Below are 120,410 nucleotides of genomic sequence, written 5' to 3' on the forward strand. Positions count from 1 at the left end.
ATCCAAAGGCTGCAGTGCTGCGGGGGTCACCATTTGCCGAGTGCCGAATTAATGAATTGAAACTTTGACTTATGGCCTCCGCGGCTCTGATGGGCAACTCCCAACTGGCTTTTGGGGTCATAAGTTCTGGGACCTGAGGCCGTGCAAGTACATTCTCAAATTGTATTTTCCTCCCATTATGGCCCCTATGTACTTATTTGCTGGTAACATCCATTAGATTGGTTTCCAATCCTACTGTCCCTATCTACTTTCAACCATGCACACATCAGTTGGTGTGTTTAACGAATCAAATGATTGTTTTTAATTACTACTGTCCCCATCTAATTATTATTATGTATGTAAATTTTACGAATCAAATGATTTTGTTGACATTAAATCATAATTTAATTAATGGGTCGCCCTGATTTAGAAAAGCCCTCAAGAACGGATACTCTTTCTAAGTTAATGTTAGCTTCTGACCACTGAATCATCCCAGTCAAATTCATACTTGTTTGGGGTAATTTAATTTGTCACAAAACAGAAAATGAACTAAAATGGAAAAAGGGTAGAAGGGAATAGTCAGAGTTTACACAAGGTTCCAGTTCAAATGGCGTTCGACCTCTAAAAAGCAGCGAATGAAAACAAAGGGCTCCGAGCTCCGAAACCAAAGTGTTTGCTCAGCGCGGTTCGTTTGACAACTCACACATCCATTGTGGTTCACAGGGGATGGGAATCGAAGGGGTCAAGGGTTATGGAGCAGGAGGAGGAGCTGGAAATGAAGCTGAACCTGGATGCTTTGCCCGACAGTTGGGTGTCACTTACTTACGCTAATTAAAACGACTATCCCACTGATGGGAGTCCGTTTACCACCTAGCTTTTCCTATACTTTCGACTTTTCCCCGCTGTTTCTGTTCAGTTTTCCACTTGTCAGTTTGACAACTGCAACGCGAACATATCCGCGATGCTGCTGCAGGTGCTTCCGATGCATCTTGGCCTAACGCGGCATTTAATTTTCGCTTTGTTCTTCTGGCCAAGTTGAATGTCTCTTTGCCGGCTGCACTGGAAAAAAACTAAGTTAATAGTCTAAGGATTGATTGTATTAAGTTGGAAAATAGAAAAGGTCACAGTTCAACTTAGACTTTTAAAGATTCTGGCAATGCAAACTAAAATAAAGAGATCCTTTTTGTAATACCAAGAAATTAATTAATTCATCCTGAACTTTTTGGAAAAGTTTAGTCTGTGTTGTTAACTAGAAGTGTTTGAATATGTACAAAAAATAATGTTTAAGCCAAAACTTGTAGGCCTTATTAATAAACGAAAATATAAGTAAACTTACCAATTCCTTGAATAAAAACATTGTTTTCTTGACGCTTTTTTGCGATGTCACATGAAGGCAGCTCACATCCCGTCTCATGATTTTTATTTATTATCCCAGTGTAGTGTCAGCTGCATCCTTGAGGGTATCATCGCCAGTGAAGAGTCATTCCATCGCTGGGGGCATTCCCCACTGGCAGCACTCTTGAATTGCATTCGCCGGGCTGCGAGACGGGAATTGGGAGTTTGGAGTTTGGAGTAGTGCTTGCACAGCATCCACAGTTGACAGTTGGCCAGGATCCCGACTCCCAGTTGCTCCCAGCTGAGCTGTCGTCAGTTCAGTCCGGTTGAGTGGCAGGTCCTGCCCCCTGATCCCCGTGGAGGATACGTTTCTTTTTTTTTTCTTTTTTTTCTCTTTTTTTTCTCTTTTTTTTTTTGTTAAACGTCCACCTGGGAGCGTTAACTCTTCTTTTTCATGGGGCAGAAGCTTTACTTGACTTGGCTGGTGTGGTGTAGTCAACTGCCCTGTTTTCCACCCAATCCTTTTGCCTTATCCTACCTCTTAAACCACCTCTTATCGCACCCCTATCCTCGGTTTTTCCCTTTCCACTTTCCCCCTTCCACTTTCCCCCTTCCCCCTTCCACTTTCCCCCTTCCATTTTCCACTTTCCAACAACGGTAAAGCGACAATGAATCCCCGGACTTGGTCCGGTTCCTCCTGATTTTTATAGAATCACACGCTTCGCTGCTCTGCCGGCGACAGCAGGTACCCACAGGTACAGATGGGCGAACGAGGGTTAAGGATGGGGGTGGGGGGGAGGTTGGTCCCCACCGGATATGTGCGGTTGCCGGAAAATGAACTTATAACTTGACTTGTTTAACTAACGCATTTAAACGATTTTCCCTCTCCCTCCTTCTTATTTTCCACGATTCTTTTGCATTTTCATTTCGCCCTCACCCGTCGCTTCTTTTTCCGCTTCTTTTACGCTTGCCCCAACTCTGGCTTGTGATTTAATTTGCAATTTGATTGTAATAGATATCAAAGTGCGAGTGGTAAAAGGTTTTCCCGGAGTCCAATTCCACGTTCTCCCTTCTATACCGCATTTTTCTCTTCCATTTCAACCTGGTTATCGTGGGGTTCATTGGCCCCGTTGGCGTGTCTTGACCATCCGAGCGTTGCTAACCCAATGCGACTGTCAATTAGACGGAAGCTGTTTCTGGTTTTCGGGCTTTATAATTGGATCAGACTCGATTGAGTCGGTTGGCCATTTAATGTGATGAAGAGTGGCGCAAGTAAGGGCTAAGATGCAGCGGATAAAGATTGAGTTGAAGAAGCCAACTAATTGAAACTTTTTCAGGACGATAAGGATATTTTTTTTGCTGTTTAATAGTATTTTAAGAATTAAAAATTAAAAAAAGCCTATTCATTTTTCATATTACGAAAAAAGCCAATTAAAAACTAAACCAAAATAAAACTTTGAAGAATTAGTTATCTATAGATGTTTTTCGAAGCCTTCAATTAAAATTCGCTTAAGGTCATCAGTAGATATTTTCAATAAAGACTTTAGGTATTGTATATTTTCAACCTTTTTCAGTAGATATTTTCAATAAAGACTTTGGGTATTGTATATTTTAAACCTTCATCAGTAGATATTTTCAATAAAGACTTTGGGTATTGTATATTTTCAACGTTATTGCTTAAATTTCCCCCAATCGACTTAAAGAAAGCACAGCTGGTTAGTGCTACCAAAATCAATTACCATTTGATCATGTCAAGAGCAAGCAATATTCAAGAGGGAAATTTAATTTACAAAAAAAGGGCGCACCAAAAAAATGGCCCATTGCTAACAGAAAAAAAAAATGTATGGTGCAAACTTATAAAAGGCTGGCAGCTATAAATCATGTGCCGGGGAGACACTCGCAAACACTGAGAGAAATGGGGAGAAATGGGGATGGGGACAAGTGTAATAAATTGTTTGACAAGTTGGCAAGCAACATGTTTATTATAACAAATTGCGCATACGCCATGTGATGCCATAAACAATTTGAATTGATGCGCGCCAACGAAGACAGACCGTGGGGGCAATATAAATCTTTAAAGTGACCATTAAGCCGGTTCCTAATGGGCTTTTCCGCTTTTCCGGTTTTCCGGGCGAGTCTTCTTCTGACCAATCTGTAGCAAAAGCCGGGAAAAACTTGCGGTAAACAAGTCATCCGACTGACATGGCCAACTAAGCCACTCCAAGTCCTCCACGTGGCTTAAAGGCTTTTTGCGGCGTGGCCACGACTTGTCAGCTTGAATTAGTTGCCCATTTTCCTCACAATTCTTTTTTGGTTTGGGTTTGGGTTTCGGTTTCGGTTTGCGTTTCTGTTTCTGTTTCGGTTTCAGTTTCAGTTTCGTTTTGGCAGCCGTAAATTTCCACGTGCCCAGGAAATTTGCGTCTGTCTCTGGGCCTGAAATGTGCAAAAGACGAATGCCTCAGCCGTTTACAAGTTCCTCCGTAGCTGCACTTAGAAAAAAAATAAGTCACTTAAGTGGGTTTCTAAATTAATTATATTTTATAGCTGCTACAACAATTGTAGCTTATTAAAATTAATTAGGCTTATTGGATTTATTCTTAACAATTGATGTCAATTAACATTTATCATATCAACTTCATCAACTACATCAACTACATCAACTACACGACTACACAGAGAGAATAAGTTAAAGTTTCTCGTGATAAGCTTAGCTTACTGCATTTTCTTTGATATGATTTTTTCATACATACAAAAAGTTTTATTTGCATTATTTGACTCTGTAAATTTGTTTGAATTCAGTTCTTTGCTTCTATGAATGACAACTTATATTGCGAGGTTTATTTTTCTTTGTGTAAAAAAAATAAAGTGGATGGTTAGAAGTCCTTTGGAAACCAAGGCCACTGGGATCTGTCGAAATTCCTAGGCAAAGTCCAGAATCGACAGCCGGTTAGCCAATCAATATATTTGATTAGCTCGAGCAAATAAAACATATGTAAAACATTTTATATTTGAACTAGCAAGGTAGCCCGCAGCTTCGCCTGCGGAAATTAAGATTAGCAATTTCCTAACTATATCGCTTAAAACTATACTTTTGATTAACTTTTTTATTTGCTACTTTATTTAAACTAAAACCATTCCACATTTCCACACCACCATAGAGGTAGAGGTTTTGGCGCGTTTTTTTTTTTTGTGGTTTCCTCATGAGGCCTATTCCACAGTGCATTTTAATTAGAAATGTTTAACATTTTTGCAAGACTTCTCTATAAACGATATTTTTTGATTTTCCTTCTGGCGCTAAAATAATTAAAGACTCAGAGGAGCTAACTCTTGAACAGGCCACATAAAACTGACCATGAGAGAAGCAATCGTCCCTTAAATCTAGTCCAGCTAGTTTTAAGGTCTGACCTTGCGATTTATTTATCGTTATTGCAAAGCAAACTTTTACATGGAACTGAAGTCTTTTAAACTGAAACGGTAGATTTGATGGTATTAGGGGTATTCGTGGTATAAAAACAATTTCTCCTTTGGCACAGCCAGTAAAAACCACAGCTTCGATTAAATTGTTATGAAGAGCTTTTACTTGCAATCTTGTACCGTTACATAGTTTTGGAGGTCTTAAATTTCTCAACAGCATAATTGGTGCACCAATCTTAAGCTTTAGAATGTGTAAGGGAAGTCCAGGTGGATTTTGTTGGTTGAGAAATTCAACCGGAAAATGAACTGCTTCATCAACTTCAGTGACTGAATCAATAGACTTATACGTAACTTCAATACCATCAAATGATTTTAACAGTATGTTATTTATTACCACAGCTCTATCATTTCTAGCAGTTAATATTGCTCTCTCCGAAAACCAATCTAATGATTTGGTTGAGATTTTTGAAATTTCCGGAAATATATTTGATGTGAGCTCCTCAAGGGAAGTTACAACAGTTCCTAAACCTGAAGGAATAATTATTTTTCCTTCGACAGTTGGAAAAAGACCGTCTCCAATTCTCAATAATGTATGTGCAAAAATTCCAGCAGTTGTATCGCCTTTTAAATGCACACGCATGTTTTTTGTTAGGCACAATTTTTGAGTAGTAGGCCAAAGAAATGATGATTTTAAGCAGGCTTGTATTTCATCTGCCCTTGTTCCTCGAGGAACTACAGGAAGCGTTTGACGAAAATCTCCAGATAATAAAACCGTCATACCTCCCATTAGAAAATCATTACCACGAATATCTTTCAACATTCTATCCAACGCTTCAAAAGCACTCTTATGAGCCATTGTGCATTCATCCCAAACAGTAAGTCTACATTCTTGAAAAACCAATGCCATATTACACCGTTTAGATATTGAGAAACATGGTGTTTCTACATTTATTAAATCCAATGGGAGTTTAAACACAGAGTGGGCTGTGCGTCCCCCATTTAACAGCGTAGCAGCTATACCTGAAGAAGCAACAGCCAATGCTACATTATTATTATGTCGTAATTTTGCTAACAACAAATTCAATAAAAATGTCTTGCCTGTGCCACCGGGGCATCCAAAAAAAATATTTCACCGTTTTCATTTTGAACACTTTGTAATATTTTTTGATATGCCATTCTTTGCTCATCGTTAAGGGAATTTTCGTCTTTACTTAATTCGAATTCATTAATATTGTAATTTATTTCGTTTAAATATTCCCTATTTTGAAGTGGTCTACTAACTCTAATCGGTTCGGGCAAACCATAGTCTAATAGACACGTACCTCCAATGGACAGTGTTATATCTTCGATTAAAATAAGACATTTATTAAACACTCTATCCAGTAGATCTTGATTGACTTCTGCCACTATTAGAGAAAACTCGTACAAAATGTCTTCTGAAAAGCTTTCTTTATACATTTCCCAAAGATGTGCGGCATCAGCCATTTGACAATTTACTAACATCACCGCAAATAAATCACGTAATTGAATTGGCGATTTACATAAAGCTGCTTCCTTTAGGGTATATTCCCAGTGTGTGTCATCTTCTAGTAAGCCCAAAGCCTTACATGCCAATTGAAATGTAGCATACGTAATGTTATTAACTGTTTTAAGAAATAAGAATGAGGTTGGTCCCCGCACTTCATGAAGAAGTAGTCTTAGGTAATAGCATTCACTATTTTTAGGGTGTATGGTATACACTCGACCTAAAACATCATCCATTCTAATTCCAGGAAAACCAGGTACAATATTACCTCTCTTTCTCCTTTGGAACTTTTTATTGTTCCACGTGAAATAGGAAGGTACTTCAACATAAAGAAGGGTCCTTGCAAATGAATCCGTTTTACAAAGTTCGAAAAACCCAGTCAGTGTCGTTATTGAAGCGTTGGTTAACTGGTTAACTAATTGATTTTGATTATTAGGATCAAAATATATCCGTTGACCATTTTCCAAATGCACGGCCAAATGTACAATTGCCGGATACCTTTCATGTATGGGGAATGCAAGAATTCTCCACACTGCTTCAGAACTACTGATATATCGACCGCTTTGATATAGTTGAACCTCATTAGTAGGGCTTTCCACAGTAAATGTAGCTTGATCACTGCCCTTATTGATGTATTTGCAAACGAATTTAATGGATTTAATTGAACTACAGAGCTCTACATTAATATGAGCCTCAAAGGTCCGCAGGAGAACACAATTATAGGGCACTACCCACCTATTGTCAATTATGTTTCCATTAATTTCCATGGTGAAGCCACCATCTTCAGGTGCTCTTCGCCTATATTTAGGGTAACCATCTTTTCCAGTAACAGTTTCATTAAGGAACGATCGCGGAAACTTTTTGGAACAATTACCCTCGTTCATACAGGGCGATTTTAGGTTTAAGCGGCCACATGGTCCATGAATCATATTAGCCTTAACAATCTCATATAGGAGAGGATCCTTTTCAGAATCTGGAATTTCTGCACATATAATTGAATCAATTTGTTGAGGCGTGATCTTAGACTTTAACCAAATCAGTATATGTGCATGTGGGAGACCACGTTTCTGCCACTCTATCGTATACATAAAGCATTGCACTTCCCCAAACAAACTATGACTATTAATTAAAGACATTATAGCTTTGACCTTTAAATGAAAGACTCGAGCAATGATATCATGCCGATCGTGAGGCTTCTGCCCTAAAAATAGTGCACTTTTAATTTCTTTCCATTTAGGATTACAGGTAAATGTAATAAAAAGATCAGGACGACCATAATAACGAACATATGTCATGGCATCTTGAGTTTTTTCGTGCATGTACCGTGGCGAGCCAGTAAAGGATGAAGGTAAAATTACCATCTGTCCAAACTGTGCTAAATCTACATCATTCCTACCTATAGCATCTTGAAGATGTATGTAGCTTTCTGCTCTCAGCTTTTTTTGATTTAGCCGAATAAAATTAAGCCTTTCTGTTTCTATTTTAGCATACATATCAACCAAAAATTGACTAAAGAGAGCTCTAAAATAGTGCAGGTGATTCCATACATTTTCTCTAAGCATTATTCGGAAACTGTAAAAATCTAACGCTGAGACTGTTTTCTTAACGTTTTTTTTTGAAACGGGGTCAATTTTGGGTATATCTATAATGTAACCATCGTCTCCATGACAAAACATTAATGGATATTGTAGGGCGTCATAAGATCGGTGAAGTTCACTGATTCTTTTTAACTGATTATTATAACCCTCAATAATAATGTCCCTTTTTTCAAATTGTTGGTCAACTAATACCAAAGCGACCTCATTTGCTTGGGGTGCGTTATAACGACCTCTATGAGCCCTAACAGGCTTTTTATTGGCGTGAATAACCATTTTAAATTGGCTACAATTCTTCGGAACTCTTTTAAGAGCAGTTTTAAAATCCTTAACATATGGATTACTTTCATGCAGCATCAACTGTAGTGATTTAACTAACGCATTTTTAACTCCAGGACTGTTTTTACACCTGAAATCGGCTTATACATTGTCCTCACCAATAAAATAAATTTGGAGAAACTGAGCTTCTTCTTTAGAAGCTGGCAAAACGCTACCAACTAAGTGGTAAACTTGCCCCTGTACTTTAAATGTGGGCATATAACCTTCATTAATAACTTTTGTCGCACCAAATGAAGTCATTTGAAAACAATTATTATATTTTCTGGTAAGCCCCATAAAATGTGTATGGTCTGGGTGATCACCATTTAAAAGACTTAAAAGAGGATCTGGTAATGTTTTAAGAGATGGAAGCTGGACTTTTCCCTCTTTGCAACACATACCTTTTGACTCTTCCTTCCATTTTAAGGCGCCACAAAATGAGCATCTCTTATTCATTATTCCAATATCAACTGATTTATCAGAATTGTATGCCAGATTTAAATCGTATAAAAAAGCGGAATTATGTTTTACTTTCCACGAATGTGCACTCTTTGTATTCTTTTGTTGTGTTTTTTTTGCAGTTTGAATTTCCTTACGATGCCTAACATGATAGTTCTTATTTTCAATCTTTTTCTGTTTCACTTGAATTAATTACAGCAAACGGTCATTTAATGGGACGTAAAGAAGTATGCAAAAGAAAAAGATTATATTAATAATAAAGACAGGTGGGGGACGCCGTGAATCAAATTGTTTAAACATTTGCATTTGTTTAAACAATATGAGGCACGTGTAATAAAGAGCGTGAGAATCAATTGGTTTGAATATTTAATGTTCTTTTAATATTATCAATGCGATTTGAATTTTAAATGACAAAAATCGGTTACAAAATGTCTTAAATCTGTTGTGGAAATGTAAATTAAATATTCTTTTAGCAAAAGGATATCAGTATTATCTTGATTTTTTGGATATACATATTTCGTGCGTGTGTGTGTACATAGCAGAGCGAATCATTGTTTATTTTTGTTTTTTACAAATCCAAAGTTTGTAGATAACTCAACATTTGAAAACAAATGAAAAGATTTGCGATATAATCGATTTTTTAACCGCGCATTTTAAATTTTTTGTGACTGGTATTTTCATTTTTTCCCCTGCGCGGTCACACTTAAAATGCTACATACACTCATTTACGACTTAATGCAAAGTGCGCCAGCAGAACATACATACAAACATATGTGGAGGCCGTGACGTCACGCATAAGAGAATTGGAAAATATTGGGGACTTGGTTAAGGAGGCTGAATTTCCAAAAAATTTAAATGCAGTTAGTTGCGGCTATGCCATAAGATTATGATCATAATTTTTTTAAACCATTTTAACAACATTTATAACAGAAAAATGGCAAAAGAAAGAATTTAAAAAAAAACGAATCGAATTTTGGGGCACTTTGGGGTCGTTTATTGTTTTAATTTGTACCTCACACACGTCTCCTAATTATTTCAGAATTATGCGGATTTTTCTAGATTTTTATGTCAATCCGCTCTGGTAGGAATTTACCACTGACCCATTTTTTATTCGAAGACTTTTTATATAGTAGTTTAGATAAAGACAGGTGGGGGACGCCGTGAATCAAATTGTTTAAACATTTGCATTTGTTTAAACAATATGAGGCACGTGTAATAAAGAGCGTGAGAATCAATTGGTTTGAATATTTAATGTTCTTTTAATATTATCAATGCGATTTGAATTTTAAATGACAAAAATCGGTTACAAAATGTCTTAAATCTGTTGTGGAAATGTAAATTAAATATTCTTTTAGCAAAAGGATATCAGTATTATCTTGATTTTTTGGATATACATATTTCGTGCGTGTGTGTGTACATAGCAGAGCGAATCATTGTTTATTTTTGTTTTTTACAAATCCAAAGTTTGTAGATAACTCAACATTTGAAAACAAATGAAAAGATTTGCGATATAATCGATTTTTTAACCGCGCATTTTAAATTTTTTGTGACTGGTATTTTCATTTTTTCCCCTGCGCGGTCACACTTAAAATGCTACATACACTCATTTACGACTTAATGCAAAGTGCGCCAGCAGAACATACATACAAACATATGTGGAGGCCGTGACGTCACGCATAAGAGAATTGGAAAATATTGGGGACTTGGTTAAGGAGGCTGAATTTCCAAAAAATTTAAATGCAGTTAGTTGCGGCTATGCCATAAGATTATGATCATAATTTTTTTAAACCATTTTAACAACATTTATAACAGAAAAATGGCAAAAGAAAGAATTTAAAAAAAAACGAATCGAATTTTGGGGCACTTTGGGGTCGTTTATTGTTTTAATTTGTACCTCACACACGTCTCCTAATTATTTCAGAATTATGCGGATTTTTCTAGATTTTTATGTCAATCCGCTCTGGTAGGAATTTACCACTGACCCATTTTTTATTCGAAGACTTTTATATAGTAGTTTAGATAAAGACAGGTGGGGGACGCCGTGAATCAAATTGTTTAAACATTTGCATTTGTTTAAACAATATGAGGCACGTGTAATAAAGAGCGTGAGAATCAATTGGTTTGAATATTTAATGTTCTTTTAATATTATCAATGCGATTTGAATTTTAAATGACAAAAATCGGTTACAAAATGTCTTAAATCTGTTGTGGAAATGTAAATTAAATATTCTTTTAGCAAAAGGATATCAGTATTATCTTGATTTTTTGGATATACATATTTCGTGCGTGTGTGTGTACATAGCAGAGCGAATCATTGTTTATTTTTGTTTTTTACAAATCCAAAGTTTGTAGATAACTCAACATTTGAAAACAAATGAAAAGATTTGCGATATAATCGATTTTTTAACCGCGCATTTTAAATTTTTTGTGACTGGTATTTTCATTTTTTCCCCTGCGCGGTCACACTTAAAATGCTACATACACTCATTTACGACTTAATGCAAAGTGCGCCAGCAGAACATACATACAAACATATGTGGAGGCCGTGACGTCACGCATAAGAGAATTGGAAAATATTGGGGACTTGGTTAAGGAGGCTGAATTTCCAAAAAATTTAAATGCAGTTAGTTGCGGCTATGCCATAAGATTATGATCATAATTTTTTTAAACCATTTTAACAACATTTATAACAGAAAAATGGCAAAAGAAAGAATTTAAAAAAAAACGAATCGAATTTTGGGGCACTTTGGGGTCGTTTATTGTTTTAATTTGTACCTCACACACGTCTCCTAATTATTTCAGAATTATGCGGATTTTTCTAGATTTTTATGTCAATCCGCTCTGGTAGGAATTTACCACTGACCCATTTTTTATTCGAAGACTTTTATATAGTAGTTTAGATAAAGACAGGTGGGGGACGCCGTGAATCAAATTGTTTAAACATTTGCATTTGTTTAAACAATATGAGGCACGTGTAATAAAGAGCGTGAGAATCAATTGGTTTGAATATTTAATGTTCTTTTAATATTATCAATGCGATTTGAATTTTAAATGACAAAAATCGGTTACAAAATGTCTTAAATCTGTTGTGGAAATGTAAATTAAATATTCTTTTAGCAAAAGGATATCAGTATTATCTTGATTTTTTGGATATACATATTTCGTGCGTGTGTGTGTACATAGCAGAGCGAATCATTGTTTATTTTTGTTTTTTACAAATCCAAAGTTTGTAGATAACTCAACATTTGAAAACAAATGAAAAGATTTGCGATATAATCGATTTTTTAACCGCGCATTTTAAATTTTTTGTGACTGGTATTTTCATTTTTTCCCCTGCGCGGTCACACTTAAAATGCTACATACACTCATTTACGACTTAATGCAAAGTGCGCCAGCAGAACATACATACAAACATATGTGGAGGCCGTGACGTCACGCATAAGAGAATTGGAAAATATTGGGGACTTGGTTAAGGAGGCTGAATTTCCAAAAAATTTAAATGCAGTTAGTTGCGGCTATGCCATAAGATTATGATCATAATTTTTTTAAACCATTTTAACAACATTTATAACAGAAAAATGGCAAAAGAAAGAATTTAAAAAAAACGAATCGAATTTTGGGGCACTTTGGGGTCGTTTATTGTTTTAATTTGTACCTCACACACGTCTCCTAATTATTTCAGAATTATGCGGATTTTTCTAGATTTTTATGTCAATCCGCTCTGGTAGGAATTTACCACTGACCCATTTTTTATTCGAAGACTTTTATATAGTAGTTTAGATAAAGACAGGTGGGGGACGCCGTGAATCAAATTGTTTAAACATTTGCATTTGTTTAAACAATATGAGGCACGTGTAATAAAGAGCGTGAGAATCAATTGGTTTGAATATTTAATGTTCTTTTAATATTATCAATGCGATTTGAATTTTAAATGACAAAAATCGGTTACAAAATGTCTTAAATCTGTTGTGGAAATGTAAATTAAATATTCTTTTAGCAAAAGGATATCAGTATTATCTTGATTTTTTGGATATACATATTTCGTGCGTGTGTGTGTGTACATAGCAGAGCGAATCATTGTTTATTTTTGTTTTTTACAAATCCAAAGTTTGTAGATAACTCAACATTTGAAAACAAATGAAAAGATTTGCGATATAATCGATTTTTTAACCGCGCATTTTAAATTTTTTGTGACTGGTATTTTCATTTTTTCCCCTGCGCGGTCACACTTAAAATGCTACATACACTCATTTACGACTTAATGCAAAGTGCGCCAGCAGAACATACATACAAACATATGTGGAGGCCGTGACGTCACGCATAAGAGAATTGGAAAATATTGGGGACTTGGTTAAGGAGGCTGAATTTCCAAAAAATTTAAATGCAGTTAGTTGCGGCTATGCCATAAGATTATGATCATAATTTTTTTAAACCATTTTAACAACATTTATAACAGAAAAATGGCAAAAGAAAGAATTTAAACAAAAACGAATCGAATTTTGGGGCACTTTGGGGTCGTTTATTGTTTTAATTTGTACCTCACACACGTCTCCTAATTATTTCAGAATTATGCGGATTTTTCTAGATTTTTATGTCAATCCGCTCTGGTAGGAATTTACCACTGACCCATTTTTTATTCGAAGACTTTTATATAGTAGTTTAGATTAGAATTGCTCGCCGGTGGGTGATTTATTGCGATGACGATTTGATAGTTGATGTTGATAGTTAAATTAAATAATATCTATAACTATTGAATGCCAAATTAAATAACTTGGAGATTGTAATTAAATGGTGTAAGAATTATGTAAATTTTAAAATGTGTTTGCATGAAAAGTACCTGATGGAAGTATATCCCCAGCGTAATCAAAATAATATAGGATAGCTTGTCATTGCCCGTCTTATGACTAAAATAATTCATACTTTTTGATTGACATATGTAGCACTGCTGGCAAGAACTCGGAAAAGTTGGTTGATCATATATAGTATATGCATATAAATATACATATATATATATATACATTTGGCTTGGCAATTTACTTGTGGCTTTAATTGCAGCACAAAATATTGACTTTACACTCGATGGCAATCCGAAGTCCGGAATCTGAAGTCCGGACACGGCTTCGCACGGATGCACGCCCAGGTGCAAGAACACCGCCGGAATCTGGAGGATGCGATGTCCTTTGGTGCAAAGTACAGGATTTTACACACGGAGAAAAAAATATTTAAAATATATGTACATCTTCAATTAAAAACTGTTTGTGAAGAACATATAAAAAGATTATTGTTCCGATTCCTGCAAATATTAAAATTATTAATTTAGATAGTTAATAGTTATTATATATGTTAAAATTATTTATTTTTAACTTTTGGTCTTCGATAATATTTAAAAAATTGTTTACTTTAAATTCCCTTAGTTGGCAAACGGTTTTACAAAAAGATTAAAACAGTTTTTTGTTTAATTGCCTTAATCCTTTTTATTTTACAGTTTGCATTTAATGTAAAATCTACTCTTGTAGTGAAACTTAAATTGTAAATATTCATCATTTTATATTTGTATGGAGAGTCTCTAAGATATATCATTATATTTTGAATACAATTTTCTGCCAGTGTACATTGGACTTGTTCAAGGATGTGTGAGTATGTGTGTCGACATTAAATAACTGTAACTACGCCTCTGCCAAATGCAAATCCTGCCGGCACTCGAGGACCAAAATGAGGATATTCTGGGGGACACCATTCACACCTCCGTGTGCCGTGGCCCCAAAACTCCGGTTTCCGTGCTCAACTGTCCGGCTAAACGATAAATTGTTGATATCGATTCGACATGTTTACCACCCAGGATGAGTGTCCTGTGTGTTTTCACCAGATAAATGCAGCCCTGGTAAGCCGATACCCAGAGCCACAAATTAACCAACCAGGACTCGATTGCCAGTGCCCCTGAAGAGTTACTTAGTTCCACTTGAATTATGAGTGATTCTGTCTTTGCTTAACCTAATCGAGTATTGAACATGCATATACAGTGAATGCGACTAATTTATGTTCGAGAATATTAAAAAATAAAATACAAAAGTGTTGAACATATATCGTTATTAAAACCATTGTTACCTTGGATATTAAATTTCTATTAGCTTTGTAGGATAGACAATATAATATAAGTTTTATAACATAAGTTTTTCATGTGCTCTTCTTGGTCCTTCATCCTTCGTCCTTCATCCTTCGTCTTTCTTCCTTCGTCATCTGGATATCAGCAGATGCCATTTAAGTTGCGAAACTATTTCCATTCTGCCGGCATGGGAAAAACAAAATTGTTGGTCGACATTTGTGCTATAAATATTTGACACTTTTCTCAGTTATTTGTTGTCACTTTATTTAGTGCATAGCTAAGTGGGCAATAGCTTTCTGGGGTTTTTGAGTGCAAAAATGGGCTGTAGAATGCATTTTGCACTTTCACTTGACGATGCCGAAAAGTTGACACACGAATAACTAAAAGAAGACTGGTTTGGTCGAGAGTCTCCACTCGAGTTTTAACTGGGACAATGCTTATGCTAAAATAGTTTTGTCAATTGGATCTCTGATAAACATCCAAAAATCTATTTATTTTTTATCAAATTCTTGGCTCCAGTAAATTTGGAAGGCCAATTTTATTTAATTTCTACATTTGTTTTTAAAAGGGTTCTCTTTTTGAGTTGTTTCCCCGCATTTTCGGTTTCTAGGGAAATATATTTTCGTATTTAAATGGAACCTGTAACTCTCTTCGAATAGTAAATAATGTTTAAAGTGATAGTTATGAAATCCCGTGGAAGATATAGCTATTTTACGGAGTAGACCTAATAAAAAAATTTAATAAATATAGAGCAGCTAATGATATTTTCTTTCTCTAACCCCTAACAATAAACCTTTGAACCCCCCTCCCTTCTTATTTATGTCTGGGCTATTTTTATGTGGTCAGTCTGTTTGTTTATTTGTCCGTTGGCATGCATAAAATTCCAGCTGCTAATGTACATGTCTATCACTAGCTTACCCCGCCATATAACCCTTTATAACCCTGTATAACCCTTTAATTCCACCCATTTCCCATACCCATTGTCCAGTGTATGTGTGTGATGTCAAATATGCACACAGCATGTATTTGTAATTTATAGGTTTCCAGGAACATTTCAATTAAATAAACTGACAGTCGACTCTGGCTCCCTGACACAGATTTGCCTACTCATACATACATATATCCTTAGGATTGTGTGTGTGTGTGTGAGTGTGTGTGTCACCCATAATGCGCAAACAAAATGGATTCTATTTGGCCACTCTTGGCCATAACATTGCAACTAAAAACTGGCCAAATCTGTCACAGTGCCAAATCAAGAGATAAACTCTAGCCCAAAACAGGGGAAGCCGAGTGATTTACAGGGTATCATCTGTGTCAGCCTGTCATTTCATTCATTACAATTTTTCCGGCCGTTGCATAATTCCCCACAGATTATACTATTGCGGTGGAGATAATAAATCCTTGCAAATATAACAAAAACATATTGAACAGAAAATAAAAAAATTAAATAGAAAAATCAGAATATAACACTTTTTCATATGTAATCTAATAAAATACAAAAATTTAAATAATTTCAGATGACATAGTGGTTTTCAACAAAGTAAGTTTTAAACTTTCCTATCTATATTTATGCAATTTATGTATATATATTTTAAAAACTCAAACTAAAAATTGGAACTGGAAAATAGAAGGATGTACATACATTAATAGATATTACAAATTTTAAACTTTTTAATTAAATTTTGTAAAAACGTATCACTTTTGTTTTAGAAAATTTTAAAATATTTATATATTCCACAATTTATTCCTTAGACCTAAAAAGTTTTTAAATAAAATAATCTTTATCTTTATTTTTGCCTCCCTCACTACTATTATTTCGACCAGTGCTGTGCGAGGACAGGCATAATCTGGTGTCTGTGGGTCTGCTGAAAAATGTGCAGTTTTTTCGGTGTGCTGGAAAATTTTGTTTTTCCTGTTGGCCATTTGTTTATTTGAATTTGGGTTTTCCCATTTTTTTTATTTGAATTTGAGTTTTTTCAGCAATACATTTTTTTTCACCACCCCCTCGTCAATTTCTCTTATTGCTTTTTTTTTGGCTGCACATTCAATTGCCGGTCCGCAGACGCGTTAATAAAAGCAAATTCAAATTGCAGGCTGACCGATTTTGGCATTTGACTGGCAGCCAATTAGGAGCTGAGAAAAAAAAAACGAAATAAAATAGAGAAAAAGGCAAAGTTCAAATGATGTTCAATATTTAATTGAATTATGTCGGGTTCCGTGAAAAGAGCGGAAAAAAAACTGGGGCTCACTCAACTGAAGTGGATGGAATTTGCAGACAGATAAAGTGGGCATGTTGATGGCCAGAATTTTTACACAGTACTGGAAAATAGTATGGCTAAAATCGGCGAATCAGCGAACAGCGAAAATCGCCATTATAATTGCTTGTTATTTTCATAGTTAGAGCATGAAAAAGCTTAAAAACCATTGAATTGGCTATGGACTGAAGTTCGGACAGGCTGGCAGCAATATTAAATTACAAAACATAAATTGGACACTGAATGGACAGGTTCTAAATGGAAATATAAACAAACACAAAGGGCATGGACATATAGACCAGAATCGTTACTAGCCAATCAATTTAATTAAAATTACTTAATAATGTAATCACTAAATTATTATGAATTATGAATACCTTATAATATTTTTGTAATTTAACGGATCAAAGAATAAACCAATAATTTTGTTTAGCTATTCAACATTTTTCGATTGCTTTATTCAAGTACATTTCGTTAGAGCTTAATTTGGCAAAGATGAAGTGCCATAAAACGTTGTTAAGCTGTGCCACATCCCAGCTTTCGATCCTTACCAATAGTCTGGGTGCTTAAGCCTTTTACGTTTTAGTTTTTCAAACTGGTCGACCAAAGACAAACACAGTGCCACTTCGACTTCAAGTTTGGATCGCCAATACTTTTAGCCAACTGGAGGAGCACTTTGCATGCCGTAGTTAAGGAAGGAAGCGAAGGGTCAAAAGGACTTGGAGCACCACGTCGAGTGGCTGTCCATGCCATTAATTTCCTATTAAATTCAATTCACTTCAGCATTTTGAAGTTTCGCCCATGGAAAAAAAAAAACAACCTTATCGCATTTACCACAGCCAGATGGAGATGGGGCCAAGGAATGGATTGGGTGGCCAAAAAGGAGGAAGCCCAATAAGTGTCTTATCGCCATCTACACACGCCAGGTGGCGCCACCGCCCGGTGAACAAAAAGGAGTGACCCACGCTCATGACTTGCTTCCTCTCATAAATCAAATCAGAAGTAAGGAAAAAGTACAACTGAAAATAAAGCAGGCCACAGGAAGTCAAAACTTAGGAAAGGTACTCTGAAAAGTGTACAATTTAGATAAAATGAATAATAATTTTAAATTATATTATATATATTTACAAACCTTAAAAATTTCAAAACTCCTTACAAAATAATGATATTAAGCTAAATGATACTAAATCTGTATAAGTATAAATAAATTATATTATAAATATAAATAGTTAAGTTGACTTAATTAAAGTCGGTAAAACTTATATTGAATACGGTTTATTAAAAGTTATTTTACTATGTTTTAATACAAATACATAATAATAAAAAATATATTTATGGGCAATCTCGTTGATAGAGTAAAATAACAGATGTAGAAAATGGGAATGGAAAATGGAAAAAAACAAGCAACTGTCAGCTTTTCGTTTTATTTTCATTTCGTCTTCTCCCGTTTCCTTTTCCCCTTTTTTGTCTGCCCAACTCTGTGTTTTAATATCCGTTTTCCAGACACATTGTCAGGCACTTTTCACATATTATCTCAACCATTATTAGTTTTTCTATTTGAACACTTTGCAAGGCTTTTCAGCACTCAAAAAGTTTTAACCAGAATACAGGAGATTTCCGTAGAAGGAAAAATTAACTGAATTCCGGAACACTCCGTACCTTGTCCTTTCGGCCTAAAGGTCCACTTTGATTGAAAATGTATGCGCAATTTAATCTAATTGCATCCAACATGTGCGCAACGAGTGATAATAATTGATATGAAATTGATCCGAAAAATCGAGCTGGCAGCTTACATTTTATTTAATTCAATTAACCATAATTTAATTTGCCACGGAAATTGCAACACAGAAAGTAGCTTGTGTACGACGGTCCACAGACATGTAAAAAGTATTTCTGGCCACATGAAGACGAAACTGCCATGGCATTCGGACACCATTTTCCAGTTTTCCGCTTTTAGTATTTTCCTTTTTCCCCCATTTTCCCCCATTCTTACAGTTGCGGAGGCAAATGATAAATGTCTGGACCCGTCAGCTGAGCATTTTTCTTCATAATCGAAAAACCTTTATACCCGTCAAGCAGCGGGGAGTTGGAAAGGTATAAATACATATACCATGTAGTAACATGGTGGGCGGAAACCCATGAATGATTTAGATACTCTAGCTTATCTTTTCTTAAAAAAAAAATACACAGCTTTGTCAAGTTAACAGCACATAAAAATTCCTTACAAAAATAATAATGGTTTAACTAGGCTTTCCCAACAGTTTTCCTTTATACTTACATTTTTGTAATGCAATAATTTAAGACACCTATGCCAAAGATTTATATTCTATATTATATTATATATTTTGTGTGATCTCTTGTAATCTTTTTTATTATTTGCATAGGTTTTCAGATTATAAATATTTAAATATACTACTATAAATAAAAAAAACAATTATGTGTTCTTAAATTCTATTACATATTTACATTTAGTATTTCTAAGCCTGTTGTTTTTTCATATTTGTAATAAATCCACAAATTGATAGATATATTTATTTTCTTTTCTTTGTTATTTGTTGATTTTTTTTTGGCAACTTTTGTTGCATTTGCTGTACAGCTTGGAAATCGATTTCATTGTCGTCTGGTGTCGCCCGATCAGATGTTGTTATTTATGACCGAGCGTATTGTGAGTCCTTCGACATTACTTTTTTGGGAGGTCCTTGGGGTATTTTCTTTTCTTCGCCGGATGCCACTTCCTGCTGCCCGTGGCTCAATTAAAATTTCGTTGTTGTTTATGACGCCAGACTATGCAAAAGGGGGGAGATCTGCACCACCCCATCGTTATTGCCCCATGCTTCCTTTTTTAGCACGCGCCGGCGCCAAAAAGTGTGCAACGATTTTTCGTGGATGCCTTATTTATTGCCTGCAATTTGCGTTCGCCGCTTTTATGTGCAACTTCTGCCTCCTTCTTAGTTTACCCCCCCCCCAGCATTTTCACTTAAATTCCGTCCAAGATGAAGGCAAAACCCACAGGCCCCTTTGGCCCGGCCGCAAATGTTGATGAGGCTTTTTTCTAAAATTACCGAGCATAAAATTTAATTAGCCAAAACCGAAAAGGCAAAAAGAAATTTCCCCCGCACTCTCACACAGAAGTAAATTGCATTTGCTTGAGTTCAGGATGCGGGGGGGAGGGTGCAACATAAGTGGGGGCACTGAGAAAAAAATATGTTCCATCTTGTCTTGAAATATATATTATATAACAATTCAGCGGGTAAATTGGAAAGTTAATTCAATTATTCTTTTAGTTTAAATATTGATTACTAATGTTAATTTGTTAAATAAAATCATATTAGTTGGGATAGTTATTTAAAACGGAAAGAGAGGCCTTTTTACCAAAAAAAAAGGGCTTAACTTTTGAACTTGGTAATAGTTTTTCTCAGTGGTAGGGCAACTGCAAGGCGCAGCGTGTGAATTTTAAAAGCTTCCCAAAGAGTGGCGAAGAAAGGGCGCCTTGGAGCATAACATTGTGGACCCTTTGGGGCAGCGCATCGCTGCGTTGGATTCGCTGCGCTTTTATTTTTTTTTCGTTCTACACCACGTTTTTTCTTCCCTTCCACCGAAGCAAATTGTGTGCATTTGGCATTCAATGGGGAGTCGGGAGTACCCCTGGAAATCCCTTAGCGAAAATCGCAAGCGTTAAATTGCCAGAGGCCATAGCTCCTGGCCGTAACCGTAATCGCAGCCCGTAAGCCCAATCCCCTCGCCTTTGGGCTATATTAACCTTGGTCACATTTCAAGCGTCACTTGCCGAAAGGCCGCGGCCCATAAACATTTCTCTTTTTCTGGCTTTACCCAAAAGACAGCCAGTGCACAGAAAAAAAATGTATTAACCAAATTCGGCAATGAATTTGGTAGTTTTTTGCCGTAAAAACTGATTACAAACAAATTCCTATTTGTTTCTTAATAATATATTTTTAAAAAGTAAATGATTTAATTGAAACTTGTTGAAGCAAAAGCAAAGCAAATTATTTGGAAATCGTAATTTAAAATATACGAAAGTTTTACAAAGTTTTTAATCATTTCTTAGAAAGGTATGCTTAGAACCTAAATTAAAAATGTCAAAAAAACATGTTTATTATTCATATTCAGTAGAGAAACCTGTTTCCACCACAGCCACTTCAAAATATTTGTGATGTCGTTAAAAGTGAATATGGAGCAATCAATACCATAGTTTAATATCTCTCACAATTGAATAAAAATTTCGTATAATTTCTTTTATTGCTTTGCATTTCTGACTATCCTGAAAAATCAACAAAGCGAAATGTAGCATAAACCATTTTCTACCAGAAATGGCAATAAAAGCAATGGAATATTCTCAGCAGATTGAAGGAAACAAATTTTTATTGCATACTACGAGGCAGTGAAACTATTGTTGTAAAACCTCGAGAGATTTAAAGAGCAACCCGAATTGTTGTGCTTTATTTTCTTTTGTTTCCGTGTGGTTTTTTGTTTGCACAAAACAAATTTCGAAGATTAATGTCGGCCGCTTGCAGTTTTCTTGCCATTCTTTTTATATATTTTTTTTTTTTTTTGGTTTAGGGGCTTGTTTGCTTGTGTTGTGGCATTTTTTATGCTTTTTTCATTCACTTGACACAGTTTTGAGGCTCGATTTCAGAGACCCCACCACGTTCCATCACACCTCCATTTTCCGCGTCCATTTTCCGGTCAATGGCTGACCATTTCCACACTTGACATTGGCCAGAGAAACAAGGAGCGAACAAACTCGATTTCGGTTATTTTATTTGACTTTCTATCTGTCGTCGCGTTTTTTTTTTTCTCCACCACCCCTTGTGGCCTTTGCCTTTTCTGCGACCCAGCGTTTAAATAAAGCTTCAGCCAGCTTATTTGCTCTTGTCAGATTTGGCCAAAAAGTCGAAAAGTTCTCCTTGAGTTGGGTGAAAAAAAAAAAAAAAACAGTGAGATGGTGAAAATGAAAATGCTCCTTAAAATGGAAAAAAAAAATATTCAAGGATTTAAGCCATGCAAATTTCGATAGGTTTTGTTTTCCCTTTGAATTCCTGTTTTTTTTTTATTTTTGTTATTTTTACCTCATTCCTAAACTTCCAACTGACTGGTGCCAACTTTATTTTTAATTGAAATATACGCGTACAAAGTTGTTCAACTGCCCATAATTCACTTGCGTCCAAGTGTAACAAGAACCTGAAAATTTTGTATTTAAAAGTCCATACACATTCGGACAGTGCGTTTCGGAGATGTAAGGCTTATAATGCATACGCTAATGACAGATATAAACTTTATCACAAATGGAATTTGGAATTTGATAGCTGCAAACGAGTAATGGAACTTAAAGATAAAGAATAATATCAAAGAAAGAATACAAAAAAAATGTAATAAGTTTTATGTCTGAAAAATGTCTAGTAATTAACTTTTAGTAAATTTATCAATTAAGACCTAAAGCAGCTTCATTACATTAACATTAATCAACTGAATTGTTTTTTAACAAATACCAAAAGAAAAACCTAGAAAAAGAAAACATTAGGAGATTCAAATTACTAGCATAAATTATTGTTCAATTTGGAAGTGTTTAGCATTTGCTGTTCATAGTAAATACATTAAAACCGAAAATAACATCTAAAGCATTTAAAAAGGGATAAATATTTAAATAAATATGTAAACCAGCTGAATTATCACATTGCAGTTCGTTTATAATTACGAAACGCATCGTACTTTTTCATGCTGGTATATGTGATTATATCCCTGTTCGCAATTTGTGGCCCACATATGAAATGGTCACGTGGAGCATCGTCATCATTGCTATTGATATGCTTTTGCAGTTGTTTGTACTTTTTTTTGGGGGCCCCAATACCCCCATTTCAATTCGTCCAAAAAAAAAAAGAGGCAAATTTCCAGCCCTTGTATTTTTGCAAGCAATTTTTGTTTGATTTTATTTTGCCACGCCTACACATTTCATGAGGGCGCTGCTCGCCTTAATGTTGTTGTTGCACGAGTTGGTTTTTTTTTTCCATGAATTTATTGCTTGCATATTTTTGGGCTCCTACAACCTGGGCCCCGCCCCCTTTCTCCCAGCGCCCCCTTTTTTTCGTGCCTGCACGTGTGTGTGTGTGTGTGTGTGTGTGTGTGATCTCGTTCCCATTTTGTTTGGACACGGAAATGGTTAACAGCAACAGCGGATGTTGTGTAAATTTAATAAATATACCTTTCGCTACTTTTGTTTATTTAACCAATTGAATTTATTTGTATTTTTAACCCGTAACTCTGCAAGCCGGCCATTGTACTCGTTTATACACTGAGGAAATATATGAAAACCAACCTAAAATATTTATAAAATGTTTATTTCAAATGTTTTACCAAATCTAGAAGTAAAGGTCTTTATAACTAAATATTTAAGTACTAACATAATGCCTATATTTTCAGTGATCTTAATGATTGGTGATTATAAGTGTTAACATTATGTTTATAATTTTAATTACAATACTTCAAACTACCAATGGAAATTGAAGCTAGAATAAATGATAAATAAAATTCAAAAATAAAACATTCCGAAAAAAACTTCTAGATTTTATATAAATCACTTACGTTTGTTCAATATTTTTCTCCAAGTGTAAATATGGATATGTGTGCTGGCATCTAATTAGCAGTTTGGTCTGCATTATTACACATTTTTTGGGAGGATGGGTTGGATGCTGGAAGTCATTCGTAATATTGACTGCGCTTAAATCGCTCGGTTTATGATTGTTAAACCTTTACCCAAATAAGGGGCGGCTCAGAAGGGCTTAAAAAATATTATGGACACACAAAGGACATACCTAATCCTGTCGAATGTTAACGGTAATTGCTTGTTAACAGTAAAGCAGTTTAATTGAATATACGGAAATAATTATTTTCAAATTGTGACATTTTGCCACGAGATTAAAATATAGGTGAACTTACTGATAAAGCGGGTTATGGTTTTAAAAATTAATATAAGCTCTGTATTAATAAGAGAATTAAAAACTATTTAAAAACTTAGATTTACTGTGATTAAACATATCTTAAAAGGTGTTTGGATCTTGAAAGATTATTTTAAAATTAAAATTCAACTCTCCAAAACAATCGATACAACTATTTGAAAACCCGTTGACACTATACAATCTTTCACTTCGACTTCCTTGCAACTAAATGATCTCCCAAGACTTTCACTGCCTTGGATTTCATAACTCCAATCAGTGGCAACATAAAATGCTGACTTGTGTGGTTTAAATATTCGAAATGAACTGGCATGCAGTAAAAGTAAAAAAAAAAGAGAGAAAACCCGAAACTGACGTCTCAATTGAATTCTGCGGCAATAAGTCAATTGGAAATCATTGAACAACAATTTGACGTGCCATTTATAAAAGCATCAAAATCTGTTCGACCACTTTGCTTTGGTTGGCCGGCGGGGAAATGCTGGGAAAACTGGGAAAAGTGGAGGAGTGGGGGGGTGGGGGGGTGGTGAGTGGGAGTCGGATGAGGAGCTTCGTAGTGTGCCAATTAATGTTGGCAATTAAATGGCGTCCACAGCATTTGAACGGCACATTTGTCAAGGCTCCTCGGTTTTCCGAAAAACCCCCAACTGAAACCCCCTCCCCCTTTCCCTCCCTCCCCCCATCCCCGTACAACTACAATGGCCATCTGATTGCTTGGCCATTTCCAGCATTTTCCTCAAGTTGCTCACAATTTCTGGCCTTTTCTCCGGCTCTCGTCTTGACTGCAATTCAATTTCGCTTTGATTCCATTCGATTCGATTCGATCCGCTTCGAATGGGGTTTTTTATTTTGCTATTTGGTTTTTGTGCATTGTCTGTTTGCAATGATATACATTTATTTTGAGCAACAATTGTTTTGGCATTAAAAACCCGGCGGAATGTGCAATTGATGGTCCGACTTTGGGCCACGTTCGTTTGCTGTCGCCGGTGCCATCCATCACACTCAAAGCGAAATAAATTGAAACTAATGCCAAAATGGCAATCAATGAATGTTGCTGCTGCAGCAGCAACACCAGCAACACCAGCAACACCAGCAACATGAGCAACATGAGCAACTTGCACTTGCAACAGCTGTTTTCGTTTACTTTCCCAGCGGGCAACTCGAAAATCCTGTTCGTGGAAAGTCAAGTTTTTCAGGTGAAAATGGTTAGTAGATCATCGAGGTGAAGGCTCACTTTCTAGTAGAAATCATGTTCAATTGAAACTCGCTCGATATTGACAACCATGTCGAAAATCAATCATATTCGCAAATGGATGTTAATTGCATTCAAATCAGAAGCAAACAATTATTGTTCGAGTTTGTTGAGTCTATCTTACAAGTATCTACATCAGATTTAATATTGAGTATACACTTTAGCTTTAATTCAGTTTCAATTACATTTTATGTATTTGTATGAAATATTTGAGGAGATATATTAATTTCATTTGAATGATGATCAGATTTAAATTATATATTTTTTGATACCTATATATCTACATTGATTTATCTTCGAATAATTTTATTTTCACGCTCTCAAAGTTCAATCAACCCTATAAAATAAATAAAAAATAAATTTTTATTTGAAAATATCCAATAAACTGAGACTTTTTGTGACCCCTGATTAAAAACTTATACTGGCGGAAGTTCTGAAAATTCCTGATGTCCTGCAATTTGCAGATGAGTGTGGGTAAAAATCATAATTAACACCACCTGCCAGTTGACCCACCCAGGTGAAATCCTTTGACGAACGAAAACCCAGCACCTAATAGTCAAAGTGACACGCTAAGCTGATTAACTCTAATCTAAAGTTGCAACCGGGGGAAAATAAAACAGCAAGTGAACACAATCAAGGAAAAGGGAGTGTGAGTCAAAGGGAATACAGCAGAGAAAAGCACAACCCGCATTCCCTGTGACAGTTACACTGAGAGAAAATCTTTATGATGGGCTTATAAATTCCTATGTTTCTTTCTCAAAAACATTCTTAATAAATTGGCAACCTGTATATATATAAAGTTTAAAAATTTAATATTATGTTATTTATTTATAGGTTCTGTAAAATGAGCAACTACTATATATTCAGTTCTGAATCCTTGTTCTCGGTTGCCCTAAAATCAGGTTTTCTTTAAGATCTGTTATATTCATAGAAAACCTATTATTTTATTATAAATCCTTTTTTTATATTTCAAAAATCAAGCCTAATATTCGGAAAGGGATATTATTATCTTATACACAAATTGGGAACTCTAGACTGTTTTATGCTCAGTGTATTGACTGAAGCAGTGGCAACACAACGACGACTGTTTACATTTGTCAAAGATTTGGGAAAAAAAGCGAAGAGGGTTTTCCGAGAGGGCGGACTGCAATGAAGACGGGGCACAAGTGCACGAAATTGAGAGCGACAAGGAAGCGGAGGAAAGTAAAGAGGATCTGGCGGCAGGATGGATAAAAGTGCACCTAACATGGGTCCAAAGTGACCCACGAAATCTGGCAACCGAATTCCATCCGAGACTCTTATCTGTCCCCGGATTTGTGACTCCTTTTCCCCAATCTGCGTCTTTTCCCTGTGTGTTTAGAGAGTGTCTGGCCTCATCTGGTTTGGCTGTTTGGCTTTTTGGTCGCGTGTCCTCTGTCCTCTGTCCGCGTGTCCTTGAATTGGCTTGAGGATTCCAGGGGGTGTCGGGATTTGTGGGCACCTCGGTCTCTTCACGACCCCAAAAAGCATCGAAAAAGGTGCCCAGCCTAAGCTGACCGTGAACGGATGAGGATCAAGTTGTCGAAGTTGCCAGCGGAACCCTGTTTGCCTCGCTGTTAATAACATGGCTTGTTGGCTAGCTGTCAGCACTTTGCGGCCAAGAGCAGGTTGGCAGCCCCTTTCGCCGATATTTTGGCATGTATCGGACAGGTTGGCAGCTCGGACCAATCTCAAAAAATTTACAATATTTCTATTGCAGAAGCTCAAAACTTTATTATAAGCTCAAACCTTTAATAAGGTAAACAATTAGTTTATTTTAAAGACGGTGACATGAATGTAGTTTTCCATTTTACAAAATTAAAAAAACAATTTTTTCCTTTTCTTAAATGTTAATAATCTTTAAAACATTTATTGTTTTTAAAGTGGAATATATTCTCTTAAACGTTTCTTTGGATGTGGTAACTTTGGCCAAGAAATTTCAGAAAAATTGTACTTTTTTATTTCCGTAATTTAATTGGTTTTTTGCAATTATAAAAAGTATATATTTTAGCTTTTAATATCCTTAAATCAGTCTTAAACCAGTCTTAAAACAGGTATTATAATGGTATTGATTTTTAGTGGGGATCTAACTATTCGTTCTTGCTTATAAAATGCTTAGGACAAGTACATCTATTTTAATGGGCAGATATCGTTTAATATTTATGTGAGTTTTAGCATACCACAGACAGATCCATTGATCATTTGTAACACCCAACTTTCTGTCCAAGAAGTTGCGGAACGGGATGAATTAGAGCTGGGCAATGCTGGCAATCATTTGAGCCGCTTTGAAAACATCAGTTCACTTCAAGGCTGTTTGAGGGGTGGGGCGATGGGTGGTGGGTGGTGTGTGAGGGGAAAGGGGAAGTGAAGGCGGTACCGGCTTGGTCATATTTTGACGCAAGTTTTCACCACACGCCCAAAAGTGGAAAATGCAGACGCTGCACTCGCCGTCGACGAAAAGTGGGGAAAAGTGGTAAGACGAGTGGGCTTCGTGGCGCTTTCGGTTCGGGCCAAGTGTTCGGCTGTTCGGGAAATGCGGCTCGGAAAATGCCAGCCGTTGCCGTTGCCGTCGGAAAATGAAAAACACAGGCGGCATTATCAGACGGCAACTTCAGTTGCAAGCGAGCGCTCAGCGTGTGTGTCTCGTGTTTCTCGTGCGGCAACAACAACTTGCAACTGGCAACTAGCAACGGCAAATTGCAACGGCAACGGCAACGACAACGGCAACAGCAACACCAGTAGCAACGTGCAACACCCAGCAGCAACTAGCAACATAAATTGCGTGCTTTTGACTTTGACTTTGGACCACAAACGTTTTCGAATTTTCAATTTTCCGCGCGCGTTTCTTAAATCTTTTGTTGTGCCGCGTTGAGTGTTTTGTTTTGGTTTTTGATTGTGTTGTGTTGTCACGTGCTCATTTGTTTATTTGTTTTTTGTTGCTGTGCTGTGTGGTGTCAAAGAATAAATCAAATTCGAAAGAACAAAGCAAAGGTGCAGCATTTGCTAGACATTTTTAAACAATAAAAATACTTCATGGACTCTTTTTGAGAACGACAATATCCGATGGACTTCAGGATGCAATATTTTTGGAAAAATTAATTTAGTCGAAGCAAACTGCAGTTCTATGGAAATCGTTTAACAATTAATTTGTTGGTAAGTTTCTTGAAATATAAAAAACAAATATTTGTTATATTTATTTTATAATAATAACTTTTCTGTGCAAGCAATGCAATATTTATACTATTTTTAAATATTTTTGTTAAATAGGTTAAATTTTTAGAATATTCAAAGTAATCATAAGCATTTGCTGGAGTTTTTTTTGTATTAGAATATACCTTTTCTTATCTTTTAAATATCCATACTTTTAAGCAACTTAGAACATAACTTTATGAATATTAAGTGGAAAAATTATAAGCATATTTTTATATTAACAAAGCAAGTCTTTCAAGAACAATTGCAGCAACATTTGCTGATCTTATAATATTAAAAGGAACCTGCAGTATTAACTCAACTGCAAATAGCCATCTACAATTAAACACCAATATGAATTGTATGAAAATACATAAGCCGCCAACAATATTGGCTGAACTTCTTGCAGCACAATGTAGCATGCCATATTGTTCTTTAGCCGCAATATTTGCCAGTCTTCCAATAACAAGCGATGCAAGTTGCGATATTTATTGCCACCGATGAAAACCTGCAACATTTGCCGGACTGAACGGTGTGTGACTGGTTCGTGTTTTGCTTTACTTTGTTTTTTTTTTTTTTTTTTTTTGGTTTTCGTATTTATTTTTTAGCGAAAGTTTTCTGGTGTGTTTTATGTGTGTTTTTTGTTTGATTTTCTTGTGCCGGCGTGACGAGTTTGCCAGTTTTGCTGTTATTGGTGGGGAAAATGCTGCGGGGGAAAATGAAAACAATTTGCAGTTGATGCTTGGCCTCCTCTTTTCTTCATCTCCAGTTTGGGCGCCCCTAATTAAACCGGTTAAGCGTTTCGTTTTTTTTTTTTTGTTTCTTCGTTTTTTTTTTGTTGGTTTGCTGCTAATTGCCAGTGAAATTTGTGACAGCAGCAGCAACACGACAACAATCAGCCATTGCCATTGTGTGTCCTTGTTAATGAAATCGTTAAGCTTTTCGAACGGGGCCCGTAGCCATGGCACACAGGACGATTACGTTGACGAAAAAAAGGAGAAGGTTGCTGATGATGCTGATGATGCTGCGATGGCAATGTGGCTGAGGATACTGCTGGCGGGGCCAATATCAAAAGGATTTCGTTTGAATGCGAAAATATGGGGGAAATATGCGAAAAATGTTTGCGTGAGGAATCTGGCAAACGGAGCGATATGCTGATGGCAAACAGCCGCCTTTGGGGACGATCTCGGCAAAGAGCTGTTGAATCGGGGCGAAATCTGGAAAAACCCCTTTCGAAAGTATAGCCCAATGGGGCTTATATTAAAAATGAAATAAACCCATCTTACAATGTACTTAGTTGAATAAAGGGAATGGTTTTTATAAGTATTAATAAATATATTAATTGGTTAAGAGCGAAAGAAACTTAGAATATTTTGATTTTAAATTAAAATCCATTAAATCTATCTTACAATTTATAACAAAATTGCGTTGAGAAGTTGAGTTAGTATGTAATAGTGATGTTTAATGATTTATTTTGATAACTTATGACTCAAAATATTTAAAATGAAATAAACCCATCTTAAAATGTACTTAGTTGAATAAAAGAAATGATTTTTTATAAGTATTAATTAATATATTAAATGGTTAAGAGCGAAACAAACTTAGAATATTTTGGTTTTAAATAAAAGTCCATTAAATCTATCTTACAATTTAAAAACAAAATGCCATTATAAAGTTAATACAGTATGTAAAAGTGATGTTTAATGATGTATTATTGTAATGACTTATGACTGAAAAACCAAGCCTTCTGATTCCGTTAATTAAATGGTTAAGAAAGAATAATTAAATCAGAAACCTGTCCTCAAAGGTTCTGACTGATTTTTGTCGTCCGACATATCAAATTAAAATTATAAATTCCATCTAAATGTGAACAAAACAAGAAAAAAGCATGCAAAAGTTGGGGGACAGGCGGAAAAGATAAACAAAAGGAATTGGGCAACTAAATGAATATGAAGCCATCAGCAGAGCTCCATGTGCAGCAACAACAAACTGCAGGGTTGGGTGGAAAAGCGGTGGAAAATGGAGGGGGCGGGCGAAAATGTGAAAACGCGCCAAAGAGACGGGCAACAGCGGAAAAATGCCGCCAAACGCAAATACTGCGGCACAATTTCATTTTTTTGTTATCTCACGTTTTTTCGGTTTATTTTTTATTAATTTTTCTTTATTTCTTTTTTTTGCCAGCTTTTCAAGAGGACCAAACACGCACACACACACATTGAAAGCTTTGCCGCCTGCGGGCCAGCAATTTTAGATTTTCACTTTTTTCCGACGCGGCTGCTATTTTTTTTTTTTCTGTTGACAAAACATCCCACAGCAGCAGCAGAAAAAAAAAGACAGGCCTACATTATGAAATTTTTAATCAAATGAAATGACAATCAAATTTTACTGTTGCCAAATTAAATAAAATGTCAATTTCAAGTGCCCCAAAACGGAAGAAAATTTGAGAATCATTAAAAAGTCTCAAACAAAAAATAATGAAGAAGCCAGAGAAACTGGTAAAAAAAAATTTTACACATAAAATCGCATCAATAAAATGTTTCAGTACAATTTGTTATTATTTAATTGATTTTTAAATATTTCAATAATTTCTTGCTTTAGTTTTATCTACTTTGTTTTATTATAGTAAACTTTTGTATCATCATTCTCATAAATTTACTTAATAATAAAGATCTTATGATCTTATAATATAAATTTGTAAGTACTTTTTTCGCTACTTTTTTACCAATATTGTCTTACTGCCTCAAACGTTTCATAATTCTATAAATACATTTATCTTGTTCGAAATTCAAAAGCTAAAGAAACTAGATTATGGTAATTACATTTGGTTTATTCAATTAATGATTTAATTCGATAGCAAACATTAAACAATTACTGAACCAAGAAATGGTATATTCAGCTGATTGAATAAATTTGGGCAAATTTGAGAACTCAACTGGTCGAGAGCTTCAGTTTTCCCACTCACAATGCACTACCCATTCGACTAGGAATTGGTCATCTGTGTGTGTGTCCATTTATGCAAAAGATATTTACAGATTTTCCGATTTGCATTAAGGCCAGGTGGCATAATTGATATTAATTTTGTAATTAAAACACACATTGATTGAAGGGAATGGGGGGCGGGCAAAAGGCACAAAATGTTATTCAATATTTCGTACCAAAAACATTTCAGTTGGACAATAATCAAATAACAAATCGCAGAGAGAACAAGGCAAATTGTCAAACATTTCGACATTTCTGACACTTGACATAAATTGGCAGCTACATCTGCATTTATGCCAATTCGAATGGCCTAATTTATGCATTTTTGATGGACCCGATTTTGTAATCAAAATTTCGATAATCGATCGCCAATATTAGGTTCAATTTAATTGAATTACCTTTTGTTGCAAAAGTCGAGGGCTGGGGTGGGCAAAACTGCAAATTGCTGGAAATTGCATTTCGAAAATCGAAAGTCTCAGTCTTTCTAGCCAGCCATCGGATGCAGTCGAGCATTAAAATTACCTTTTAATTATCACGAACGAGCAGTACACATGCAGAAAATACAAAACAAAAAAACCAACCAAAAAAAAAACCTCTGAATAAATCCATAAATTGCCTAAGCATGAACATAACTAAGAAATGGTATGGGCTTATACCCTCACATGCCCGTAAATATAATTAAAAAGCGGCTATTTAAATATTACCTGATGAGTGGGATTAAAATTTCGCTTGCGTTTTTCATGATTCATATGAGATTATTTCATCTGTTCGGTGAGGAAAATGTTTATGCCTGGGTAATGGAAGTCCACACAGTAGATAGAAACCGGAAAAATCCTAAAGAAAAACTAAAGGTTATTGTGTATACAACTTTGGACATTATCTGCGTTTTGCTTAAATCTTGTTTCGGCGACAAATTTATGGGTGCCATTGTCCAGTTTGATGTGGCTCTGCTCTTTAAGACGCCCAAATATGGTTTGGTTAGCTCATCTGACAGCTGTCAGCTTCAACTTTCGCCCCCCAGTTTACCTACCTGTCTCACCTGACTTTTTCCTTATTTTTGTATATTTTTTTTGTTTTTTGCACTTCATCAAGTTGCGTTGAGCAAGCGGAGAAGGAAACTAAATGCGCAAACACATGTTCCCCATTCACTTGCGACACAGCAACTCTTTGTGTGAGTTTGAGTGTGCAGAGAGAGAAAAAGGACATCAGTAAAAAATGGTTTATTAAGATTTCATCTGGCGCTTTTAAGTATTCAATATAAAGCTTTAATAGTAAATATTAGTGATAATTTAATAAATATTATCCCATTTATTGAAATTTAAGTATTAAGATACAGTTATAATTTTTCCCAGAGCTTATATTAATTTTTTCCAGTGCATTTGTGAGTTTGTCGATGTGCTAATGTATGTATTTGCATCTATTAGTGTGCGTGCCGGATAGCCAGGCGAATACAACAACAACAAATAGCCAACCAAAAAGTTTTGGCTTTAGTTTTTGCATTTGGCTTCGGATTTGGCCTATGGCCATAACGAGATGGTCGATGCAGGAGGGGGGCTTAAGGGGGTTTAAGGGGGTTCCCCGGGTGTGATATGGATGATATGAGGGTGGCGAGATAAAAGTTAAAGCCGGCAGAGAAGTGTGAACTAGAACTTGGGGCCATAAGAGGAAGCATTCATATAATTACCGTGGCAACAAAGTCAAATTGCACTTGAAATACTGTTCTTTAAAACCGATTTGTATATTATATATAATATTATACACTTAAAAATTGGCTTAAATTAATCAATCAATTTTTTATACTATAATATTTCGAAGTTTTCGCCATTTTTTTACCAGTCTGTTTTATGATCATATCATTTCTTTTATTATATTTTTGTAAATTGTACTTTTGGGAACTCTTTTTTTACATACATAAGATATTATTTTATTCGTATTGTTTTTTTTAAGCTAAGTATATATTCGCAATAATTTAATGTACTTTGTATTCTATTTTAATATTTATAAATGGTAAACATATGGAAAAAGCGATGGAATATTTTCTTCTTAAAAACTGAAAGTAAATATTTTCATAACAGAATTTGAATAAAGATCGATAAAAGCTATGTTCAATATTTTTTTTTTGGGAATGTTTTTTTTATTAGTTCACGCCCTTATAAAGATTGAAATTACATGAATGTTACAGTCAAATACTTGAACGTCCCCTACAATTCCTCTTCCGATTTTCCCAGTTTCCCCCTTTCCCGTTTTCCCTTTATCCCAATTTCCCCATCTCCTGCCACAGTTTCCCATAATTCTCTTCTCCCTCCCAGGAGGCTCAGGGTATCCAGTGCTTCGTCAGGAACTTTCCCTCGCTTGACAAACGTACAGACAAAATGGCTTAGTGTAACACTTCCGTTTCCTGCCTCACACACACACACACATGCACACACACACACGACGGAGGAGCTCATTTGATTAATGGTTTTTTGTGCAGTCCCCCACTCATTGAGCTCACCATGTTTATGGGACAAGTTTACAACACCAAGGATCCATGGAAGATGCGTGTTATTATTTGATGCTCCACAGCAGACGAGCCCAAGTGTGCCAGACTCTAACTATCTATGATTCGCATCCCGACGATTCTGACGGGGTGAAAAAAGTAACACCCCGTTTTTCCGAAAGAGAAAGCGTGTGAGCCACGTTTTTTTCGTGCTGATTAGTTTTGGGAATATCATCGCCTCGGCTGTCAAACATTTTGAATGGTTCTGGGCCAGCATTTTGGCCCCGTTTTAGCCAGAGCCAGTCAAAGCAACTCACAGCATCTGCCATAACTCACATATTTCCCAGGCCGTGCCGACTGCAGTCGCAGTCATGCATAAATTATGCTACGTTGCGTATACGCAATGTCTGACACCATAAAAATGGCACCCAGACAAAAGGCGAAGATGACACAATTCGGGCACTTGGCCAAAAGGTTAAATGCACGCTGATTGAGGTGAACTCCGCTTGCTGGCTCATCCGTATCCTGGCCAGCATTCAAATCCTTTAGATGCTGAACAGTAAGCATTCCACAGATTACACAGAGAAAAATCTCTAATTTTATTTGTACCAAATTAATAACGTTTTGAATCGGATAAGAAAATACCTCCCACCTTGAAAGAAAATGATTAGGCGGATAGAAAAAAATGTTTTCTTTCAAAGCATTAAAAAATTAAAAAAGGGGTTTTTTCGATATGGAAGAATATATTAATATTTTTACTGTGCAGGACATCATTTGAATGCTGGCCAAGAGTTCGGCTCGGCGCACTTTGTGCCAAATAGCCAATGGCCAGAAACGGTGTGAGATCGAAATTTGTTGGAATGCAAATCAAATTAGACACACACACATACAGCGGCAGCAGCAGCAGGATGGGAGTCCTTCGACTACACTTCTGTTGGCGGAGCTCAAAGGCCGGATGCTTTTAATCAAAACAGCAATGCAGCTGGCCCCAGGACATCGGCTTTTTGCACGCTGTGCACCTCGAATCGGGAGCGGAAAATATGCTGCAGTTGGCCTAAGGCCCATGGTATCGACACACGGTTGCAGCGGCAGCATTTCCCACCCCCCTTTTTGCCGCCCTTCCAGCCCCTTTCCCATCCCCCCTCCCCCCCTTCTGCGGCATTCTCTTTTGCTCTCGATGAGCCTGATTGCATTGACCGTAGGATAAGACCAATTGGCGCCACCTGACGCTCACAAGTCGCGACTTCCTTGGCTTGCCTTTATCCTTCGCCTTTGGTCCTTCATCTCCTTATTCTCACTTTACTCCTCTGAGGAGGATTAATTGCCCGGAAGAAGTGGATGCAGCTGCGATCCTCCAAAATATTTTAAAGCTGGTTAATAAATAGCTTAAATATTCTAGATCTTAAATAGAAAGACTTATGGATCAACAAAATAAGACTATGTCTTTCAATGGTCACACATGCGCAGTGAATTATAATAAATTTAAATATTATTCCAAGTCTGATAAAAAAAAATACAAAATTCTGTAAAAAGGATAAACTATTAAAATTAGAAAATATTCATGTTCGTTTCTTAAATTCCAAAAATATTAGGACTTTTGAATTGCTGAATTGTAAACCTTTGTTTTAGGCCTGTTTTTTAAACGCTTTTCTATGTCTTAGGCTTAAATCAAAGCGAAAAAAGTAGGAAAAACAGAAAAGCAGGGAGAGAAATGTGCAACTATTGCCCTAACGAGCAACAAGGTGCCACGCCCCGTTTGTCTGGTCTTGTGTTCCGTTCATTTGCCTAGCCTCCCTTCCCCTCCCCCGCACTTCACCCACTCCATCCACTCCACCCACTTCCGGTCCGCTCCTGCAGCTACTTCCGTTTGTCCAGGACATTCTTATCAGCGTCGCACGTTTTTATCATAAATTTTACACTTCGCTTGCAATTTTTCGCTCGATTTTTGTGGGCAAGAACGACGAAATCAGCGCTGGTTTTGGTAGGGGCATAAAATGTCAGACGACCCCATCGGATTTTGACTCTGGAGCGGTCCTTGTTGAGTTTTGTGTCCCATTAAAATACTTTATGCGAGGAAGGTTATGGGTACATTACGTAATTCTTGTTTGGGCAGTGGAGAACACAAGTGTTGGCCCCCATTTATTGTTTATCAATTTTACGAGTGCGGCAATAAACGCAACCGAGGGTGTACAGAGTTCAAGGAAGGGAAAACTTAAAGTGCGATTTTTGAAAAGAAAGAACAGAAACACTTTTTGTTTGTTACAGAATTAAATCTGTTTTTAATCACTAACTTTTATTTTTTTTCTTATATATTTTTATAGTTTCTTTTTTTTACAATACTTAACTTCCTTTTACTTTTACGCTTTAGTGACAAGAATGTTTTTAAGCAAATATATTAATTGTTAATATCTAAATATTTTTTTGATTAAGTTAGATAACTGCATAGGTAACATATAAAATCATAAATATTTATAGATTTCTCATTTATTCCATGTATTTTTTTTTATTTCTACGAGTTCGCCAATTTAAATTTTTATCCAATTATATAAATCCAGCTATTTCTCAGTTTTTATCTCTGTGAAAAGTTAATTTTTCATTTTAAAAGTTAGTAACTCTGACTGATTTATGGATAAAGTATTATAACACTCTATGTCCAAAAAAAAATGTTGGTTTCAGCACTTAAGGATTTTATAGAAAAGTAAAAAAAAACACTGATAGCACATAGCCATATCTTTAAAAATCGAATCTCTGGCAGTTTGCAAGGCTTACTGGCCTTACACTTTGCATTATTTTTATGAACGCTCTTCCTGGCTCAACTCACACGCTGATTGGTATAATGACGATGATTATTGGCCCACTTTACAAAAGGGCCAAACAGAACGTTGCGTATACGCCGCGTCTGCCATTCAACTCGAATGATCATTGCACTGCGGGCGATGGACACTTGTGCAAATGAAGTGTGTACACAAAGTATCATTCACGCTATCATTGACACCAAACAAGAGGGTGAAATACCGGGGAGCTTCACTGTGGCATCAGAAACAGCAATAAAAACCAGTTTGTTAACGCAGTCAAAAGTTGTTGGCAATCGAATGTTGAGATTCATTTTTTTGCGGCCTCGCCAGTAAAATAAAATATATTTTGCCAGTCGTTGTATGTAAGTAGTAAAACATGCATTTTGCATTCATTCATATCCAGCATTAAAATGCTCTTATTTTTTCAGCAGCGTTCTCGTTGTCCGTCTGTATTGTACCGATGCACAAATATCGTGGGTAAAAAGTCAATATAATAAAAACCCATGTATTGCATTCGATTATTAAATCGAAAAAAGCGTTAAAAAAGAATAATGGGGCAAATGGGAGCAGATATTTTTTATTTATTTGTAAAGTGTTGATTTTTGTATTTTTGAAAGATTTGTATAAGTAAGTTAGAGATTAAACGCATGCTTATTTCAAAAATATCATAATATTAGGAAGATATTACATATAATTTCGATATTTAATGAATACTTTTACATGTTTCGCCATCCCTTCTTGCAATTATTCATATCCAGAATTAAAATGTTTTTATTTTTTGAACAGAACTCTGTACATTCGCTTCTTTTTCTGTCTGCCGGTTGAAATTATCGCAAGTAAAATTTATGATTATGCAGCTCAAGAGGCGCCAGAGCGAGAAGGGGCGATGGGGAGCGAGTGGGAGGGAGAGGGAGAGGTAGCTGGCATGTAATTGCTGCCGGCTCTTTTGCAGCCATTATTGCCACGCCCCCTTCCCCTTCCCCGAGACCACACCGCCCCCGCCGTAAGCCACATCAAAGTGCAATTTTCGCAGCAACTTTTATTGCATAGATATTAAAAAATTCCCCCACCAACGAAACGGCTCATCCCCATCATTAACATCATCATCATCAGCTTTTCCCTGGCATTTAATTGAAAAGTGAAATTGATTTCTTCTCTCCGGCACTTCTTCGTCTTTCCATTTCTTCTACTCAAAAGAAAATTGTTTTGTTTCGTTTGGCTTGTGCATTAATTATGGAAAATCATATTTTTGATATTTGCACGCAGACATTTTGCCAATTGCACTCATTATTTGCCATTTTCTTTTGTTTTAATTGCTGCATTTTTCCTTATTATTTTTTTTGGTTGTGCGTTTGTGCAACGGCCACTTCCATTTGTGGCCACAATTATTTCCATGGAATATTAAAATGATACATACCACTATTCCTCGACATGCTCCTCTTTTCTCTTGTTTTTCACCATTTTTATTTTTCCTGCCCATTTTCGGTGCTTAAAAATTCCATTAACTTGCACAAGCAACAATTTTTGTATACTAAATTGAGGAAAAGTCTTAAATATTTGCGTTGAAAGGTATGTTTTAAATTTTTGTGAATTTTGTGTTTTCTTTAAGCCGTAAATTTCAAAAGTTAAAACCAACAGTGAATTCAAGAGTTTCTGATTGTTTAAAATAATAAATAAGAAGTTATTATTGAAATTGAATCAAAGTTTTAGTCAAAGAGATATTATTAAACAGTTATGTGAGACACACAAATGTTTAATTACTGGCAACACACATTTTGAACGCTTCATTTATATTTATATAACTTAAGTACTAGTTGAAATCACTTTGTGAAAGTTGGCCAAAATACGAGAAGTGTGGGTTGACAAGCAATAAACAAACTGTTTGTTGTGTTCCTTTATATTCCATCCAAACTATATATGTGTGACACTTGAGAACAAGTTGAATTTATTTGCGCTCTTCTTTCTCGCTTAAAAATGTTTTTCTTTCAGTGGGGAAGAACCAAAAAAAAACTTTCAACTGGCGGAGGAGAAGCACCGAAACCAGAAACCAGAGACAGGAAAACTCAGCAGCAAGCAAAGTGTTGCATACTTGGCAGTTGAATACTTGGCACAAATAGAAGAGTGTGAAGCGAGGATACGGATACGGATATATCTATTTATATATATATTTATATATATATATATACCCGCCACTATATAGACGGGGAGTAGCGACAACGACAGGCAACATGCCGTCGTCAGCAATAAATAAAACAGCACGCAGTGTTGCCAATACGATCCAATTGCTGGCAATCGTTCTCTATTGCTGTTGTCTGGTGCATGGACAACAGCAACAACAGCAGCAACAACAGCAGCAGCAACAGCAGCAGCAACAACAGCAGCAGCAACAGCAGCAACAACAGCAGCAACAGCAGCAGCAACAACAGCAGCAACAACAGCAGCAGCAGCAGCAACACCAACAACCACAGCAACACTTGAAGTACCAGCAACTGCAATATCAAATGCAGCAGCAATATGAATACCAGCAGCAGCAGCACTACCAGCAGCAGTTCCAGCAGCAACAGCAACAGCAGCAACATCTGACACCCACGGCAACACTTGGCCACCAGCAGCAGCAGCAGCAACACGATGAGCAAATCGACTTGCTGTCCACTCAGCCAACTCAGGTGAGTGATAATCACACCGACAGGCAATCATAATTTATAACAATTATTGTGGGGAAAAGTACAAGGGTAGGGGTTTTCGGTTGCGGAAAAATAAAGCCGGCTCATTGTGTAATTAATTGAACTTTGGGACCTGGCCAGAGCTGCCACAGCTGCCACAGTTGCCACACATCTGACTCTCTCTCTCTCTCTGCCGGCAAATTGAATTTGATTCCAGTTCGCTACCAGGAGCAGCTGCAACTGCTTAAAAACCAAATCCCCTATTGCCAACTTTTCGTTTTCCCGGCTTCGGCTTTTCCAGGAGATTGGCCCACAGCCAGCCAGTGAACCTCAAGTTCAATAAGCTGATTAACTGAATGAAATCAGCAATGAAAATGAAATAGAAAGTGCCTCCAGCTTTTTGGCTTGGCTTCTTTTGTTGCGTTGGACCACCAGGCCAACCAACCACCCACTTACTAAAGTTGCCACCAAAGTAACCACTTCTGGCAGCCGCACTTCTGGCAATTTGCGGCTGTTAAATGATTAATTTGTTTTTGATAGACTTTAAGTTATATTTAATTAGCAGAGCAAGAAAGAAAACGAAACGGAAAGGAACTTTTCTCCGAGGAAGCTTGCATTAAAAATGAGTTGGCAACCCAGTTGGATGAATGTGAAACAGTCTGGTAAGATTAAGTTTCAGCATCGGATAATGGATAATGGATAATGATAAGCAGGCGATGTAGAAAAGAAATAAACCAAAACCCTTTCTTGCCTTTAATTTTCTATCTAAGAAGGTTGGCAACTCTGTTAAGCAAACACAAACGCATCTGGCAACTTTATTTTTGGGTTGACTATTAAAAGAATTCGAGGAATTAGACAATATTGTCGGTAATTAGGCAAAGCAATGTTAAACAAAAAAGTTTATTTAATGAACACTTTAGATAATTGAGTTGACAATTCTGTCAATGTGTAAATAACTTATACTTAAACGATTAATCGAAAAGTTACAAAAGAATTTCTTCAACCAATTCAATTATTCTCAAATCTAGTTTTTCTAACCTCAATTGACAGCCTGGCAACCCTATAAGTTCACTTTTCAGATTCGAAGATTAAACAAATGTTTTGACACTGTAAGGCATTTCAATTGGTGTGCCTGTTTTTTTGTGTTTTTTTTTGGCAAGACAATTCTCCATTGGGGTGACAACTCTGGCTGCGGCAGGCCTGTTAATTTCACACACGATTTGCTGCTTAGTTTTTGCACTTTCCACACTCCTGTCAACTGACTTCTGACAGCCTTGACTGCCATTCGTGCCCCTCCTCGCCGCTTTTGGACAAAAGGGGCGCCGGGCTTTTGTCAGGGACACAACCACCGACTTGCAAACCCACCGCAACCCTGGCCCCTTTTGTCATCCCGCCGAATCTGAAACCCAGAGCTCTAAACCAACTTTGCAGGACAAAACGTGGCAGCGTTTTGTAGATTTTTAAGTCCCATAAATTTTAAGTGTCAATATATAAAACCGCATATGTGCGGGGCCAACAATGGATGCGCCACATGGCGGTGGGCGGTTCAAAGAGAGGAAGGGGCGTGGCATGGTGGGGCAAGGAATGGCAGCGAGTCGAAATTCATAAATTCAAGCGTGGACGAAACGAAATGGTAAAATAAAATGCAACCAGCAGAAGTAGAAGCATGAGCCGTTTTGGCTCGGACTGCGAATGTCCTAGGGGTGGAACCTTCAAGGGAAATATCAATGATACCTATTAAATTATCACAAAAATTTCGGATGAAATAAAGAAAGTTTTGCCATATAAAAGCCTTTTGGCTTAGGGATTAAAATATGTAGTAAAATTTACATTACATTATGATCTATCTAATTATCCCAAGAAATATATTGTATTTATTCCGAATAATCGCTAAGGCGAATAGCAGATCTTGATAACACTATGTTGTTGAGTGCTCTTTTCAAATCTTTTGCTTAAGAAACGTAAAATAATTTATAAAAATTGAATTGGTAAGGAAAAACTAAATGCTGCTAAAGTTAAAAGTTTGGTTGGTTTTCTTTTTTTTTCGAGGCTGAACCACAACCTATCGCATCGCTACATGTGTCACGCGACCATCCCTGGGGAGCCACACATAAATTATATGAATGAGGTTTTTTGCTTTATAGTTGCGCGTTCCGTGTCTGTGGCCGAGGGCCCTGGCCATTCGGGCCAAGCTCTCTGCTCCTGGCTCTGACCATGCCCCCTTTCACGCCCCACTAATCCCCCAGCTCCATGTGGCTTTTATTTTATTGCAAACTTCAAATAAAAACAGCAGCAAAAAGTTGTTAAAAGAAAACGCTCGAACCAAAAAAAGGCGAACAGCACGAGAGCGAAGTGGAAATATTGTATGAAATAAAAAACAACATCAACAATGCAATGCAAGTTCTTGGGAGGATGGGAAACTGATCCTGGTTGGGGGGTTTTTTCCGGAACTGTGTGACCAAATTTAAAACCAAGACGGGGGGCAATCAAATCAATTTCGACTAGCACTCCAGTCCATCGAGCCATGACCGCACCAAAATCGCCAGCGAGGAGTTCAAAGTGTTGGCATTTAATAATCGATGGGTTCATCAATCAAGCTCCCGCCTAGGCTTCATTTTTCAAACAGTTCGAATGAGTTGACTCAAATACCAACAGCTTAAAATTCAATAAAATTGCCACATTCCCAAGGGATTGATTTATTGAAAATGGCAGATGTAAGTGCTTGAGGTAATTTCTTGAAATTCAATACAATTTTCGCACTTTTTAACAATTGATTTATGAGGCGAGTATTAAATATTTCGAACAGGTGTGATTATAAGTTCTTTAGATTTTAATGTTGTGCTTTAACAAGGTAAGCAAACGAAAAGCACTTAAGGCAGCTCAGTTATTTAATTAAATGACTGTAAAATTAAATGATTCATGCGAACAGATTTGTACTATAAATTTGAATATGTCTTATGTAACATAACAAATTTAGCACAACTCAAAATATCATGAAATATGTTAAAGAAACCGAAGTAAATATTCACAACTGATTTTATATTTAATATTTTTTCAATTTACCTATTTAATATTAGTTCGAAGCTGACAAAAGCTTGACTTTTTCTTTCCCATTTGTTAAAATTTTAAGGAGAACGTCAAGTTTGCTATCAAATGAATTCTCCAAGTGGTTAATAAAACCTCTGATGATAGATTTATGAAGATTTTCGCAGCACTCACAGCAAATTATCTTGAAATTGTAATTACAAATTTTGTAGCATACTTATTAGGGGCAGCAGCTGAGACTTCCAGTGAAAAGGAGGTGGGTGGGTGGAAAATGGGCGTGAAAAATGGGGAAGTGCAGGGAAAACCCCGTTGAGACGGCGTGTCAGTCAGCGGCAAAGCTGAAAATCGCTAAAGATTAATGATGCAAAAAATTGAGCATCATTAAAGAAAGTGAAAATGGAATTAAGTGCAAGAGGGTGAAAGAGGAGTGATGATGGCAACGGGGGGAAGAGGGAAGTGCAGACATCAGGGAAGTGGCAAAAGCGGAATAAAAAACCACAGACACACACTCACACACACTCACACACACACACACACGGCGGGGGGGCAAAGTACGTGCAACACGCAAAGCGGAAGAAAATGGCGGCATAAAACTTAACAACAATAAGCGCCAGGCCAAAAACGAGCTGACAACAACAACAACGAAAACTACACCCATCTACAAGAACAACAAACAATGTTGCTGCACACATTTAGGTGGCTTTTTCCTATCCACAGAAAAAAAACATAAAAACAACAATTCTAATCTATCGCCAAAATTCGTTTAAATATAAATAAGAGCTGTATGGCATTTTAAAAAACGATTTTATTTGCAAAACGAGTCTTAAAAGCGTTCTTTATTAAGATTCTTAAAATTAATTATAATAAATAAGTATATTGATAAATATGTTATTAAATATATATTTTGTTGATTTTCCTTTTAATTTAAACTCTCTTAAATATTAACTGTAGACATATAAATGGTCTTTATTTTCTTTGTTTTTTTTTAAAAAGATTTCAGCCATATATCTGTTTAAAAGAAACTAATAGCTTATTGTATAACCAACATAATTCTTTTATTATAATAATAATATTTTTTAAGCTGTGTGTCTTTTCAATATTTATTCTAAATTTCTGTCACTTGTTCAGAACTTTATAGTTAAGACTTGACAATGTCTAAGGTAAAATCAAGTTTTATTTTCTGAGTCTGTGTGGGTGTGACCTCGAAGGTCTATCTGTGTAGCAAGTAGTTAGGCCAAGTGCCACGTACGTGCAGCGGAAGCGGAAATGGCAAATGCCGTCACAGAAACGCCCTCTGTTGGTGGGAAAGCATTAGAGGGGCATCACCAGGGGAATCCCCGCTAATGTCTTGAGCACGTTGTCTCCGTTGAACCCGTGGAACCGCTAACACCCCTAAAAACCCCTAAAACCCCAAAACCCCTGTCCCGATAAGCGGACTCAGACCAGCCAGCAAAACGATGCCAACAAGTTGGCCAGTTATGGCTCATGGCCCGAATAAGTCACTTGATAAACTATGGACAAGTTGCGAATTTTCGCACATCTTTGAGGGAATCTGCAAACGCGAAACTATATTGATTTGGCTTCAAAATATACCAGCCATCGAGTTGGGTGTTATGCAATGCAATATTTAAGCTTTACACTTCTGTTAGAAAAGTTTTAGGCCCAAAATTCAGTTAATGAACACTTTTCAGTAAAGGCATTTTTCGAAAAATTTAAAAAGGTTAAATCATAAAAATTAATGAAAAATCGAACCAATAATTCTTAAACAAACAGATTTTTAGAGAATTTAAGAAAAGTTATGGACTTAAAAGTGCAGGTTTTAGGTAACTTTACTGTAAAGACATTTTTCGAAAATTTCGACCAATTTTCAATCGTTTCTATCTTCCGATTTTTGTAAATGTAAAAATGTAGTTCTAGAATCGTTTAAAATTACTTTATCTGGGAGTATTTGGTGATGCTGATAAAGAACATATGTACATATATACTCTATAGGTTCGAAAATGTGCTCTTCACTGCGTTGCAATCTCTTCATTATTTTAATGAAGATACTAATAATATTACCTTCTGCAATTGTATAATTAAGATCATAAGATTATGGAGATCCCATTGTATGTTGAACTTTAGAGCATAATGTTATTGATTTTGGTCTGAAGGTTCTTTGCCTTCCTTTTCGATTGACGTCTAAGCAAACCATTATAATTAAAGCCCCCCTTAAATGTTAAATTATATACCGCTTTACCTGTCGAACTTACACAGCCCTGAATCTGATATTTTCCCCCAAACTGCGAGTAATGAGGAAATTCGAAATTTCTCGGGACGAAATGAAAATGTCTGTCTAGAGGCATTAGACTACAACTTAGTGGGATGCGGCGGAAGGATAAGTTTTTGCTATACAACCGCAACGCGAATATTTTGTTACGCAACCGAAGGAAAGGAATAGCATGAAGCCGCAGAAAGAGATAGAAGCATAAGAACAGGCATGCCGAAAAATAATTAGCGCGTTGTGTTTATAAGTTTCCGTTTAAAAGCGTTTTACGTGCTAACCGAGGGGGAAAAGCGATGGTAACGGGTGTGGGAATTGTGGGAAATGTGGAAATGGGAAATGGGGTTCACTGCTGACTGAGATTACAGCTTTGATATATTAATGAACTGCGGAAGAGGAGGAGCAAAAGGGCAGCATCCGGAACACGCTCACTTTTCCATTGATGTTTTCCCGCTTTGAAGAGGGTTACTCTATTTTCAGGCCCTTCAACTAAGCAATTCAATTATTTGTGGAAATTCGATGAAATCCGATTTGGAAATAATTCGCTGAAACCTCAGGCCTTAAGTTGTGGGTTTCTTTTAATCTAAGTCACAAAACCAAACTAATGTGCGGTTTTCACTTAAAACTTATAAAGGAAGCGGACGAAAAAGGCCACCATTTATTTAGTTTATGCTTACATAATTTTAATTTAGATATTTGTAATTGGTTTCCTATGCAGATGATTGCCTTAAATATTATTACGAATAAAAATCATATTAAAATAAAATAACGAACAACTTTTTAACCCTTTCAACCCAATAGTTTAAAAACCGAAATTGGAAAGTAATACCAATTTGCGGTTTTTCGCTGTAAACTTATCGCGGAATAGTTGCAAAAAATATGGAGGAAACAAAAAATAGCAGGCCAAACCAAACAAAAAACCTTTGACTTTGTTTGGCCAAAGTTGCCAGTTGAAAAGGAGGGGCGGCTGTGGGCAAACAGCGGCATCAAAAGCCAGCACGAATATGCAAAAATAAAAAGTTGATTTTGTTGTTTTATAGTTTCGCATATGAAAACATTGGGCCAAAAAGTAGCGGCTGCTGGTGGCATGTGATAAGCGCCACTAAAGCCCTATAAGCTCATGGCATTACAGCAACATCAGCAGCCGACGACCGGCAACATCAGCAACCGGCAACTTGCAACATCGGCAACCAGCAAGCAGCAACCAGCAACCAGCAACTTGCAACCAGCTGCTCAAAAACTATGCAACAAACAGAAGAAGCGGCAGCAGGATTAAGTGCAACTCCGAAAGGGGAGGAAAAGCCCCGATGAAATGCCGAAATATGTCAGCCCAAATACGCCGATAAGACAACAGCAACTTGGGCTGTCGGACAAGCATTATATAGTGCTGATTAAACAAATATCTTACTGCGAAGTTGTCTGTAAAAATGTAACACTTAGGGTTAAAAGGGGGGTCTTAAAAAATGTAATACTTAGTGATGCAAAAAAGGTACCAAGAAAATCAAAAGGCTCGTTTGATGCTATCATCTAAAATTCAAATAATTTTGTAATTTAGACCTATCGATTCTAAAATAGTACTTCTTAATTAAAATAATTATAGTTTAGCAACCAAATAATCCACGAAGGTACCAGGCTGCAAAAAATAGAGGGTTTTTTATAAAGAAACTTCTCTTCAAATTAATTCAAGTTTTTTCGCACATATTTTTTTATACCCTTGCATTATAAAAATATATATATTCTTGGCTTGCCGAAGTTTGCTTCCTTTCTTGATATGTATATACTTAAATGTTTTATTTTATACCTTTTATTATTACAAATAAATAAAAATAAAAATGTTTTTCCTAACAAATATTTTGTTTAAGAAAATAAAGACTTTATTATCATAACCACGAATGCCATCCAATCCGCACTCTTTTTTGCTGAACTTTTTATGGTGTGTTTGCTTTTCAATGCGATCCCCGCATAATTAGCTCATTTCCATTGCATTTGAATGAGTTCCCCTTCATTTGGTTACAAAACGATTGGGTGTGTGTGTGTGTGTGTGTGTGCAAGGGGGGTGGAGGGTTGGGGGTGGGTTGTCCTTGCCAGATGCATTGTTGTTTCTGACACAGTCACGTCCATGATTGTGTGGTGCATTCTTGGTCAAATGGGGCACAATTGAACGGTTTTCCGTAAGAGCTTTGTTTGTCCTCTCAACGTTTTCGACAAATTCATGGCCCTTTCTTATTCCGTTGCTATTATTTCCTATTCTTTTCAGTATTCATTGTAGTCTACTTTACGGAGCAAAGGACATAGTAAAGGAGATTTCAACAAGTGAAAAGCACTGGGAGCTAATTTTCCTTAAATGCTTTATACAATTATTTATGATTTTGTTAAACAATCAATTAAAATGCGTATGAAATTTCGTTTAAGAAAAATTCTTCAAAAAGCTTTTATTAGTGTGAAACTCAATGGTTTATACTTAGAATAGATCTGAAACAATTTCATTATACTCAGTATATTTTATATATTGTAAGTACTCAATTATCGTTCAAGTTTGGCTAAAGAAAAGGTAATGGATACCAATTTTGATTTTCATTTCTAATTATATGAAAAAAAAAACCTAAACGAATAAAATTACTTTTCAATAGACCATGAAATAGCTATAAAATAAAAGCACAATTCACAAAGTAATAACCAGTTTTGTGGAGTACCCATAAGCCATATCTCGGTCCACACTGAAAAAGTGCTTTATTAGCACAAAATTAGACAAACACACGCACACAGTCGCTGAATCCTTGTGAATTATTGTTATCCTGGCAGCCAGAATTGGTTTAAATATTTGCGTGTTGGCGGGCCGAACATTATTGCAACTAATTTAAGTGAAATGCAAATATTTAACGAAATGAAAACTCATTGCACCTAGCTCGACTAAAATTGATTAAATTTTCGCTTACCCAAAAAAAAAAAAAAGAAGTGGTCCCATTCAAATAAAATGAAATGAAATTACAAATTAATTGTTGTCGGAAAATGGCGAGCCAAAGAATTTGGTTAAATAAAATGCGGACATTATGGCGTTGCGGCGTTTGACGGGGAAAACTCCCTCTTGTTTATATTTTCAGTTAAAAAATTGGGCCACATCGAGTACCCAAATTGGCAGTGGTGATGACAAAAAATTTAGTTTTGTCAAGATTATAAAAATGTTATGTACAGAAAGCTATATATATTGTGGATATAACATAAAATATTTTCCTTATCGGCTGGCAGCCCCAAACAAATACAATCCCCAATGCAATTCAAACATTTTTTTTTAGCATGAATTTAATTTTAATTTCAACTTTTATGCAAAGCGATATTTGCGATATGACATCGAACGCTATATCACATTCTTTTCTAAGCGAATATAAATGGAACCTATACACCACCCCAAAATTGTTCCACTCGTAAGCCCCATTTCGTTGGCTCCAGAGTGAAGCGTTCATTTAAATGTTGGTCAAATCGTCGCTGCTTTTCTCCGGGAAAAGGGTGGAAAATGGGATGGAAAAGGGGGTGGAAAATGGGGTGGCAAAGCGGAAGGATATCTTGTTCGCACGCCATTACACACACAGACAAAGTCTGCCATGCATCTGTGTGTGCGAATGCAATTCGATTGCACACGCTCGAGTGGGCGACAAGCGTAAAAATGCAAATATTTACAAATATGAGAACGAGACCAGAAATTGCCATTGCAAAAAAAGGGGGCCAAAAGGGGCAAACGGAAAGGGCTTTTCAACAATTTTTCCCGCTCCACTTTTGTTATCATTGCGGCTGCCAGTTTGAATTTCGGTTTTGTCAACTGGTAACACCATTTTACCAATTTGCAATTTAAACACAATTTACTGAGAGAGGTTTTTGCACATATGAAACATTGAATATTCTGCCTGGCGAAAAGGAAGTGGATACAGAAACTGCAACTTAAGTCGAGTGTTTTGTGGGAAATTGTTTGCATGTTAATCGCGCAAAATTCGTTTACCAATATCGCAGAAGCCCATTGACAAAAGGCCAAAGCCCCTAGAGAATTGCAATTGCGGCAACAGAGGTTGTTTCGCCAACCAAACCGTCATACTAATGCACATATGTATATCACTTACCCATCAAATCGTGTCTTGTACACCAGGATTAAAAAGAGTATTTTATACATAAGCCGCTGTCAAATATTTAAATTACAATATTCTGGCATTTAATAGATTAGTTGATTTTTATGACTAATACTTTCACTTGTTTATGTATGATTAAAAATAGTCGACCTAACTTAAAATACATTTAATGCAACTTTTTTGTGTGATATATTTATAAATCAAATAAATATAAGCCCCACTCCTTATCAAAGTATTTTTAATTATTTATGTTCCATAACGCTAAACAATTTAGCTGCATTTCTCACTGTGCATCTCTTCAATTTGCTGTGCGTCTGTTTGCATTTCGTATTTATATCGTGATATCGTCGACATTTTGTCTTGCAATTAAATTTCATGTCGCTTCTCTCAAGGGAGAGTGATGGGGGCGTGTCACAGCTGCCGCCTCCTTTCGTCCTGGCACTCGACCTCTGCCACAGCGGGCGGAAAAGGGGGTGGTAAAGGTAAACAAGCTGCGCTGGGGGAAAATAAAGCCTCAGCAAATATCGCTCATACGCCCCGTAAACTGTTTAAAACTGCATGACACCTGATTTCACTTGACTTGAGGTGTTGAGGCAAAAAGTAAAGAGAAGAAGGAAAGAAAAAAAACCAAAAAAAAAAAAAAAAACGCAGTACTGAGGGAAGGTCAACAAGCTGCGGCCAAAGTTCAAACTTGTGGGTTAAGCCAAGATTTATAAAGCCACCGGAAACACGAGATGGCAACTATTTGAGTTAGGGCCACGCACTGAATTATTGAATGGATTGGCCAATTGACAAGGAAAATTACATTCGGGTTGGCTGTGTGTGTGTTTGTGTGCGATTTGAGGTGTAATGAAGCGATTGCCCGATGTAGTTACCGTCAGCATTTAGGGCCATCAATACGTAATTCCCCTTCCCGATTTCCGATTTCCGATTCCCGACTTCCCGACTTCCGATCCCCTTACTCCATCGCTCTTGTCTCCGCCTGCAATTTGTCAATAATTGCTCAAGTCATTGCTGTTGGTGGCATCGAATTGTATCCAATCGAATCGAATCGAATGATATTGAGCCCGAGTGAAAAGGAGGCGGGGTCGATGTGTCTGCATGATTCATGACTGCCACATAAACTATGATCGTCCTGACCCGAATCGCTTATTACTTAATAATCGTTCGCTTGTTTAGACTGCAGTTTAATTTATATTATTGCTCATGGGCATATTTGATGTGCCACGGAGTCAAAAGGGTTAAAACGGGCAGCTAACGTACACAGTGTAATTTCAGTTGGAATGTTGGCTTTAAAAGAGGTGAGATATCTTAAAATTGTCTATATAACTGGGCTGATCGAAAATCTTAGTTCGATGTGTTTTCAAATACCAATTTGTGGTCGATTGTTGGAATGATAAAAATTCCAATCAAGTGGCATTCGCAGATTAAATTTTTTATTTTTCGAAAAAAATTGCCAAAATCCGGGAAAAATCAGATCTATTTTTCTGTTTTTTAATCAAAGCCTTGGAAAATTGTGGTCCAATGCTGGAATGTCATACATCGTTAGATTCGTTGTAAAATTTGCAATAAAATTGCATTCACAGCTAAAAAAGGGTTCCCCTGATTAAAAATATTTTGGCCAAAATCCGAAAAAAATCACCTCTATTTTTCGGTTTTTTAATCAATGCCCTGGGAAATAGTAGTCCAATGCTATCAGCTGTAAGTTTTATTCACAGCTGAAAAAAATTAATGTTCTCCAAAAATCTAAAACCACTTTTAGGACCCCTTCTAAAATAAAACAGTATTCGACTGCCTACAGAAATTTCGGAAATCTGTAAGCCCGGTAACCAAAAATGGTTGTCTTTCCGCCTGTTTAAGTATTACATTGTTTGCGTTTCCAAAAACCAAATACAAATGCCAAAGTATCTCGTTTATTTTGGTGCATTCTTTAGTGGATCTATTGTCCTTTGTGGGCAAACGTTTCCAAACGTTTCTCAGGGCTCAGTCGATAGAGTAGAACAACATCGGCGGTTCCATCAATAAACGTGACAATTGCTCAGACAGACAGAATTTGATGCACTAGATAGAGGAAGGGAGACGGGTGGTTGTCGGATGAGGGAGACGGAGATAGTGGGGCATTGTTTATATCTCTGGCAAACGGGGGCAAACAGATGCAGGGAAAGAAAAAGAAAAAGCGCTTTAACCCAGAGCCAGAAACCAAACCACAGAAGCCCCAAAAACCACTCAAAAAGAGTAAGCGAGAGGGGGCGATAAATATAGGAGAAAGAGATGGGTGGATTGGGCGATTGGGCGGGGCGAACGAGATAGCAAACCGAGGCTATGCATAGTTCATAGCATAATTTCGAGCGCCGAACGGAAGTTGAAGCCAAGCAACAACACACACACACACACATACACATGCTCAAAGCACACACACTCACAAAAACCCACTGACTGATCGATTTTCGATTGAAATTCAGTGGTTTTTCTTTATACAGGGCACACGTTGTTGTATTCCTCGATGGCCGCACCGAAAAACCTTTAAACAGAACCAATTTCTAGAGTGGAGTGCCATTAATTAAAGCAATTAAATGGATTTTTCATTTAAATTCAATTGCAGCATCCGTGTTTTTCCTCTTTTTTTTTTGTACCTTGGCCTTATGGCCATCATCGGCTTGTGAACTCTTGCTGTTTTGGTCACCCACCTCCCCACTCCCCACTCTTGCCCAGTAAAACTTCCTCTTTCGGAGGACACGTGCCTTGAAAGGAAAACTTTTTTATTGCCTATGCAAACGATCTGTCCAAAAAGCACTAGCAAACCAAAGCCCAACAAACGGCAAGGACAGTAACGGAAGTAGTAAACAGTACTCGCATTGACATTAAAATGCCGCATTAAATTGCCATGGCCAAATGCTGGAAAGTTTTAAAAACCATCCTAACGAGCGGTAGGAAAATTCTCTTCCACTTCCAGTTCACTGTCCATTTTCCAACTATTTTTCAGAAGTTTTTCCAAAGGTCAAAAGATCATACTGAAAGTTGCAGGGGAATTAATAATTCCCAGATTTGTATTCATATGATATGTTCTAAAGCAACATAAAATAAGTATAATTTACCATCACTGAGTAAAATATATCTTAAATAGATTCTTCAAATATAAAGATTTGACAGTGACACACACATCATACTGCTTTTAATATTCCAAGCTCATATTGTGTTTAATTAAATATTTAACAAACATTAAGAAACTCAGTATAATGTCAGTATAAAGCAATCCAAAAGGATGTGCAAATGGCTTAAGCAGTTGAATAGGAAAACTTTTTTCCAGTCACGTTTAGATGTTTCCATTAAATATAGTTCAAATTGCTAGTGGTACTTCCTTAGTTTACCCCCTCAAAATATTCAGCCAGACATCCTTAAGTAAGGAAGCTGAACACCCGCACACGCACGCACACACACACTCACACACACGCACACTCAGTCACTTGCGGATATTATCCTGGCATTTCCTGGCCATTTGGTTGGCAATAAAATTGCGAATGCTTTAAATGCATTATGGCGAGTGTCATTAAGTACAGTTGTTCCCAAAAGTTGGCCGGTAAGAAATGGCGAGGCGTGTTCGATTGTAAAACATGCATTAATGTGGCCTACGTGTGCATTCATTCACTCACACAGACGACCGCGCACGCACACAGCTGCACGTAGGAAAATTTTCAATTAATTTGCAGACCAAGATGGAGGCGAATTGAAAAATGGGGAAAATGCGGAGTATCTTGCACTGACGCCAGCAGACAATGCCAAAGATACGTCCATGTCGGATGTTGTCCTCTCACCAACGCACACATGCATAAGGCAAATACACATATACACATATACACCCATACAGACATGCAGACACACTGACACAAACACACAAACACACAGGCACACATGCATAAGCTGTCAGAAATCTGCACTTCCGTCTTTTTGTCGATGGGCCGCCATTGCGGCGGAAGTTGTGCGGTAAATGCATTTGCATCGTTGCACCGCCCACTCTTAACCCCCTCCCCCCAGGCTATCCACTCCCCCCTCCCCTCCCTGTGTGTCCGCTTGGCCAGCTATAATGAATATTCATATGATTAAGGGATTTACCCCGCTCGTAATTAAATTACCCCGAAATAATATAAAAATAAAAACGCAATTTAAATTGATGTACAAAGTATTGGCCGCCACAATGGGTTAATGAGTAAATTGCCAGGCACATTCCCGATTCGGTATACAAAGAATAAGTAAAACAAAAACAAGGTGAGAATGGAATTATAAGGGCTACACTTCCGTTCGAAGTTTTCAATAAATAATTTAAAATGCGTTTGAAATGCCTTTGATTCAAAACAGTCAAAAAGAATCTACTTCCGTAAATTCTAGATTGCCTTTATTAATAACTTTGTATTAATTTATTTTTTATGTTCTCTTGAGTTTCAATAGTCAAACAAAATATCAAATAAAAAACTATATAAATAGGATTTGGAATGCAAACATTCTGAGATAAAAAGTTTATAGGCAATAATGCACATGAAGTACCTATAACAATTAAGTATGATTAATGAGTAAGGAAAAGCAAATATATTTAAGTACCCCCCACCCCCGAATTGAAATATCGCAAAGTTTCCAACTGTTTAGATATGTCCGAACAATTTCAAAATTTACGGCCCCTGCAATTGCATTCGGGGACTTACAATGTATTTTTCCTCGAAATTGGACAACGTTTGTTACCACACAAAAGTCCGATTGCGATGGCTGCCATCTGTGTGCAATCAGCATTAGGCACGCCCCCTCTTTTCTCTATCCCCTGGCAATAAATGGGGGGAGGGGGTGGTGGGTATAAAAGGATTCATAATTCGCACACAGACACAGAAACAAACGGGCAAGGACATTAGCCGATGACCTCCCCACAACAGCCTACGATTACTTAACGGCATGGCCCATATGGTGTGGCCCACATACATAGATGGTGACAAATGTAAATTTGGATTTTGGATTTCGGATTTGGCCAACTCTCCTCGGTGTCACCATCTCGCCATCTCGCTCTCGCACGCCACTTTCAGAGTTTTCGCCTCTGTTCGATTTGCGGCGCGGTAATTGAAAAGCGTCCGCTGCTAATTGACTGGTCGAGTGACTGGCTGACATGCACACACGGAAGCACTTTTCCACTTTCCCACGCCCGTCACTCCCGCCACGCCCCCTTTGGTGACCACCAGCTGAGCGGTGACCCCAAAAGAAATTGTCTTGCCATGACACATTTAAAATGCGCAAAAAATAAAATTAAAATAAAGTGCAGAGACATCTGGGAAGGGATTGAGGCGGATAATAAATAAAAACTTTGTATCAACTCGAAGATTTATCAGATCTTAAGATATGAGAAAAAGGTCGCTTTCTATGTTTCCGATGTGTTGTTAAAAGGTGGCCCATAACTGGACTTCCGAAGTCCATAACTTTGCCAAATTTAATCCGATTTCAAAGTGGCATACCTCTAAAGACTCGTAATTTGATTCTAAAAATATCTGCATAAAAAATTTTAAATTTTTCATTTTAGCGTTGATCCAATTTTTGATCCATTTTCATGTCATTTATTTCCAAGTTTCCGATGTGTTGTTAAAAGGTGGCCCATAACTGGACTTCCGAAGTCCATAATTGAAAATATTAAAAATGATACATATTATAAATAAATTAAATAGAATAAAACAAAAAATGTGTCATGATAAAGCCGATTAAAAAGAGTTAAGAGTCTGTTGTAAGACAATACCCTATAGCAAAAACAGTCCAACCCACTTCATCTTTTGCCGCAAGGCAAAACATTTGTTGAGCTTTTGCTCCCTTGGAGGGCATATATCCCTCGAGTCCTTCCAAAGCGATGAAAACTCTTAATATCCCGCCCACGAACATTTACGCACAGCAGCGGTGCTTAATATAGATCCGAAAATACCAATAACTCACAACTTATAATTTGAGTCAAATGAAAACAGAGGAACGAATTTGTCTGTTGTTTTCCTCTCTAATATTTAGAAAACTAAAATGAGGCACAGTTGTGTTAATTGCAAGCCAACATAGAGATAAAAAAACATAGAGATAAAAAAACATAGATTTAAAAAAAAGTTAGTCAAGATTTTTTTAAAAGACATTTAAAGCTGCAGCATAATTATTATTAAAATAATTAACAATGTTTTGGTTATTGTAATCGAAATAAAAGCAATTGTAGTGGTTGCAATGGATTTAAGAAAAGGAAAAATGTTAACTTGGATTTACTAAACCCAATAGGTTGCCATTACTTTGAGCATTAATGTGATGCTGGAACATGTTAACTTTCCGCGCTTGTTCTTGGCCTTCTCTGTTTTGGCTTTTGTCTGGACTGTTTTTCTGTTTTTTTTTTTTTTTTTGTTTTTTCTACTCTTGGGGCTTCAGCTGCGAGCAATATTGAGTAAATTTTTTTGCCCAATTGTTTTTTCTGTTCGCCATTTTTTCATTTCGTTCTTTTTTTCTGCGTCCAGTCTGTTTCGTTTTCAACGGAATGTCAGTAGTGGACGGATGATGGGTCAAGGGTCAAGGGGTATCTGCTGGCATCTGCCAGAAGGCGTTAAGTGTTTGAATTTAGTTAGTGCAAAAGGGATTCTGGCTTCTCTCTTTCTCGGCCCTTCGCCCTCTCCAGTTTGCCTTCAATTGAATTTACTGCGATTTATTGTTATGGCACTCGGCACTCATCCAGACAGTTATGCTGCTGTTTATCCCCTTTGCTGCTGGCTCCGACCTCGAACTATATTGCTATCCCCCTTCCGGTCAGACGTGGCGTATGCGCTATTTTTGAACTGGACTTGCAATGAATTGCAGCTGCTTGATGGCCAAAAATTCCTTGATGGGTGATCTTTCTTACACTCGCATTGAAAACAGCTTTTCAAGCAGAAAACAAGGCTTGTATATGTTACCAATTAATTACCTGTTATTCATTTTGTACTATTTTAATTTCATAGATCTATCATAGATTGTTGTCCCTTGGCAAAACGTAATAAATAAAGTATAGATAAAGAAATACTATGCTTAATGCAAAAATTACCAAATAAAATATATATTTGTTTCAGATTAAAAGAAGATTCACTTAATTTAAAGAATTTAACACTTATTATCAAACACTTTAAATATATAAAATTAGGTACAACAACTTTTCATAATTTTTTCCAAGACCGATGGTAAACATTTTCGGTGACATTTTCTCGCTGTGCATGTATTCTTTGGCTTTGTTTTGGCAAATCAACTCATGCCAAGTCAGTGGGAATCATTGCGCAATTTAGCAGCTCGATGCACTCGGTGGAGGCAAACGGGTGCATCCATCATAAATACAGGCTAGATGCGAGTTATGGCAAAACTTGGAATCACCGAGGCCGAGTGCCCAACGTGGATAAGCTAATGGCAGTCTAGAAAACTGGGTAAACTGGGGGGAACTGGGTAAGGTTATAGGGAAACTCTGGGGTCGAGGGCATAACGCACGCAAATGGAGACACAAACCGGGTCTAAAGGAAAAAGGCGGCTAGAGCGAATGCAAAAACTATGCCGGAAATACGTGCTTAGCATGCGAACGCACAGCAGCAACAACAACAACAACAACAGTAACAACAGGAGACGGATGAACAGACACGGACGGACACACAGACACAGATGCAGACACAGATACAGACGTAGACACAGACACAGACACAGACGGATGCTGGGCACCACTACCACACTACCTTGCATAGACACAGACACAGACACAGAAACACACACAGATACAGATACAGAAACAGACATAGACAGACGCACATGTGGCACATAAACCGCTTAACAATGCCAATTCCGCTTTTGGCATGCGGTTTACCCGTCCAACGCTTCACTGCACAGTGGGGCAAAACGAGTGCCAGGACTGGCAAATTCATCCAGGATGTGCATTTTAAATAATTGACTTACCCTAAAGTTTATCAGATAAGAAGGCTGAAAAGAAGAACACAAAAATATTCTATGATACACAAAGCTTTATGTTAAAAAATCGTTAAAAAAAAATTGTATATCTTGGATTCATTATAATTCCCAATTTTTTTTTTATTAAATACCACTATGTCCTCAGATTAATTTTTTTACAAATTAATTCTTAACATTAAAAAACGACATATTTTATTTTGTTACTAATGGTAATTTATCTTTTATATTTTCATACTGGTAAACTATTTAAACTAAGGATACAAAATAAAGCAAATATTATAAAAAAAGTTTAATAGATGTTAAATATATAAGGCACTATAACAATTAATTGATTTCTCTCCATAAATATAAAAAAAATGGGTTAAAATTAGGAACATAAATATGTTTGAACGCAATTAAAACTTGCCTCGGATCTCCTTAAAATGTAATGTAGATTTTGATTTTGAAAAATACAAAAATATACTGTGAGTTGATAAAATATCTTTTCCGAACACATTTTGTGGTCACTGTTCCGTGTTTTCTGTTCGGTTGGAGACGTCAGTTGTTTTTCCCGCTGCCTTTCTTGTTGCTGCTATTGTTGTTGTTTATGTTGCTCACGGTTTTTGTGCACACACAAAAACAGACACACACACAGAAGAAGAGGGGAACCCCCTGAAATGGAAGCGGGATTTTTGGGCCAAGCAAGAGCAGCATTTTCAACATTTTCACAAGTTGAGCCAGCCAGTTGAACCGCCTACAACGCAGTGGATGTCAGTGGAAAGTCGCCTCGGCTTATATGTACAATCGTTGCTGTCATTGTTTTCTGCAGCCTGAGTGTGGCTCATAAATAAGCATTTCTCGTTTTTCGGTCGTCTCGATGTCGGAATTATTTCCATTACATTAGTAACAGAAACGACAACATCTGGTCAAGATTTCCCCTTCCATATTTTCCCCTCCTGTTTCCCCAAAGGGAAACTCAAGTCAAACGAAAGGTAATTAAATACAGCTGAAAAAAAAATAAAGAAATAATTACAAACGTTACTAAAGATTTTATCGTAGGAAAATAAACCACTAAAAGGACCTTGGTTTACCAAATTTAATAGAATCGACCTTTACATTTCCTTGTATAAATTTGAATTTAGTAAACATCATTTCTTATGGCTCACTGTAAGCCAAAGCCTTGGCTTTACTGGGCTGTATCTTGAAAGCTTTATTTTCTGTTTAGAATAACAAATTCGATCTGAAATAGAAATAGTAAATATATACATTTTTAACAAAACAAATAACCACTGCCTGCCAAGTTAAGCAGCGCTAAGAAAGTTCAAAGAAAATCAATTCCCTTAAGAAATCCTTTTCAAATAAAAAGATTTTTAGCTAATTTGCAAAAATTGTTATAAAAAAAATAATTTTCAAAAAAAGTACAACAACCTTTAATAAGAAATAAAACCTTCATTCTTTCTGCTTAAAATAATAATTAGAGGGCAATTGGGAAAGAGTGCAAACAAAGTTTTGAAGAAAACCGCTGAGGAATCTGTGAGTGCAGCGAATTGCCTGTGGCATTAGTTTGCTGATTTTAAAGTTATAAATCTTGAATGCAATTTCCTTATTGTTAGGCCTCCCTATTTCGCCCCCCTGCCATGATTTTGCAGCAGTCAAGAGCAAAACTTTCGCCCGACAGGCCACTGAATGTTTAATGAGCAAATATTTGAGCCAAACATTGAACAAGAAGAAGTGTGGGCCCACCTCCGTCCCTCATTCCTGTAAACAATAAGCAGATTGAAGCATTTCTGGCATAACTTATTCATAAAACCGCCCACAAGCCCCCTTTCTTAACTTCCCAAACGCCACTTGAACTAATTCCCAAATATTAGCTAAACAAACTTATTTGCAAAGTTTCAAACGGTGTGTGTGTGTGTCTGTGTGTGTGTGTGTTTTTGGTATGGGTTTCGATGGGTTTTCCTGTGGTGGCCTCAAAGTGACCGTAAATATCAAAGTCAAGCGACTCCTGTTCGAAAGGGAAACCCCCCAATGCCACTGTCACCTCAACCGCAATGCCACTTATGTGATTTTTAGCAATTAAGAAAACTGCAAATGAGAACTTCAGGGGATACTAGATGGCCTACTAAATTATTAAACATTTTCCAGGTGGTTTTTTGGTGGGTGGAGTGTCGGTGGGTAGTAAAAGTTACCCGTCCTGTAAATATTTGCATGCAACACTTGCTTACATTAAACAAGCTTGGAAACAGGTTGCAGCCACGCCCCCATTTAACCCCCCCACCGGCACGCCCATTTTGCTGCGCCCCCTTCATGGTCATTGATATACATTGTGTGTGTGTGTGTGTGTGTGTGTGTGTGTGTGTGTGTGTGTGTGTGTGTGTGTGTGTGTGTGTGTGTGTGTGTGTGTGTGTGTGTGTGTGTGTGTGTGTGTGTGTGTGTGTGTGTGTGTGTGTTGGGTTGGGGGTAGTATATACATATATCTCTGCGATAATTAAGCACACATTATGAACGCTCATCTGGGCCCCTCATTCACATGTATTCCCCCGGTGCATGTGTGTATGTGAGTGTGTGTGTGTGTGTGTGTGGTGTCTGTTAGTGAGTGTGTGTGGTACATAGGGTTGCCCAGTTGTTGGTATTCTCGCACTGACCGTGACTGCTCATTCACTTTCCCCAATTTAAGTCAATGAAGAGAGTATGGCCCAAATGTCCATTTTGGAGTCTAAATACAGGGTTTTATGACCTAAAGATGTTTCGTGAGCAACAGGAATTCAATACCAAATTAAAATCATATACATCTTGATATCACAAATATTTATAGCTTTTCTAAAAATAGAACTTTCAATTCGTTCGTTTCGCCTAATCATATTATTATCATTGCTGAATTTGTGTTTTAATAAAGAAAATTGTAAAAATAAAAATTTGAATAACTAAAATATGTATATAAATACCATATTTTTTTTCCTAAAGCAAAATCCACAGGTATTTGTTTACGTTTTTATTTGTAGCTAAAACAAATTAGATAAGTTATAAGATTGCCATTCATTTACTTATGTCTTATAATCACATTTTTTAATCTATCTATTTTGTTTTGCTATCTGTGTGCCGTTCAAAAAAATCTATAAAAATAAATCTGTTTGGGTTAGTGTTAAAACGAAAAAGTCCTAAAAAGCTGGCAAATGAAATAGTGTAATGCAACTGGATTCTTGCTACTGTTTTTCGTCTCGTCTGCCAGCCAAGACGTCAATAAACTTTGGGGGTTTCCTCGAAACGTTTTGTTCTCCTTGTTTTTAGCTCTGATTTCACTGACACCAAAAGCAGTTGCGGGAAAACCCAGGGAAAAGGGGTCGGAAAAGCGGGGGGAGCTGCATGCACACATGCACTTAAAAGTGTATTCGTGTAACACGTAAAAGGACTTAAAATGAAGGTGTGCATAACTAAATAAATTCTATCAACAGCAGCAGTAGCAGCAGCAGCGACATCCTCGCGTCGCCTCCTTTTTCGTCCTTAGCCAACATGTGGAACAGGCCTCCCAAGTGGGACAAACACTATTTCTGGCGGTGACACCAAAAGGAAAAACAGAGAGAAAAGAAAATGGAAAAATAAAAAGCTGAGAAACTCAAAAAAAAAAAGGAAAGGAAAGAGAACGAAGGCACCGAAAAGCGAGGACGGGTTGGTTGAAAATTGTGTTAAGCGTTGATTCTTTTGTTCTTGATTCTGTGTCTTCGCCCCGAAACCCTTTCATTTGGCGCCTTTCTACTTTACTGCCTAGTGGCATGCATGTCTAAGATGCAGTTACCACCCACCACCCACCAACGCCCACCCCCAAAAAGACAACCCCCGGCACCACTAACCACCCAAATCCCTTGGCTGCAAATTTGTGCTACTTTGTCTTTTGCGTTAACAACAGCGAAAAAAATAACAAATAAAAAGGCGACACTCAGTCTGTCGATTTTAAAATACCCAATAACAAATTTTACTACTAAAAAAATAATTATAGCACAAAAAAATAGGCAATATAAAAATATTTAAAATTTAATTTTAATTTGACAAATATTTCGCATTTCAAATAAAAGCCTACAATTAATAGAAAAATGTTGATAAAGATTAAAACAAACAAAAAACATAAATATCCTAAAGCAGCGTTTTGAATACCTACACATTGCTATCTGAAAAAAACTTAAGTTAATATTTAGAAAATAATTTCAAGATCATAATGCAGCCCAGAATATCCACAATTGCTGGGTAATAAAAACGAGAGGAGTGCAAGAAATTGCTGCCGCCTAAAATATTTCAACAAAACACAAAGTTTGCTTCTTGGCAACGTTGTCGTTGTCGTTGTCTTTGTTGTTGTTGCTTTTGTGGAGCGGCAAAAAGGAAAAATAATAGCAGTACTTAATAAAACAAAGACACGACGTGGGCGGCGTCATCATCATCCTTGTAGTTGTAGTTGCAGTTGTTTCTTTGTTGCTTTAGCTGCACTTTTTGCATATGCATGACAACCGCCCCCCTTTCCCTGCCACGCCCCCCCATTTCTCTTCACCATTTTGTATTTCTTTTTTTTTTGCGACCAGTGTTGGCCAACGCGACAAAATTGTCGTGAGTTGCTTTGCTTTCGTTTCACTTTCCTCAGCCTCGATTTGCCCTCTTTTTTTGGTTGCAGTTTCAGTTTCTGGCTGCAAAAATATGCAAATTGCATGAAAATCTGGGGTTTTTTTTTGCTGTTTCATTTCTGCAATCTACCACCACCCCCTCCACTCTCTGTACTTTTTCGTACATTACGTTGGCCATGATCCCTTACGTGAGGTGGGCCGTTAACGAAATGGGTTCCGAAAATGAGCATGCGAAATTTTTAAGCTGTGTTTTTACGTAGCATTAAAATTGCAACACCTTTGGCTCTGTATGCATTCCATTTATATTTATTATTTAAGGGAAATGTCTTCATTTTTTGGGTCATTTTACGAAAGTTTTCATCTTACGAATTATAAGAATGCAAAATAATATTATACAAGGAAAAGAAATAACCTAATTATTATGAGAACTTTTTTATATATGTTATAACTCTTAAATTGTTTAGTTTTAGTTTTTAATTTTTTTATGTCAATGCAGAGGTAGTGCAAAGGTATTAAAGTCAAATTAAGGTTCGATTACATCCGCAATCAAAACCCAGTTAAAACAGTCTAACTCAAAGTACATAATTGCTTGAACTCCGTTTCCAACTTAGTGCCACGCACCCTACGCGCTCATCTTTCTGCCAGCAATCGCAGACTATGGTACTTCAGTTCTTTATTAACTCCCCAGGAACTTCAGTGGCACTACTCATAACTCGCAGTCCCATTAAAGGACGAAGGAGCAGGAGTATCGCCTTACGTGACGTTAGTCCGCCTTAAGTTGCGCCTCACGACGATGGCTGCAACTTCGTTTACACTTCCAGCCCCATGGCCCAATCCCACTTGACCTGCCATTACGGGGAGCCCTACACTCGGTGTCCCCGAGGAAGTTACAGAGAGAAAAATAAAGCCATAAAATTACTAACTTTTGTATCCAAGAAATAAAGAAATATAGTATCTTTGCCGGAGTAATTTAATTCTCCCAAAATTAAAATAGATATATACAGCTACTAAATGTCTGAATAAATCAGAGTAAATGTAATATGTTAATTAATAAAATTATGTTTAAATAAATCAGAAGTAAGATCTGAATTTAAAACAATATACCCTTTTTGATCACAACTATCTAGAGTGACTTAATGTATTTATTTCAATCCCATATTTTCAGGTGAGCTGTAGTTTTCTTTAGGCATTTCTAAAACTCAGAGCTAACTTATTTATAATTATAATAATTACTTGGTAATTGAGATGGTGTTTTTGATGGCTGTGCACACGGCTAACCTCAAGCCAAGTTAACTTCGCCCACAGATAAGACTAAAAAGAGGGCGAAAATGGAGGAGGAAGTGCTTCAGCCATTAGCACAGTACTTTTGCACTTTTTTCCACTTTTTTGCACTGTGTTGCTGTCGACAGTTGCCTCTTCTTCTGCTGCATCTGCGATACGGAGGAAGGGAGCTAAAAAAAAAGAGGAGCAAAAAAGGAGCAAACGGTAGGGAAAACCCACGGGGAATCCTTGGCTGGCTCCTGCTTCTTTGCCAAATTGTTATGCAAAATCTGCATAATACATTATGTAATTATGAACGTGACAAAAGTATATTTCCATTTTCATTCTCATACTCTGATTGCCGTTTGCCGTTTGTCTTCGGATTCGGATTCGTTTGTCCTCGTCGTCGTCCCACCGGGCGTATGCGCAATATTCGTTTTCGCATTTAATTTTGCATAAACAACATTTAATTAGTTTTTGCTTATCATCAACTGCCGGATATCCTGGCACCAGCTCCTTGGCATCGGGCTGCAGCAAATTATTTCGCACCATTTCACTTGTTTGACTTGGTTCAGCTCACTGAAATGTACTCAATTAATTATAATTTATATAAACACATATTTGTACTAGCATCTATGGATTCCCAACACACAGACATACGATGTTTACCGTAACCATTACACACACACACACACACACACACAGAAGAAAAAGGCCACACATGGACACAGTCATCAGCATATGTCAACAATTGTTTCGGCTTCATCCAGCCAACAAATTGTTTGGCAAACTGGGAAGTATACATTGAATTTGGCCCCAGCACACAGTGTATGCTCAAAGGTGTCGAATACAATATTACAGAGCTTAAAATATAGGCAGAAATTAATCTTATATTTATATATATAAATTGTAAGTTATGGTGGAAGAGTTGGCAATATATAAAATACTAACAAGCATGGAGTATTCATTTCCAAACTTTGCAACAAAATAACATTTCACAATTGGTTTGTTTTATAAACAAAAACTCTCTCAAAACTCTGGATTATTGGAAAATTAATATTTTTAAAAAAATACATTTGAAAGATGGGATTTTTTAAATATTTTAATATATTTGAAAAAGGGAATTAGATTTTAAGTTATTATATATAAATGTATCGAACTTTAGATAGTTCGATGAAAAAAACTATCATCAACTTTTTTAAAGGCATACGTTCAGAAATCAAACTGAAGTGAGAATTGAAAAACAACATTAATATTTAACAGCGCTACATTTTTAATTGATTTCATTAGTAATTTATGCATTTTAATTGCTAATTAATGCAAAATTTACACAAGATACGGATAAGCGCGAAAGAGACAGGGAGAGTGGGAGAGAGAGGGAGAGGGAGAGGGAGAGAGCAAGGCTGGATTTGTAATTAGCGGCTGAAAATTAGCCAGTTTTGTCCGGCTTGTGTTGTGTGTATAATGCACAACAATTTGCATAAGCAAATAGGCGATTGGCCAGTGGGCGTGGCCGAAAGTGGGCGAGGCCCCGAAAAAGTTCCGCCAGCGGAAGTTCATTTTATGGCCATCTCTCTGGCGCTGTCACTTCCGGTTTGTAATAGTGTGTGTGTGTGTGTGTGTGTGTGTGTGTGTGTGTGTGTGTGTGTGTGTGTGTGTGTGTGTGTGTGTGTGTGTGTGTGTGTGTGCGTGTGTATACATGGGGGCGTGTTTAATGAGCCTGAATTTATTACCTTGCCCTTTTAATTTATGTGCCCAACAAATTAGTGGGCCAAGAGCTCTGGCCTAATGCTATTTGACTGCCCTTTCAACTATTTGTTATTTACAATTGCACAGCTTTTGCAACAGCTCTGCAGAAACAGAGGTCGTAGAAATGGCAAAAAAGCAACAAATTTACAGAAAGATGGTGGAAAAGAAACCAGGACTTCTGTAATTGCAGTTTACTTAAACTCAAGGAAATAAATTGAACAACAAGAGCACATAGTAGTGAAATAGCTATATAGTAATGCTAGTAAAAGAATTGCTAATAATGCGAATATAAAGAAATTATCAATAAAGATTCAAAAACATGAAGCGTAAAAATCATTTAAAGCGTCCCAAATCAATATCAATAACTAGCCAAGAACCGTAGAAAAGTTATGAACATACCCGTGAACTTCGCTGACTTTCGGGCGAAGTGAACTTTTTCAATAAGTCACTCACTTATCAACTTTCCACTGCCAATGGCAACACAACAGGGCCAACAAATTCCTATTAGAGATGAGCGATTTGCGACCTCTTTCCCTCCCCATTCCACTGCCCGGAAAAGTAAACATGCATCTGACATTAATGTCATATGCGGGCCAAAGTTGTGAAAACTCCAAGAGCCCAAGAAAACTCATATCAAGTCGGAAACGATTTTGAACACTTGGCAATGCACTTGCAAAAATTATAAGGCACAAAAATTAAGAAGACTGGTTGATACTTTATTGATTGATTTTTTTTATTCCCTGACAATTATATACAACCTCGATATTTTATATATATATAATATTTATTTAATCAATAAAAATTTAACATGAATTATATTTCTTTCTGTGCAGAAAGAGCGCGGAAAAATGAGTATGAACAAAAATGGCAGCAAACTTCAACAAGCGGGAGCTTATATACTCTTGCAGACTTTACCAAAATTAAATAATCCATTAAAGGCCTTTGTTTTCATCCGTATAAGTTTAAAAAACAATAAAGCTATGTCGATTTTCTGATAAAATTTTCAATCGTTGCTATCTCAGCTATATGATATGATCGTCTGATTTTTATAAAAAAGTTTTAAAATAGTTAAAATTTATACACTACCTCCTCTTGGGAACATTTTATCCAGATAGTCATAAAACTGAGAAATCCTTTTCAAGGATATACACATATAAAAACAGAAATGGCAAAGGGAAATATAAGCCAGCAAAATGCCAAAGCTAAACTCGTGAAAATCCCGAAAAGAAAAGCAGACAATACAAGGAAATAAACACACATTCACGTTTAAGCGTATATGTTTCGCAAAGATGCATGTGTGTATGCTTATATGAATGCCGGCGTTTATCTTCGCGTAATGAACACATTCCCCAACTTTCTTCACAAAAACTAATTTCAAGAACTGAGCAGCAAGGCGGAGTCCGCCCCCCTCTGTGCGAATGGGGGCGTGGCAAGTAGAACATAAATTAAAATGTTAGCTAAAAGTTTTTGCCGCTAAAATGACGCTGCAAAGGAGGAAAAGTTCGGCGAAGAGGGGAGGGAAAAACGAGTGTAAATGACACTTAACACAATTAAATAAGCATTTAAAGTTGCATACCCTCTTCCACACACTCGCAATTACACACACACACACAAACACTTGTGCATATGAGAATGTGCATTACTGCGCTGCATATTAAATTAATGGTGTGCCGAAAAGTAAGCTGGAGCAAAAAGTATAAAAGATGTGGAGTAAGAGCAAGTAGTCGATGTCGGGAATACCATTAAAATGTTGAAAGAAAAATTAGTTAGTCAAACGCTTGATATATCTGGAAATCACTGAAATTAACTTTAGAAAAAAATGTGACATAAGTATCGAAATACATTATTGCCCTCTAGCACTTTAAAAAGTGCTCTAAACTTTATAATAATAAATAATTTATTTGAAATAAATATAAGACATGAATATATACGAATTTTGTATATTCAATTATCCTTCAAATTGATATTTCCATCTAATCTATTCAACTGGTACTCGAAACGATGTATTAAAATTATATTTATACCCTTGCAGAGGGTATTATAATTTTGGTCAAAAGTGTGCAACGCAGTGAAGGAGACATCTCCGACCCTATAAAGTATATATATTCTTGATCAGGATCACCTCCTGAGTTGATATAGCCATGTCCGTCTGTCCGTCTGTCCGTCTGTCCGTCTGTCTGTTTCTACGCAAACTAGTCTCTCAGTTTTAAAGCTATCGGATTGAAACTTTGCACACACCCTTCTTTCCTTTGCACGCAGTATATAAGTCGGAACGGCCGGGATCGGCCGACTATATCCTATAGCTGCCATATAACTGATTGATCGGAAATGCCATAACTTTCGTGTTTGTAAAGTTAGGAAGTTGGGATTTTCTATGGGTTTTGTATTTGGCTAATCAATCCGACATGCCGAATTTCATAAGGATCGGCCGACTATATCCTATAGCTGCCATATAACTGATTGATCGGAAATGCCATAACTTTGGTGTTTGTAAAGTTAGAAAGTTGGGATTTTCTATGGGTTTTATATTTGGCCAATCAATCCGACCTACCAAATTTCATAAGGATCGGCCGACTATATCCTATAGCTGCCATATAACTGATTGATCGGAAATGCCATAACTTTGGTGTTTGTAAAGTTAGAAAGTTGGGATTTTCTATGGGTTTTATATTTGGCCAATCAATCCGACCCACCAAATTTCATAAGGATCGGCCGACTATATCCTATAGCTGCCATATAACTGATTGATCGGAAATGCCATATCTTTGGTGTTTGTTAAGTTAGGAAGTTGGGATTTTCTATGGATTTTATTTTTGGCCAATCAATCCGACCTACCAAATTTCATAAGGATCGGCCGACTATATCCTATAGCTGCCATATAACTGATTGATCGGAAATGCCATAACTTTGGTGTTTGTAAAGTTAGGAAGTTGGGATGTTCTATGGATTTTATTTTTGGCCAATCAATCCGACCTATCAAATTTCATAAGGATCGGCCGACTATATCCTATAGCTGCCATATAACTGAACGATTGGAAATGCCATAACTTTGTTGTTGTTAAAGTTAGGAAGTTCGGATTTTTTATGAGTATTAAGAATACATCATATGAATAATTTTGGAGAATATAATTTACAGAGTATTCTGCAAGGGTATATCAACTTCGGCTCCGCCCGAAGTTAGCTTTCCTTTCTTGTTTATTTTATTTTTAAAAACTGAACTATTTTTAAAAAAGCACATCAGTTTGTTGTTTAAGATGTCAAATGAATCACTTGTGAGAAACGGAAATGGCCTGCAAGTCTTCTCTAAGATTTACCTTTTAGTTTCGCTGTCATTAAAATACAAATAAGGCAAAGTTTTTGCTGTGCTCGGAGGAGTAGAATTACAGGGGCACCACCCACCGAACTACCGAACTACCGCACCACTGAACCACTGAACCACCCAACCGCCCAACAACAATCTCCACAATACAAACAAACAGTGCACTCGTGTGTGCGAGTGGGTGGCATTTGTGGGTGGGCCAGTTAAAGATTTATGCGCTCGTTAAGGGCAACTCCATGCTGCTTTTTATGTGTCATGTGCGCTGACTGCCTTAACCCCCGAAACCCCCTTAACCCCCGAAACCCCCTTAACCCTCGTGTTGCTGCACATTTGCCGGTCTAATCATACAAGATCCAGTTTGTCCGGCACAAAATGCGTGGCAAGTGAAAGCTTCTGTTAGTGTCGCACTTGAAATTAAACAATAAACCGAACAAGCAGAGCAACAGTTTGGCCAAAGGAATTTCCCCCTTTTTCCCTCAGTTGAATTATCTCCGCTTCCAGTTTAGATTTCACTTAAAGCTTCGTCTCAGCGGAGAATTTGTCAGTTATTTTACATTAAATCAAGGCTAATGGGTTTGCGGACATTTGGTAAAATAAATGGACTTAAAACATGGAAAATGACCAAAGCAGAGTATTTAAAAGTATAATCGTTTTATTTAAGATTTTATTAAATCCCTACTCTGCTTTATTTGTAAGTAACACTCTTTTTACTCGTTTCAGCAAAGTGTATACAAAATTTATAAATTGTTAAAAAAAATAATATTCACACAAATTGTATACAAAATTGCATTTTTTTTTTTGATTATATAATATTTATTTATTTGAGCTCTTAAAGGTCCACTTAAAATAATTTTATGGCCCAGCTAAGTTAGTGATTATTATACCCTTGCAGAGGGTATTATAATTTTGGTCAAAAGTGTGCAACGCAGTGAAGGAGGCATCTCCGACCCTATAAAGTATATATATTCTTGATCAGGATCACCTCCTGAGTTGATATAGCCATGTCCGTCTGTCCGTCTGTCCGTCTGTCCGTCCGTCCGTCTGTCCGTCTGTCCGTCTGTCCGTCTGTCTGTCCGTCTGTCTGTTTCTACGCGAACTAGTCTCTCAGTTTTAAAGCTATCGAATTGAAACTTTGCACACACCCTTCTTTCCTTTGCACGCAGTATATAAGTCGGAACGGCCGGGATCGGACGACTATATCCTATAGCTGTCATATAACTGAACGATCGGAAATGCCATAACTTTGGTGTTTGTAAAGTTAGGAAGTTGAGATTTTCTATAGGTTTTATTTTTGGCCAATCAATCTGACCTACCGAACTTCATGAGAATCGGCCGACTATATCTTATAGCTGCCATATAACTGAACGATCGGAAATGCCATAACTTTGGTGTTTGTTAAGTTAGGAAGTTGGAATTTTCTATGGGTTTTATTTTTAGCCAATCAATCCGACCTATCAAATTTCATAAGGATCGGCCGACTATATCCTATAGCTGCCATATAACTGAACGATTGGAAATGCCATAACTTTGGTGTTTTTAAAGTTAGGAAGTTGGGATTTTTGATGAGTAGTAAGAATGCATCATATGAATAATTTTGGAGAATATAATTTACAGAGTATTCTGCAAGGGTATATGAACTTCGGCTCCGCCCGAAGTTAGCTTTCCTTTCTTGTTTTAAATTAAGTTAATTAGAGCTTCGTTATTAATATCATATGCAACATTATATAAAAATTTAATTTCAATTTTAATGGGATTTGTAATTATGACATAAATTCAATTTAAGTTGTTAACTTTTCCATTTTGTTCTGTCTTTTTATCTTATTCAGCAATTTGTGGTAAAATATATGTTTAAACATTCATTGTGTTTTTCTCATGTTCATTATAATATTGAAATTGTTATTCAAAGCTCAAATTTAAATTTGCGTTGAAAAGCAGTCGGTTTCGCTGACATTTTTTTTAGATCAACGCCAAAAATCTTGTCACTTTTATATGTTTATCCCGAACCCCATTGAGTTTTCTTTTTTCGGTTTTTTTCCCCAATATTTGTGGCACCCTTTAGACACTCGAATTGCATTCTCTTGGCAAGCAAAACAAAGTCAAGGAAAAGTCAACAGGACGACAAAAAGATGAAGAGAAATTACGGTTTAGTTCGGTTTTCGGACCCGCCAAGAACCAAATAAATGACGTATATAAAAACGGTAAGAACGTAAATAAGCAGGGCGAAAAAAGATCTGGGAAAAGCGTAGGAAACTGTGGGAAAACTGAGAAGGGGGGGAATAAGGCAAGAAAAACAAACTCCACTCCCGAAAACTCTGTGCAAACATTTTATGGCACTTTTGGCTTATTTTCTGCTGCACACACGAAGCCATTGTTGTGGGTATATCCCCCCCTATTTTGCCTTTCCCTATTTTGGCCCCCAACTAGCAATAACTGTTGACAATCTTTGGCAACTTTAGTTAGCCTCAGATTCTTCTCCTGCAAACTGAACCCCCATTTTCATCCCTATTCCGTGACTTTTCCTTCCCCATAGTCGTCTTCTGCTTCTTCTCCATCACGCACATCAACGGAAATCGATCTCATCACTTATGCAAAATGTGACGCAGTTAGTTGGGAAAATTTATACACAAACTCAGACGAACACACTGGGATTCTTAACCCCCAACAAACCCACCTCCTTGAAACCGAAAGCTTCCCCAAGAAAATAAGAGTTGTTTACCCATGGCGAAGGATTACCCAAAATATTCTTTATTTAAATTCCCCCCTCATTCCTTCCTTCCTTCCATCGTTCACGCGATTGAGATTTCAACCTTAAAAATTGCATAAAATTTCAAATATTTATGTTCGCGCTGATGAGTCCGAGCTTTTGTTGGACGGAGGGGAAAAGTCACGACTGAAAATACCCAAGATACATTTCAACATTTACGAGATGTTTCCAAGGTGAGCGATACGCAAACACACACGGCTAGGGTCGTATATGTATTTATACATGGGGAGAAAAAATGTATGCAGTTCAGGGTCTTAAATTGCTTATTATTATTATTATGGAGTATGGTCATTTTAGTTTGCCGATTTTTTAAATTAAATTGATATTAGTATTGGTTTTTTAAGGATTAAAGCCCATTTAGCTTATAAATTTGTTTCATTTATTTTTTAAAAAATGTATGCAGTATAGGGTTTTATTTGAATAGTTTATTATTATTATGGAATATGATCAGTTTAGTTTGCCGGTTTTTTTAATTACATTGATATTAGTATTGGTTTTTTAAGGATAAAGACCAATTTAGTTTATAAATTTGTTTCATTTATTTTTTAATTTATTAGTTTAACAGTTCTTACAAAAAGAGGTTTACAGTTTGTCAATTCAATTTTGGGCTTGGCTTTTCTACATTGTGAATTTTTTATAGGGTTTCCTGGGGCTTAAGTTATACTTCATGTTTTCTTATTCAATTTACCAACACTGGATTTAAGGAGCAGGACCCTCCTTGTTTTTCCGGTCAGTGTGCCCAAACAATCCGAATCCGAGCTGTGTGACAGAACAGGGAATGCAACCGCGATGTCTTTGACTTGCCTGCTATTTTTGGGGCAATGAGGAGCGGCGGATCCACTGCCTCACGGTGCCGTGTCAACTTCAGCTGCCATGACAGTTGCCAAAAAAGAATGTCCTCAAAGCGGAAACACACACACACACACACACACAAATACAGAGCACAGATACGGATATAAGGAGTCCCTCATGAAAAACTTCTACCTCGACTGTTGCTTTATTTCCTTTGGCTTTCGTTTTTATTTGGTGTTTTTTAAATTGTATGCAAGATTTATTAAGATTTAAAAGCTTTTATGTGTGTTGCTGTCAATTGTTGTTGCCCTCACTCGCTCACTCATTCGCACATGTCAGAGGAGTGAGGGAGATGGGCACAGAAACAGAAACAGAAACAGACACAGAATCAGAATCAGATTCAGAAACAGATTCAGAAACAGGGGATGTGACATGCACACGTGTTTGTCCTTTAATTTCCTTCGCCACAAAACTGTTGTTATTGCAACACTTTAATTGAAATTTGTCTCTGTCGTTTCTATTTTCCACCTGCTCTCTCCCCCTCCCCCCTTATCACCCCCTTTTCAAGCTCAACCATCGAATTGCTCATACGCACTGTGGCCAGGCCATGTGCACAGCCACGTTGCTCATACGCACTGTGGTGCCGTAGACCGTAGAATTAATATTATTATCATGGACCATAAGTGTCCATCCGTTGTGTTTGCCTTTATGTTCTTGTCCAGCTCCTTGTTTTTGTATTTGTTTACTTTGTCTATTGTCGTCTAATTGGATTTTGACTGCAAAGGCCTGGGACCAAAAATTGGGTGAAAACAAACTGATTTTTTTTTGTGGCTGTGAAAAATGCATCCCATCGTTATACATAGGTAAATCCGTTGACTTCAGATTGTTTGCCCATCAAAAGTGGTTCAAGCCCTTCAATTGGTTTTGTCCTGAGTGTGCCATACAAAACGAAATTAGTTTTTATTGTCCATTATGAATGTTTCAAATTGTAATCCCGTTAAATGGCAAATGGCTATCGATAAACGACAAACGATAATTGCCTGGGAGTTGTGGGAATTATAATAGTATACCATAAAAACGTGAAAGGGTTTGCCATTCTCGATGGCTTAGAATGACTGACAATTTCCTTGATTGCTTTGCCTTACTTGATGGCATTATGTTATGGACATAGTTAATTTCTTGTTTGAGTAACACGTTTAGGTTTACAATTTTTTAAAATTTACAATAATATTATAAGTATTAAGAACGATGAAAAGTTTTATTTCAAAAGAAAAAAACATTATTTCATTTAAGAAAACACCTTTAAGTAAACTTATCAAACATAAGTTTGATTACAATTTTGTCAAGCAGATTAAATAATGTTTTTTTATTGTCATTACAAAAACTGTTATAAAAATTATATTATATAAATCACTATTAAGATAATTTACAACTTTTTAAAAACGGAAACTTAGATTTTAATACATTTTACAAAATGGCTATGTTAAAGTATTTTAACGAATATATTTTTAATTCTTGCTGTTTATTCTGTAAGAAGCATTCTCTGGCACTTTTTTTACAACTCTATTAGGAAGTATTCAACAGAATCTCAATTGAAGAATGCGGTGTCAAGCCAACTACTTTTTATCACAGGAGTAACTGCTGTTAATACAACATTCCATTGGTTAAGTTGTGCCAATTCGCCTGGGTAAATATATATATATATAGTATACGTGTATCTTCAGCCAGCAGAAAGGAGCATGCATAGCGAGCGGTACTTAGCTTAACCAACTGAAATGCACACAACATTAACTGGCAGGAGATGCCGCTGCATTATCATATCTTATTACAGCCATTCGCCAGTTACGCCGGAGTGATGAGGAGTCCGGAATCTGGCGGGGATTCGCAGGGGGATCCGTTGCCAAACACTTAACACTATAAAGTGCCCACATGCAGACATTTTGCGAGTGGAGTATAAATTGAAATTTAAATGAATTTGCGCGTGTTTGGGGGCGAAAAACTCAGAGCATGGGTTTTATATTCCTCCTCGGGAAAGAATAGCAGCAACAGCTGGCAATCATTTGATTATGTTTTATGTGGTTGGCTTGACTTGCGACTGGCCAAAGGAGACAATTAACACCCCCCCGTTGGATACGTATATGAACAAAGTGTGTGGCCCGGCCCAGGGCAAATGATTTGCATTAAAAATGCTCATTAACTCGGCCCCAGTTGTTATGCAATAGCTTTTTGCCCAGAAGCCATGCAGCAGCACACAAAAGCAAAAAAAAAAAACGAATATGAAAAGTGAAATGGGAGGCAAAATGGAGAGCTGGGCTTACATTTTACTTTGGTTAGTAGGAAGTCGAAATGTCCTTTAAGCTTGGAAATGCAGGCAGTGCTACATTTATCTTTTGGCATTTTACAAACTGAAAGAAACAAATTTCCTCAAGTCATAGCCAAAATCAATTCAATTGAGGCCAATGGAAAAATGATTGAAAGAAAAAGATTATTTATTGTTTTTGCTTAGAAACCAAACATTTTGATTCAAATCAAATTGAGAAATATAAGTTTAATTAGACTTCCACTTTAAATAGTTAACAGTAAGATAGTTTTAAGGTTTATTACTCATATTTAATGTTGCCTTTCCTTAATACCTATGTATAAAAAAAAAGCATATTAGATCTCAATAAATTCTTATATTATATTGGAGTTGAATTAATACATTAAATCCACCTTAAATTCATATGCAGTCCACACTGGCAAACTGATATAAAAAGGGGGCTTTCACTGCCACTTATTTATTTATTATTTTAAGCTCAGAAAGTCAGACATGCCCCACTGTAGGGCATTATAATAACATAGCTCTGGCAACATTTAGCTCTATGGCTTGTTTTTTTATGGCTTTTACTTTTCCTTTTGCTTTAACACGATTTTAAATTGTGCTCGCAATTAAATATTTAAATTGTATTTTATGTACCCCAGTGCCCGAGCTCGTGTATATATGCGTTTTTAAGTGCCAGTAGTGTTAGTGCTTCTCGCCCCGCTTTGAGTGCGGTCAATTTTCAGTAATTTGCGTGCGGTTTTTATGTTGCCCCGTGCTCAAAAACAACACTTAAATTATTCAGGGCCAACCGAAAACGTCAACAACGGTCGACAAGTAACTGCTTGAGACATATTCGTGTGACCCACATTGTACGCACATTTAACGCCCTTTGTGTGCGTGCTGGTGTGTGTCTGTGTGTGCGGATGTTGGGGTTGCTGCAGCGGAAACGGAAACGGGGGTGGAATATATTTGAAATTTATCATTTGCGGTTGCATAATTGAAATATTAAATATTTATAATGTGACATTTACCTGGGGTCAGGGCAAATGCGAGCTTAGAATTTCAGACAAGCGAAAAAGCAGTTCTAAATTACAATTTATGATCTAATCTTTTTTCTATACTACTTCACGGTTACGGTTTATAGTTGAATGTAATGAATATTCTTGTTTAAAATTGTAAGGTTCATTTATTTGATCAAATATTTGGATATTTTACAGTAGAATTTATTTATTTTATTTAAATTTATTTTAGGGCAATCTTTATTTTAAATAATTGTACAATAACTGGTAAAAATTAAAATTTTTTGCGAGTCTGAAAAGTCCATTAAAATATAAATGCCCATCTGAAGTTAAGTGGCTTACGAAAAAAAGTAGAAATCTCTGTGACCTGCTTACGAATATGAAATATTCAGCTTGACCTTCCTGCCAGATTCATATGCAAGTCAAATACGATGCGCCGAAAAGTAGGCCAACCTTTTTCATTTTTTTTTATTTTTTCTGAAGAAACTTTAAGCCAGGCTTTGTAACTTTTGTGCGGTGACAAAAAAAAGAAGTCCCCCGAGATGCCAACACAACTATAACCCAACGTATCAATTTCAATCCATCGGAAGTGCGACACTCGCTCATTTTAATAGTGCCCATAAATTGTCGCACTGCGGGAATATTTTGAAAATTGAAAGATATTTCATCGTTGTCGGAAAATGCAATTAATCAATTATGCACTTTGTTTAAGCATTTAATCGTATTTAATAGAATGTATCAAGTTATGCACATAAATTAATTGATTTAATGTGCGGCAAGCGAATTAAAACACCGCAAACACACGTCCATGTATGTGTGTGTGTGTGCATGACTGCCTGTGTGTGTGTGTGAGTGTTCTGGTTACATGTGGTTTTTTGCTTCCATTTCGGCTGGCAGCAGTTAATCAAAAGCCCAGTTTGGCTTCGGTTTTTGGCCAGCAGAGAAGTGGCGCCATATTGCTTTTTCTGCTTTGACAAGCGGAAATGACAGTTGACGCCATTTTGTTGCAGCCGCCCCATTCAACAGTTATTTACGATTATTAACGATTATTTGCCATGGCCATTTCGCCCGCCAATTGTCAGCCATTCATCCGAATTTTCCGCGACAGAGATGGAAGCGTGACGAGAAAATCGAATCAGTGATTATACATGGAGTTATTGAAATAGTGCTAAATGTACAATAAGAAAAAGCAATCAATAAATTAATTTTGCCTCCATTTAAAACAAATAAGAAATATTTAATTCAATTTGGTTGATAAGTATTAGCCAATTAAAGAAAATGTCTTGAAAAAGGGCGTTTTAGAATTATTTTGAAGCTGCTTAAGGATTTGGATTTCTGAAAAACTAATGAACTACACTATCGAGACTTAAATTGTCTTGGAAACATTTATTTTTAACCGATTTTTGTATTTTTAATCATGACTTTCGCAAAAATTGGACACTTTGTTGGAAATTAAGTAACGAATTCAACGAGGTTTCATCATTTCATCATTTTACCACCATTTCCCAGGGTTTTAATTAAGAAACCGAAAAATCGAATTGATTTTTCCCGGATGTTGGCCAAAATATTTTTTATAAGGGGTAGCAAAAATTGTAATTTGGACTTTGTTGGAAATGTAGTAACGAATTCAACGAGGTGACATTTCAAATTTAGACATGACTTATTAAAAAACACGGAACTAGAGTAGATTTTTTTCGGACTTTTGACCATAATAAACATTTTTCAAGTTTTGTTTTTTATAACTGTATCAAAATAAGACAAAATGACAGTTTTGTGCAGCTGAGGATGTAAACTGTCATACTTTGAGCAAGTGTGAGTGAGCGATTTGGTCGACTAATGTTCTAGTTAAATAATTAGGAACTAATTGAATTTCCAGCTAAATCATTTTTAGGACTCAGAAATCAAGTCCGTTAGAGCGTTCGTGTTTGAATGAGGCGTGACTGCAAAGGCAAACTCTTTAATGGCTTTCAATTAATTAAAATGTAATATTTATGGAGCTGTCATATGGTGAAAAAAGCGTGGCAGTGCCGTTCATTTATCAGAGGGAGCCGCACTGCAGAACTGACAGTTGAGGCCAAGTTGTGCCACCCAAGTTCCCAAAGGGCTGTCCCATAGATCTGTCAATTTGCTGCCTCCTCGGATTCCCAAAGGATGCTTTTCGGGGCCGCTCTGCCGCTTGATTGCGTAATGTGCCCATTATAGATTTAACAGCAAATGAAACAATTCTCCTCGGGGGCCCGGCAAAAACCCCAGAAACGTAATTGCGCTGAACAATTTATGGATGTGTTTATGCACACGACCATCTGGGCCTTTAAGACATTATTAATTGAGGCCCAAATGAGCGAAAATATGTGGGCGGTATACGCATCCGTAGTCGCATTCTTTCGTACCCATTCCCGAGTTTATTATGCATGACGTACATTCCTTTTTAAGTGCCTGTTATCGATATGTCGAACGGAGCATGAATGCGTAATGCCACGCCGCAGGATATGCTCCACTCCATGGCTCATTTTTAGCCTTTTAGCCCCAGCTTGTCTTTAGCTTGTTAACAACAAACTAAATCGGCTAAGTGACGTCTGAAAGTGTTGATAAAGATGGACGTTTTGACAGGATGCTGGCAAGCATAATTGGACTGCGGAGAAAATTGAAAATTTGCATTTGATGGCTATAAATTAGGCTAGTTTTCAGCTACAACCTTTTATATTGTTTGGTTAAATTGCTTATTTCTATAAATGAGAAATTTCCTTAGGCTAGTAAGTAATTAAAAGAACAAATTAAAACAAATAATTAAACTGTATTCACTTAGAATCAATTCACCTTTTAGCTAAAGTTTTATACATTTTATTTCCTAATTGATTGCTAAACTTATATTTAAATTTGTATAAATAAGGAAGTATTTAATGAATAAATCAAATTATAAGAAATAGTAAGATAAATTTATTTAAAATGTTAAAATCAATTCATTCTTTAACTTAATTGTTGATATATTTGTTTCCTAATTGCTGTTTAAAATTACATTTAAGTACATATGTAAGACAGCATTTCATATTACGTTAATTATAATTTAGCTTCATATTTTGATTAGATTGAAATGTATTAACCCACAACTCCATCTGTAAGCCCCTGCTTACAAATTCTTGAGATGTAAACTTAATTTCCCCGCAAAAATACAAAAATAATAAGCACAGCAATGAGTTTTTCTTCGCCTTTCTTGGCTGCACTTAAGCCGCCCGGCTTTTCTTCGCCTCGCAATTTTCGCAACTCAACTCGAGGGTCCTGGGAAAACAAACGTCGTCAGCTTTGCTGGCTTTTTGGGTTAATGCCACGCCCACGGCGACCTCTTGTTTTCAGCTTATGCAGCTGGATCCCCGATGATGCCGACGTGGATGCCATTGCTGCAACTAGTGCAAAGTGTAAAAAATGCTGAAAGGCACAGAGTAAGTGAGAGAAAGTGCAGTAAAATGTGTGGGAAATGAATTACCCCTTGCAATTATAAAGTCAGGAATTTTTGCATATACGCTCAAAATCTGTTTTAATTTACCTGCTTGGTAATGTTCAGTTAGCTGTCTAAAAAAAACTTCTAAAAATTGTTGTAATGTAAAAAGGAAGAACCTTCTCTTTATATTTTCCAAAAAATTTCAACTCCAAAGTTATTGTGAATTCCACTGTTTAGTACAAAACATTAATGGAAAATAGCGTGCATTTTATACTTGTATTCTCCCTCAATTATGGAGATTAGTTGGCCAAATTTTCGGACTGCTGCTCAGAAATTCAGGTGAATCAGAGAAATTCGTCATGATTTTTCCTAGCAGAGCTGGGCAACGGAGAAAATAGAGCGAAGGAAAGACTGGACCGAAGGAGAATAAGTAAGGGAAATGCGTCACTTTTAATTTGTTTGTCGCTCTGCTGGCAGCTCGGCCTTCTATTTTTCTATATATACATACATATATATAGTGCGAGGTATGTATATATTTCTGAATTACTACCGTTGTCTGTTGCAACAAACTTAAACTTGTCGAGCACTTTCGTCTTGTCGTCTTGAGTGTTGCAATTAGCAAATAAAATAAGTAGAGCTCGCTGCGTGGGTATTGCAACAATGTTGACAACAATGGCCGAGTTAATTGCAAACAAACACGGCGCTGGCAACTCTGGCGGCGCTTGGGGTACAGTCACGTGCCATGCAAATTAGTTTCCATTCAACTTAACCTTGTTAGGAGCAACTGACAGGCTCCCACTCTCGCGATGCCACGAATATGCATGAGAAAAGTGAAAAGCACTGCTGTGGATATAAGTCACTCAAAGAAAACTGCAGGATTTCAATTTTGAACTCGAACTGTGTAAATTCGATTTATTTTTAAACCTCCTACTTTATCAAATAATAAATATAGAGGTAGCATAAAAAAGTTTCCATAGTAAAGTTATTAGAAATTAAGCTTTTAAATGATATATTAGCATTTTTAAATAAAAACATTTTTTTATAAATGTTACATTTGTTATATTAAAGCTTTAATTGGAAATATTGAAAAGTGTCCTTTCAAAATTTAATAAATCGCACTGAGGAGAGATTTTTTTCCTTGTGCGAGATGTACGGGCAGGAAATAATTTAGCGAATATGGAGAAAGTAGCGGGTTGCATCAAATCAATATGCGAGTGGTTAGAATTTAAGAGTTGCCAGTCTCTGGCTCGTTTTGATTTTCGAGTGCTAGGTGCAACACCTGCTGGCACTTCCACTTACGCAGATTACCATCTGTTTTTATGGCCCCGCCCACTTTGCCTTTGCCTCCGAGGCAATAAGATGCAGCAACTGCAGCAGCAACAGCAACAGCAACATATGCAACACATGCAACCACTCAGGCGAAGCAGCAGCTCCAGAACAATTTTCGCTCCATTGCCAACAGTTAATCATACTGCGGGGTTCCACGACCACGACCACGCCCACGCGTGAGGATGAAGGCGTAACTTCGTTTCCTTAACTTAAGGCCAAACCTATTTTAAGACATTTAAATGAAAAATATAAATTACAAAAATTATGTTTAAAGTCTTTTGAGAACATTTTTATTTTAAATAAGATCAAATATATTATTTAACAAAAAATCAAAGTTAATTTTGCATAGTTTCAAGTCTTTTTGTCTCTATATATACTTTATATTTCTAAAATAGTTTATTTAGTAATCAATTAAGAAAGTGTTTAAGAAAAAGATACATGCATAAATTCGATAAGGTTTCATTTAAAAATAATAAATTTCAAATGTCATAAAGAATGCGCAAACAAAAATGAAAATTATTATCTGCCAGTACATTTAATCATTCCATTGTCGTTAATTAAATGCAACAACCAAAAAGGAGAGATTTCGCATGCGAATCAATTTGTTCACGGACAAGGACAAATAAACTAAATCGTTATTGGTTAAATTTGCCATTTGTCATTTTTTGATCAGTCAACAATTAAATAAACCTCTTCGGATTTGCATTATTCGACTTTGGTGTTGGCATTTCGACTTTAGTAAATGTCAAAATGCAAACTAAGCCAATTGCGAAACGTTTAAGTTGAGCAAATAAATGCAATCAATTGACAAGCGGCAACAAAGAGCATAACTTAATAATACTATGGGCAACAACAAGCTGAACAACACGATGTACAATGATACAATGGCAAATGGTCGCATGCAAATGAGCGTTGAAAATGAAATCGCCTTAAAATCTATGGAAATGCGCTTAAGTGCTTAAGCGTCATGCACACACACACACACACACACACGGGCATTTAAGCACCCACACACCCACACACACAAATGGTGCTTTGGGTGGTGGGGGGGTGGGGGGTGGTAAAACAAAGCATGGATTAAAACAAACGTGGCTCCAACCACGTGTCCGTGTGGCTACGTATCCTTGTTTTCCCCTGTCTGTGTGATTGTCTGAGCTAGTGTGCCTGTGTGTGTGTGTGTTTGAGTGTGCGACAACATGCGTAGATTTATTTCAGGCATGGACCAAAAAAAAATGTCAACAAAATGCAAAAAAGAATTCCAACAGTTGGCAACAGTTTGCAAGCAAATAAAGCGGACAAAGCCACATTGTGGCATTTATTTATTTAACTACAGGGTGTCCTTAAAGGATCCTTAACATGATCAATTTGTGTTTTTAAATATTGATTTAAAATCTCCACTAATTGAAATATTAAGGCACTAACCAGATTCAGAACCCTTTTTTTTCTAAGCTAAAGGGTAATATATTTGACTAATATACAACAAATTTTAATTTTTTAAATAGATTAAATGCTAACTATTTGTTAAAGGAGGTAAAAGGAAGGTTTTCTTCCCAATAAAATACATATATTCTTTAGTTATTCAGTCTTTTAACCATTTAAAACATCGAGTTTAAAAAAATGCGTGTTTATTATCTTAAATACAGAAAAAACGTTTATATTTGAACAAAACTTATGTTTTTCTTTTCCTTTTTCTGAATGCCATAAGATTTAAAACATTACAAAAAAACAGGATCCATTAAGACTTAATCTATAATTGTCGAGAACTGTTAAATAAATTTTTTTTTTAATAAAAAACACCCTTTATTTTTAGTGTTGGCACACGCAACGTAAACAATTCGGTTCGCTTTTTGTCTGGGGGACGGTCATTATTTTTTTGACCCATGTTGCATACATTTTAAGCAGCTTAAGTTTGCGTTGCGGCCGGCCAAAAAGGGGGAAATTGTTTTTGGGGGGGGGAGTTGGACAATAAATGGGGTTTTTGTGGAGGCTGGGGCATTTGTCATTTGCTAATTGCTTGGACGGCAAAACAAAATTGTTCGAAAGCAATTAGCAAAAGCGTCGGACGGACGGAATGAAAGGAGAGAAAGGCGGCGCGAATCGATAACGATAAAAGCTATGCCTAAGCGACATCGATTCGACCCAGTTTCCGGTGTCGTCTCATTCGAATATTTCAAATATTTCAATCAACTGGCCAAACATCGCTTTTCCACCCATTGGACCCCACTTCCCCCCACTCCCCCCTCCACGCCCTTTTGCAATCACTTTTCCAGCGAGCGTGAAAATTGAGTGCCAACTCTGTGGGAAATGTGGGTAGCAATAAGGACGGGGGAAGGGGGTGGAAGGGGGGCGTTGGTCGGTGGGCGTGGCGCGAAATGTGAATACGGAAAATAGCTATTCGAGTGTCAAATCAAATGTCAATAGTGAGTGGGTGGGGGGGGGTTTTGTAGTCGAGCCATTTTAATGACATCTTCCAAAGTGTTTGCCAGTGCAATTTGGCGACACGGCCCCCGCTCTAATCCATAACTCCCCCCATTTTCCACCCGACTATGCTTTTGGCACAACAACAGCACCACAGTCCCTGACCCTGCCCCCTCCCCTTCCCCATCCCCCCTAATCATAGCCATCGTCATTGGACCCATAATTAACACCACTAGGAGCTGCAATTTGGAGTGCATTGTTGTCGTTCCCGATGTTCCTCACGCTGTTCAATCAGCTTCAGAAATGGCAGCGTGATTATTGCATTTCGAAAGAACTAGCTTTTAGAAAATGTCATTACAAATATGTATAGTACTTTAATTCTCAAAGAATCTCCTCTAAAATTTTGGTTTGTAATTTATATTTAATTTCTTAAAAATTTTGACGAGGTAACCTCTTTTCAAATCATCGAAAAATTGTCTTTACAGAAAACCTTGGTAAAACCTGAACTTTAAAGCACATAAGTTTTCTTACGGAAGTTACAATTTACAAGAGATAAATTTTAAAAATATTGTGATTAAATTCTGTTAAAATCTTGGTTTATAATTTTAGGTCGATTTTCCTGACATTTTTAAAAAGTTTTTAATAAAATTCCCAGAAACAGAAATCCAAATCTAACAGAAATGCGATAGAATTGACAGATCTTTATACTTGATTTTTATGGATCAATTATATTTTTAATTTTACTTTTAAGTAAATTTTTGTAAAAATAGATGAAAACGTTTATAGCCAGTTTTCAAACGAAACTAACACTCATCGATGACTTTCCTTGACCTAATTGTATTTAGCAAAGTTTTGATGTTCTGGGCATGAGATTTGGTGACCTCAAACTTCCGAGATAGTATTCTGTATACAGATTTTGTAACAGTTCGAATTCGTTATACCATTCCGACAGTGTCGAATTGAAATGCTCAATTTCATTTCCGTTTGCGTTCGTGAGTCTCGGGTCACGCTCCGCCCACTACAGTTGACCTCTGACCCTCACACACACTCACACACTGGGCGCAATCAAATACTTTACATCTACATACACACCAGGAGGCAACCGCCAGCACACACAAAAGTGTGTGTGTGTGTGGATGTTCGGTGGTGTGCGGGGGATTGGTTTTGCAAATTGATTGGTTTTTGAGGCTGTCACAGCTGGACGTCTGGCAAGTCAATTAGTTATTGGCAATTAAATGAATCCAAGTGAAATTTGACCCTGCCCTTCTGCTCTTCGTTCATAACTTTGTGATATGAAACCAGGTTTCGAGTGTATCTTCTTTACGTAAGCAAAAAATCCGATTTATTTTAATTATGAAAGTCCAGATGTTTGAATGTTTGGTTACCAGCTACCAATACCCATTAAAATCTCGACTTGTTTGACTCCATTTTTAATTCCAAAATACTAAAACTGATGTTATTAAAAATAAAAAAAAATAAACAAACATAAAACAATTAAACGCTACAAACTAGAATGCGCAGACAACACTTGACGTACGTGAGTGTGGAATCAAGTGGAGTATTCCGTAACTCGATGTACAACTCTCGATCGTTGTAGAATTTGTTTATAAATTAATTTGGTATCCAACTTCAAAAACACTCGACTAAAAGAGAAACTTTCGATTTAAATAAGTTAAATAATGATAAAAAAAAAAATGTGAATTGCTAATGCTAGACTGAGTTATTGATCTCGCTTTCGATGGCCACTCGAATTATGTGGGTGATGTGCTCCAATGCGGGGGCTTAAAAGTCCCTAAACCTTGCGATGCTCCTGGGCGTATTGCAGAGCTCCGGCGAGGATGCTCCTCTCCAGGCGGCGGTATTGCAACAGCATTAGCTCGATCTCCTGGACAGGTTTCCCCTCCTCCTTCAGTTCCAGCTCAGACAGCTCCTTCAGCTCGTCGGCCTCCCGCAATTCCTTATCGAAAACGGCCAAGAGCAGCTTCAGCCTGTCCTCCAGGAACTGCCAGGTGCGCGTCTCGTGATCCGTCTCCAAAGCACAGTCGATGTGCAGCAGGTCACCCGCCCGCTCCAAGTCGCTGCACCAGTGTTCCAGCTGCTCGGCGCTCATCTTGAACACCCGGACGAAGGCCAGCAGCTCCTTGGATATGAAATCCGGCGCCGGCAGCACTCGTAGCTCTGCATTGTGACGGATGCTTAGCTTGTCCAGAATACTAGCCCTCTTCGCGGCAAGTGCGTCCGTGGGACTCAGGCCCACGCGGATATTAACGTAGTCCTTCAGGTTGTTCACGTCCACAAAGCTGATAAAGAAAGCAGAAAAAATAAATTAGTTAGAAATTCCCAATATATATGTATTTCAAAGAGCAATTTCATAAAAATATAGTTACAATTCATTTAAAAATTCAACATAAAAATAATTACCCCTTAATAGGTTTATAAAAAATATTTTAAAATCACCAAAGTTTAACTAGCATTAAACTATTCAACTCAATAATGAATATTTACCAATTACAATTAAATACCAATTAAAATTAGTACTTTTATATACATTTTTGTTCGATTATCAATTACTGGAAATGGCCGGGGTCAGGTACTCACCCATTGTGCACCAGAAGATCGGTATTGGACCGATCGCCGTAGTAGATGAAGAACTGCTCTCCGGCGGCACACGCCTCCTGGGCGGTGCACTCCAGTTGCCTGGAAAAGGAGCCGTAGAAGGAGGTGATCTTGCCCGGCCTGTGGTTGGCCATATCCCAGTAGGGAATCAGGGCCGAGATAAACTTGGGGCTGCCCTCGCTTTCGCTGGGCACCAGATTTTGGCGGGTCATTACCGTGGAAACGGCCCATCTGGAAAAAAAACAAGTGAAGGTGGTTAATTCTCTGCTCAAAAATCTATAAATAATGTTAAAAAAATATATTGGGTTATAATATAAAGCATATTATCGTTTTTGGAAAAATCTAAGCTTTACTTAAATTATTTCATTCGTAATTGTAAACTATAGAACTTATCTGTACGCAGCTAAAATTAAACTACAACCTTTTAACCTATAAAAAAAACCTCGCATAAATAAATAAGATACGTTTATTTCGGCACCAAGAGTACAATTTACTCGATTCTATTCAGTATTGTTTTTTTTATCCCCGTTCTTGGGTATTTTTGGCTTCTTTTTTATTCGCTTTGCTGCGGTTGCTGCTGGTTAGGCCACAAAGAAAAGTTTTTCATTTAATTGTGCATAAATTTTTCAATTTAATTATGAAAAGCAGCAACTTGTTTGAAGTGGTTTCAGGGTGGGGTAGTCGCCACTCACTTTGTTAGAAATCACCATGGACTAGAGCAAGAACAGCTATTGCAGTAAGTTTTCCCCCCCCAGTTTTTTTTTTCTCATTCTCTTGGCTGTATTTATTTCTGGACAGCAAAGAAAAAAAAAGAAAAAAAGGAGCAAAGTTTTCAACTTTTTCTGGAAGCCTTTGTATTGGCTCTTATGTCTTTCCAGCCAGCTTTTGGCACAGAAGGGGCAGGGTATTTTTATTAAAAGTAATAAGTTATCAGATGGCATTGGCAGTGTTGGAAAGGCCCAAGCGAGTGGGGCTCCTTTTGTGCCGACTGTACGAATACCTGGGCAAAAGTTAATCAGCACTCAAGGGTCTGCCACTTTCTCTACTTTCCCCATTTCGCCCTGTTGCAGTTAATCGGATAACTGAACTTGAATGCGCTGTTAAGTTTTTAAGTATGACGAACTTTTCCTTTGCTGAACTATATATTTCCAGGTGATGGCGGCACTTGTTCTTTTTAGGAAATTCGTTTTTTTTTCTATTGATAAAAAGATTACGTATTTGCATGATATTTTTGGATGGAATTTAAATGATGTCAAAGGACGTATGTGTGCTGCTGATAAACTGTACCTTTTTTTGAGAGATTTTTTCTTTAACTGGTTTTATATTTATACACCTTTATGATCAGTCTATAACAGTATTTTCTGCAGAGTCCACTGCTCTTTTTCAACACTGTTTGACTTTTATCGATGGAAATTGACTGGCTTTAAGGCCACACAAACGCTTTCAAAGGCCATTGACAGAGTCGTCTGCCATTGACAACCAAGGATGAAGGATGCCAGGCTCGCAGAACCAGATGCGATTCTCACCTGTCACCTGGCAAAGGGAAGTGAGTCAGCCAGTCAGCCATTCAGCCAGACAACAAGCCATCCGGATTTAATAACTCACCGACATGACGTTTTCAAGTGACTCAAATTGCCGACGTCTTTTGTGCTTTTCTGTTGCTCGAATGCCCTTCGAACTTTGCCATGTCATTACTCTCCATACAAATAATATGACTCACAACAAGCCTTTGACTTACATCAAATTCCATATGCAAAATGCAGGGTGAACATGCTTTTCATTTAATTGAGATTTCCATAAAACTCATCTTTAAGCTTGGTTCTGCGCATTCTACTCCCTAATTTCCTGTAATCCACCTATGAATCTACAGGCGAAGAAAAATGCTGATTTGTGATTCAAACTGGCAAACTGTTTTCCCTGGCTTTGCCATATTTGTTCACCGGACAAGTTGAGACTCTTACGATACAATCCAATTGCCGGCGAAAGGACTCTTTATTTTCCAGTCTTCGTCTGTTCTTCATTATGTATGCATACTCCTGCAGTCCTTTTCCCAAACATTTCTTCTTTTCACGGGGAAAAGCCAGAAACTTAGACCAAATTGAAAATGGAGCAGATGGGGAAAAAAAAGGGCAAAAAAGAAAACACTGTCGAAAGAGATGTCACAGCAAATGACGTGACAGAAATGCGTGTAATGTTCTGGGCTGCATTCTCGATTTCATTCCATTCGCCTCGATTCGATTTTCTATGGCTTATGCAATGTTGGCCATTATTTCTCCATTTTTTGTTCCTGTTTTCGTTTGCATGATAACATGTATTTGTTGCTGGCAGTTTTTCTCGGCATTGCAATGAGTTCGGTAGAAAATTTCCATTACATAGTTAGGCCCGTGGCTTTTGGGTTAATTATTTTGGCATCTGTCTGGCCCATCGAATGGCTCATGATGGTGAAACCGCAAAGGGGATGCAATAATGCATTAGTCTGATTAGATGATGAGGTTGTCGGCGATCGACTTTGCCAACAGTTAATCAAAGGCAAACATCCTGTGCATACAGCTATACATATATATTATTGATGGCTTACATATATGCACTCCTGCTGTTCATAATCAATCACCTGTATGCATCTTTATCTGAGCTTCCTTCCGGTTCTGCTTCCAGCCGAAAATTGAAAATTAATTACACATGCACAAAAGGTCCTGCGGAGACACCTCATTTCCAGTCCACCTCCCAAGGGATTAACATACTCTGGAGGCGATTTTATAATTATGAGCCAAGTTATTTCAATTGGGCCGATATATTATTCAATTATATGCGTGGATGACTTTTCCCTAATTTGCAGCAAGTAAATAACTGAGACGTTTTTGTATAACAAACGGGTAAATTCATTATGGCAAAAGTCTTCTCAATAAAAAACGATGCTGCAATAATAATTCTATGCACATCTGCTAATCGAAATTGTTAAGTATTCGTGCCGTTAACAACACGCATTATTTTCACCATTCAATTTTTATGATGTCAGAAAAGAAGCCAAGCTTCAATATCATAACATAAAACCATGGCCATTATGTTCACTTATTTTTAGAGGTACTTTCCTTACTTTCCAGAAAATGGTAAGGAAAGGAGTGCAGTAGATGGTTTTTATCCTCAATAAACAACAGACATTTGATTAGATGTCAATAACGCAAAATGAGCGTGGGTTTTTCCCTGCTTTTTTTCGGGCAGCTGATTATGGTGGAAAGTCAATAAAGAGCACGGCAAATATTTATAGATTCCAACTATCAGACGGCTCGGGCTCATCCATCACACCCACTCATATGTGCAGAAACATGGAAAAGTAATTTAATGCACTGCGGAAATTTCATTTTGATTGAAAAGCAAATAAACCTTTTTCATTTTCACTTAGTTGTTTTTTAAGACTATCATATTTTGTGAAATAAACTTTTGGATTTACTCAACTTAACATAATTTATACATATGTATTGAATATGTATTGTTAAAAGGTTGTTGTTAATATAAAAATGTGCAGTCTTAACTCATTAAAATGTATATGTGCGTTAAAGGACTTTAGTTATTAAATCCTAAACTGAGGATATAATCTATAAGCCCATATCTTTTCTTGCAGACATCCGATTTCAAAGTGGCATATCTCTAACTGATTCTGATTTAATTCTTTAAAAAACTGTGTTCTCAGTTTATTTTTTATTCTTTGGTCGATTTTTCGTCATTTTAAACGATGTTACCCCTTTCCAAATTTTCGAAAATTGGCTTTGCTGAAAAATTACCTAAAACCTGCATTTCAAAGCTCATAACTTTTCTTACAGACATCCGATTTCAAAGTGGCATATCTCTAAATGATTCTGGTTTAATTCTCTAAAAAACTGTGTTCTCAGTTTATTTTTTATTTTTTGGTCGATTTTTCGTCATTTTTAACGAAAATTGGCTTTGCTGAAAAGTTACCTAAAACCTGCACTTCCAAGCTCATAACTTTTCTTTCCCCTTTCCAAATTTTCGAAAATTGGCTTTGCTGAAAAGTTACCTAAAATCTGCACTTCCAAGCTCATAACTTTTCTTACAGACATCGAAAATTGGCTTTGCTGAAAAGTTACCTAAAACCTGCACTTCTAAGCCCATAACTTTTCCTTCAGACACCCGATTTACTAATGGCATACTTCCAAATGATTGTGGTTAAATTCTCTAAATATCTGTGTTTTTTTTGTATTTCATAAATAGAGATTTACAAACAATTCTTTTCAAGTTGGGAAATGTTTTTTTGACTATGGAACTTTCCCTGATGACTGATAAACAATCACTTGTGTTTTGTTCTATTTGCAGCTGCTGCAGACGGGTGTTTCCCTGATTGTGGAGGATCCAAAGGGCTCCGGCGATGGGAGTGGCAGTGGCAATGGCAATGGCAGTGGTGTCCCATCCAATCGCCGGCGCACCGCTCAGCTGGCCACTCGCAAACGGAAGCGTCGCCCCCAACTTCCGCTGGCCACGATGGGGGCCACGGAGGAGGATTCGGGTCCGGATGCCACCGCCGCCTACTGGCGTGGCCATGTGGAGGACGATGCAGATGCTTTGCGAAGGCGCAAGCAGCCTTTAGTGAGGGAACCAATGGCAGCCCTCGAACGGGATCGGGATCGGGAAAGGGAGAAGCAGCGCCAGCGGGTGGAGCCCACGGATGCCAGTCCGCAGGGCAGTAATCCCAGCAAGGCCTACCGTCGTCCGTATGGCCAGGCCAAGAAGGAACCATCGGCGGATGCGGGCGAAGCAGCGCCGACCAAGACGGCCGTGGATCTCAAGAATATACTGAAGAATTCCGGCGGCCTGAGTCTCAGTGAAATCCTGCAGCAGAAGAATCTCTCGTTGGACGATCTGCTCAAGGGCAAACAGAATGCCCTGCTGGCACTACAGACCACAGCGGTTGCCCCAGCAGCAGCCGCCACCTACTCCTCCTCCTCCTCCGCATCCACCGCCGCTCGAGGGGATTCACCGAAAAAGGCCACCGGTCAACAGAATAAACAGGGCGTACGGCGATTGCCCGCTGCCTATACCACCACTAGCACCACTGGCCACGAGGAGGGGGGTGAGTCCTCCTCCTCGATCGCCTCCTCCAAAAGCAAGGCCAAGTTCCCCAGCGCCCTGCAGCGTTTGAAGCTCTTTGGCAGCTCTTCGCGGGAGAGCAGCACCACAAGACGGATTCTGGGGGGAGGCAATGGAGGCTACAGCAGCACCACCATGGCCACCAGCACCACGGCAGGTGGTGGCACCACCACCAGCACCACCCGCGTGCCACTCTACAAGAAGCGGCAGCACTTGCGGTCCACCCTAAGGCCCTTTAAGCCGATAACTAGCACCACTAGTACCACTAGCACCACTAGCACCACTGCAGCGGCGGTGACCACCACTCAGGAGGTGGAGACGAGCACGGCCTACTCCACCACCACGGTGGTGAGTAACTTGGAGGAAGGCCAGGAGGAGGAGAACTCAGAGGAGGTGGAAAGGGAGAGGGAGAGGGAAAGGGAGGAGGAGCAGGAGGCGGAAGAAAGGCCAAAGAACGAGGAGCAGGAACAGGACCAGAACCATGAAAATCAGGACAACCAGGAGCCGGAGGAACCCGAAGAGCACATCGATTCCAGTGAAGCCGAGTCGGAAGAGGGCAATTCACATACGGAGCCACCAGCAGCACCACCTGCTCCCTCTCCCTCTCCTTCCCTGCCACCCGGTAATCCCCGATATCGCTTGAGAAACTCCAGCATTAAGGAGATCCAGAAGCGCCTCAAGGACAACTTCATTGGCGGGAATGTGGTGGAGAGTGGTGAGGAGGTGGATCTGGCCGGCAGTGGTCCCAGTTCCACGACATCAGCCACGCCCTCGAATAAAAGTAACGAGGAACTCAGTTACGGAGACGACGAGCTGGAGAACTTCTTCGACGAAGTGGAGAGCCATACGCACCACACGCGAGTGCCGGCACCACCACCACCAGCCCTGGCACCACCGGCAAGGTTACCCACTCCCGAAGCACCACCATCACCACCCACCTATCCCTCCTTCGAACCACCCCCCTACCATGCAGCACCACCCACTTTATCGGCGGGCAAACCAGCACAATTGAATATTATAGACGATGTGGACGATCGGACGGATTTGCTGGAGCTGATCGAGGATCGGCGATCGGGCAATCGGCTGTTCAAGGTCCTCGAGCAGCGCAACATGACGCTGGAGGAGTTGATCGAGCACCGGAAACGGGGCTCCAGCCAACTGCATCTGTCCACCATTGTGAGCGGCGGCGACGAGCACTCCCGGCTGTATCCTGGCCAGAAGGTCCTGCTGCAGGACAACATGGACATCGTGACCGCCTTCGAGAACTTCCCGCACTTCAATCTAATGGACCTGAAGAGCGTGAAGCCGGATGAGATCAAGACGGACTCGCAGGGCTCCAGCTACTTCACGTCCATTATCGATATTGAGCCGAATGACGAGGTCAAGCCCATTGGAAATCGAGGTATTACGGCTTTGCGATTGCGTAAGCAACGCCAGCGGTGGGCAGAGGGGAGGGGCGGGGGCGGTTTGCGGGGGGCAGTGGCAGGAGGGGTGAGGGGTGAGAGGTCCTTTGCTCCTTCGCGGGCTAAAAACATATAAAAACACGAATTAACCAGTCCCCTTCTCTCAACAAAATACCCATTTAAATTATACATATTAGTTTAGTTTCCGTAAGTTCGAAACAAACCGTATGGATATACTAACTAGAAATACATATGCTATACAAATAAAGTTTATAAATGAGATTATAAATAGCAAGTAATGCTGGTGCAATGGATTTAAATAGGCTTTAAGATCCCTGCCTGCCAGCTGCCCAAAAATTAAAACTTTGATTTCCGTTTAGCTGCAGTGGCAACTTAAGAAATGTTTTAAACTCTTTTACAAAATGGATTATGTAAATTCATTTTTAAAAAAAGTTTAAATGTAAAAGAGATTTTTAAAATTCGTATAATAGCTAAATTGATCAAAGAGTTTAGAACCCGGCATAAAATGGATAACATTCACCCTGTTTCTCGCCCATTTCTCGGCCAATTTCTATCCCTTTTCCCTGTCGTTCAAATGCGTTTTTTTGCAGGTCCCGCCTACGCGCAGACATCCTCCTCATCGGCGACCATTGGAGCGGGCACGGGAACGATATCCATTAATTCGCGTGGCGAGAAGTCGCTGGGCTTCTTCCCCTCGTGGAAGACCCTGGCTTTAGCCTCCTTGGCCACGGCCACCGAGGAGCGGAATCCCTACTTCCTGCCGCCGCCACGACTGCTGCTCGACGGGAGTTCGCAGGAGATGGACTCGAATCCGGAGGCGGAGGCGGAGGTCGGCGGTGAGCCCACCAGCATCGACATCGACCTGAGTGTGAGTCCCTACGGTGGCGGTGGCAACTCCTCCTCGATGGTGGACAACAGTCGGCTGCCGCCGAACAACGATGTGATCGATGAGATCGAGAATGAGGTGGCGCGGGCCCATGACCTCATGGATCTGGAGCTATCCGGTCCCGGTTTCCATCGCAGTCCGGCGGCAGCGGCGGCCACGTCCGCCGTATCGCAACAGCACTTGGGCAGTCTGTATGCCAGCATGCCGTCGGGCCTCAAGTCGGCGATTGTGGCCAGCACGGCGATTGTGATCACGGCCCTGGCCACTTTCCTGGTCATCTTCGTGGTCTGCCGATGGAAACAGCAGCGGAGGCGGAAGAGCAGCTACCTAAGGACCTACAATGCGATGAAGAGCAAGCTGCCGCAGATGGTGCAGCCATCGCGTCGCTCCTCGATGCGTCACCACATGGAGGAGCTGGTCATTGGATCTGGATCTGGGTCGGGATCGGGATCGGGAACGGGATCTGGAAAGGGATCGGGATCGGGAGCGGGCATTGCCAGCATCTCCACGTCGGTGGCTTGTTGCACGCCCGTCCATCAGCTGCAGCGCCAGAGTTCCCTACTCTTTGGTCGCGATGGATCGGCCACATTGAGCACTGCCACCTCGCTGACCACGAATACCACCACAAACAGCAACATTCCGACGGGGGCGACACCACCTGCTGCTCCGCCGGAGGCGTTGAGTGGGCGTGGCCTGGCCATTTCGCTGAGAAGTGCCCACCAGAAACTGAACACCATGGATCCAAATTCGCCGGAGGTGCAGGAATATCTCTTCGACACGCTGCGCAAATCCTTTGACAATTAAGCAATAGGCAATTGTAACAATAGACCGTTGTTTAGGCCAAGTTTTATATAAATATACACGTAACACACACACACACACACTCAAACACACACACTCAACGCGAAGGAGCAAAAGTTAGTCGATTAATTAGTTTAAGCAGGTAGGAGGTGGAATTTTTTTGAGCTCGATTAGAGGAACATTCTGTGAGAGAAAGTAAAACTAACAAAAAAAAAATAAAAAACCTAGAAAACACATTTAAACAGTGCATGGCATGGCCATAAGGTAGTTTGAAAAAAGGTTAACAATATTGAAATGATTACGACTTTTATTTATATGAAAAAATAATGTCTAAATTTAAATATTTGGTTACATGATAAATATCATTGAAATTTTAAAACCTATTATTTTCGGTCATGTTTAGTTCATTGATTTTAATGATATAATTTTTATATAAAATGTATTATAATAAAAATAAATTGAGTTTACAAAGGTATATTTAGCGTCTATAAAAGCAGAAAAAACATAAAGCTGAATTAATTATTATAACGTAAATTATTTTTTTTACAAAAAATATACAATTTTGAACATTTATTGAAAGCATGTCTAAACAACTAAACTTTAAACCGCCCTACGTTTATGCCGCGCACTGTTGCTAGTCCCTAAGCTCGGCAAACTATCGTTTCCAACTATCTAGATTTAATGTATGAGTATAAACCGTCAACTAAAGCGACTCTTTCAACTAAATTATAGGACACGGCATACAAATGGGTTTCTTAAGCACGAGATAAAAACGAAAACTAACTTACACGATGAGAAGAACCGAATCTTAGCCAAAAAGAACACATGTGTTTTAGACACTCCCCCGAAAAGCCCAAATCGAATATATATTGAAATTCGAGAGAGAACAAGTAAACCATTTATGAGGACAATAAATATTAATGAGAGAAAAACGAGAAAAAAAAAGAGGAAAACTGCGATCGAGACGATTTTACAAAAGCAAATTTCTTTCTGGCACTGACTAAAATACCAAAATTTAATTCAAATTGGATCAAGGCAAAGCATAGATGGGCGCTAGATGGGCGTGGTCATTAGCACAACAACACAAGCAACCACATCAAAAAAAAAAAAAAACAACAACAATGACAACACTAATAGATTAAATGTTCAAATGCACTGCAAAAAGCAAAAGGAAAATAGAAAAAATACTTGTATTTATTTTGTAGAGCAGACACTTTATTTTTGATTTTGATTTGATTTTATTTCATTTGATTTCCTTACCACCCCCGCCCCTCTCACTAGGCAGTAGAACATCTGGCGACAGTATATATATATATAAATATAATTATATATTTAAGCACGCTCAAATATGTATGTAAATAAGTTTCAATTTGATTTTTTTGAGAAATAAAATGTAGATCAAATTGTGGCAAAGAATGCAAACATTTTGAAAACACTTGAATGAGTCATTCGATGGGTTTTGTGGACTAGCACCGAAATATATGAAGATCCCTAAATCTAGTGCCTAGTGCACCATGACCCGTCCAAAGTGAAAGCGGATCCGTAAATAGATCTTCGGCACAACAATGCGATCGCAATGCCAGACGGGAAGGTCAACAATGGTCGGGCAATCTGGCCATATGTACTCTCGATTAAAAACAAACAGCACCAGCTGTGCATGTAATTTATGGGCAATGGGACAACTGGCACTTGCAAAGGTATCTCTACACAAAAAATACCCCAACCCAAAACCAAATCAAACTTAAATAAGAATAATACATCATGATCAACCGAATTTTAAGAGGAATTCTAAGTTAACAAAATTGGATAGGTACTTAATCTATTTCTAGAGAAACTGAAGACATCGTCAACCATTTAATATCAGGACATAAGGAATCAAACATTATCTATAAAAAGAAAACTTGGTCTAAAGCCATATTTCATGTACATATTTATAATTTTACGTCCAGTTAAACCAATTTTTAAAGGTATTTTTGGTACAAATTTAAAGTTAAATTTAGGATAAATAAAAATGCACTTGTGAAAATATTATAAATATAGGGAAATATTAAGAAATTACTTTATAAAGCTAATAAGATATGTTTTTAATACTTTAAAACGTTTCAAGGTATAAACTTATATGTATAAAAACTGTATTTAGAGGGTATATTAAATCTGCCCTATAAGAATTAATAAGTTAAAACCAGGTAGATTCAGTACTTAAAGGGGCTACAAGTGTGGATATATATATGCCAGTGAACTACCTATATGGTAGTAGTATTTGGACGACTAAATCCAGTTCAAAACCTTAAGTGACCGCTGGCAAATACAATAATCATATCTGAAGGACATTTGAATTACATATGCTTAAACCATAAACCGTAAAACTCACCTGTAAAGCTGGTAGCAGAGTCCGCGCTTGGTAAGGAAGAAGCAACGGTTGTCATTGCCGGTGCGGTTGCCCAGGATGTGGGCGTCCCTGTAGAGGAAGGCGTACTGCTTGGCAATCACGCGGCACTGGCGCAGCGCCATGGAACAGGCGGCGGTGCCACGGAGGCGCTGCATCTGCTTGGTGCTGAAGTACAGCACGGTGTTGTATTTGGCGGGCAGGACATCGATGTAGGGTCGCCAATCGCTGGCCTCGCCGCGGATCTTCTCGATGACCAGATCGTGGGCCAGATTCAAGTGGGTGGCCTGCTGCATGTTGCCAAACAACCGGCAATTGGATTTGCTCTCCTCGGAGAAGATGAGGGCGCGGGGCACACTGAGCACCAGTTCCTCCTTTTCCAGTTGGCGGGTGGCCCGTAGTCCCAGTTGGTAGCCCGGAAAGATAGCAATCTCCAGTCCCTCGCTGTGGACTCCTCCGTTTTTGGCCCACGAACTGAAGGCTTCGACTTTGGCCAGGCGACTTTGATCGTCCGCGGAGTCGTTGACCTGTTGGCAGACCACCTTGCTGAGTGGCTCCTCCAGGGTCATGATTTGTGTGAGGAGCTGCTGGAGCTGCTCGTACTGCCGCCACTCCTCGTTGGGATTCGCCGGCTGCTGCTCCACCAGATCGACCAGTTCGCTAACTAGCTTGTTCAGTTGGTTTCGCTTTTTGGGTATCAAAGTTGGCAATAAGCTTGCCGCCGCTGGATCCTCCGTAGAATCCTTATCCTGCGATCCGGATGAGGATGCAGGTGCTCCGGATTGCTGTTGCTGCGGCTTGGCCTTCTTGTTGCGCTTGTTGTTCTTGCCCATGGTGGGAGAGAGGAGAGGTGCCCTAGGTGAGAGAGAGAGAGAGAGTGCGACAGAGACGGAGTGCAAAGCGGTACCGGCGGCCCAAAACAACAACAGCCAAATAAGGAAAATCCACAAGGAAAAGAAAACCGCACGCGGCGATCAGCTGGCCGGCAGTGTGACCCTGCGCAGGGCGCCACTTAAATACCCGGCCAATCAATATACCAAACCCCTAAATATACCAAATTCTAAGGAAAGCTCACTGCTGGTCACCCCAATTATTGATTTTACAATTTAGTCCTACTTAGGGTATTCCCCCATTGTTAAATTCTTGAGCTTTCAACATTAAAGTTCAGCAATTAAAAGAAGATTATTTTTTACGATTATATTTCCATAAAACAGACAACAGTGACTTTTTAATTAATTATTTTCTATCTCTTCTCTAGTTAAACGTTATGAAAAATAAATTATCTTATAAAAAATAAATTGAGCGTCTAAATTTGTAATTAATTGGGTTATACTTTTCAGAATGCAAATGCAAAATCTCTTTTTCTTCTGTTCCTCAGTTTGGTTTTTTCTTATTTATACTTATATTTGGCAATGGCCTAGAGGGTTATCATCAATTTTCTACCGTTACTCCCTGATTTCACTTTGTTTTGACAAACATAAAGCTGATAACAAGAAACCAAAAATATAAATATTATTTGGTGCACCGGCAAGTAAAATTAAAACAAATATATATGTATGCCAACAGATGCTTTGTTATTAGGCTTATAAAACCAAGAATGAAAAGCAAAATCACACTTGGGAATTATATTGTACATGTGTATGTGGCCTATTTTTAAACGAATTAAAAATAAGAAATCCTTAAGAGTATTTTAATGTGATGCTTCTGTCCTTTATTGTTATCGGTGCTGACCCAGAAAAAACAAGAAGATAAGACCCCATCAGATCACTACGCACTTTGTTCCCCCTCAAGTTAGGGTGAACCATCAGATGTTAACCTGTTAAAACATATATTTTGTTTAACTATTATTTCCTTTACTATCAGTTTAATTCAAATTTTTTAATTGACCTGATACATTTATTTAGCACATATTCGTGATCATGAATCCTGTTATTTAATACAAAAATTAATATTATTTATATAATAACTATGTATTTAAATAACTATATTCAAAGTAAGTTAGTTTTAAAATTATTTAATGATATTATTTTCCCGAATCTGGATAATCAAAAACTACTTTGATTTAAAGCATCGCCTTAAAATATGGTCCATCCAGTTGTGTAGAGACACTCTCAGTTCCCAGTTCAATGACTTCTCTGAGGCAATCGCACCGGTTGGGGCAGCAATGAGCCAGAGCGGGAAAGAGAGGCAGTGGGGCGTATCCAAAGGGGTGCCAGTTCCCCAATCAAAAATATTCAGATATATAATTCCTTAGTTTTATATACAAGTTACACTGGATTTTAATGCTTAGCAAACCTTTGCTTGGGTAAACTATTCCAAAAAAAATCTTTAAAGAATATATGTTCTTAATACACTTTTTTATTTAAGGCCTTGATTAATAAATTGTACCAGTCTAGGTAATGCGGATTTTTAAAATATTTATATTTTTTATAAATATCGCGCTTGTTCTTAAATTCACTTCTATTTGATTACTTTTTTCAAAAACAAACTTTTATAAATTCTCGTTTTTAAAAACCACCGCCTAACATTTCGCTTCAATATTTTGAAGTTTTGTAATTTGAATGTTCGAGGACGAGTCACCTAGAATTTTATGATATTGGTGGAGATCTTTATCATGGGAGTCAGGGAGCCCCCTTTGTCCACGCCCTTGTCAATCTTGCTCTTATGCCTTGTGCTGCAAAAATGTTGCTGGAAACCATTGGTGCACAGTGCAATCGGGCAGTCCGACGGGAGAAGTTGGAAGAGCCTGAAGACAGAGAGAGAGAGAGAGATCGGTGATACGGGGACCATGTCTGTGAATGCGGATCTGCAGAAGGAGCGGGCGGCGGCCACTTTGGACAGCGAGGACTTTGCCCGCTGGTGGGCGGGTGGCGCCTCCCAGTTGGAGGAGCGTCGCGCCCTCGACCGCCGTTTCTACGACGATCCCGACTTCGCGGAGGCAGTGCATCCCAGCTGTCTGTCCTACAAGGAGCGCTACGAGCAGACGGTGGCCCGATCCACTCGATTCCTGGCCAAACTCCGGCAATGGCAGCGGGAGAAGCAGCCACAGCTCGATCTCAGCGTGAATACGCTAAGGGATTTCCGCTTGCTCCTCTCCGGATCCCTGGGCACCGGCCTCTTCCAGCAGAGTTTCCCCCTGCGGGTGCACTTCTCCATGTTCATGACCACCCTGCTGGGCCAGGGCACCGAGGAGCAGCAGGCCCAGTGGCTGAATCGATCCTGGCACATGGACGGCGTCCTGGGCACGTATGCCCAAACGGAACTGGGCCACGGCACCTTTGTCCGAGGACTCGAAACCCGAGCGGATTACGATGCGGAGCGGCAGGAATTCATCCTGAACACGCCCACCCAAAGTGCGTACAAATGGTGGCCCGGCGGACTGGGAAATACCGCCAACGTAGCCATTGTTCTGGCCCAGCTCTATGTGAAGGGCAAGCACTATGGGTTGCAGTCGTTTCTGGTGAGGATTCGGGACGAAAGGACCCACGAGCCGCTGACTGGAGTCGATGTGGGCGACATAGGACCGCGTCTGGGGGGGAATGGCGTGAACAATGGCTTCCTAGGACTGCACGACGTGCGCATACCGCGAAACCAAATGCTGATGAAGAATGCCCAAGTCCTGGCCGATGGCACCTTCGTCCAGGGCAGACCTCCATTGCTGCTCTACGGCACCATGGTCTATGTGCGGGTCATCACCCTCAAGGATGTGCTCTTTGGACTGCTGCAGGCAGCCACCATCGCCACCAGGTGAGCTAGATTAGATTCATAGATCATAAGTTGGATATCATTTGTTTTCAACACCATAAAATACGTAGGAAAGTTAGTTTAGGTGCATTCCGATAAGAGTTGGATTATCTTTTTCTTTACTTTTATACATGCTTTAAATAGGCGGTTTTTTATAGAAAGGAAAAGTTTTAGATATGCTAAAATATATATATAAAGCGTACTTCCAAAGCTTAGTATCGTGAAAAGCAATGATTTAAAAGAATATATCAAAATAGGAAAAATTAAAATTTATAGGAGTATTCTCCTTTAGTTTATTTAGTTTCATAATAATGATAAGAAACTTTGCACTTGGTCTTTTAAAATTACTTCAGTCATTTGTATACCCTATATAGTAGTTTTAAAAAACTTTTTAATTACCGTTATAGATTTATAAAAATTAGAAGACTTTATAATATAGGAATGATGGCCATAGATGACTATGTCATATATGTATGAATATATTAAAAGCATTGACATAGCTTAATTGTTTTTAAGCACATATTTAAGCATATCAAAATCTAGTCATTTTATAGAATATTTTATTTTTGTAATAGCCGTAAGGGTATATAAACTTCGGCTTGCCAAAGTTAGCTTTTTTTCCCGGTTCAAAAAAATTTATCTGTACTTCTACATGAAAAGGTTGTTATTGTCCACATTTAAAATTTCCTTTTTTTTAAGCCACTAAAACAATTTTAGCAATAAAATATATCTTTATACCATTAAGATTAGAGGCAAATATGATAATTTACAAAAAAGTGGCCAAATCGATAAAGTTTTAACAAAATAGTTAATTAAAACCCAAGTGTGCCAATAATTTTGTTCTGGGAAATTTGGTCCATTCTTTGGTTTTTTATTTTTAATAAATTATTTATAAAAGATAAATTAATGCAGTCACTTGTATTTAACAACAAATTAATGATTCTATCTAAAAATATTTTGTTATATTTTAATATCAGCATATTAGAAGAAGAAAAATAGCCCTAAAGTTTAACATGCTTGCCGTGGCAATGAAACTTAAGTTTGTCACTGTATATATCTGAAGTATAAATAAATATAAATACCTTCCAGGTATTCCGTGGTGCGTCGCCAGAGCCGGATTGATGTGGATCAGCCGGAGGTGTCGGTTCTGGACCACACCACGCAGCAGGCGAAGATCCTGCCGCAGATTGCCCGAGGCGTCTCCTATCGCCTGGTGTCCGACTGGCTGTGGCGCTTCTACGAGCAGGTGCTGCAGCAGCTGGAGGATGCGGGTGGGGGTGCTGGAGGTGGACGCAACTCCCTGCCGGAGCTGCACGCCCTGAGCTGCTGCCTCAAGGCGGTGGCCACCGACGAGGCCAGCCAGGGCGTGGATCTGCTGCGCAAGAGTTGCGGCGGCCATGGGTTCCTCTCCTCGGCCAACTTCGATAGCATCTATGGCCTGACCGCCGCCGCCTACACCTACGAAGGCGAGTACACGGTGCTCCTGCTGCAGACGGCTCGCTTTTTGGTCCGCCAATATGTGGACAGCTTGAAGCGGAAGGTCCTGCCACCCAGTGTCTCCTATTTGAGGGACACGGCTCGTCTGGTCTGGGGCAAGAACCTCGTGGCGAATTGTGTGCGGGCCCTGGAGATTTCGGCCTTGGAGCAGGTGCGTCAGGCCTGGCAGAGCCAGAGTGCCCACAAAACGAAGAGGGTGAGTCCCGAGATGGCCAGTAATCTGGCCGGCAGACAGCTCACATCCGCCGCCGTGGCTCATGCCCATGCCTTCTTCACGCGCAACGCTCTGGGGGAATTGGAGAGCCTGCGGCGGAAGGGTGACCTCGGCCCCAGTGTGGCCCTCGTCCTGGGCGAACTGGTGGAGCTCTTCGTCCTCGACACATTCCTGCGCCAGTCGGGATGCGTGCTCCGGTGGAACGGCGGCATCAATGGCACCCAGCTGCGCTTCGTGGAGCGCCGCTTTGAGGAGCTGCTGGCCAAACTGCGTCCGAATGCGGTGGCTCTGGTGGATGGCTTCGATTTCCACGATCGCGTCTTGGGCTCCACGCTGGGCTGCCACGATGGACGGGTCTACGAGCGACTGATGGAGGAGGCACGCAGGAATCCGGTCAACCAGGAGCCGGTCAACTCGTCCTTCTATAACCACCTGCTGCCCATGATGCGGGGAAAGCTGTGAGAAGCGGCTGGGAATCTCCATGCCGACATTTATTACACACTTTTTTTTTACCTATCTATAATATATACGATTGCCTATGAATTTGTTATTGAATATTTTATTAAAGTCTTGGAAAATCATTTATGCTAGCATAGGATTTATTTTGTTGAATAAAAGAAACTTATTTTCAGTTGGTGTTGTTTTAAAATGGACAGGTATATCAATAAAGGATTTATGTTTTAGATTTCTATAACCTACACATTTCGGTTTTTGATATATTTTTTTAATAAATAATTAGCCAAAAACCCAGTTGGTTTAAAAGTGAAACTGCATCAATAAATAGCTTGACATTCCAGCATTGGACCATTATTTCCCAGGGTTTTGATGAAACATTAAACTGATATTAAATAAAAATAACAATCTTAAGCCATTTAAATAATTTCAAATCATCGATAAGAAATACAATAGAATCACGACTTACCAACTGAAATGATTAGCTTTCCTTTGATGTAGTTGTCTTTTTCGTTTTATTTATAACGATTTACACTGAAGGCATATAGAATTAAGCTATTAAATTAGTTTACGCTGATAAATAAAGGCTGTGGGACACACACAAAAAAAATGGGAAAAGGGAATTGGAAAGGGGTTCCATCCGGATCTAGAACATCTTCTTTCTGACCGCCGTGTAGCGCTCCATGTAGACATCGTAGCCATCGAGATCGGTGAACTGCTTCGAGTTGAACAGATTGCCATCCACGGCCAGGTTGCAGATCTTCGAGTCCTTCAAGATCCTGGGCGTGAAGGCAGCCGCCTGCAGGCAGTTCTCCTCGAGTCGGAGGGTCTTCAACTTGGGACAATTGGCCACGTCCTCCGCCAGCGAAGAGATTTGGTTCTGATTCAGGTTCAGTTCGGTCACATAGAGACCACCCACTTCGGAGGGCACCTCGGTGATCCTGTTCCTCGAGAGATCGAGCACATCCAGCTGCTTAAGTCCACACAACATGGAGGGGAACTCCTTTAGCTGGTTATTGCTCAGGTTCACGGTCTTCAGGTGACTGCAATTGGCCAGGGTCTTTGGTAGCTTGGTGAGCAGATTGTCCATCAGCAGGAGCACCTCCAGCTTGGCCAGTTCGCCCACCACCTCGTTGAGTTCCACCAGTCGATTGCCACTGAGATTTAGGTGCTTCAGCAGGGTCAGCTTGCCCAGTTCATCGGGCACTCGTTCGAAGCGATTCTCGGAGAGATCGAGGGTTTTCAGCACATTCGGGTAGGCCTTTAGTTGCGGTGGGAACTCCTGAAGGCGCTGCAAGGATATCTTCAGGATTCCCGTCTTCTGGGCCGTCTCCAAGTGCTGTTTAATCTGTTTATTGCCCATTGTTCAGGGAACAAGGTGGTTACTCCTCTAATTAAGGTGGGGTGGTTTACTACCGATGACGAATCCTGGTCTCAAACTCTGCTTATTTGCAGGGTACGGCCTTCTGTCCTGGTTTCCCTTGGGTTTTGCTGCTAAACAAACACTTTCAGGACCTTTGCTTCTGGCCAAAACAATAAAATTAATTATTTACGATTTTTGACGAAGTGTTACCGTATTTGCACTATGTGAAGCCAATCTAGATATATACTAAAACGGAGAAGTACCTAAAATATATCACGAGCGGGAGCGAAACTTCGCTAGACACCTAGCACTGTCACAAGCCACGTGGAGTATAGTAGCTACACAAACCCATTTCACATTACAGTTTTAAAATTTTAATAATAAAAATTTAATTAAAATTTTCAAAAATTCAAGGCTATAAAATAATGCAAGCAGACTTTTTTATCGTTATTTTCACTATATGTAAGTATATATATAATATAATATGTATAAATTTGATAGAATTTGCAGTATTTTATAAAGTACTGCATGTGAAAACGTTGAATTCTTTGTAAAACTTTCCTTACATGTTAAAATGTTCGTTTTTTTTTAGCCGAACCACACATTGCAATTTTAAGCTTTTTCAAATAAACTCTAAAAATACAAAGTAAACAAGTTACATTTTCGCCAGTTGTAAAAAGTTTTTTATTTCATACCATATTTTAGTCTCAAATATATATATGATATATATATAAATATATATATATAAAACCTTTGCAATTTTCGTCTAAAACTACACAATAAACTTAACATAGCTCATTATATTCTCTTCAGTTTTTTCCCCAAAAAAATTGGTTGTTTAAAACGCTTCCGATGGAAATTATTATTATGAAAGACTCAAAAGCAATATTTATTTTTATTATATTATCGGTTGGTTCCGAAGCGTTCAAAACATTACTCGATTTCATGCAAAAATAGTATCTCTTATTATTTTTTTTTTTTTTTGGGGACTCTTTCTTTTTTTAGTGTTGTTTTCTATTTATAAATAAAAGCTAGGTATTAAATTAAAGTTTAAAATTAGGAAAAAAAATGATTTTGTTTGCAGAAAAAAACACAAGGAAAATCTCATCTTTTTTTGTTATTGTTGTTGTTTGTCTTGTTATAATTGATGGAAAATCAAAAAATAAAATAAAAATTAAAATAATTTTCTGCCAAGCGATTCGAGTTGTGATCATTGATTAATCCATGTTTATGATAGTTTTGGGGTTTTGTTGGGTGGGTAACGCGGGGGTGTTTTAGGGAGGGGTTCAAAGGTCAGGGCTTAATCACAGAACTACCAAAAAGGGGGGGCGTTTGGGGAGCGTGGCTCTGTCCAGGGCTTGAGTTTCAACTAAGTAGTATGATTTGTGCTAAATAAAAATAATAATCCAAAACAGAATTTGGAATTTGGGGCTTCGGACAAAATGATGGGGACTACAGGCAGGGTATTCGATATATCGAAGGGCATATCGGGGCATCTCATCTCATTTCATCTCGTCTACTTGGCACGATCGGGCTCCACCTGCTTGGCAAACTCGCTCATCACATCCTTGTAGATGACCGGATCGAGATTGCGGCCCAGCATATAGATGAGCCACCAGTCCCCGATGTCCAATTTCCGGGATAGCGAACGACATATCTCCATCGGAATCATGCGATTGCGGGCGTTCAGCAGACGGGGTCGGAATTTCGGCATGAAGATGATGCAGGCACTGCAAAAAATTGATGTTTAGTTAAAGTTTATGATAAGAGAGTGTTAGATATTGCTCATGGGTATTAAAATCCATTACAATCGACTAAGAATTCCTCTATTATATTACATTAAATTGAAATCTTACCGGAACATCATCAGTCCGATGAGCAGGACGAGCAAAATCCAGAACCAGAACCAGATGAACACGTAGGTCTTCTCGTTCACGATGTTCAGTGGCAGGATGCAGAGGGAGTCGTGCTTCTGCAGCGATCCGGAGGCACCATACTTGTGGAAGGTGCACTTGGTGACCCGGGGGAACACATAGACCATGGGGTCCACCCGCTGCTCCTGCGGCACATCGGATAGTTTCATAATATTGGTGCCGTACGAGAGGAACTCGCCGTCGAAGAAGCGATTCATCAGATACATCTGCACGATTATGTTTATGCAGCAGAGCAGTTCGCAGGCCCAATACCGAATGGCATACAGCTTGTGACGCTAAGGGGGGGGGATATTGAAATTCGATCAGTCTGGGATTGGAAAAAGGCTTATGCAATGAACACCCACCTTCACGTGCTTAATTAGATAGTCCAGCAGGGCATCGCGTTTCGCCTCCTTCTCCTCGCGAGTGCAAATCGTGATATTCAGGCCCATCACAATCATGCGCATCAGGCCGCCCTCGAATTTGTTCCACAGGAATTTGGGCGTATAGCAGGCCATGGCCTAAAATAAATGGATAAATAACTTAAATATATTAACATATTATTTAAGATTCGTTTTCTAAAAAAATCAGGTTGTTGGCTAATTATTTTGGATACTTTAAACACCTGATCTCTAAGATATGTTTATTGAATCCTATTATGCCATGTGAATCTTATCATTTGTTGGAGTAACATTTTAATTACTAAAAAAACAATCTAAATAATTTCGTGAAAATAGAAACCCTTTCACTTTAATGTTTGCACTTGCCAGCTGGAAGATCATATGGCAATAGTGCAGGAATGTGTTTTTGAACAAACACTTTTATTGGAATCTGTCGAAGCAATTGACACATTGTCGTTGATGTTACTGCTGTTGTAATTGCCACTGTTGATGTTGTTCGTGCTATTTAGCAAGTCATTAATTATATTTGGTATTTCACAAGTCCGAAACACTTCTGTTGCGCTTTCCTCATTTGTTTCCGCCGCTTGAGCAATACGTTGACCCATAGTCGATCACAAGCTCCAGTCCAAATGCACAGAAAAAAATTAAATCAATCAAAAAGGGGTCTTTAATAAAAAAAAACAAGTTACTGATGAGCTGGTTGGGCTGACTAACTGACATAAGTTTCTATATTATGGTGATAGTATGAAAATATTACTAATTCGTAATATATTTAAAGTGTATTTTTGTATGTTTATATATTAGAAAAAATTTACAAAAATTTACATTAATTTGTAAAAAAGATAAACAGCTTTTTTATCAGTGCATATAGCAGTCCCCTATATCTCCCTATATATCCACGCATGCCACGCATTCAATTGAACTTAATTGGAGCGATTGCCTCTGAGCAAAGGAATCGAGACCACTAACAACGTAAGCCCATTGTTGCACAGAAAAAAATGAGGATCTCCTTCCATATCATGATATCATATTCTTATAAAATAAACAGAAAAGTTCACAAATATACGTGAACACTCTTTACATATGATAATTGTATATTTGATTAAAGTCTGACTTTCAATTTTATTATCATATAATATTTGAGTTAGATTATATCAGTTAGTGTAGTGTTTCAAAACTCACCTGGAAGAAGAGTACGAAGCACACCCACTGGTAATAGGTGTAGTACTTCTTGGCATCCTCATCACCGAAATCATTGGCCACACCGGGATGAGCTACCTCACGACCAACCTGAAAAGTGTAAGAAACCAAAGGGTATTTAATATCAAGTACTTTTAAAGTACAACCCAAATATTTATTTCATTTTAGACATGTGCTATACAGAGTCTATAATCTGAATCTCTATAAGATACCCACAATTAATCAAACTATCCAACTAAACGGCTACTTAAGTTTCCAGACAGGCATCCGCATGGTTTCCCTAAGTTATTCCGCCCACACATTGTCAATATGTTCAGTTCACTTGTTATATGCGATTTATCGGGTTTTTTGATCGGACAAACTGTCAAAAAATACAAAAGAAAAAACAAGATTTCTTCGAATCGTATCAAATCATGTCAAATTGAAAAAAAAAAAAATGATTAAATTATTTTTTATTTGTTATATACAGGAAACAGTCCGATAAATCTCTAAGCAACGATTTCGTATAAATTTTGATATCAGCCGAGCCCTACAAATATGTACACAAGGAGAAAATAATGTATCTAAACATCGATGATCATATATCTAACATATTAAATTTTTAAATCTAAATCATAGGCATTTTTTAAAGAAATCTTTTCAATACCGATTGAAAAAATATAAAAAAAAATCGAAAGTGAATAAATTGACCTTAAACATGTTTAATTGATCTTGGTTCTGCATTTTTTTTTGGTGTAGTCCAATTGGGGAGTTCCACCCGTGGGGAATTCAATATCGGTTTTTCTTTTTTTTTTTTTTTTTTTTTGTACAAATCTCTGCCCGCAGCAGAAAAGAGGAAGAAGCAGACAACGCCCAGTTTATAATTGCTTTATAGTCCGGGCATGAAATATCACATATCCCGTGTGATATACCTTCCTTCATCCAAAAGGGTCGGACGTGTTTAGCGTACAGAGAACTTGACAGGCAGACAGAAAACTAAGAAAGCCAAGCGAATGGGATTCTGCAAGGGTTCCGCAGTAGATGAAGATGAGTGGTAGAATACCATTTTTGCTGGATCTGAATCGAAAAGGAAGTGCTTATAATTGAACGGAAATGGTTTAGCATTGGGTTAATGAAAACTTGTAAAAGGCATATACGAAACTGGTTTATAAAAGGGTTACCTGATCAGTTAGTTATTAGGTAGTGTTGAGACGCATTATCATAAAAGATATTTTCATTTTTGTCTATATTTTTTGTAATATAAAATATTCAAAAAAAAACTCTATACAATCATACCTTTAAAAATTTTGAAGTTACTAATAAATATTTATGAAAGTATAATAAAATATGTGTCGAATCCAGAAGTTGGATGCTTTTAAAGTACTCTCTTTTTCTGGTTTTAAATCTTCTTAATACTTAATGGTCCCTGTATCTTAAGAAACTTAAAAAAAAATCCCTCTTAATAAGCTCTTGTATTTTGTATGTTTTGTCTTATTAAATATTCCCAAATTATCTTTACAATCATACCTCTAGAGATTGTGAAATTGCTAATAAATATGAATGAAAGTATAGTACTAACTATATGTTCAATCCAGAAATGTAATGCCTTCAAGATTGCCTATATCTCACTTACTTTTCAATATTTTTGGATGCAAATTTTTACACATATTGTTTAAATGTTATTTTATCTTATGGGAAAACAAAAATTTTACCGAGACTATTCGGATTGCTAATACAAATTCGTAAAAAATGAGCAATCAACCATACAAGTGCCCATCACCTGGAGTTTCTTAAGGGGGAAACATTCAAAGCCCCAGGTGATAGGCACATGTACCCAATCATTTTCCGGACTCACCTGTCTGCGGAAGGCATCCGGCATGGTGAAGGTGCTGTGAATCCAGCAGAACGTGTTGACCACGTGCGGTGGAACGCCATTGACGATGCAGCTGATCGGCTGGCCCACGTATTGGGTGGCGGTGATGATCAGGCTGCAGGTGAGCAGGAGCACCGTGGTGAAGGAGTTGTGCAGCCGGAAGACGGCGTTGTCCGTCTGGATGTCCTGCCACTTCAGGTAGCTCTTCAAGCTACCCAGCAACTTATACATCTTGGCACAGTTTGGGTCTCGGCGGCCGAATCACGATCGAATTGGGAGCTTCTCCTCCGGGCAGTGTTGTTGTTCGTACCGCAAAAAAAGGTAGTTATGCTATGTGCGCTCTTAACTTTCTTTTGCCGGTTCTTGTCTTGATTCGAATTCTCTTGCCCTTTAACTTTCGATGCATATCAACTGCAAATGAATAAATATGATACAAATTATAGAGATTACAAATCTAGGTGTATTTATACCAAATGTTCAACTAAAATCAATTCAGATTTCAAATCAGCTATTGAAATTCACAAGTGCAAATTATGAGATGTCAAAAAATAGTAGACTATATCCGCTTAAGACATTTTGATCCTATAAACTCCTTGTGCAAATGAAAGTGAGTGAAATTCTAAGAACTCTTAGCTTAAAGCCTTTCATTGGGGTTTCATTAAATCAAATGAAATCAAAATGATCCCCGCTGCACTTAATTTAATTTCTGTGTAGGTACACTGAGCAAATACAAGGCTGCTATCTTCGTATCTGTGAAGTACATTGCGCTGATTGAAAGACAAGCAACACCTAGCAATTGAAGTTTTGCCGAATCGTGTTGAATTTCGTGGTGAGCAGTCAGCTTCTGATTGTTAAATGCGCAGAGCGTGAGTATTTTGGCATAAATCAACATCAACTAATAGAATCTTGAGACGGTTTCAATTTCAATTAAAGATACATTTCACAGCCACGACGACGAGCAGCTCAGATCTCTTGTCAGCTGAAAAAATTGATGCGCCATTTAAGTAACCAATTGCCATTTGCTCCACTTGCCTGTCTGTGTGGCCCCCGCTTCAGAGTCCGATCTCTTTTTCTCAGTCCAGCAACATAATATATATATATAATATATGTGGGGGCAATGCTCCTCCAGTGGTTCTGGCATCGCGATCTTTGTGCAATGCATTTGACCCAAGCGCCACTGGGAGACCCCATCTCAATTGTGTTAAATCGTAACGATTTCTTTGACTTGCAGTACTTAATACTAAAAGGCATTTATCCTAATGTATTTCCCAAGTTACCTATTATCTTTTTGTTCTAGATTTATTTATTGTTTAATAGCCAAAATGAATATGGATTCAGTCATCAATCAAAACATGTTTAAAGTAATATTTCTTTCAAAGTGTAAATATTTATAAAATATAACAAAACCACACACTAATATAAAATCATTTATTATATCTTATATTTTGCTTGTGATTTTTTAAAATTTAATTATGGTGGTTCCATAAAATATTTTTGTAGGTTCTCAGCTAATTTATTCACTCTCAAGACTGCATTTCCCGAATTCCCTAAACAAACTCCATTGCAGCCTCCATTAGACCATTCCGCCCATAAATTGTCTCCTTCCTGGCTAAAGATCCGCCCCCTTTTTTTTTTTGCAGTGCACCCCCCCTCAACGCTTCGCTGACTTTGCGTTTTTGCTTTTGAAGTTGCAGTCATATATAAACAATGGCCCACCGCCCACATCCTCCCACCATCCCTCCCCCCATCCCACATTTCCACATGTCCACACACATGCAGCTGGCACTTGTTGTTGTTGTTGTTGTTGATTTTCTTTCGTTTTCCTAGGCATTTTCATTGCCAAGGCCGTGGGGACCATGGACTGCCAAGTGTTGCCAGCCAGAAGTTGATAGTCGCGGATTTTGTGGAAATTTCGCTGTGCAAATTGCAATTTGTTTCGGTTTCAGAAAGGGGTGGCAAAAGCGGGTGGGGGGGAAAAGCGGAAAACGCGGGTCTAGTTTTAGGTGTCAGCTCTTCCAATTGTTTTGCGAAAAGGTCGTCGCAACTGCATTAATGTTGTTTACGTGACGCCGCTTGGCAATTGTCTATTTTGGATACCCTGAAAATCTAGGGGAATGCTGTATTTTTTTATAGGTTGCTTGTGCTTTAGAGCATAATGAATTGACTAAGTTATCTGATCTTGAATGAATTAAATATCTTCAAAATGATTTATCCCTTCCCAATAATAGTAAATTTAAAATGAAATTAAGTAATATCACTTTTTAAGCTGCTTTGTAAACGTTTTCTCTAAAAAAAACCTGTTATTTAAATTGAAATAGGAGAAACGTGTAGTTAACACTTCGCCCACCGATTTTCCCTTTTAAGTAACAATTCGTTTTGCTATTTTAATTTTTAGTGACTGTTTCACTTTGCAAATTTATTTAGTCGTTGTCGTTGCCAATTTTGCTGGTGTTCGTACACTTTGTTGTCGGGTCTTTTAAAAGCTTTAACATGCTTAACCTTAACATGAATACAAACACGAGAACTGCAATGGCAATTGCAATATTGCAATGGCAACAGCAATTGCATTTGGAATCTGAGTTTTTTTTTTTTTTTTTTTTATATTTTCTGTTTTGCGGGAGTCTGTCTCTTGAAGTTGTGACGTCAATTTAATTGCATTCGACTGTACAACGAGTTATTTTTGAGTCGGTCCGAGTTGATTCATTTTCATTAGGGTTTGGTTGGTGTTTTATTGGGTTTTTTTTGTTTGGTTTTGGTTAGCAGCTGGTCGCCAGAGCGGAAGTTGCCCTTCGGGGTGTGCGTGTGTGTGTGGCGCACTAGGGGTGGCATCAAACACAACAAGAAAACAGATACTACTCACGCACAGGAAATGGTAAATATATATAAGATCTATAAGGCTAAAACCCTAGCAAGATTGCTGCAGTAAACCCATCATTGTGTCACGTAAATTATTACATTCAGTTAGTAAATATTAGCTGAAAGACAGCTTCCCATTAAAATATTCAATGCATCAGTTATTGAAAAAAATCCTACAAAATCAGTCAACAAATGGCAAACATGAAATCCTCAAGCTTGTTAAAAGATAACACAAAAAAAATGATTAAAAAGTCTTTACTTAATGTTGCGATTAAAAACCAGTTTCAAACTAAAATACTGCAAATCCTATAACCAGTTTTTAAACGTAATTATATTTATTTGAATATTCATTGAGTTACATTTTGATCTACTTCGATGAGAAAGTTAAACCAATAAAGATCAATGTAATAAGATCTCAATTCCTATTATACCGATTACTATCGCCTCACGCAGCCATCGCTAGTGATCTATTTACGCGGCAGCTGGCCCAGAACAAAACCTTTTTGGTCATCCACTTCTGCGGCTAGTAACTTAGCATGCAGCTCAGGGAGGATCGGACCGGATCGGATCGGATGCGATGGGATGGGATGTTTTAGGATGGGATCGTTAGAAAGAAGAAACCGCAACATAGCGTGCACATAATAGGGATACTAGGGCTGGGAGGAGGGGCAAATAGAATGGGGGAGGGGTTGGGGAAGAACAAAGGTAGAGGACGGTAAGGTGTAGGGGCAGATACTACGTGCTCCTCCCCCATTTGATTCCCTGATTGGCGACACATGCTCAAAAACAATGAATCGCCACTGTTCTGCGTCACTTAAATTGACCATTTCCGTTTGGAGGGGCCAAGAATTTTTAAGGGGCAAAGTGGAGAGGGGGTCATCTTTGGGATGCGAAAAGAAGAGATGCCATAGATGTCGCCGAACCCGTCAGACGGGATACTTCTAAGGTAAGCCGATACACGACAACAATACATTTTGTTTATAGTAAAATGTACATATGTTAAAATTTTTTTTTTTTTTACCTAATATTCGAATTAAATTTAACCTTAAACAATTTGATAAAATCATTGTAAAATTAAAAAAATATATCTGTGAGATTGCATGGACATCTTTTTTTCAGTGTATTTTAAGACACGAAAAATTATGAAGCGGGAAGAAAGATTTCATGGAAAATAATGAGGAAACGAAAGAATGAAGGGAATACAGGGAAAGGGGAAAGCTAATAAGAGGAGCATAAAAGAGGAAATGTGAAGTATGCTGGGAAACAAAAGAATCATGGGATTTCAGGAAAATCTAAGAAAGGTAAGTTTCTGAAATCATATGGATTTTTTAAGAAATAAGTCAGAAAAACATATTAATTATGTATTTAGAGAGATTAAGAGATCAGACTCAGATTGATCTTAAAATCAGAATGCCCAATCCAAACTGAAAAGAAACAAGATTAGCCCAAACTAAAGTTCTTTGCAATACTATACTAGAAACAAAACACATTTCCAATATCTATAGACCCAAAAATCTTTCAGTTACACTTAAAAAACTGTGAAGCCCATCTTTGTTTTATGATGAAATAATGCTGGCTTTAATCAGCTGATGTAATAGAAAATAAACAATGTCTATGATTGTTTGCGCAATATCATATTTATCTTAACATAAAGATCATTCAGATGCTATGGAAGAACCCGATAGTTTTTCTCACAAAGAGAAGCTTTTGTTTAGTTTTAAGCAGCGAAAGTCATGGTTTTTAGAATACAAGCCTGGTATTATAATTCGTAATACCATCTTTAAGCCTAAGGAACCCCAATAACTCTGGGTGTCACCCGAATTGAGACCACTACCGATCAAATCCAATTGGCTTAATTGGTTTCTAATCAAAATAAAGCTCCAAAGCTGAGATCTCACTTAATCTCAGGGGTTAATAGTTATACAACTAATCTAAACGTATCTTATCTCTGTCCCTGTCGCCCACCTAGGCTTTCTCGTTCTTCAGAAGTCATCGGTGTTATTCGAAAGCTCGGCTCGAAAGCTTCATCTTAGACAGCTTTCGTTGGAAAGATGAAGAAATGCAATGCATTTCGGTTTTTTTTTACTTATTGTAGAATTTTTTGTTGTTGTTAAACTTACGCAGAATTCCGTTGTCTTTTAGGCTTTTCTTCTGGTTGGTTGTTCTGTTTGTCTTCGTATTGTTTTTTTATTTTGTGTCACAGCATGGCGTGTGCGTGTGTGGGTGTGTGTTTGTTTTGGGGCTGCTTCTTCTTCGTCTTAATTTTTGTGTTTTATTTTACGAATCAGCTGCCAGGTGGCCGTAGAATTTGCATGGAACAGGTTCTTGAATGCAGCAAATAGTGCCTTAAATGAGGATATTTCTTTTTTTTTCAAAAATGGGTTTTCAAGAAAAACCGCGCACACACACTCACTGGAAAAAATACCAACGCAAAACGGGAATTCTCCAAAAAAATTGTTAGTTTATTTTTTTCAAAAAAACTGTTTGCTCGAATTGTTTATACCGTGTATAGAACTTGTTTCATTCGATTTACGCTGGGTGTCTGTTGTGTTTTGAATTTTGTAATTTTCCTGTGTTTTCGAGCGCCGCGTAGACGCTCGCTATGGCTTTTGTAGCACGCTGTCGCCGTCGCCGTCGACTGCCGCTTGGATTTCAAATTTCACAGCGACTCGCACTCAAAACCGAAGCCCATTCCGTTCTCATTCCATTTCCCATTCCGCGCCATTCCGCTCTCCATTTCCAAGCCGTTCTCTCTCGCTCACTTCAAATTGAAACAGCTGGCGGGAGAGAAGAGAGAGTTTCGGTTTTTAATTCTCTCTTTTTTAAAACTCTCTCTCTCTCTCCTTTGCTCACTCTGTCTCTCGCTCTCCCGCTCTCCGAATTTGTTTATTTAAACGAATTAAGCCTTAAATTAAACTGATCGCTAGCAATGAACTAAAATTGGAGCAGCAATTGCCCAGGAGATATACTTTTCTTACCCCCTCTATAAGTCTTTAAGCTCCCTTTTTTTATTTTTCTCTTCCTGCTTGGCTGCTTCCAATTTAGTTTTTTGTTCACTTATTTTCATGCATTTTGGCCCTCTTGATTCTTTTTTTTTTGTTTTGGCTTACGAAAAGGTAAGGAAAAACTCGAAATTCTTAATATGTGCACTGCGAGAAAGTTTCGACGTGATTTCCAAAATTAGTAGTTAGTGAAATAATTCTCTTAAAAGACCAAAAACAAATTTTAAGATCTAATTTTCGTTAGTCTAGAAGATATTTTTAATACATTAATTGTTCGGTACATCTTCAATATACTCTCATATACATATTTCGGTCGCAAGTTCGGTAGTTTCTTTCTCTGGATAGATGAAATGCTCAACAATGCGGGCTTTTGAAGGTGAACTCATCTAAAAATTAAAGATTATTCGAAACAAACCTGATTTTGGTAATGCTTTGATAAGAGGGAAAAGAGAAACTTTTAATAACAACGGGTGTAAAAAACTAGGTATGCCAAAGATCATAACTCAAAAAATTGGTAATTGTTGAATAATTATAACTGATTGATGGATTCAAATATTTCATCATTTTGTTGTTGTTTTGAAAGTTTTTTGATCGTAAATCATGATCATGACATCTTTTGAGTATTGTCAACTTTTGCTTACTACTTGTTTGATATTATAAATATTCGCTGATTTACTTTTCATTTGTTTATTTTATCCTGGAACATAATCCAAATTTTCCCTGTCTCAGCAGGGATTTCTTGAGATTCTGGATGGATCTCGATAAGAACGTGTTTCGCGTCGAAAACCAAGTGATATCGGATCCGATTGCTTGCTAAATCTTTCGGCGTGTGCGCACACTTCGTTTTGTCAGTCAGTCATTGAGTCAGTTACTCAATTGGCCAACCCAGCCATTATGCCCCTCGATATATGGCCAGATCTCAAATTACAGCTATACACGATATATACGAGAGTGTGGGGAGTGCTTTTGGCATTGCAACCACATTTCGGCCTGGATTCCCCATCCCTTTTTGCTGGTTTTGTCTTACGTTTCGGCCCTAAAGAAATCGGCCGTGTCCCCATCCCCAATCTCCATTGTATCATGCGGCGAGTTCGTGTTGCTTTTAATTTTAAATTAAGGTTTTTTTTTCGGGCTCGCTCGTCTTGACATGGCCTTTTTATGGGGCCACAATAAACTCCGCACTTTCGGGCATACAAAAAGAAATCAAAACCAAAAAATAAAAAAAGAATGTGTAGACGTTGGGTAAAATGTTAAGTGCGTTGTCATTGCCACGGACATGAGAAGCGAGTAAATGGAGCTCGGTTTGAAGCCCCGATTGAAGTTTGAAGTTTTTGGGACTATTACTTAACTGCGTGAAAGCTTTTTTTATTGAAATGCCTCTATAGCACACCCACAAATTTTGGGTCCAAAGAGGTTTGATCAGTAGGAATTTCAAGCTTGGTAAATAAGAAGTATTTTGAACGATTTGAATAAGTTAAAATGGCTGTCCGTTTGACAGAATTGTCGTTTATACTTACCATATTTTTGTAATATATGTATATATTTTTTATTTTTTTTATCATGTGATAATTCTATGGGTCTTTGATATTTACAAATCTACTCGCACATGTGCAATTAAAACGACCACACATATACATATTCTCTTCGCACAAACTGTACCCACACGAAATGCCGAAAACATGTGGACAAAGGTATCATTGGTAGTACCTTTCACTTGGCCAAGTGTCACGTCTGTCGCAATCGGTCCATTAACCACAAGCCCCCCGCTCACCCACATACGTTAGTCCAATGTGGTACTTGCACCAGGTATCAGTGGTATCGATATCGGTGGGCTTATGTATGTACGTGAGCAGGAGCACGAACGTTGATTTATATTTATCTCAGTGTGCTTGGAAATGGAAATGGACCCTCCTCCAAACCAAACCAAACCATCTCTCTAGTGGCCAAACTCTCCTCTCAGAGCGACTCGCTCACTCATCTGTGCAAATCTCATTTTCGCAGCAGCTGCTCCTGTTTTTGCAATTTCCTTTTCGGTTTGCTTCCTTAAAAGAGGCGAAAAAGAGGATGGGGAAGAAAGAGAGAAAAAAAAAAGAGAGACGGAGAGACAGAAAAAGGGGGTTGCTTACGAGGGGGGTTGCAACATCCTTTTATGTCTGGCTTTTTTCTACACAGAAAAAAAGATCAAAGATCATGATATAAACAATATAAAACTTCAAAATAATAGATCTATGATACTTTCACCAAAACAAAGTTTGATCCCAGATATTATCACAAATATCAAATCAAATCCATTTATTCAAATGTTTTCTCCCTGTGTACCTGCGTACGTGTACAAACTCAAACAAGTATGAAAACAATTCGCAGAGCGTTGCAAGATTGACGATCAAAAGGAGTTGTGTGGAAAGTAGTGGAAGACTCGGGACCCCAGCATCCCGTAAAACATCCCGACGTTCTATATATAGAGTGCGACCAGGCATATGTTTTCAAGAAAACGGAGATCGTCAATGTCCGTGGTACTGGAATTCATTAAACAAGCTGGAGAAGAATCATCTTGAGGTGCTATATATAGAGCTCCTTTCTCAGAAAAATTAGCACCGAGAACGAAGGCCTTCAAAGATCTAAAAGATCGTAAAAATTTCCCAAGGAAGTGCCATATTAAAGACAACCATAAAAGAAGTTATTTCGAGGAAGTATAATGTTATAATCAAGTGAAAAACCCCAATAAATTTCACACAAGTACAAAATACAAAGTATTATGAATGATCTGTCAACAGGATTTAAAAGATTTGTGGTTTTTTATTCGAATCAAAAGCATTAGAAAACAATTCCATAATGTGTATGATTGTTTAATTTTCCAAAAACAGAACATTTCACAACTGTCTAAAGGCCTAGAAATTATACTAGCCATTTAATGTTCTTCGAATTTCTCGTTGAACATATATTTTCATATTATTCAATTGACCTATGAGACCTCTTGAACATTTTTATGTGCCCAGCTTTGCTTTTAAAACCGATCATTAAATGATTAATTTGACAAACATAAAAAGTACATTGACTTATCTTAAAGTGATCTTCCCCGCATTCTAATGAGCCGAAAATCTATCTTAGGAAACATTTAAATGCCTATTCATAGAGCACTTGACTATTTCCCCTCATCCGTATGTCTACCGATCGCAGAAGATCATGTTCAGAGCTCTGAGTTGGGACTATAATGAGCTGAAAACACGGGTGTAAGAGGGTTCTAGAGCGGATCGCAATGACTCAATGCCGAATGTTCGGGTTTATTGTGAAATTACTTCCCTTCTGGCCACATTCCAATCTTGGTCACATCGATTCTGAAGTTACGGGTATATGTACATATATACATATATCGGTCCAAAACGAGAAAACCCGCTTGGCTTTCAATTACCAAGTCGTGGGCTTGGCTTGGCTTGGCTTTTTTTGTGTTGGCCAGTTGGGTGGTGGTGCTGGTATACTTGATCGGTTGACAATGCTCCCGCTCTCTCTTCCCAAAGATTCTCGAGTCCAAGAAGCAGTAGGAGAAACGCAGAAAGAAGTTGAATGCCCTCGTTTTGGTTTGGAGTTGCCCACTTCAAAGAACATTAAGGAACTTTAAAACACCCTCGAAGATTTGATAACAAATTTGGGAGCACAAGATTTCCCAGTGGTATAATTGAGTTTAGGTTGTCAATTATGATTATTTTTTTATTTTAGGGGTTTTTACTTTTATCAGCAAACCCATAAATCTTCAGTCATTATGATTGTGGCTTGATGCATTTTTTTAATTCTGGCTTGATAAGCCTAATTTTCTTATAATTATAATAAACTGTGTTCTCGAGGTTTCTTAAAATTGTACAATTCAATGGCATTGGATAATAATTTTTTTACTACTTACTTAATTTAAGAGTAAACGGCTTAAGAAAAACCAATAAACCTCCGCACATAGATTTTAGATTTCTTATTCCTACATTTTGTTTAAAATGTATAACACCCATTAATAAGAAAATTATTTGTGTTGACCATTGTAAAGATAATGTTCATTTGAAACGAAGACGAAAATAGATGTAGATACAAAATCTTGTAATTTCCATATAAAATGCAACTTTCTTTCAAAAATCTCTATACCCGATTGGGTGAGTGTACTGTAAAACAACCTAAGAAAGCATACCAAAAAATGCCAACACAAGCCATAAACTTGGGAGACAAAGCAGAGGAACAAAGAGCGAAGAGCTGCTTTTGTATCTGTATCTGAAACTCTGGCTCTATGTGAGCCCGTTTGTTTGTTTTTATGCTCTACGCGTCACGTACTGAGTGCCTTTTACCTGTTGCTGGCTGCACAACAAGTTTCAGGTGGGGTCAAAGCCGATAACCGATGGGCCCGGCGATAGCTCTACCCGATTAGCGATTGCCAGGGCGCCCGCCAAGGATATATGATATAAATCTAGCCCTAGAGACTCTAGCCCTGTTACCTGGCAACCGGTTCTGCCAATAACAAACAACAGTGGCTAAGGTGAGAGAGCCAAGTCAGCGTCAGTGATGCCACAAGCATTTAATAGCTTACTACATTTAGTCCAATCTCAACAGTTTTGGTTCGTTTGTTTTTTAAAAATCCTGAATAGATTGTTTAAAAATTACGTTGGTATTTTTAAGCTTTACAGATCTGTACTTCTTGGATATTATAATTTTTGGGTAGATATCTTAGTATTTTTAGCGTTGTGTCTTAAAGACCATTTGAAGCCATTTAAACCAAATTTTAGAATTTAATAGTTAACTGACCTAACGTTAACTGGCCAGATCTCGCTTTAATTTTATTCATAATTCCGAATTAAGCTATCTTGAGTTTCGGAAAGTTACATTTTTCATAATTAAGCCTGGTTTTCAGAGCACCTATATAAATATCAATAAAAATACCTAAAAATGTTTTGTGTGACCTATGTTGACCTCTGGAACTGGCTAGATCTGGCTTGGAAATCGCTAAGAAAATCTCGCAGCTCATCGCTCCCTCTCTCCATGACGCTCTCTTTTTGGCCAGCGAAACGAGCGGGAACGGAGTCGCTGCGGCGTTTCAGTTCCAGTATAAACTTGGCATTTGCTGACGACGCTGACTTGACTGCTTGTTTTGCCTCGAAATATTGGTGTGACGTAACCATGTGGCACGCCCACTACGGATGGCTTGTAAGCCTGGCTTTCAGCGTTATCTTCCTGATGAGCCTGCAGGTGCTAACGGTATCTGGGATCGAGTGCTACGTCTGCGACACGAGCGATACGGAGCATCCGTTCCAGTGTGGCGAGTGGTTCGAGCGGTACGACGAGCCCGACATCCAGCCCCAAAACTGTTCCAGTGTCCATGGGGCGCAGTTCTGTGTGAAGCACGTGGGACGCTTTGAGGGCGGAATCGGCGCGAAACGATTCTGCAGCTCCAAGGACATGGGAAACTATTGTGACTATGTGCGAAATAAGGGCGATCGCATGGACTATCGCAGTTGTATTTACACTTGTGATACCGACGGTTGCAATGCCGCTGGAAGGCTGGAACTGGAATGGGGTGTGGCAGCGGCCCTACTAACACTCACCTGGCTCTTACGATGCTGACAGACGAGAGAGAATTAAAGCCGCATCTCAACTTTATTTTTTTTGTTAATTGTAAGATGTAACAAAGTAACTGAATCACAAACACACACTGTAGTATAGAGATAATTAAAGAACACAAAACCAAAACCAAAAAATTATAAACAAAAATCGAGAAAAAACAATGTTTTTGTATTCACGGGAGCAAGTTGGAAGTGAAACGACAACTGAGCGGGGAACTTGTGGCAGTGGAACATCAGGTAAATCAGATACAGATCGATTCTCGCTCTCTCTTTTGCTCTCTCTTTTTAAGCCACGCTTGCGCAATTTGAGAGCGATCCAAAATGATTACTGAATTTAGACAAATCATATATACCCTAAAAAAAAGGAACAACAAAACGAATATAACCAAGAATTTAAACGGCTTATTATTTAAAAAGGTCTTATTTTAGAAATGTTGTATGTTTGTAAGTTTTATATGAATTAACAATAACTATAAAGAAAATTATTGTTTATATTCTTATAATATAAACAACGTCCAAATTTTTGAACTAATTTTTGGTCTGAATTGAAATGATAAGATTGTAAATTAATTGATTGTTTTAATAAAAGTGGATGCCACAGGGTAAGGTAAGTTGATCAGAGAAGTGTCACTGGGAAATTTCAAAATCATTTAAAGAAAACGTTAGGCATCGAATCTCGATCCAATTTTAATTGGCCACACCCTAAAATGGTACAACCCCCGATGTCTTCTAGTCCCAAATGACACCTTGAGTAGTTCGATCGGTGACACAGTTTTGTGAAGTCTAAATTCCCAGGGCGATGCGGAGACCGCCTTTTTGAAAGCCGACGACGATCTGGTGACCTCCGATCGAACGGCGAACGCAATCAATCGGAATTGGATTTGACATTCCTCCATTTGGCAATTGAACGAGATCATTTAAGCCAGCTCAATTTGCGGCTGATTGATTAAGCTCAAAGAGAGCGCAACCTGGGGCTAAAAAACATATGTATACTCCCGCTAAAAGACGGACGGACAGGTCAACGGACGGACAGTTGCGTAATTGCTTAAATTGAAAGTGCCTTGAGGCGCTATCATTGGGCATGCGACACTAATTCGAGCTGGCCACCGATCTCGGTGACAGCCACGCCCCAAAAAAGGGGCTGAAAAAACAAGAATAAGAAAGGGTGAAGACATGGTATTCACAAAAAAATGGGATCAAATATCAAACGAATATGTGGGAAAATCACTCCCCAAAATAAATTTAGATTTATTACACTACATTATCTCAGAATATATAGTCGTTTCATCTTATTAAATCTCAACTGGTACTGAAAATCTTACTATCCCAGCATTATAATTTCTATGAAGCAATATAAACTTTAAATTAATTTCACAAACTTGATTGATTATTAATCGCTATGTTTCATAAGTAAAATATAATCACAGTG

General features: G+C 38.0%; 6 protein-coding genes across 7 annotated transcripts; 3 read left to right on the forward strand and 3 right to left on the reverse strand.

The window, feature by feature from the left end:
- The first annotated feature begins 38,861 nt into the window (after positions 1–38,861).
- Positions 38,862–93,781, forward strand: LOC108047124 (ras guanine nucleotide exchange factor R). Its single transcript, XM_044461196.1, has 3 exons — positions 38,862–39,326; positions 88,628–90,800; positions 91,413–93,781. The coding sequence occupies exons 1-3, from the start codon at positions 38,889–38,891 to the stop codon at positions 92,510–92,512; spliced, it is 3,711 nt and encodes a 1,236-aa protein (XP_044317131.1). The 5' UTR covers positions 38,862–38,888; the 3' UTR covers positions 92,513–93,781.
- LOC108047125 (actin-histidine N-methyltransferase) lies at positions 83,217–95,885 on the reverse strand. Its single transcript, XM_017127211.2, has 3 exons — positions 94,881–95,885; positions 84,281–84,529; positions 83,217–83,982 (listed from the first exon to the last, which is right to left on the reverse strand). The coding sequence occupies exons 1-3, from the start codon at positions 95,726–95,728 to the stop codon at positions 83,475–83,477; spliced, it is 1,605 nt and encodes a 534-aa protein (XP_016982700.1). The 5' UTR covers positions 95,729–95,885; the 3' UTR covers positions 83,217–83,474.
- Positions 95,886–97,270: 1,385 nt separating this feature from the next.
- Positions 97,271–100,830, forward strand: LOC108047126 (probable peroxisomal acyl-coenzyme A oxidase 1). The gene is made up of 2 exons (XM_017127213.2): positions 97,271–98,642; positions 99,729–100,830. Exons 1-2 carry the CDS (start codon positions 97,486–97,488, stop codon positions 100,810–100,812), a joined length of 2,241 nt encoding a protein of 746 aa, XP_016982702.1. The 5' UTR covers positions 97,271–97,485; the 3' UTR covers positions 100,813–100,830.
- A 469-nt stretch (positions 100,831–101,299) lies between these two features.
- LOC108047127 (leucine-rich repeat-containing protein 57) lies at positions 101,300–102,402 on the reverse strand. Its single transcript, XM_017127214.1, has one exon. The coding sequence runs from the start codon at positions 102,164–102,166 to the stop codon at positions 101,450–101,452; it is 717 nt and encodes a 238-aa protein (XP_016982703.1). The 5' UTR covers positions 102,167–102,402; the 3' UTR covers positions 101,300–101,449.
- Positions 102,403–103,269: 867 nt separating this feature from the next.
- Positions 103,270–113,050, reverse strand: LOC108047116 (innexin inx1). 2 transcript variants are annotated; one of them, XM_017127196.2, is made up of 7 exons: positions 112,802–113,050; positions 112,509–112,712; positions 107,515–107,943; positions 105,663–105,770; positions 104,445–104,600; positions 104,023–104,375; positions 103,270–103,896 (listed from the first exon to the last, which is right to left on the reverse strand). In XM_017127196.2, the coding sequence occupies exons 3-7, from the start codon at positions 107,761–107,763 to the stop codon at positions 103,683–103,685; spliced, it is 1,080 nt and encodes a 359-aa protein (XP_016982685.1). In that variant the 5' UTR covers positions 107,764–107,943; positions 112,509–112,712; positions 112,802–113,050; the 3' UTR covers positions 103,270–103,682. The 2 variants fall into 2 exon arrangements, with proteins under 2 accessions (XP_016982685.1, XP_016982684.1); XM_017127195.2 differs by having other exon boundaries at positions 112,509–112,733.
- Positions 113,051–118,453: 5,403 nt separating this feature from the next.
- LOC108047089 (U-scoloptoxin(05)-Sm1a) lies at positions 118,454–119,161 on the forward strand. Its single transcript, XM_017127145.2, has one exon. The coding sequence runs from the start codon at positions 118,539–118,541 to the stop codon at positions 118,980–118,982; it is 444 nt and encodes a 147-aa protein (XP_016982634.1). The 5' UTR covers positions 118,454–118,538; the 3' UTR covers positions 118,983–119,161.
- Positions 119,162–120,410: the final 1,249 nt, after the last annotated feature.

Source organism: Drosophila rhopaloa, unplaced genomic scaffold (genome assembly GCF_018152115.1).
Source record: "Drosophila rhopaloa isolate 14029-0021.01 unplaced genomic scaffold, ASM1815211v1 contig_3, whole genome shotgun sequence".
Taxonomy (NCBI): domain Eukaryota; kingdom Metazoa; phylum Arthropoda; class Insecta; order Diptera; family Drosophilidae; genus Drosophila; species Drosophila rhopaloa.

Bases quoted from the DNA above. Each gene is read 5' to 3' on its own strand.
- LOC108047124 (XM_044461196.1), top strand. From the start codon at position 38,889: ATGCCGTCGTCAGCAATAAATAAAACAGCACGCAGTGTTGCCAATACG. The intron at 39,327-88,627 runs GTGAGTGATAAT...TTCTATTTGCAG, and splicing joins TGTCCACTCAGCCAACTCAG to CTGCTGCAGACGGGTGTTTC. The intron at 90,801-91,412 runs GTATTACGGCTT...GTTTTTTTGCAG, and splicing joins CAAGCCCATTGGAAATCGAG to GTCCCGCCTACGCGCAGACA.
- LOC108047125 (XM_017127211.2), bottom strand. From the start codon at position 95,728: ATGGGCAAGAACAACAAGCGCAACAAGAAGGCCAAGCCGCAGCAACAG. The intron at 84,530-94,880 runs GTGAGTTTTACG...TTTTTTTTCCAG, and splicing joins CTCTGCTACCAGCTTTACAG to ATGGGCCGTTTCCACGGTAA. The intron at 83,983-84,280 runs GTGAGTACCTGA...TTTCTTTATCAG, and splicing joins GATCTTCTGGTGCACAATGG to CTTTGTGGACGTGAACAACC.
- LOC108047126 (XM_017127213.2), top strand. From the start codon at position 97,486: ATGATATTGGTGGAGATCTTTATCATGGGAGTCAGGGAGCCCCCTTTG. The intron at 98,643-99,728 runs GTGAGCTAGATT...AATACCTTCCAG, and splicing joins GCAGCCACCATCGCCACCAG to GTATTCCGTGGTGCGTCGCC.
- LOC108047127 (XM_017127214.1), bottom strand. From the start codon at position 102,166: ATGGGCAATAAACAGATTAAACAGCACTTGGAGACGGCCCAGAAGACG.
- LOC108047116 (XM_017127196.2), bottom strand. From the start codon at position 107,763: ATGTATAAGTTGCTGGGTAGCTTGAAGAGCTACCTGAAGTGGCAGGAC. The intron at 104,601-105,662 runs GTGAGTTTTGAA...CATTTATTTTAG, and splicing joins GCTTCGTACTCTTCTTCCAG to GCCATGGCCTGCTATACGCC. The intron at 103,897-104,022 runs GTAAGATTTCAA...AATTTTTTGCAG, and splicing joins ATCGGACTGATGATGTTCCG to TGCCTGCATCATCTTCATGC.
- LOC108047089 (XM_017127145.2), top strand. From the start codon at position 118,539: ATGTGGCACGCCCACTACGGATGGCTTGTAAGCCTGGCTTTCAGCGTT.